General features: G+C 42.2%; 1 protein-coding gene across 3 annotated transcripts; it reads right to left on the bottom strand.

The window, feature by feature from the left end:
* Positions 1 to 27,412: 27,412 nt before the first annotated feature.
* On the bottom strand, positions 27,413 to 100,349 carry P4HA2 (prolyl 4-hydroxylase subunit alpha 2). Of its 3 annotated transcripts, none has more exons than XM_061617070.1 (16): positions 100,084 to 100,349; positions 99,626 to 99,692; positions 72,407 to 72,506; positions 63,069 to 63,165; positions 61,835 to 61,986; positions 56,183 to 56,320; positions 53,432 to 53,671; positions 49,968 to 50,167; positions 48,236 to 48,412; positions 38,930 to 39,000; positions 38,277 to 38,376; positions 36,366 to 36,419; positions 31,707 to 31,766; positions 30,721 to 30,789; positions 28,681 to 28,777; positions 27,413 to 27,853 (listed from the first exon to the last, which is right to left on the bottom strand). In XM_061617070.1, exons 3-16 carry the CDS (start codon positions 72,486 to 72,488, stop codon positions 27,783 to 27,785), a joined length of 1,608 nt encoding a protein of 535 aa, XP_061473054.1. In that variant the 5' UTR covers positions 72,489 to 72,506; positions 99,626 to 99,692; positions 100,084 to 100,349; the 3' UTR covers positions 27,413 to 27,782. The 3 variants fall into 3 exon arrangements, with proteins under 3 accessions (XP_061473054.1, XP_061473052.1, XP_061473053.1); XM_061617068.1 differs by lacking the exon at positions 31,707 to 31,766 and adding an exon at positions 31,575 to 31,640; XM_061617069.1 differs by lacking the exons at positions 31,707 to 31,766; positions 99,626 to 99,692; positions 100,084 to 100,349 and adding exons at positions 31,575 to 31,640; positions 89,555 to 89,631.
* Between the last annotated feature and the right edge of the window lie 16,089 nt (positions 100,350 to 116,438).

Genomic DNA, 116,438 nt, shown 5'->3' with positions numbered 1-116,438 from the left:
TGCTCTGAACACAACCACCTTCTCATATTTAATTTCATTTATAACCCTCTCTTCATTGTTCGCACTATGCCTGAGCAGGAGGAGAAAATGGTATATGTTGTTGTACATGTAATGTTCAGTTTTATTTGCTGCCATGGAAAATACCAATTAAATGTATTTATTGATTTCATATATTTATATGCTGCTTAATACTTAAAACAGTCTTCAAGCGGTTCTGTCAGTTTTGGTTCTCTTGGTTTCTCATGTTTCCAATCTTAAATTCAGTTTTCCACATTTCTGCAGCATTTTGCAATTTTTTTAAAAAAAAATCTCCAGCATTTTAGTGTGATTTTCTCCCAATAAACACATTTTTGTAGGCAGTTTTGACTAATGTACACATTTTTGAAAGCCATTTCTCATTATATAGTTCATTTTGCATGTTATGTTCACTCATATGTTCATTTTTATGCACACTTTCCCCTAATACATGCATTTTTGTAAACATTGGTTGGTGAACTGCATCACAAAATTCAAATAAGTGTAAATTTCAAAGGATGGCTGTTTTGGTCAGAGCTTGGGAAAGTTGCTTTTTTTAAACTACAACTTCCATCAGCCCCAGCCAGCATGGCCACTGGATTAGGCTGATAGGAGTTGTAGTTCAAAAAAGTAACTTTTCCAAGCTCTGGTTTTGGTTCTCATATTGTTTCAGAAAGTGCAAATCAGATAGATTTGGCTTGAAATGTGAACTGAATTGAAATTCTTGACCATCCCTAATATTCATTCACACACGCACACACACGCACGCACGCACGCACTGCAATTAAACAAAAATACAACGCAATGCAATAAAATCTCAAAAAACAAAAATATAGCAGCACATTTTGGAACTTCTTGGGAGTCTGGTATCCTTTCCCTCTACAGCCTTCCTCTTGTCAAGGCACATCCTCTGACTCACAAAATACTACACATCACACTCAAATCCTTCCTTAAGTACACACAAATCATACAATGCCTACTAGTCATGAAATAATACTCATTCCATTCTACTCCCACACCTCACATACACCCACCAATTAGGGTTGCCAGGCTCAGGGCCTGAGAATGATTCTGTATCTTTAAGAGAAGAGACAATTCAGTCAAGTACAGGTTTTCTTGCAACAGTGTAACGGGAAAAACCACAAGGTGAAATTCCCCTTCCCCCTGCACAACGTTTAAAGATACAGAAGACCTTTTGGAGGCTGGGCCTGGCAACCAAGAGATCTTCTGTATCTTTAAAAGTTGTGCAGGGGGAAGGGAGAATTTCACCTTGTGGTTTTTCCCATTACAGTGTTGCAAGAATACCAGCACTTGGCTGAATTGTCTCTTCTCTTAAAGATACAGGATCAGTCTCAGGCCCTGAGCCTGGCAACCCTACCACCAATACACACCATCCACCCAATCACTACAATATCTCTCAGTCAATCACCAACCATTGTCACCAGTCATTCCTTCCACTCAATAAGAAGGTACTGCAAAAACCAATGAAACCACTAACTGACAGAACTGTATAAATAACAAAACTAATCACACAGATGTACTGTTCCAGGAAGCAATCTCTCAGGTTGCTGTCCCCACCAAAACCTCTCTCCCAAGGATGGCTGGAACTGCACACCCTCTCCCCCAGTACTCCTTCCTCTCACCAAGGCATGCCCCCAGACAATTCAACTAACATAAGAGGCATTCCAAACCAACAAAAACCTCATCACAGTTCCAACAACCTTTCCCTCAGCTGTGCTGGTTTTCTAATTCTCTGGCTGGCAATCATCAGAAACAGCTGGCTCCATTCACTCCCTACACATTTAAAAGGAAAAAGAAAGCAGCAAGGTGACTGTTACCACAATTCAGAATTTATTTATTTTAAAAAAAACCAAATACAATAAAGTGATATTTCATTTAAACACAACCAAGTAAAAACTGACAATATGCTAACAACATAACTACATCACTCAGGTGAAGGACACCACCTTAGGGAAATACTTAGGTAAGTAGCCACATTTTTAACCTGGCATTAAAACTCCCTCAATATTAGCGAGAAGAGGGGAGGGCATTCCAGAGTCGAGGTGCCACAATTGAGGATGCTCGCTCACAAAGCACCACATACTGTATGTTATAGGACTGTGGTAACCTGAGAAGGGCACTTCCTGATGATCTCAGAGTCCGGGCAGATGTATGCAGGTGGTCATAAAGTATCTGGGTCCTGAGTCACCTAGGATTTTCAATGTCAAAACAAGTACTCTAAATCTGACCTGGTAGAATATAAGCAGCCGGAGCAGAGCTTTGAACACTGGTGTTATATGTTGGTGGCAAGTTGTCCCCACAATCAGTCTTGTCACAGCATTTTGCACTTGCCACCACTTCCAAACCAGACCCCAAAGACAGCGTCACATAGAGTGAATTGAAATAACCCAAATGTGAAATTACCAAATGTGAAATTACCAGCACATGAACTTTAGTATTTAAGCTATGTCTCTTCAGGAATAGTCAAAGCTGGTGAACCAGCTGAGCCTGGTGAAAAGCACTCTTAGATGTGGATGCTACTTGGGCCTCCATTGACGTAGGTGGTTCACAGAGTACCCCCAAGCTACAAACCTGCCCTTTAAGGGGGAGTGCAACCCCATTGAGAATGGACCATCTTCCCAATGTCCAGACAAGGAAATTTCCACCCACAAACCCACCATCTTGTCAGGATTAAACTGCAGTTTCATGGCACTCATCCAGCACACCACTGTATCCAGACACTGATCCAGAACCTGCTCAGCCTCTCCTGACTCAGATGTTACAGAGAAATAGAGTTGCAAATTATCATCATACTGATGACAGTTCATCCCAAATCTCCTAATGACAGCTTCCAGTGGCTTCATATAGATATTACAAGCACTGGGGACAAGAATAGGACCCCGTAGCACCCCACAGTAAGCTGCCAAGTCATCATCCAATGCTAATATCTGGAAATGACCAGTGAACCACTCTAAAACAGTGCTCTCAACTCACATTCCCCAAAGCTGCTTGAACTGTGGTCAACAGTATCGAAAGCTGCTGATAGATCAAGGAAAATCAACATGGTCACACTCTCACCCATCTCTCTCCCAATAAAAGTCATCCATCAGGGTGACCAAGGCTGATTCAGTCTCATGGCCAGGTCTGAACTCACATGAATGTGTCCAGATAATCTGTATTTTCCAAGAACATCTGGAGTTGAAAGGCTACCACCCTCTCAGTTGCCTTCCCAAATAATGAGATCTTTGCAAACTGATAAGAGTTATGAAGATTTGCCAAGGCCAGTAAGGACTTTTTGAGGAGTGGGTGCTTTACCACCTTCTTCAAGTCAGCATCATATAATGTTGCACTAACTGCTTCCTGGACCAACCCAGTCAGTTCGAAGTTAACTTTTATCAGTTAGCTGAAATTATCAGTTCAGGCATGGATATCTGCTCTACATCTTCTGCAGTGAAGACAGTAATTTTATTTATTTATTTATTATTATTTCAGTTTATATACCGCCCTTAGCAAAATAGCTCTCAGGGCGGTGAACAAACAAGATAAAATACAATATATCATAATAAAATACAAAAACATATACAAACAAACAACAAAAAGCACAGCAAAAACAAAATAAATACTACAAAAATTAAAAATACAGATTAAAAGATTAAAAAAGATTAAGAAGATTAAAATGCCTGGGAGCATAAAAAGGTCTTTACCTGGCGCCGAAAAGATGGAAGTGTAGGCGCCAGGCGTACCTCTTCGGGGAGGCTGTTCCACAACTCAGGGGCCACCACAGAAAAGGCCCTAGATCTCGTAACCACCCTCCGGGCTTCCCGATGGGTTGGTACCCGGAGGAGGGCCTTAGATTCTGAACGAAGTGAGCGGGTAGGTTCATAGCGAGAGAGGCGTTCCACAAGGTATTGAGGTCCCACGCCGTGTAAGGCTTTATAGGTCAAAACCAGCACCTTGAATCTCGCCCAGAAGCAAATAGGAAGCCAGTGCAGACGCGCCAGGACAGGTGTTATATGCGAAGACCGACTGGTCCTCGTCAATAATCTGGCAGCTGCGTTCTAAAGAATTCAGCTTCTCTCAAATCACCTTATCCTCCTTTAGCACAATTTTACCTCCCCTGTCATCCAATGATCTGATTGCCTCCTGTTACCATCCAACTGGTAGTGGGTAAGTCCACATCGTAAGGTTCCATGGAAGATAATCTGTAAACTGCCCAGAGAGCTTTGGCTACGGGGTGGTATATAAATGTAATTAATAATAACAATAACAACAACAACAACAACAACAACAATAATAAATCTACCAATAAAGCAAGTGGGGAAAGGAGGAATGAGGCATTTATTGAGATTCAACAACAGAAGGGCAGCAATTAATTCATCCAGCTTCCTGGACACATTCTGCTTCCTGCTCACTCCTTATTATTCACATTACAAAGTAACAATGCTATTACAAGCACTTTGACCGATTTCCCCAGCCCTCGCTATCAATGTCCAGGCATGCATGTAAGCCTCAACACCCCCCCCGAGGATCTCTATGATCTAAAAAGACCACACCTATGGGCTGACCCTGTCATCTGATGCTGCTGCTTTCTCTTGGGTTCTTGCTGCCACCACAGATACTTATATCTAATTCTTCCTCTACTTGGCACCTTCTTTATAGCATAGCCAATAACCAGGCATGTGTACAAATAAACAGCATTTATTTGAAGAACAGATGTTAATAAAATATGAAAACAAGTTCACTCAATGTGTTTTGTTCAAAAAGTTATAGTTTCAGTACAGTTCTTATAGTGCTCCATATATGTTTCTCAATAACCTCTCCTCAGCGAATTATACTCTAACAACTTGCCTAACCTACTCAAATCTACCACCCCTCCCATTCAAACTTAACTCCTCCCTCCTCAATCAATTCCCAGAACGACTCCTGACCCTCCTCTGTCTAAAACTGCCCAACTGTCAAAGCCACTTGCACTCACTACTAAACACACCATGCCCCGTTCACTCAGTCAGCGACCAGCACACTTCAATATGCTATTCACTCACTCACCCTGTTTGTCTTCCCTATAGGAGGGCATTTTTGGTAGATAATGGGAGTTTCAGTTGAAAACATCTAAGGGCACCAGACTGGCAAAGGCTGATATGTTCTGTTTTGTGAGCAGCACAATTTCCCTTCAGAAACTTGGCAATGGGGCTTAACTGAAAATTGGCTTAGCTAACAACAGGCCTAGAATGTGTGAACCGTTAATCAAGGGTACCTCTGATAAAATTTAGAGTAATTTAATTTCTTTCTTAATCAATAAAGCCCAACATTATACCTTTGAAATCAGACCTACAGCTCCCAGCTAAAACCACGCCAATGTATCCGGGACTTGGTCTGTGTTATTATGTTTGTGTTATCGCCAACAACTTTATAATAATGTAATTATCACTATTTGTACTTTCTGCATTTCATTTCCCTCTGACCTCATGGTTTACAATCCTTTTTACACTCACTGTTTACAATTCTCTCCCCCCTCCTTCTGCCTCAAACCGTGTGTATTTATACCTTCATGCATCTGATGAAGTAGATTGTAGTCCATAAGTTCATGCCATAATAAATTTGTTAGCCTTTGTGGTGTCACAAGATTCTTTGTTGCTGTTTTAAACAGACTAACATAGCCAGTCCCCTGGAAATCATAACTACATTTATTTATTTATTATTTGATTTATATCCCGCCCTTCCTCCCAGCAGGACTGCTGAAAAAGCAACTGATTCCTTAATTTCCAAAATACTTGCAATTTGTTTTAGTGCGCTAATACAGCCAAGGAGGCATGCAGTTCCCTGTGCTTGCCAGTAGGTGGCACAGTCTACAGGAATTCACAATCATTCTTCCACTACTGTATATATATATACTCTGTTCTTGCTACAAAAATCCTTTACAGAGCCAAGAATCATGCAGGAATCTGTGTCCCTGTTCTCTTCTCTGCATCTCCAGTTTTCAGGCGATGTGGTAACCTTTAATGTAAGAGGAAATGAAGGTAATATCACAAATTTGTATTATCATCATAACATCTCGAACGATCAACATAAAATATTATCAGAGTATAACCAGACTTTGAATGGAGTCAGTGTGCTCTGAGATGTGTGAATGCAGGAAGCACAGGTGAAGCTGGAAGCATAGATCAAAACTGTTTGCCAGGGCAAATTTGTTTTTTCCAACCCCTAAATGTTTCATCTGAAAAGACTTGGTGTGAAACTAACATGCTGCATGTAGGGTGAATGTGACTGTTGGAAAAAGCAGCAGAACCTGCCCAGTGCCCAGAACCCCTAACACTGAGCAGCCTGATTTCCATTAGCAGCAGGTAGCAGTAAGACTATTGTTGGCTGAAGATACAAACTTTAGTCTCCCCAGCCCTTTCCTGCTGCACCTGCTGAACAGCAGCCTGTTAGAGAAGCGCCATAGGGATCATATCACTCCTGTGACTTTCCAACTTCACTGGCTCCCAATTTGTTTCGGGGCCTAATTCAAAGTGCTGGTTTTGATCTTTAACGGCCTTGAACCAACGTACCTGAGGGACCGCTTACTCCCCATATGTACCTGCCTGTGATTTAAGAGCAGCTGCCTCAGGTCTCCTCTGTGTGCCTTGAGGGAAAGATGTTAGACTGGCAGGCACACGGGAGAGGGCCTTTTCAGCCATGGCCCCCAAGCTTTGGAATACCTTACCTTAAGAAACCCAATCTGCTCTTTTTCTGATGGTGTTTCTAAAAACCATCTTGTTCCAGAGAGTTTTGGGAAGCACTTACGGTAGAGACTGAAACTGATTTTATTCCCCCCTTTTTAGTCTTACCTCTTTAGCCCCCTTTAATATCACTCCCCTAGATTTCTTAATTGTGTTTTATGTATTTTTATGTATTTTCATTTTTTTGTGTTTTTTTCTTTACTGTGTATGATTTTATTGTGAGCCACCCTGAGTGCCCTATAGTAGGGTAGAAGGAAAGGATAGAAATATTTTAAATAAAATAAAATAAAAATACAAAGATTTGGCCAGCTTTCCCCATCCCTGAAGAGGAAGAATTTTGCCACCGTTGTAGCTGTTTTCCCTGGGTGGGGAACACATATATTTGGAGGCTGGCATGGGATGGGGAGAGCAGGTGAGGGTGTTGGCACTCTCCCTGTGTGATTGTTTGTGGATGGGCTTGCTCCTGTGTGAGAGATTGGAGTGTCCTGGGATAGAGCAGGAGGGAGGTGACTTAACCTGCCTTCTGAGTGGGAGGTGGAATGCTGGGAATATGTGTCTGAGGTGAGAGCATGAATGCAATTTATGAAATCATATCTAGCGTTATTGGTGGATGGTGATTTGGCTGTTTACATTTTTGATGGATTTATTGTATATATTGTATTTTTCTTGTATTAATATTTGGGCCTTTGGTGGGAAAAAACAGCATATAAATAAATCATATGTATATACATACACACACACTTTGTGGGGTGACTCATGAATCATGCATGCAGAAACACAGCATGCATCTTTCTGCAATTCAAACCTGCCATCACCTGTGCAGATATTTTGCTACTATGTAATTATTAATAACACCAACAGTATTATAGCACTAACAGTTGCTACGACCAAGCTATGCATTCACTTTCCCCCCTCCATTTGGTTCTCTTGTTTGCTGCCTCATCTAACTTTTAACTCTTGTTTTATTGCTGTTGTTGCAAGCTGCCTTAGGGGCAGTCTCAAAAGGTGGGATAGGAATTTGGACAATAAACAAAACATAAATTTTAATTGCAACCCTTCTGGACTATGTCTCTTTACCACAGTCCAGAGGTGTTGAACTTGTAACCCCTGGAGTGCCGTATTCCATCAGGGAAAATCTGTCGGAGGACCCATGACAGTGGTAGGTTGGGCTGGAAATAAATGAGGCTGTGGCCAGAGCCACCCCCCACTCTTTCTCAAACATATACACAGGCACATTGATTCACACACATACTCCAATCATATTTCCCCTGATCCAATCCATTCCTGTTTCTCCCTGTCTTCGTTTTCCTTCTATTCCCTCTTTTTTCTCATTCCACCCATTTTCTTCTCTTTCTTCCTTATTCCTTCTATCTATTCCTTTTTCTCTCTCCCCCCCAAGCATTCTCCCTCTCCAATCAATTAGGTTAGGAAAAAGGCCTCATTCATGCCAATGTAAGGTTGCCATATTCCAGTTCCAGAAATATAGGCAGGCTAATTTGCATATTATGCAAATTATTTGCTACTTATGCAAATTAATCATATTAATGGTTGCATTGTCCAGTTGTTTTGTTTTTGTGCGGAGTATTTACCACCACAAACTGGGGAAGGATATAAGAAATCTTTTTTTAACTTATATTTTCAGCCTTAAATGCCTAGACTCTCGTTTCCAACACTTTAGAATATTTATTTATTTATTTAGAGGATGTATATCCTGCCCTCAGGGCAGCTTACAAAACCAATAAAAATACACAATCAGTCGATTAAAAGCAATATTGTGACTGAAAGATTATCTTAATAACAATGAGGAAATGGGAAATGAATGCTACAATCTGTAACACAGATAGAAATCAAGATTTCAATATTATCAGTTCCGTCAATAATCTTAGCTAATTAGCTTCAAAGCAAGCAGTGCTGTTATAGAATCCTTTCCACCACCAGACTGTACTCCTGCACAAGTTTGAAGTACCTGAAGACACTTGAGCTGCTGCTTATGCTGAGCAGTAAATGGAAGATCAGCGAGTAAACAGGAATGATGTATTCTATCTTTAGAGTATTTAATATGCCACTAGAAAGAACAGAACCTTGGTGTGCAGCAAGGGTTGCCTGAACTTCAGAGTATTTTGAGCATACAAAGTATATGGAGTCCTGCCAAAAATAGTAGTAGTAGTAAAAATATTTATATACTGCCTATCAACAAAAAGTTCCCAAAGTGGTTCACACAGCAAAATTTGTAATGTTTGAAATTTGGCTGTGTAAAAGAAGATAGCTACAAACCAATCGTTTTCATTTCAAATTTTAAAGAAAGGAATGGAAATAAAGGAAATTCTCCCCAGTCCTTGCAAAAATAAGAATTGGGCTTTGAATATGTGAAATAGTAATAAAGAAAATGGATCCTCCAAATATGCGCTGAGTGCATTCTACAGCACTAAATTCTAACCTTGCCTCTGTTAATTTGGCATTAGGAATAAGGGATTGCAGCCACTGCCAGGGGGCAGACATGTAGCACTAAGAGCTAAATATACCACATAGTAAGCAAATAACTTTTCCCAAGCTGGTGAATGTGGGGTGGATTGTTCCATTCCTGTTGGTCTTAAGGGAGGGAAAGGTTGCACCTTCCACTGCACAGAATATATACAGAGTCTCTCTCTCTGTGTCTGTGTGTCTCATGTGCACACGTATGCACACACACACCCATCCATTCACCCCTGGGGAGAAAGTGAAGCAGAGTGATCTTTGGTGGGGAGATGCCTGCCAGTCATTTTGAAGAAGGATATTGTCCTGCCCAAACTCAAAGAACTCAGACACAGCTGTAGTTTTTTCTTTTATTGAAGTAAGAGAACATTTCAGTTCAGAGCGATTCAAGAATCTACCTACGGCTTATATAGGGCAGATCTCTGAACCTGAACTAACATTTGCAGGAAGGGATTCTGAGGAACTGAGACAAATAGTGGCAACGAGAGAGGAAGTTCTAGGCTTAATAGACAATATAAAAACTGACAAATCACTGGGCCCAGATGGCACCCACCTGAGAGTTCTCAAAGAACTCAAATGTAAAATTGCTGATCTGCTAACTAAAATATGTAACTTGTCCCTCAGGTCTGAGGACTGGAAAGTGGCAAATGTAACGCCAATATTCAAAAAGGGATCCAGGGGGGATCCCGGAAATTACAGGCCAGTTAGCTTAACTTCTGTCCCTGGAAAACTGGTAGAAAGTATTATTAAAGCTAGATTAACTAAGCACATAGAAGAACAAGCCTTGCTGAAGCAGAGCCAGCATGGCTTCTGCAAGGGAAAGTCCTGTCTCAGTAACCTATTAGAATTTTTTGAGAGTGTCAACAAGCATATAGATAGAGGTGATCCAGTGGACATAGTAGACTTTCAAAAAGCTTTTGACAGGGTACCTCACCAAAGACTTCTGAGGAAGCTTAGCAGTCATGGAATAAGAGGAGAGGTCCTCTTGTGGATAAGGAATTGGTTAAGAAGCAGAAAGCAAAGAGTAGGAATAAACGGACAGTTCTCCCAATGGAGGGCTGTAGAAAGTGGAATCCCTCAAGGGATTGGTATTGGGACCTGTACTTTTCAACTTGTTCATTAATGACCTAGAATTAGGAGTGAGCTGTGAAGTGGCCAAGTTTGTTGATGATACTAAATTGTTCAGGGTTGTTAAAGCAAAAAGAGATTGCGAAGAGCTCCAAAAAGACCTCTCCAAACTGAGTGAATGGGCGGAAAAATGGCAAATGCAATTCAATATAAACAAGTGTAAAATTGTGCATATTGGAGCAAAAAATCTTAATTTCACATATATGCTCATGGGGTCTGAACTGGCGGTGACCGACCAGGAGAGAGACCTCGGGGTTGTAGTGGACAGCACGATGAAAATGTGTGCGGCAGCTGTGAAAAAGGCAAATTCCATGCTAGCGATAATTAGGAAAGGTATTGAAAATAAAACAGCCGATATCATAATGCCGTTGTATAAATCTATGGTGCGGCTGCATTTGGAATACTGTGTACAGTTCTGGTCGCCTCATCTCAAAAAGGATATTATAGAGTTGGAAAAGGTTCAGAAGAGGGCAACCAGAATGATCAAGGGGATAGAGCAACTCCCTTATGAGGAAAGGTTGCAGCATTTGGGGCTTTTTAGTTTAGAGAAAAGGCGGGTCAGAGGAGACATGATAGAAGTGTATACAATTATGCATGGCATTGAGAAAGTGGATAGAGAAAAGTTTTTCTCCCTCTCTCATAATACTAGAACTTGTGGACATTCAAAGAAGCTGAATGCTGGAAGATTCAGGACAGACAAAAGGAAGTATTTCTTTACTCAGCGCATAGTTAAACTATGGAATTTGCTCCCGCAATGGCCACCAGCTTGGATAGCTTTAAAAGAAGATTAGACAAATTCATGGAGGACATGGCTATCAATGGCTACTAGCCACGATGGCTGTGCTCTGCCACCCTAGTCATGTTTTTTGAAGCATGCTTCTGAAAACCAGTTGCCGGAAGCCTCAGGAGGGGAGAGTGTTCTTGCACTCAGTTCCTGCTTGCGGGCTTCCCCCAGGCACCTGGTTGGCCACTGTGAGAACAGGATGCTGGACTAGATGGGCCACTGGCCTGATCCATTAGGCTCTTCTTATGTTCTTATGTTATGTTCTTACTCAGAATTCAGCATCCTTCTCTAGCTAACTAGGCATAACTTGATGGCACTAAGATGTTGACTAAGAAACTATCCCTCCTCACTCCCCCAGCTTAAGTAAGGCTGGGCGGGCCCCCTGCTTGCGTGTACACCAAGTCATTGTTGGGTGCGTGCATATAAGCGCAGACTCCTCCTCAGCTGGAATTGTTGAATCTTCTGCCACATTCACCTCCTGGCCAGAGGTGAAGGCGGGGCCTTGGTCACTGTCCCGTCCTCTGCCTCTGCGAGGGGAGGGCCGTCCGGCGGCAGTGCTGGCACTGGGAGAGGAGCCTCGTCAGGCTGAGGAGTGACCGGCGGGTCTCTCCAGGGGGTATCTGGAACTGCTGGAGGGGACCCGTCAACATCCAGAGTGGGGGCCGCTTCGGTGTCCCACCCCTTCCCATGGCTCACGACAGATACATATTTTTTAAAAAAACTTTTTAGTCTTTTCTGAATTGCTGAACAGAGGCTCTGCTGGGAAACAGGATGAATGAGGCTGCATTCCAACACAACTTTACTTGGGACAAAGCACCAATTAACAGGGTGGGCACAGGGCCAAAAAAATGCAAATTCTAATACCTCAGTCTTTTCTATGGAGAGGCTTGCTTTTATATCTTGTATTTGTTCAGGGAAGGGAGCGTATGGTGGATTCAAACCCCTTTATTCTATCCTCCATGATGGCAGGCAGACCCTCCCATTGCATTCACCACTTAAGACACATATCCTGAGAAATAGGCAACTGAGATGAAAGCTGCTTCTCCTTGCTGACACAACCAGAAAGTGTATGGGTAAGGGGTGGAGCTGCATGTGTTGATCAAGTGGGCATGTGCAGTTTTCTAAACTGCTAGATTCTGCATATGCAGCAGGCAGGCATACTAACATTCTTGATTTTCCCAGGACAGCTGTGGTGTCCCTCATTGGCTGAGAACAATGGAAGGCGGGAATAGGCTGATTTCTCACAAAAGGGACAAAAAAAAGTGCCTCCACCTTTTATCTTGTATCTCTGGATCCACAACGGCTAGAGACTTTTTTTTTTTTTTTAAATGAAACATGGGAATCCAGGTCAAGATGGATTGGGCCAAGTGGGCATCGGGTAGCATGGCTAGAAGCTGGGAAAACTTGGCTAACACAAAATATGGCAACCCTATGGTAAGGGGACCTTTTAAAAAATGCAAATTGCCCACGGGGGGAAATTTGGGGAGAGATTATTACACATGAGTAGCAGAGAGCTAACCTTCCTAGTTATCCCCCCAAAACATTACTCCAGTATAGCAATTAGGCTTAGCAAATGGGACCTTAATGTTCATGCAACTTATTTTGCTACCCTAATTGCTGCATGGCATGCTAGGTTGACGAGGGAGGGGTGCGGGCCAGATCCAAAGGTACCACAGGCCATGTCCAACCTGTGGATCACTAGTTCCACAATTCCTGTTCACAAAAGAGACCTATTAAAAAGTGCCAACAGCTGGTTCTATAGATTGCGGACAGAATTACACATGATAACAAACCTAGGGCTACCACCTGAAATGTGGCCTCCCCCTCCAAAACTTAGTGAAAATGTATATGTGTGCCGCTATCATCCTGACACCATTGGCAGAGAGAAAATCTGGGATTACCATTTTTTCAGGGGCAGAACTATGTCCACCAAATATATAGTTCCACCAAATACAGTTAAAAGCAGAAATCTGGCCAGGTTGCAGAGTTCAAACAGCTCATCATCTCCACCAGGCTGCTCTTCGTCAGCAGCTCCTTCCAGCTCTAGAATTTCTGAAATGCAGGCCTGTGAATTTTAGCTGTGAAGATTTAAGCCTTAATTTCAGTGGTGGCTGGTGCCCATTGGGACTGGTGGGGCAGAAAGTAAGGAGCCCAACAATTGGTGGAACCAGAGCCAATGAGAGGCAGAGCCAACTTGTTCTAGTTTTGTCTCCAACGCTTCATCCTCCTGCTGAGTTTTACAAGGGCAGCATGACATTAAGGAGGAGGAAGCACACAGTGTAGGCTGCTGAGGAGTCTATCTGTCTAGTTTTCCAGAAAGACAGAAATGGAAGACAAGTAAAGGGTTAAGATGTGCAGCAGCTCAAGGACAGCTCACAGCAGAGGCTGCAGCTGGCACAGAGCAAACCCAGTCTATATAGCCTTGAAAAAGAAACTACAAGGTGTGGGGGTGTTAGGTGAGTAAAGGACAGTATTCGTATCTGTATTGTAACCGTTCCTGTACAAAATCCTGTCAGTAAAAGACTCTTAACAATTAACGGCCCGTGTGTGGGTATCCTTTCAACTTGCTCTATCCTGCTGGACACACGCAGACGATACACCGCTGCCAACACACAGCAGAGCCAACCTCTGAACTGACTGTAAATAAGGAAGCAGGTGGGCTTGAAAAAATCAAGACTGTGGTTGTTGGGGCAGTGCTCCATTTGCACCATGCACAGTGATGGTGTTCTATATCCCCCCCATTTCTCTGAGCAGCGAGACTTTCCAGGGATAGCACTGCCTGGGTTGGTTTTCTTTGTAGACACATATGCCACTGTTATTAGTCTGCTTTATTTACAAATATACAAGCAAAAAGCAGGCACTCTTACAAGGTAGCAGATTTGCTATTCCAGAGAGAGGCCCTGTATGCCCCAGGATGCTTTCAGCTGACTCATAGCTCTCTCTCTTACTGCTTCTGCCTGACTCTTCCAAATGGCAAAACTGCGTTTTCTCTCGCTCTCTCACGCACATACATACATTTATATCCATCTCCCCATCGACAGCTGTGCTAAACTTTAATGCAGAGGTTCCCAAACAGTGATAAGCTTCATTCAGGTGGTCAATGATGTGTCCGCATTAAATTTTCTTATTGATCTTTAATTGTATTTTATTGCTCCTTTTCTTTCTGACATTGTATTTTGCTGTATTACAATTTCAATTCTATGGAAAGCAGATTGTAATACAATAAAATATAGGAAATAACAGAAGCAATAAAAATAAAATTCAAAATCATGCAGCACCTAGTACATAGCACATTGCAATTGCTACAACAGGCAGAAAAATCATTACGTGGTCTGCCAAAGCCATCAGCAATTTTCAAGTGAATGGGCTGGTGAGAGTTTGGAAACCCATGCTTTAATGGATATCTCATTAAAAATGCAGAGAGATGCTCAACTACCTCCTAACCACCAACTGCTACTGAGGAAACATTATCTAAAATAACTTTAATAACAACAATTTATCACATTGATACTGCAGGTTTGTAGACTCACTTTAGATAAAATGGGTGGAAAATTGGAGTCACATCAAAGACTGTTGGCCATTGTGTAGAAGGAATTTGTATAACTACTGCTATTGTTTGCACTTATTTTGTGCTGCTGCTGTCATTAAATTAACCTAAAAAATCCAACAACCTGAATTTGCAAACAAGGTTGTTGGTCAAAGAAATATTTCTGGGGTGATAACTTGTTTTAGCAGTCTCTTTCTGAATCAGTCCTCTGACATCATCCTAACCATTCACTAATTAAATGCAGCACATTGTTCTTTAATCAGGGGGAGAAAAAGAATGCAACGTCGTGGCCTGGCCCAAATCTTCATGTTGGATAAAGATAGCCACACACCAGAGAATTTTTTTCTTCCTTTCATTTAAATGCTTTGTTAACCAACCATAATGTAAATCAAGAAGGATTCATGTGTGCTGTAATAGGAACCAGACTTTGATTGATGTGGCTGTACAAAAAAAACCCAGACCCTTTATGTTATATGTACAGCTTGTCATCGTGCTATATTCATATGCAGGATCCTGTTGGAAGTTGCTTGAGATGAGACAAGAACAAGAACAAGCATGCCTTCTTTGTTTTAGCCCTTGAGATACAGCCACCACATGCTTGGTTTCTCAGAGCACATCCTGTAGAATTAGGGAAGAGGTGACAGGAGAATCAGGGTTCCAAGCAAATGAGGTACTTAGTGATGTCAGCTTCAGTCTCGTGTCTCAAGTCTGGACAAGAAGGGGAACTTGATCAGGAGACTGTGTGGAGAGCTGCCTTATACTAAATTGGACTGGTCCATCTGGCCTGATACTACTTACGCTTAGTAGGTGCCAGCATGCAGAGCCATGGAGCTGATCTTCTGAAACCAGCATCACTGCAGCTTACCTGGATGGAGCAGGGTGGAGCAGCGGTGAAATTGGAGCTGTGTGGCAATCTGGTGCTTTCGCTGGTGGATCTGCACAGCCTCAATCTCTTTGCCACTCTGACCTGCCTTAGCCCTACCCACGTAAGCTACAGCAATGCTGGTGTCAAGAGGGTATCTCTGCAGCGCTGCCCTACTGCTCGACCTCTGCTGCCTACTCTGAGAAGCAATGGCTTTTCAAGGTCAGGAAGAAGTCTGACTCAGACCTGATACCTGGGATCTTTAAAGGTGGAGATGCCAGAAATTGCACCCTGAGTCTTTTGCTTGCAAAGCATGTGCTCTACCCCTGAGTTGCAGTCTCCCTATGGTAGAGCGAGAGAGAAAAATCAGTCCATTAGGGGGGGAAATCCAAAATACACAGATGGGTAGGGTCAACCAAAAAGTCACAAAATAGTAAGCAAGCTTTTAAGTTCTCCAGAACTTTTCATCAGGCTAGATATTAAAGTGTGTGGGAGTGGGGAGAGAGAAACCTGGCTGATATTGAACCACAGAGTTCGCACTTAGTCAAAGGTGCTTCTAGATAGAGGGCTCCAATCATTGCTCTTCTACTGTAAGCTACAAGTGAAATTGCAACTGACCATCCACGCTTTGGGGTACCTTTGATTATGATAGTTGATTATGAAACAAACCTTGATAATTCCAAACCAGGGGTGAGGGGTGGGGTGGGGTGAGGTGGGGAGCATGGTATATGTAGACAGACTTCATGCCACTATAAAATGTGATAGTATAGTGCCACTTATCCAAAAGAACAGGAAGTGACACATATGTAAAAAAATACACTAAATAATAATTTAAAAACAAAAACAACATTAAAGCTAAATAAAACACCATGAGTATGCAGCAGGAAGTCACTACAATCCCATATTTATTAAAGGAGTGTAGTTTAACTTATTCAGCTTGATGATCTTTGACATCCTTCTAAAAGTCACCAATGTGGTGGCAAAACAAGTCTTTGGGGGCAGATAATTCCAAAGATACAGTGCAGTCCTGGTCATCATTCATTATACATCATCATCATCATTTCTTACCCACCCTTCACCCTAAGATCCTAATGTAGGTTACAGTTTAAAATATAACATTTTTGTTGTTGTTACATGCCTTCAAGTTGATTACGACTTATAGCGAACCTATGAATCAGAGACCTCCAATAGCATCTGTCATGAACCACTCTGTTCAGATTTAAAACAAATTTCAAATTGCATCCAACAGTGTTATCACTTTCAGTTCTTCAGATTATGTCAAGTCACAGGCAAGAATATCTGGGAGGTGTTTCAGAAAACCGGGACCCAGGCTTTTAGGGCTTTAGAGATCAAGCCCCATACTTTGAATTATGGCCATAAAGTAACTGTCAAGATGTTTAGTGCACATTCTTGAGGACCACCACTGTGATTATAATATGGCCCCTCTGACTGGTACCAGATATAAAAGAACTATGGCTGCATTCTGTTCTGCATCAGCTGAAATTTCTAGAAATGTATGGTGCAATCCTACACATATTTCTGTAAGCCTTTTTGAATTCAGAGGGCGTCAGGCCTGTAGTGGGAGGGGGGAGAAATGGGGGCATTGCCCCTCCAGCACTGTGCTTCACACACCCCCTGGATTTTGTTGGGGAAATTGTATACTTTTTGTTACATGACAGACAATGACAACCTCCATTTAAAGAATGATAAGCTTGTTTTAAGGAGCAATTTAAGAATAGGACCCTCTGAAAAATTCACTGAATAAGGCAAGGCAAGTGCACAACAAAAGCCTCATTGGAAGAGCCCTCAAAAGTCTGCTGAGGGTGGGTTTTTTCATGATCACAATCACCCTATAATTCCTTAAGCAATCCTAGGAAAAAAAGCAGCCTGTAGTAACATGACCCTTGAAGAGTTAAATTGGACTTTTCCTTTGCACTGCTTTTTATTTTCATTTTCAGTTGTGCTGTCTATCCAAAAGAAGCATGCTTGTTTGCCTGCAGTAGGAAGTAAGAGTTTGGTTATTCTGCAGTTATTATAATGAGTAGAGCAAGATTGGATGCTTCTTGCTAAAGGGTGAAATAAACAGATAATGTAAAATGATCTGAAAAAATTGCTACCCTTTAGTCTTTTAAAGCACTCACTATACAATCATAGTGGCTATTTTTTCTTCTTTTTCCTGATTACTTGATGGCAATGGGTGAAAACAGCCCTAGAGGAATAGAAATATTGCTGTGCACGCTACAGTTAGCTAGCTGGCTGGGTGGACACCTAGGCTCTAACGTACATGGAATTTCTGGTTTTCTCAATATGTGCAGCTCAGCATGAGAACTTTTCAGGGTTTCTGGACAGAAAAATAAAAAATCTTCCAATTCCTTTGCACAGTTAGTTTCCAATTGCTTAGTTTGTCATTTATATAGCATCCAGTTAAAAGATTTTCCCTTTATTGTCCAATAGGAGGGAAAATCTAAAGGCCAGGAACAAGACTAGAAGGAGAGACTGTCAAGGAAGAGTTAACAAACACACCCTATAGTATTTATTTTCTCTCTGCCCTTCCCTAAACTTGCAGTATGGAAAAGTTTGTTTTTCAGGTGGAGTCTAAAACTGAGATACCTAATGCGGCATCAAAGTCAAGCTCTGGAGCTCATTGTCTTTAGCAAAGTAGTTCAGTTCATGAAGAATCAACACAGGGACAGACTACAGGTGAAAGAGAAGATTAGACAAATTCATGGAGGACAGGGCAATCAATGGCTACTAGCCATGATGGCTGTGCTCTGCCACCCTAGTCAGAGACAGCATGCTTCTGAAAACCAGTTGCCGGAAGCCTCAGGAGGGGAGAGTGTTCTTGCACTCGGGTCCTGCTTGCAGGCTTCCCCCAGGCACCTGGTTGGCCACTGTGAGAACAGGATGCTGGACTAGATGGGCCACTGGCCTGATCCAGCAGGCTCTTCATATGTTCTTAAGAGGACTGTAAGCTGTAGGCAAAGTCAAGCTTTTGAGTCTGGTATTCCTGGGGATCTCTCAAAAAAAGGTGAGACAATTCAACAGATAAAGTTCATTCATGTAACTTAACACATTCTCTGGATAGAGGAGGAGTGAAGGGGAACGTCACTGCCTTTCTCTTCCCCTGGCCTCACATCCTCTCCACTAAAGTGTAGGGGGGATTGGCTGGCACTATACACCTCTCCCCCCAAATGCCCCATCTAGAAATGTGACTGCCCCACCTAACAAGGAATGCTGGCTACAGGGCTGGTGGGTATAGGATTTCAGCTTAAGCCTTCATATGCAGCCCTGCACTGAATGCAAAAAATAATCTAATCTGGAGATGACTAGAGTTTGTAAATAAAATAAAATAAATATGTATGACGGAAGAGGCAAGAATAGTGTTCAGACAACCTGGCACTGCATTCTGTGAACACATGTGGGGAGCCTGATCATGCTCGTTCGTCATGGCCCTCTGATGCCAACATGCATGCTGACCACACCACACAGTGTCTGCACATTCAGCATATGTGTAAAGGTAACCTGTTTGCATGGAACAAACAATGCGAACAGCAACCCCAAGTGCTGAATCAGGGTTTCCACTTGCATGGAGCAGTCCTATATACATAAGGTTTGTACACACAGAATCCTCCTTCACACTGATGCCAAGTGCATGGCTGCCAGCAGGCGAACATCTACAGCTGGGATTGTGCTGCTGTTTCATTGTGTTAAAAAAAGTTGATTTTCTGAGCTCTGTAAAACATGGGAAGGGAATGTTTTTCTTGCTACATCCCACAGATGCCCCTTACAAAGTGAGTGAGCATATTCTGGTGTTTCCATTATAAAATCCCCAGTGTGGAAGCAGCAGCATTATTTCCTAAGATAACCTCACTGGTATCATGTCATGTGCTTTAGGAACTGAATGCATGCTGACATCTGAAAGTTTAGTATTTGGTACAAGTATGAGAATCAACATGCACAAATGGATGCAATCTGAATGTAAAAATGTTCTTTCTTGGCAGTAGGAAAATGTATACGTCAATATTCTTTTTTACTTTGGCACTGAATGCTGCCAGACTCCATGGAACAGGCTTGCATATTTTCCAGTCCTCCCACCTATGCTGTAAATAGGTTTTAATATTTCCAGAAACATTGTGAGTTAAACCCAGATGTAAATGCCATTGCACAAAAACAGATTTCATCAGTGTACAACAAACTTAAATTACCTGTTCAGGAAATTACCTATCACTCAAATGTACTTTAAGCAAGACAAGTGTACTTTTTAAAAAAATCTATATACAAAATTATTGTTCTCTGTTAATTGACCCAGTTATAAGACAAGAGGATGTGAAAAACCACTTGCTTAACTATTTTCATGTGGAAATTAATAGATCTAGCCTCAAGTGCTGGAAAAGAATCATGACAGTAAAAAAGATGAGTTAACAGACAATCTGTAATACTAGCTACAAATTTGCTGCCTCCTGCAGTTTGTACACACAGCAGCCACATCCTACACAACACTAAACCATGGTTTAGTGCTAAGAGAATAAGCCCTGAATGTGCCCCCCCCCACGTGGCTGGGAGCAGGACTTCTGCCAAGTTTAGTTTCACCTTTAAAGTGTTTTGTTTGAACTGGGGATCATGGTTTAAAACAAAATCTGGCAGGTTTCATAACAAGCCAGCTTCAGATAATGCATGATAAAGCTGGCTTGATAAAATAAGCAGTTTGTTTAAAACAGAAACCCTGTTTGAACATATCAGAAATCCTCCTCCAGGCCACACACAAGGAGGAGAAGGGGGGCAGGGAGACTGTGCAAGTGTGTTGTTTGCTAATGCTATGTGCAAATGCAGCCAAAGAGTACAGTAGAAATAATGTCACATAGGATTGCTTACTAGCATCTTCTATGAGGTAGCAATTGGACACAAACCAGCATCTAGTTGTACATGCATCTACTTGCATATGAGTAGTGACTTTTAGGCCAGCCTGTGTTAAGCTGACACCTTCCAGATGTTTTGGACTAGGGTAGCCCCAGCCAGCATAACCATGAGGTGCCGGTAGTCGTGTCTTGCCAGCATAAATAGTTGTGATGGGCAGCAAAAAAATAAGTGCCGGTACTCTGTACTGGTGAGTACTGCCACATAAAAGCACTATATAAATAGCCTCCGTTCTCTCATCAACCATCTCTTCAGCTGCAGACTGAACTTTGCGCTAGTGTCTTTTGTTTAGGCACAGAACCCCAGCATTCATAACCTACAAAAAATGTATGATGTCACAGAATATGTGTTCAATATCACTTAACACAGACTGATCATCAAAGTGTCTTGTGGCATGTTTTAAGTTGCCACAAGAGTCTTTCTTGCTTTTGTTGCAATTCACTAACAAAGCTATCCTTCTGGAGATTACTAGCACAGATAGGTTATCTCCGATATGCCCTGGATGTGCTCATTTGTGAGAGATGTGTGTGTTTCTGGGTGGCATTTATTCTGCCGTGATAAAACTGAATATGCTCCATTTTGAAAGGGCTGTGTGTGAAAGAATAAAGGGATCCTGTGTTAATTGACTGAAAAGTTGATTGGAGAAAATAATAGATGAATTAACTGTAGGCTTCAAAATATATTTTGTGTGGTAAGGAGGGTGAGAAAGAAGAATGGCTAAATTTGTAGCTGATGAAAAGTTTTGCATGGGGAGAGGGACAAACGACAAACTGACCCTGATTGAGAAGGGTGATGACAGACTCGTAGAAGTGGAAGGTTCTCAATGTTTCCCCTCTTAACTTGGATTATGCCTGCATATTTTCCCTTCTACAATAGCCATTTGCACTGGGAAATTAGTACATGGGGTTAAACTACCCTTCCCACTGTAGCCCTGATCCAAGTCTCTTCCCCCCCCCCTTATTTGTAGGAAGACTATGACAGAAGGCATACCCCTCACAGATACCCTGCATCACTCACCCTTAAGGAGGCAGGATCTTGATGCAAAGTGGTGGGCCTGTCCTGGGCCTACCATGCCATCTGCCCTGCTGGTAGTATGCGAGTACTAGAGTACAGCAGCACTAACGTTTCATGTCCAGGATTAGATCTAGTAGATGAGCATCACCATCACATGGTACAATTCTAGCAAGCCAACCTCAGTTCAGTACAAACGAGGGTGAGCAGAACCCCAAGCTTATAGTAGATTCTCTTTGCAAACCAGTGGGGTTAAACTGATTTAAATGTAATGGACTCTGGGTTATTTTCATTTTGGATGACAGCTTTTGTAATATTTGTGGGATCTGAACATATTTTCTGTCTCTCCCTGACTAGATGTCCTAATATCATGCTGTTCATAAGTAAAACCACATTGTTTTCAGGGCACAGATTTTCTACAGCACTCTAGAAAGGAATGTATTCTTTACACTTCCTTTACACTTCCTGGAAGTTCAGGCTTGTTATTCATGATGCATTCTCAGTTCTTACTTTCATTAGCACCACATGAAATCAAAGCAGCTTACCTCTGCTTAACTGGCAGTTAACACTGGGGTGTAAGACGGCCTATACTGCATGGGCAGGATATCTGTTTTGACATAAGTGTATACATTTGGTTTACATTATCTATTTATTACATTTATACCCCGCCTTTCTTTTCATGATAGAAACCCAAGGCAGCTTACATATGGTTCCCAGGCGGTCTCCCATCCAGGCACTGACCAGGTCTGACCCTGCTTAGCTTCAGCAGGGTGCTGGCCTCATGTGCCTTTAGACCACAGCCTGGGACTCATACAGGGTCTCTCTCTACTCATACAGGGTTGCTTCTACATATGCTAAACCACTGAGAACTGTGAACACGGTATCAAAGCCCAGCACTCTGTGTGGAGCCACTGATTCCCATGTACAGCGTGCACAGGGAAGGCAGCACCATCTGGGTGAATGGGGCAATGCCCCACTAACCTTAGTCTGCCCTCACCTGTCTACCTTCCTACTTACAGCCAGTCCAGCGGGTGGCACTGCCTGACAGCTTCTTCACACTTACTCTCAGTGTTGCCTTGGTAGGACTCAGCAGGGATGATGGGAGACAAAACCAGAATTGCTTGACTCTCATTGGGTACAGTTTAATCCGTTTCCCTTATGGTTCCTTACCTCCTAATTTTCACAATTTTTTTTATCTTTCATAGAATCCAGCTCTGGAAATCTAATGGAATATAGTGAAAGTTCAGCATTTGTTTCTGTAATAAATGATTCCGGAAATATTCCATTTGCAAGCCCTAAAATCCAGTAAATTACAGGAGTTTTGCACAATCATTTCCCTACCTTCCCCCCCACCTCACAAAAACTGTGCCAATATTCCAGCATAGCCATGGGAAGCAATCCCCACCACCACCACAAAAATGACAGAAGCAAGGAAGAGGGGTCACATGGCGATGTGACAAGATAGACTTGCAGAGTGAATTATGGGGGAGCTACAGTGGGTGCATGTGTATAACAGGTGAGCGATGGAAACAAGTTGTTGCAGTGTTGCAAAAAACATTTAGCGAAACATGGTAGTATATCAGTCAAAAAGCCACAATTCCTGGTACTGCAGTGTGAAAGGAATTTTAGACCTTGGGACAAAAGCACTACCGTTATAATCCATAAAACTAATGCAATAAGCCCCCTGTGTGAGTGCAGTCATTGGCTCTGGCTCTGCCTACTGTTGGCCTCCCTACCTTCCACCCTCCCATTCCCAATGAACACCAGCCTCCACTGCATGTGCATCAGAGACAGACAGAAGGCAAACAAGCAATTCTAAGAAGGAAGTGAGGCAACTGTCATGATCCAGAAGTCGGAATCCCCTTCTTCAAGTGATGAGGCTGAGGATTCAGTTTGAGGGGAAATTGCCCTCAGGGCCAATCCCAGAAGCATGTAACCTACTGGATCCAGATCCACAAGAGCCTGTAGAGACAGTACCTCTCTGGCCCGAGGAGGTTGCAGTGCCCTTCTCTGAGTCGAGGACTCCATTTCAGAACCCCAGTGCAATTGGAGTCTCCCCTGCTCTATCAGAGGAAACAACTATTGGAGAAGGCCAAGATCCTTTAAATGAAGAGCCACTTCTCAGGGAAGGCAGAACTAACTTCCGAGACAGAGCTGCAACTCTTGTAGAAGGCTCAGTGTGAGAGAAACCGCTACTGAAGCAACAACTGAACCCTTCTCCCATGCAGTATTCAGCCTTCAGTGGGAGAAGGCAAAGCATTCTTTACATGCACTTTCCTCCCAGGACACTCCTATCCCACTTGTGAAATAATACAGGTGTACATATTTTTAAAAAATCAGCTCTCAAGGCTGTGCAAAACTCTAGCATCATACCAAAAACCTGAACCCAAGAATATGTGGGGAATGGGACATGCATGGTAGTGGTTTGTTCTGTTCTCAGTGGCTCTCATTAGATTCTGTGGAACAAAGTAAACAGGCTGCTTAATGAGAATATGCAAACTTCACTCCACAATGGTCCTGGAAATATGGATAGAGGCCAAAGAAATGTTACTGGTTCCAGGCTGAGTGAAATGAGAGATGACAGGCATATTATAATCTTGAAGATCAGAGAATGAAATAAACATGAATCCTTTGCTTTGATGCACGGGATTGGTCTAAATTACTTTCTGCCTTTAGCTGGACACTTGACTTGTTTTATTATTATTATTATTATTATTATTATTATTATTATTATTATTATTATTATTATTATTATTAACATTTGTATACCACCCCATAGCTGAAGCTCTCTGGGCAGTTTACAACAATTAAAAACATTAAAAACAAATATACAAATTTAAAAACACTTAAAAAAATTGTTAAATAAAAGCAGATTTGTTTGATTGTCCTGATGCACAACCTATACTCTGGACAAGAGTCTACTGTAAGGACAGAATATGGAGAATATGGTTCCCAATCAGAAAGGGTGTGAGACAGGGGTGTATTTTATCACCCTATTTGTTTAATCTATATGCAGAACATATCATACGGAAAGCGGGATTGGACCAAGATTAAGGAGGTGTGAAAATTGGAAGGAGAAATATCAATAATTTAAGATATGCAGACGATACCATACTACTAGCACAAACCAGTAATGATTTGAAACAAATGCTAGGAAAGCACAAAAGCAGGACTACAGGTGAACATCAAAAAGACTAAAGTAATGACAACAGAAGATTTATGTAACTTTACAGTTGAAGGATTATCAATACCTCGGCACAGTCATTAACCAAAATGGAGACAATAGTCAAGAAATCAGACTGGGGAGGGCAGCTATGAGAGAACTAGAAAAGGTCCTCGAATGCAAAGATGTATCACTGAACACTAAAGTCAGGATCATTCAGACCATGGTATTCCCAATCTCTATGTATGGATGTGAAAGTTGGACAGTGAAAAAAGCGGACAAGAGAAAAACCAGCGTATTTGAAATGTGGTGCTGGAGGAGAGCTTTGCGCATACCATGGACCATGAAAAAGGGGGTCCTTGAGATTTTTTGAGGCTAAAAAGGGATTCTTGCACTTGTAAAGGTTGGGCACCTCTGGCCAAATGTTAGGGCTGGCCCAGCAGACAACATGGATTGGCCAGGCCTGTTGCACAAGCCAGGAGCCTGGTTTTCTGACTTTGCACAGTCAACAGTGATAATTCCTGCCCTTCAAAAAAGCAAAGGAAGCCAGTCTGTTAGAGAAAAAATCCCAAACCTATGGTCAGACAATACCTGCTAGGTCCAGCCAGAATGTTCCAAACAAAATAGTATCATTTAGTGGCATTATGGTCCTAACAAAGGTATTGTCTGACTGTGACGATGGAAAGAAGGTACTTCCTCACTCAGTTAAAGTGAAGAACACTAGTCGGGATCATTCAGACCATGGTATTCCTGATCTCTATGTATGGATGTGAAAGTTGGACAGTGAAAAAAGCAGATAAGGGGAAAATCAACTCATTTGAAATGTGGTATTGGAGGAGAGTTTTGCGCGTACCATGGATCGCAAAAAAGACAAATAATTGGGTGTTTGAACAAATTAAACCAGAACTGTCACTAGAAGCTAAAATGATGAAACGGAGGTTATCATACTTTGGACACATCATGAGAAGACACGATTCACTAGAAAAGATAATAATGCTGGGAAAAACAGCAGGGAGTAGAAAAAGAGGAAGACCAAACAAGAAATGGATTGATTCCATAAAGGAGGCCACAGACCTGAACTTACAAGGTCTGAACAGGGTGGTTCATGACCATTGAAGATCACTGATTCATAGGGTCGCCATACGTTGTAAATTACCTGAAGGCACATAACAACAATACATTTGTTATATTAAATCAATATAATAATAAGGATGTAGGCAAAACCACAATTAGTTGAAAGAGACAGCCTTGCAGATGTTGCATTATTTCTATTTGCTACATGCTACAAGTACTTTCTAGGTGTCAAGCTGCACAGAATGGTGGAATTATCAATTGATCACAATTTATTACTCTTGAGCCTGATCATTAGCCCTTAATCTTGATCATTCACTGTAGATGTTGTGGGAATCTAAAAAGAGAATGGGTTTAAAAAGAGAATGGATTTTCTCACCAAGGCATTCTAAGAACTTTCAGTATGAAAGTGTGGTTTTGAAAATGTCTTAGCTTCATCTCAGTGTTTACGAGTCTGCCATATGTTGCACATATTACTGTAAAGCACCAACACATTGTTCCATGTGAAATTGAGAGCCTAGAGATTTTTTATGAATGTAGCTAGAGCACAACAAAACAGTTTTGTGGACGGCCAAACACCACAAAAATACATAGTACTTCATGGCAGCATCCTATACTTTGCAAAAGAATCTGAGTTCAGATGTGCTCCAATTGCTATTAAAATGCCCACACTATTAAAGAAAAGAGAAGTATGGCTGCATTGCTGATACGTGGTCCTATAAGCATCTCTGTGGCTTTTGAGCAAGAGTCCACTATTCTTCAAAGCCCCTCACTGCTCAAAGGTGGGACTAGGGGAAATGAATCTCCCATTGCTGGGGGACAGGAGGGGGTGGGGAGGAAGATTAACTCTTTGCATTGGTGTGAGTGCACCATGTGTCAGAACTGGCAACTAAGATTAACCAAAATGGGAAAAACAGACAGGCAGTGAGAATCTACACTTGTATATTAAATATTATTCCTGCCCCTCTCAACTGGCTTAATGGAAAACTGGCTTGATGTCGGCAAAAGGTTCCCATAGCATCTGATTTAAAAACTGCTGAGCACACTGTGTTGCAGATGTCACCAATCTTTTTAGGTCCATTAGCAAATTTGGATTTTTGAATGAGTGCTATGGGCACCATCCCTTCTGGTCACTTCCCTCCTCTGAATCAGCCACCCCTCTCCCTCCTAAGAGACAGAAAAAGAGAAAATACATGTACACAAGTTTCAGTTTTCCAAGGGGTCTGAGTAAAAGTCAGATCCAGTAGAATTAATCTGACTCTTGAAAACCACATAATGCTGAGAGAACAAGTGTGAGAGTGCACCACTCTTCCTCTTTTAGCTCTATGTACTTTTTGAAGAAGAAAAAGGTAACTATCCTCACCCTGTCATTACTAAGGGGGCAGTGAGTGGGTGCTCAGATGCTTCATGGGCACCAGCAGATGACCTCAAGGGCCTGTTCCCATGCGGACCGCAGTGTTGACCCTTGCTGTATCACACTTGAATCATCTGAAGCCTAGGACTTTGAGATGCTCCCCACAAGAGGCTCCTAGAAAGAGGAAAGCCCAATTTTTGTAGCCACTGTGATGCCTAGACCCAGACTTCTTCCTGCTCCTTCATATCCTCAATGTTACAGAAATAATAAATTGAAGATACAGACAACTTTGCAACTAAAGAAATGTACACTACCAATGACACATCTTTTAAAATAACATAATTTTATTTTTTTATAAAAGTTGTATACCCTAGAAATACAATAAAATTTATTTTTCAGTGACATATTTTTTCAGTGACATATTTTTAACATCTAGAAATGCTGGCAATGTTCAGAAGGCACATGGCCAAAGTATTCCAACACTTAATCATGAGAGGACAGTTTCTGTCGTTGGTACAGAAACTGATGAAGTCAGGGATATGAGAAATGGAGAAACAACCACATAGCACCAATTGTACAAAGAGCTCTCTTCTTTCATGGACAGCTACCGCCTTATCTTTAAATAAATAGTGCCATCATTATTTTTCATAGTAGAGTAGGAGTCATTTCTTAGAAATGAACTGGACGATGCACAAAGTTGTGGTGAGATGGAAAAAATAGCTCACTAATGCATAGGGTGGTTTCAGTCGACTTCTGTTGTCCCACATGGTCTTAAGAATTCATTTCCTCTTTCATGAAACCACTTGTTTGATACTGTGGAAATAAAAGTTTTCATTAGGATTATATTAGGCAACAGTCTCATGCTGGGCAGTGGGGAACAAAATTTTGCTGAGGCAACAAGAAAAAGGCTGTTTGGCTGCATTGCACACATTCCCCAATTTATTTCCCCCTTTGCCACATCTTATAGAGTAGCAACAAGAGGTGACCATAGTGGAGCCAATCCCAAATCCAGATTTTATATTTATGCTTCAATGTTTGTGAAGATCATCAGACTAGAAACTTGAAAATGCAAGGCTCAATCCATCCCAGCCATAGGTGCAGATGTGCATACAGGAGGGGACAGGGATAGGACTCAGTGGCACTCTCTTCCAGACACAAAGAGACCACGTGTATGAATGCACATGTCTGACCACATAAACATGTTCACTCAGGTATGAGGAGGCAGGAGAGATGCCTCATTCGCTAATTCCTTCTTGTGTGCACTGCTGTGCTCACAGGAGATTATTTTTTTCAGTTTTAGACGCTTCATAGCCAACTCCATGGGACGATGAAATTTCAAATGCATAATTTTGTTATTTAAAATTTTACTGAAATGCTGAGTTTCTCCTGGTCATTGACATCCTGTTGTCATGTCCAGGATCACAGCTGATCATATTTTGTACTTTTTTTAATATACTATCTGAAAATTAAACATCAAATCACACAAACTCAACGAAGAGAATATGTGATAGGACAACATCCAGGAATATCTCATAGCAATACCAAAAATCTAGACCACACAGCAATACCAAAAACCTTTAACTGCTTTGTAAGCCTGCAATTTTGGCTACTAAAATCAAAGATATCAGATTCTTACTTACCCCACTTACACCCTACTAACACTGGACATGCTGCATGTCGTGTTCGGTAATCACCTTCTCCACTTCTGAAGAGGTTATACCAAAATACTGCAGTCCCCTGAAAATGAAAGAAAAATCTTCACTGGAAAAAAATCACAAGGTGTGCATGTTTCTCTGTGTGTTTGTCATCAAACATTTCACTTCCAGACACATCCTTGCTAATATGTTTTCCCATTTCCTAATGAGCTTGCAATGGTAGGATGTTTTAAACAGCTGGATACTTCAAACACACTCCCTTTGAAAACACATTAAAAATGGAAATGGGGAAATATATAAGCAAGTGTATCAAGGATATAACTGGATGTGAATTGCCTATAGACCCCCTGGTCTTATACTAAGTAGAATCAAAGATGTAGTTTATTCTAAAAAAAATCCCCCAAAGAACCTGTAAAGTTATGGGAAACATGTTACTTACTGCACATACATTAACGGAAGGAAAATCTGTGACTGATGGGAGACGTCAAGAGGGCCTACTTATGCCTTTCCTTGCCCAATTGCTACACACCTCCCTGAAAGCAGGCCAGTTGATTCTAAACTGTCCAGTAATTGCTGCCACCACTTCTCTCTCAGCTCACAGCCCCCCAGACAGAAAGAGATACTGAGGTGCCCAAGGAAATACTACGAACCCCAAGATCCTAGGAATCCTGTATTTCTCACCTGGATCCCTATTACAATTTACCCAGAGAATAAAGACAGCCCATGTTCTCCCACCTCCCTCAGAGAGCAGAGTGATGTGCTGGTTCTTTAACAATTCTGAACCATACCTTACTGTAGACGATCTTGATATATGGGGAGTGTCTGAATACTCTGAGATTTTAGCAACCATGCACACAGACCTAACTGTCCAATTATACAGTGCTTATTAATAATGAAAGAGAAGAGGAGATGACAAATGCACAAAGCAGAATATTGAAAATAAAAGGAGCTCTTTAGCTCCAATTATCTACTCTTGCTACTTACAAAATAGGCTTCTGGTCTCCTCATGAATAACATGGCTTTGATGGTCAGCTGCCAGTTCTCTGATGGTGGGTTAGGGACAAAGGACTGTCTTTACAGTGCCTCTTAACTTTAAGGGCTTCTTGCCCACTTGAGTGCAGCTGTCACCTGACAGCCAATCAGGTCCCATCACCTTTGTCAGGTAAGCAGGAAAAATAGCCTTTCAGAAACCACAGGAAAGTAATAGATACCCCCTGGTGTAGAGGAAGATGGCTATGCTAGTGAAAATTGTCAGCGGATTTCTCAATCCCCCTGCCAGATCTTATGATCTTTAACTTGCACATTTAGAGATTTTGGACGGGAGTTACGGGTTGGTTTAGGCAAAATGGAGAGGCAGAAAACCAAGGCTTTTCTTCAACTTGTATTAATAGAGGAATGGAGAAAGGAAATGTGGCGGAGCATATTGATACATAAAAATGACACAATATAAACAACTATGCGATGAACTCAAGCTGGGCTGTAAAAGAAGATTTTACAGTTCCGCTTTTGGCAATAATTGGCTGCACTCAGGAGTTCCCAGTCAGGAAGTCCCCAGTGCAGCCAATCCTAGAGGGGGCTTGCTGTTGATACCAATCAACTGTCTTTGCCTTCTTTGGCTTATGGCATAGCAGGAGATGTGCCATGAGAGTGCACGCACCAGAATACTGCTTGTTCACATTAAGATAGTATAAAATGTGTGAACTGGGCCAGTGCCTACAAAGCTTGATTTTAAAATTCAGACAGATGCTCCCAGAATCAGATTCAGCAGGCCTGATTGTATTTTAATAAAGGGTTAATAAATAAATGGTGTTGGTGGGATGTGCTTACCTTTAATTGTTTTTCATTGTAAATATAAGCCCAGAGATATCTTAGTTTCACATCTGTTAATCAAGGCAGTTGCCACACCATGTGGTCAACTGGATAGAAAAAGTATAGAACAGAGAGAATACTAGGAAATATTTAGAGTGAAAATACCGATCATACACATTTTAGTGGGAATGAGTAACATACAAGCTCAGCTGTTACCTTTTTGGGCCAAATTGCTGCTCCACAGTCTGGGAATACTGTGGCACCTCCAGCTTCTACATCACTCATCTGGGGGAAAAATACATATAAAAGTTGATTTAGCATCACAGCTGACAACAACTATAAGATTGCACAGATTAATATATTGGAAATGTATTACTCTTTTACTCTATAGACATGTTAAGTCAGTTATTGCTGTCTGGCTTTTAAACTATATAAATATGAGATGGCTAAAATCACTAGCTAACAAGAGAGTCTTAGAAATACTTTTATTTATCAGGATAAATCCACAGCCCATAATCTATGACATTGAACAATAAAAAGGCTTTGAAATTAATAAAAATGAATTTTGACAAAGATTTCTAGGATTAATAATGAGGGAAATAATATTTTATTGTTTAGATTCTCTGTAGAAACATTAGTAACAGGAAAGAAGCAAAGTAAGAAGAACACCAACAAACATACAAAAATATAATTCTCCATCTTTGGAGATTGCAGGTGTTACCACCACTCACCATATGCTCAGAGGCACGTGTTACCAAATTCTTCCAAGCTACACAGCAAGTGGATTGGACTGTGAAAGTCCAACTCAAATTGTGTTTGCATTTTGACCAATTTGTAGGGCAGTACAATATCTCAGAGAGGAGGTCAGGTCTCCTGCTTCCCTGGTGCATTCACTATAGCTGCCCAATTTCCCTGCTTTATACAGTGTGATAGAAATATCTGTGGGCTATAGGTACATTCTTAAACCGCAAGGTTTTTTTGCCTATTAGTGAATTTATACATATTTATGCTGGTAGCATGACAAAGAGGTCTCACTCCACATGTACAATCATATACTTACACATACTTACATAGTTTAAAAAAGTCGCCACACGATTCCCAGTCCCTAAACGCTTGAAAGCATCACGTTCCTCTTTCTATAAAATTAAATAAAAATAAACTGCAAACTTCAAGCACACAGACAAGGACACAGAGGTACTTACATAGTTAAGAAACGTTGCTAGCCTATTTCCTTCCGTTTTGAGTGTGCTGTCAAAGGGTCGCTGAAACAAACAAGAACTTTAACCGAACTTCCAAACTGGTTGCATGTTTGTAGATTTCAAAAAGTGATATGCACTCTGATCCTACGTGCATCTAGTATTTGGAAGCAAGTTGTTCAGTGGTTGGAAACAAGATGTTTTAACATGACGTAGTACACAAAGCTAGCATAGCAGCTATCTAAAAGCAAAGCTTTGTGTTTCATCCTGTGACCAAACAAGGTTTATTCAGTGTAAGCACTATGCATGCTGGCAAGGAGTAAGAGAATTCTTTAGCTGTCCAATCAATAGGGCTGACATGAATAATACTGTATAGGTAAGTATAACCCTCCATTGCAATTGGCTGTGCTTTATTCCAAAATCACAGCTGGCTGGATCACAACACTCTCATTAACTGCATATTTGGATATGTTATAGGGTGAAACAAGCACAAGATGTTTCCACAGAGATATTATTTGAAGCATTATAAAAACAATAATTATCTCAGTTCAAGATACCGCTGACTTTCTGGAGAAAATGGGAAGTTGTCATCAGGAAAAACAGTGAGATTCCTTCATTATTGTTGCTGAACAAGAGCAAAACTGGTTGTAGTCAATTTTATTCATATTTTCCTATGAAAGCTATAGGTTGTTACATAGTGTCTGGGAGAGTTCAGCCAAAAGATCTTAAGAGTAAGAGGCATTGCTTATAGTTATCTCAAAGAGATCAACACAGTATTGAAAGTCAGACTGTACAAAGAGGCGAGAAAACCAGAGAACAAAATTGTAAAACAGAAGAACAAGAGGAGAATTCATACAAGGTACTGTTTTTAAAATAGTCTGGTCTATGAATGTCTAGTTCAGACAATACTTAAGAATTCCAATGCCTTTATTAAGAATGGTTTTGACAGGCAAAGTTGTACAGCTTTAGGTTGAATGCTGGCATCATTAAGTCTACATTGTTCCTCCTCTCTCTAGATTCAGAGGCAAATGGTGGATTGGATGCCAATTTTTTCAGCCTGTCGCAGCTAGCCAACCATGCTGCAAAGCCTGCCTGGGTCTGAAGCTTCTTCACTGGTGGGAACTGCTGGGAGAGAGAGAACCTTATGTTCTGCCAAACTCACTGAAGAGTAAATATAAGGTTGGGGTGGAGTGCCAGAAGAAGAAAGAAGAAGAAAGAACTGAAGATGGGGGTGTAGAGAGAGTGGTGACAGCAGGAAGTAAAAAAGAAGAAAGATGAGGTACAGCTAGATCTATGGTGGTGTAGAGAGCAGTAGGAGAGCACTAGGGAGTTACAGAGAGACCTATGGGGTGAAGAAACATGGAGTGGCTGAACTGCAAACAGGCCTGAAGGTTGGAGAGAGAATGAGTGGTAGCTGAGATCAGAATGGAGGCACTGAGGCCTGTGATGGTACCAGGACAGATGACAGCTATAGAGAGAGAGGAAAAGAAGAGATGTGGAAATAGAGCTGCAGAGCAGTTTGTGGTCAGGCAAGCAGCAAAGAGCGGGAATACAGAGATAGGAGTGCAGAAGAGAGGGAAGAGAGAGTGTGTGTGTGTGCATGTGTACTACGAGCTGGAAAGAGAAGGAATGATGCTTTACAGAGGATTTAGAGACCTGTAGCAGTGCAGAGAGAGAAGAGCATATGCACAACAAAATGCAGAGTGGAAAAAAGGGGGGAATTAAAGAATGGCTTTAAAACACTGAGTTAAAATTGTAACAAAATGTTTTTCTTATAATGTTAACATAGCAAGGCAGCCCTCGAGTTAGTAAAAACATAAACTGAAATGAGTTATGCTTCTCTCCTTTAGAAGAATGTGCAATAGGAGTGGATATCAGAACAACTCCATAAAGTGTCTAGGGAAGCCAAACAAACAGCTGCAGAGTGGCTCGAGAAACTTTACAATCACCGCAAAGCAAGAATAAACAACTTTAAGTTTTTATCTGTGCTGCACACAGAGCCTGGTGGACCAGTCCAAACTCATATTAAATCCAACTGTTGACTTTCCCTAATCTTGGCAATTCACTGTCAGCTAAATTCCAAGTGTGACTCTTCCCCAGCCCTACAGTCCAAGAGTGAAGACCTTGCTGGTTGTTTTGATGCCTGCTTTTCTTACATAAATCTGATGTACATCAATCTGTATCAAACCACACCACCTCAATTTGGACAGTCCTGTAACTTACTTTTTCCCTATGCATGAAAAGCACAATCTCACTTCCCTGATATGCATAGGAAGAAGCAAGAGGATCATCTGATCCATGCCAATACAGCTGAACAAAAGCAACCAACAAAAGTTTAACCCAGAAATACTGGATGATTCAGGGATTGCTTTGGGACTGATCTCTTGTTCCAGCAGCAACTAAGATTCCAGTCTTCTGTTTGGTTCCATTGAATCAGCTGGCATGATAATGAAATCAATCCCACAGCAATAAAAGCAAATTTGGATTCTAGCTCAGCAAAACAATTGTTAAACCAAGCTGTTACAAATGTTCTCAGAAAGCATCAAAACTAACACTTGCCGAGTTATGACATTCTAGCTACCTTAAAAGGGAGAATGTTGGTAGGCGTTAGCTTGGGAGATGGAAATGAGAGAGAGCTTAATTGCATGCCTTTCTGTTCTGCCACAAGATCTGGGGTTACTTTACATCTTATGCAGCAGGCACCAACTGGTGTTATATTGGTGCTTCCCACATCAAACCCATAAAGGGTGGACAACTTACTTGCATTTCTGACAGGCCCAAGTATATGTGTGTGCCTGGGAACTAGGGATGGGTGAATCTGTCAATTTCTATTTCTCACTGTTTCTCATTTTTTCCAATCTTAAGTTCAGTTCTCCGTTTCCACATCACTGTGTGATTTTTTAAAAAAGAATTCCTTGGGAAAATTCATCAGCATTTTAGTGTGAAGTTCTAATATTTTATATCACTTTTTGCTTAATACGCACATTTTTGCAAAACAATTTCCCCTAAAATAATGCATTTTGTATATTTTTCATGAGTATATTAATTATAATGCACACTTTAATTCTAGAATAAGCAATTATGTACACATTACACAGCCAGAGAACTGCACTGCAAACTCTGGGTAAGTACGAATTATGAAAGATGGCTGTGTTTTGGTTCACATATTGTTTCATAAACTGTGAATCAAGTAGGTTCATCTTTAATGAAATGAGTATCTCCCTCATGCCTACTGGAAACTCATACTGGGCTATGGGTCTGTGGATGTTTAAAGACATGCATATGTCATCCAAATTGTACTGTTTTCCAAATCCTGGTGTACCATTGGTATACTGGCATCAATTGTGTCTGCCATGTAAAAATCAAAGCCACCCTGAATGACTTAAATGAAGCTACTCTGCAGTTCTAAGATTAAGCAAACAATGCTTAAACAGTGGGGACTCCCATGGTTTTCCATCCAAAGAACATGTTACAGCGAATGCATGGCTGCCCCAACCAGCTTCTTCTGGTGACATTTAGTTGGCAAGGAAGCAGGATGTGATGTTATCATGGTCAGAGTGCCCCACTGCCTTTCCACTTCAGTGGTTGACACTTGCAGGGGGTGGAGGAAACTCTTGAGTAACATGGTATCACATTGCAAAGAAGAGCAGAACTCCATCTCCTGAAAATATTTTGTTAAAGATTACCGGGGAAACATGAGTGGAGATGTGAGAAAGTAATAGCCACACTTTATTCGTAAGATACAGTTTGGGCCTCATAACAATCTGGCACAATATGTCCTAATTGTTCGTCTGCCGTACACTTCTATATACCTACCAACATTTTTTAAAGATCACTATTCTCATCTGGTATAGGTTTGGGAAAACTGGAAAGATAGGATGTTCATAGAGACAATGTACTGTTGTCGGTGGTATTTTCTTTAAAGCACTACTTTGTCATTACTATTATCATAATGGCCACAGCATTGCAAATAACTGGAAGCATGAGGAGTAAAGAAAATACTGTAGATAAAAACTTGTTAGGAACCTTAGGAACATGCACAGTGTTCTCCTTGCTGTTCGTAAGGCTGGTCCTACAAAGATCTCAAAAAAATACAGTCACTGCCACCATCAGCAAAAGCCACTTATATTTTGGTGGTGACCTCCCAAAACTAAAATTTCCATCAGCACACCACAGGTATCTAAACTTAACCCAACATGTTGGTGGTCACTATTAACCTAGGGCTAACTGAAATATGTCATAGGACTCTGATTTGAGGTCTTTTTCTTTGCATAAAAAGCAACAGCAGAAAGTGGAGGGGGAGATTTAGATCAGGGCTGTGACATGGTGCTGGTGGTTAGCCCTTTCTCTGTGCTGTTTCCTTGATATTGTGCAACTCTTTTTTCTATTTTCTTATTTTTTGCTCTCTACAGCTAATAATAGTTACCTGGAGCGGGTGCTGGGGGAAGTTTAAATTAGGAAAAAGGTAAGGAGGAAGAAAGGAAAGCCCCCTCCTTTTCCCAGTTCTGCAGACCTGATCCAAAATCAGCTCTGCCCCACTGCTGTTTTTGAGCACAGAAAAAGATGCCAGATCTAATTAAGAATCTCCATCATCTCTAGTTTGGCCCTTACACAATTATGTATGCTTAGCAGTAACACAATCAATATATGAAATGGAAATCTTACCCTTGAGAAGTCAAAGTGTGGCTCATATTGTCCTCCCATGCCATAATTAGCAACCTAAGGTATGAAGAAAATGACAAAATAAAGTGCAAGGAAATAAAAAGAAAAGTTTTCTTCTGCAGGTCAAAATAAAATAAAATGAGGCAATGGGTTGTATCCAACACTGCTGTTCTGCCTGAGCAACAGACATTTGCTTGCACAATGGAACTTCCCCCTACTCTCCTCTTCCCTACAGCCCCCTGCACATCCTCAAAATCTGCTCCAGAGGCTTGGGGACCATCCAGAGTAGATGTTGGGGGCATGCAGGAAGAGGAGAGGAGGGAGAAGTCCTGTTCTGCAAGCAGAACTCTGTTTGCACAGTGTTAGATACAACCGAATAATAAAAAATAGGATTTATTAACATTATTGCGCCATCAATGTGCATGTAGTTTAACCCCTGCCTATATATAATTCAACACTGGAGAGACAACAGAGGAAAATGCAGAAATAATATGTGGTTATCGCAGTTGCACTTAATTAGCCTTAGATGCAGCAGGGCACTGGGATTATGTGCCAAAAACTTCGTGGAAAAGGGAAATTTTGATGAAGAATTTGAAAGAAGGGGGGAGGGAGAGAAGGGGGTGTGGCAACACACAGGTGCTTTGGGAGGTAGCTTGAGACATCAGTGGCAGCAAAAGAGAAAGGCTGAATTTCAGCAGACCATCAGACAGCTAAGGCTAGTGGAGCTGAAAGAGTGAAGGTTACAGGCCAGATGCGTTATAGAAATGCAGAGAAATAAGGAAGGCAAGTCTACAGAGGGCGTGTGGGGAATCCAGGACTCAAGACAGGAAACCAATCAATGCATGGGTTTAATTGTCACAATCAGAGAGACAAAAGAGGTGGATTATTTGGACAGCAGGTGCTAGATAGAGCTAAGGGACAGAGGCCAGATGAAAAGACTGGAGAGGATGTTGGAGTAGTCAAGGAAAGAGATTGTCAGGATGTGAGAGCCATAGTTTTTGCCAAGGGGCCAGAGAAGAAGGACCACATTTTTGTAAAGTGGTAAAGGAGAAGTGACATAAATTGGCAGAATACTGGAAACAAAGGGGGGGGGAAGTGGGATCAAAGGTAAAGCTAAGGTATCACACTGTTTAACAGGGTGGCTGGTAACACTGTCCATGGATCAAGAAAGTTATCGGGGGAGAAAGCTTTGGGAAGAAAGATGAGTAGTTCAGTGATAGCCAATTAAGTCATTCAGAGTATATCCATTGAAATCAACGGACATAAATCATTTAAGCTCATTGATTTCAGCGTATGACTCAGCTGAATATCATCCAGAGTCTAAAATGATAACACCTACATAATTGAAATATCAGAGAGACAGTAGAAGATGTAGGATAGAGGAGGAAAAAATACTATGAAATGAAATTGTCTTCTTCTTGACAGCAAGCTGCAGCACAAGTTTGCTCTGCATGGATTTCAAAAATAGCAGTTGGATGAGACATATCCTCCATCCATCAATGTAGTAAAAGTTCCCATTGGTGCACTCTGTCCCATGTGCCCATAACTTTAGTTCTTTCACCTGTTCTATCTGCCAGAAGCTACAGCATTCCTTAGTATCTGGTACTCCCACTGACTGAACTGAGGTGAACCAAAGCAATATGGACATTCCTCAGTGCTGAAAATCACTAGAGTCAGATAATGCACACAATAAAAAGTAATAATGTATGTGTCAGGCTACTGCAAGGTCGCTAAAGCAGCACCCATAGGTGCTCTCAGGTTTCCCCTCCCTCCCTCTGAAAGTAGGCTTTAAAGATGTATCCGGTTGTAGCCAGCAGAAATGGTTTGTGTGTGTGCTTGGCTGCAGGGTGTGTGTTGCGCATACAAAAGTTTCTCCAGTTTGCAAATGTACTGGCACTGTACTTTTGTAGTTACCTGCAATAATTCAGCTGTTTTCACTGTTAATCCTGTGATCTGCTCCATTCGATGGTTCACTTTGGCAACAACCAAATCATCATCTTCCTCCAGCCATGAACTTCCAGAAAAGAATTTTATTATTATTATTATTATTATTATTATATCTCGCCCTTCCTCCCAAAGGAGGAAATATAAACAGAACAATTTAACCAGGACAAACATACTAAACACAGTTAAAAACATTCCAAAACATGATTACAATTAAAAACATTGTACAACAGTTAAAATATTGTACACAGCTTAAAAACCTTTTTTTTATCAGTGATCTAACTCTCTCCAATCATTGTGAAGCCATGTATATATAATATTCCTAATATACACCTCTCATTACCCCTGGCCATTGGCCATGCTGGCTGGGGGTGATGGAATTTGGAATCCAACAACATCTGGAGGGCCACAGGTTCCCCATCCCTACCTTTATCATTTTGCTAATCATTAAAGGGGGGATCAATAAATTGCTTCTTGGAATATTGAGTATTGTTCAGTATGGGTCAACATCAAAATATAAAAACCCAGACATTAGAAACTAAGTTTTAATGTTTATTAAAAATACTTGAAAATTCCTCATAAGGAAAGAGAATAAAGCAAATCTGTAACCTCAGACAGCTTACCTTTTAGACACCCGGTAGCTTGCTACAGTTAGTACACCTGTCTTGGGATCACGTACAGTAGCTCTTGCCAACTGTATCAAAAGAAGTGAAACATAGAAGCAAACAGAAAGTGATTGTATGTAAGAGGCAAGAAAGCTTTATTTTATTTTTTTACAGACAGGATTGGTTAAGGTAAGGGTTTATTTATTGTAGATCAGCATTCCCCAACCAGATGCTCTCTAGATGCTTAGGCCTGCACCTTCCATAAGCTCCACAGCCTAGTAAAACAGACTAGTAAAATCAGCAGGGCTGGCACAGTGACATCATCTAACTAGGTATTGTAGCACTAAACATACATGATAGGAATTGCATCTTCTTTGAGGTACTTGTATTTAATGATCCTTCTGGAGTGTTGCTGGTGTTGCTACTCTCTGGAAGCATCTTTAGATTTAGTCCAGGGGTGGGGACCTTTTTTTCAGCCCAAGGGCCATATTCTATTCTGGGCAACCTTCCTGGCCACATATCCATGGTTGGCAATGACAGAGGCAAAAGTGGGTTGCACAATGAATGTAAAATTTATCTTTGTAAATGTAGCCTAGTTTCTACACACACCCCTCTATTTTCTGCATCCAGGCAAACAAGGGGCATTATCTGAGTTCAAGGACACAATGCAGACAGGCAAAAACACTCAAGGAGGGTGTGACGCAGGGTCAATGAGAGGAGGGGCCTGGGCAGAAGGGGTGTGACAGAGTCCCAAGGGTCAGAAGGCCACACTGGGCATGAGGTTTCCCATCCCTAATTCAGTCTGACTTATGATGAGAAGCATTCAGAATAAGATTATTCTCAGAATTTTATACTGGAAACTGGTACATTCGCTATAGCTGCCCAATTTCCCTGCTTTTAAAAAAAATGGAAATGGACTGCCTTCAAGTTGATCCCGACTTATGGCAACCCTATGAATAGGGTTTTCATGGTAAGCGGTATTCACAGGGGGTTTACCATTGCCTCCCTCTGAGGCTAGTCCTCTGAGGCTAGGGCTAGCCCCTTCCTTGTCCACAACTGCCAGCTGGGGGGCAATTTAGAAGCTTGACAGAAATATCTGTTGGCTATAGGTATGTTCTTAAACCGCAAGGGCTTTTTTTGCCTATTAGTGAATTATAATAAGGATCAGCAGCTTTAAAACCTTGAGCCAGATCTGGTCCTTGAAGGATAGCACCAGTTGCTATCCTAGCAATTAGAGAGGTGAGTGGAAGGAATGGCAATTATAAAGATGGAACTTGCCAGTAAACCATTTTCGGTAATACTGAGGGACCTTGGGCCACTGGTCTCCACCATTCTTTAAAGTGACCCTCCAGTAAAATTTGTTGCTGATCAACAATTACAGTGCTGTCATTTATTTATACCAACAAACTTTGGCTAAGATTTACTGCGTCCATTAGAATCTATACAGCCATAACAGTTTTCTACCTTATAATTTTTTCCTCTCATGTTTGATAATATTTTTCTCCACATTCTCTCATTTGCTTTTCAATCCACTTATTAATTTTATTGTCTTGGCATGTAGTTTTTGGCACAATTAAGTGGCAAAAGTTTGACTTATCTATTATTCTGTTGCAGGCTCTTTCTCCACAAATTATAGCCAGATACTCAGTCTTTTGAACAGTAATTGTACAATAAAGTATTGGTTCCAATGCTATAATTCTGAACTTCACATTCATGTCTGCAATTGTCTTAACCTTGCCGTATGGTTCTATCTGAAGGCTTCCATTGACATAAACAAGAAAGAAAATACACTACCTACATCCTTATATTAATTAGTGATGAATGATAGTCCCTCAGCTTAATTTGGAATCAGGTCAGCAATTACAAGCATCATTGGACCATTGTTGAAAAAAATTCATTTCCCTCCAAGAGTTCTTAATTGACTTATAATGTTGATTGCACCTTCTTATATTAAAATTTCATTCGTTTTAACCAAATTCTGGGCACTAAGTTTAGCACAGAGCTAAGCAGACACCACCAAATGTGATTTTTTAAGGCCCCAGGAACCACTGGGGAAGACAACTGTGGCTCCTAAGGGTTGGGGAAACCAAGTCTATAGCGTTATGAGCTAAGCAAATTCATATTTTGAACTTCAGCAATATCACAATATGAACTGCATTCCTCCTGGTTGATGGTGAACTATTACCTCTGCAGCAATTCTAGTTTACACTCTACTATAAATTACAGCTAGTGATTAACCAATGAGTGCAAGTGGTAGACGGAAAATAAAATTTCCCAACCCAATCACATCTGCATTTGATAAACTACATGTGTAGAGATGATGCAATTAACATTAATGCAAAAAGATTTGTTCCACTATAAACCTTAGTTTGATCTCATTTATAATACAGTAAAACAGCTTTATTTTAAGCAAAAGTAGCCCATTAGTTTAGTACTTTTTTCCATGGGCTAAACCACCACGGTTTTGAAGTACAACACTTTGCACAGTCTAGAAGGATTGTAATCAGCATCAGAGTGCAACTCTGCTGCTTGCTTACATGCATCTAATCAAAGTCTGAAGAAGCTGTATATCTGCTATTTTTAAATTTGCACACCACTCAACATAAAGCACTATGTTGACTCTAAAAAAAGAATCTTTCTCGAAATTTGATATGCCTTCATTTAAAAACTAAAGGCGGCTTCACACATGCATATATCATGCCAAGGATGGCCATTTTGGAAAACGGATGTACTCCCAACTGCGCAAATGACTGCACATGGAAAGTATTTACTTTGAACAACACACATGGAAAACACACCCGCTGCTACTTTTCAATATTTTGGGTTCATTCAGTGTTTTTTGATACCTAAGAAAAGTTGCTGTTTTTCAAGCATGAGGTAATGGTGAAGTATTGGGAAAATATCTCTTACATTTATAGAGGTGAAAGCCATGAAGCAGCCAGAAAAATTTCAGCCAAGGCAAACTGGCTGATGAATATAGAGTTATTATGTCTCCAAAAGGTATCAGTTTCTTATTCCATCTCCAGAGGTTTACATCATTCATTCAGTAATAAATGCAGAAGAGTTATACTGACCCTGCACTACTGCATTTCGTTGTGTTACAGCTGTTGTTGTTATGTGCCTCCAAGTCGACGACGACTTATGCTGACCCTATGAATCAGGGACCTCCAACAGCATCTGTCATGAACCACCCTGTTCAGATCTTGCAAGTTCAGGTCTGTGGCTTCCTTTATGGAATCAATCCATCTCTTCTTTGGCCTTCCTCTTTTTCTACTCCCTTCTGTTTTTCCCAGCATTATTATCTTTTTAATGAATCATGTCTTCTCATTGTGTGTCCAAAGTATAACAACCTCAGTTTCATCATTTTAGCTTCTAGCGATAGTTCTGGTTTAATTTGTTCTAACACCCAATTATTTGTCTTTTTCACAATCCATGGTATGCGCAAAGCTCTCCTCCAACACCACATTTCAAATGAGTTGATTTTTCTCTTATCCCCATTTTTCACTGTTCAACTTTCACATCCATACACAGAGATCGGGAATATCATGGTCTGAATGACCCTGACTTTAGTGTTCAGTGATACATCTTTGCATTTGAGGACCTTTTCTAGTTCTCTCACAGCTGCCCTCCCCTGTCCTAGCCTTCTTCTGATTTCTTGACCATTGTCTCCGTTTTGGTTAATGACTGTGCCAAGGTATTGATAATCCTTGACAAGTTCAATGTCTGCATTGTCAATAAATGCCATTATAGTTTCTGTACCCAGTGCTTTGTAGATAACAAGCTAAAGAAAATCTCACTCAGCTAAATTGCATTTGACAAGCTTCCTCCATCAAGTCATTTTATGAAAGGTTGTTTTTTTTTAATGTGAATGGCCACAGCTCAGTAGAAAAGAACACATTTCAGTGAAAGAGAATTTAGGGTGATAGGTTCATTTCCTGCCTTCTTCAGTTAAATGGATTTCAGGTGATGTGAAAGACATTTGACAGAGATCCTGGAGTGCTGCTCCCAATCAGAGTAGTCAATACTGATTGTAGAGACACATCTGCAGTTTTGCAGGCTTCAGTGCATCTTCATCTCTGTTTTCTGAATGCGGAATACACAATGCTAGACAAGCTCTGCCCCCTTTTACTCCAAAACCTTGTAAGTTGCAGCTCTAGCACATTTTACCTTGAAGTCAGCTTCACAGGGACTTCTGAACTGATTGACCCATCAACCCTGTTCCCACTCCAGGTATGTCCAATGAACACATTTTTCTGTAGGCTCAGACAGTACAGTGATTGTCCAACACTTTGCTGTGGACAGTACTAAGCAACAGTGGGGAAAGGAGATGTGTTCAGCCTGGGCAGAGTTGTTTCAAAACGTAGCCAGAGAAAATGGCCTGGCTTCTATTGAAGCAACTAGAGGGTCTGCAACCTCAGGTAGATACGCCAATTGTCTCACTCAATGTTTTTTTTATAATATAATGTTAAACTATGGTTTAATGTGAAGTGAATGAGCCTCAGGTTCATCCGTTTCCCCATTCCCTCTCTTTATATCCAGCATGGCTGCATGGAGGAAATTGGAAGCGTTCACTTCCATTTTTAACTAACTACAATTTATCATTATGTTGGTATGTCAAAAACCAATGTGAAGTATGAATAAACAATGAATTGTATCCAACTTAGTTCTAGGCAGAAGTATGGCAAAACTCATCAAGAGGGCTTTAAACTAAAGCCTCTGGGGGGTGGAGATGATAGCTTAAAGACCGATCCAAAGACAGCGGGTTGTAAACGCAAGGATTTGAAGGGTACAGGAGACACTGGGAGAAAGGGATGCACGGCAAAGCTCACAGTTTATTAACGGAGGAATCCAATCAGGACAAAAGAGACTTCTGGTGTCTATATACCAACGCGTGGAGCCTGGGAAACAAGCAAGACGAGCTTGAAGTCTTAGTGCATCAAGGCAAATATGACTTCATAGGGATAACAGAGACTTGGTGGGATGACTCCCATGATTGGAATATAGCCATTCAAGGATATAAACTCTACAGAAATAACAGAAGCAACAGAAAAGGAGGGGGAGTAGCGTTATATGTCAAAGACAAATACACCTCTATGGAAATCCAAGAGAGCGAACAAAGTGGTCCGGTAGAGATCATCTGGGTAAAAATAAATGGAGAAACAAATAAAACCGACATGGTAGTAGGTGTCTACTACAGACCCCCTGGCCAAGAAGAGGTGGTAGATGAGGCCTTTCTCAAACAAATCTCTGAAATCTCAAGGAGGCAAGAAGTAGTAGTGATGGGGGACTTCAACTACCTGGATATCTGCTGGGAGACAAACTCTGCGAAGCACAAAGCCTCCAACAAATTCCTGATGGGCCTTGCTGATAATTTCCTCTTTCAAAAAGTAGAAGAAGGAACAAGGGGATCAGCAATCCTGGACCTGATCTTAACTAACAGGGATGAATTGGTCACGGGAATTAAAGCGGTCGGTACCTTGGGGGAAAGTGACCACGTAATGCTGGAATTTGTGATTCTGGGGAAAGCCAAAGAAGAATATAGTCAAATATGGACCTTGGATTTCAGGAAAGCCGATTTTAGCAAGCTCAGGGAAATGATGGGTAGGATCCCGTGGCTAGATAAAATAAAAAAATAAAATAAAATTTTATTTATTAGTCGCCCATCTGTCCGAGTAAACGGATACTCTGGGCGATGTACAACAATACAATACAACAATTCAGTACAGTATAAAATAATACATAATCAACAAAACACAACATCAGCATCAATTCAACTAAAACCATCTTCAATAAATACTATTAAAACTAATCCCCCTCAGAAATCCCATAGGCCTGCCTGAATAGCCAGGTCTTTAAGGCTCGGCGAAAACTCATCAGGGAGGGGGCATGACGGAGGTCAAAAGGAAGCGAGTTCCAGAGGGTGGGGGCCACAATCGAAAATGCCCTCTCTCTGGTCCGCACCAGCCTAGCTGTTTTCACCGGTGGGACCGAGAGAAGGTCTTGCGAGGCTGAACTCGTTAGGCGGCATGATTGGTGATACTGGAGGCGGTCCTTCAGATAAACTGGGCCGAAACTGTATAGGGTTTTAAAGGTCAATACCAACACCTTGAATTGGGCCCGGTAAACAACTGGTAACCAGATAGATTAAAGAAAAAAGGAGCCCAAGAAGCGTGGGAGTTCATGAAGAACGTATTACAAAAAGCGCAATCGCAAACAATTCCAAAGAGGAAGAAAAACGGAAGACATCGGAAAAAGCCAATGTGGCTACATGGAAGACTGGTGGAGGAGGTAAAAGTAAAAAAGAGCATGTATAAAGAATGGAAGGAAGGACGCATCACCAAGGAAGAGTACCGACGAGCGGCTCGGGCTTGCAGGAATAGCGTAAGGAAAGCTAAAACCCAGAATGAGCTGAGGCTGGCGAGGGAAGCGAGGAACAACAAAAAGGGGTTTTTCAGATATGTTCAAAGCAAGAGAAAGACCAAGGAAACGGTGGGACTGCTGCTCAATGAGGAGGGCAAAATGATGACAGATAACAAGGAAAAGGCAGAACTGCTCAATGCCTATTTTGCCTCCGTTTTCTCCCAAAAAGGGAACAGTGTGCAACCTTCCATCAGTAGCAATCTCAGTAAGGGGTCGGGATTGCAGTTCAACATTGATAAGGAGATAGTCAGGAAATACCTAGTTAACCTAAATGAGTTCAAATCTCCAGGGCCTGATGAACTGCATCCCAGAGTATTGAAGGAACGTGCTGATGTACTCTCGGAACCTCTTGCCATCATCTTTGAGAAATCCTGGAGAACGGGAGAGGTGCCGGAGGATTGGAGAAGGGCAAATGTCGTCCCGCTCTTTAAAAAGGGTAAAAAAGAAGATCTGGGGAATTACAGGCCGGTCAGTCTGACTTCAATACCGGGAAAGATATTAGAACAGATAATAAAAGAGTCCATTGGCAACTATCTAGATGACAATGCTGTGATTAGTAGGAGCCAGCATGGGTTTGTCAAGAAAAAATCCTGTCAAACTAATGTCATCTCTTTTTTTGATCGGGTCACTAGCTTAGTAGATGCTGGAAATGCTGTAGATGTCATCTATCTAGATTTCAGCAAAGCGTTTGACAAAGTCCCCCACAACCTTTTGATTAGCAAACTCGTCAAATGCGGACTAGATGGAAATACTGTCAGATGGATTCACAACTGGTTGGAAAACCGTACTCAAAGAGTGGTCGTCGGTGGCTCTGCTTCGGACTGGAAGGAGGTTTCGAGTGGAGTGCCACAGGGCTCTGTCCTGGGGCCAATACTCTTCAACATTTTTATCAATGACTTAGATGACGGGGTGGAGGGAAGCCTTATGAAGTTTGCGGATGATACAAAACTGGGAGGGATAGCTAACACAATGGAAGACAGGAATAAAATCCAAAAGGACCAGGATAGACTAGGAAATTGGGCTGAAATTAATAAAATGAAATTCAATAAAGACAAATGCAAGATTCTGGATTTAGGCCACAAAAACAAAATGCACAGGTACAGGATGGGAAATACCCGGCTTAGCAGTAGCGTGTGTGAGAAGGACCTTGGAATTGTAGTGGATCGCAAGTTGAACATGACCCAGCAGTGTGATGCTGCGGCAAAAAAGGCAAACGTGGTTTTGGGATGCATAAACAGAGCTATAGTTTCCAGGTCGAGGGAAGTAATAGTCCCATTATATTCTGCATTAGTCAGGCCTCATCTGGAATACTGCGTTCAGTTCTGGTCGCCTCATTTTAAGAAAGATATAGACAAGTTAGAGCGGGTTCAGAAGAGGGCGACGAGGATGATAGCCAGTATGGAGAACAAGTCTTATGAGGAAAGGTTGAAGGAACTTGGCATGTTCAGTCTGGTGAAGAGAAGGCTGAGGGGTGACATGATTGCACTCTTTAAGTACCTGAAGGGCTGTCACATAGAGGAGGGTACAGATTTGTTCTCTGCTGCCCCAGAGGGTAGGACTAGGTCTAATGGTTTTAAGTTGCAGGAGCGTAGATTCAGATTGGACATTAGAAGGAACTTCTTGACAGTAAGGGCAGTTCGGCAATGGAACCGACTGCCTAGGGAGGTGGTGGGATCCCCTTCGCTGGATGTCTTCAAGTAGAGGCTGGACAGCTATCTGCGGGAGATGCTCTAGCTGTGGATTTCCTGCTGTGAGCAGGGGGTTGGACTCGATGGCCTACAAGGCCCCTTCCAACTCTATGATTCTACTCAGAGTAGACCCACTGAAATGAGGGAACCTAAGTCAGCCATGTCTACTAATTTCAAAGGGTTTACTCTGAGTAGGACTAAAATTGACTACCATTTTATGGTTTACTGAAACAAGTCAACTTCAAACCATAGTGTATGAAGTTGGCATGTTTCCCTAAAGTTTAAGGTTATGGCCTAAACTATCATTAAGATTAGCCACAGTTTAGGGTTTGGATACAACACTAAATCACAGTTAACCGAAAATGAAAGTGGTCATCTTCCTTGTGTCCACACTGGATGAGAGGGGAAAGGATAGGGCATGAGCCTGAATTTAGTTTTATGTCCAAACCAGGCTAATACAAGGCAGATATATTCTATGAAATCAGTTTTCACTTCTAATTACAATGGCTTTAAAACTATATTCAAGGGAGTTCAGTAGACAAAGTAAAAAAAAACATTGTGACTGTAACAAATAAAAAATAGTTGGGAGAGGAAGAAAAAAGGTTGGAAATGGCAAAAATTCATTATAAAATAGTCCATTAGAAGTATTTTTCATTTTAGTTTCATGCCTGTCTGCACAAATTATAATGAATGAAACATTCAAGCAAACATCATTGGTCTACAGCTGTCATTAAATTGATACTGGGTGGTGTAGCAACTGAAGAAAAGGAATATTAGCATAACAAATATGCCACCAAGACCTACTAATTATAACCTAGGATCATGATATATGCTGTCTGTGTCATTCAGGTACAATTACAGCTAAAAGAGGAAGAAGGTGTTTGTGCCCAATATGAAAAATTCACTTAAAAATGATTTTGCTGATGGGTCAGGGAGAGATGCTTCCTGGTCGAGCATGGAGCTCCAGTGAAGTGGTTTAATTTAAGCATGGGTTCACTAGCACATAGGCCCATTTTAACTAATGTGTTCCAATATAACTCCTCACATAACTGGGATGAACATGCTTCACTGCCGTAAATCACACTCTTGGAACTAGGATGGTGGGTTCTAACACCACCAAGTCATCCAAGTTTACTATTTCAATAAATGAGAAGGTCATATTAAGCCACTGAAACACTGACAAAGCATCTACCAATTGAAGAATTGGGACACTTACTTTTGGTTTAGCCAGTTCCTTAATCTTCTCTATTTCTTCATCAGATAACACATCATAGTACCTGACAATGTGTGGGCTGTCCCATTCATCTTCTTCTTTAAACGGTGCTATAAGGAGATGGGGATTTTGGTTCCCATTGTGATACCTACAAAATAGCCTCTTCTGTCGTCGAGGTGCCTATAAAACAAATTCAGAAAAAGGTACTATTTCAAATGTTGAATTTAGGTTCAATAAAGGTTAATTAATATATATCATATAAATACATTTCAGTCTTGGAAGTCTAATGCTCATTGAGCAGTTATGGATTCACAACTGTTTGGAAAACTATCAAGAGAGCTCATCAACGATTTCACATCAAACTGGAGAGAGGTTTCAGAGCCACAGGGTTCTGTCCTGGGCTCAATACTCTTCATTATTTCTATCAGTGACTTAGACAAAGTGATGGAGGGAATCCTTACAAAACATTGGGATGGATAATGAACATATCAGAACAAGAATAAATGGGTTCTAGGCACTGCACTTTAAAAAGAATATAAGCAAGCTGGGATGGGTTCAGAGGAAGGCAATGATGATCAATGGTATGGAAAACGAATCCTATGAGGAAAAGTTAAAGGAAATGGTTATGCTTAGCCTGGAGAGGAGAACACTGAAGGGGTCATAATAGCACTCTTCAAACACCTGGGCTGTCTCATAGAAGAGGGCAAATATTTGTTTTCTGCCGTCCCAAAACTTGGGTCTAGATCTAATAGGCTTAAGTTACAGGAGGACAGATTTTGGTTGAACATTAGGAGAATGTTGATGGTAAGAGCAGTTTGACAATGAAACAAATTACCTAGGGATATTCAAGCAGAGGTTAACACTAATCTTCTGGTGTTACTCTAGCTCTGGATTTCCTGTACTGAGCAGGAAATTGAGCAGATGGCCAACAAAAAGCACCCACCAACTCTATGATTCTATACACCTCACTTGGTGGTTATGTCAAAAAAGTTCAAATATAGTGACACCAAGTGACACAAATGATGAACAAATAATAGGGATAAAGAGGCTGAAAGATGATACCTTAACAGTTTTTCTTAGATAATTGGAAGATAATTTCTCACAAGTTAAAAGTCTTGCTTATGAATCCTTTGGATACTGAAAAATATGGTCCTGGCTTGCAACTGGAAGTCTCCACTGATACCAACAGCAACAGAAAAGCTGGTTTTCAAAGTATCTGAGATTCTGACTATGGATACACTGTCAGATATGATTTATAGCAGGGGTTCCGAAACTGTTATCAAGTGATCTGTTGCATGTCCATATGAATACAATTAAAAATAATACTGCGTCTGGCACAGTGCACTATAGTTGCTACAACAGGCAGAAAAGTAATTAAGTGGTCCAACAAGACCCTCAGCAATTTTCAAGTGGGGGGGGAAGTTTGGGAACCACTGATTGAAAGGATCATATTGGATGGTGGGAAGCAGTGGGGGGAAGATGACTCTTGTTCAGAAATGGCAACCTTTTTCTAAGATACTAGAATCAGAATTTTGACTTAGTAAGATTATTTTGCTTTTATTTGTGTAAAAAAAGGGTGAATATTAAAACTATGATGTTCTGTACACCTGAAACTACCTTTGAACTTTTTCAAAAGCCAAAAGGTAGCATGAGCTTGTTTGGGGAAGGCATTCTCACAGGAAATGTTGCAGCACAAGTGATTAAATTTGGTGTCTTTGGGTTCTCTTTCTCTCACCATTTTCACACCTTCTCCTCTGCAGAGACCTTCATAGATTTCACGCTCTTGCAGGTAGTCCTGGGGTCTTTCATAAATTCCACCATATGTTGTTGGTTCTATCGTATTTGAGGTCTCATTAAATGGCTTGGCTTCTTTTTCTTTCTCCAGCAGCTTCTCGAAGTATCGCATGTTGCTGCCTGCCCTCTCATGACTGGGATCTTGGTTGGGAAAGAAAAGTAAGAGAGATGGAAGATGGATAGAGTTATACCATCCCAAGAATCTGGTCAGAAGAAGCCTTTAAGCCTACAATGCTACACTAGTTATTTTGGGCAGTCAAGTCCCCTCTCCTCCCAACACTACTTACAAATAAAGCCACAGAAACCAAGCTCTCTGGAGTTCAATTAAAGTTATAATCTTGATTCTGGTTAAAAAGAACAAATGAAAGGAAGAAACAGTTCAATGGATTGTTTCAGTGTGACTCTGAATATCATTCTTGCTACACCACATATAGCAGGAGTAGCCAACCTGGTGCTCTTCAGAGCATAGAATTGTAGAGTTAGAAGGGGCCTAAAAGGCCACTGAATCCAAACCCCTGCTCCATGCAGGACTCCAACTTAAAGCATGCCTGACACATGGCTGTCCAGCTGCCTCTTGAAGGCCTCCAGTGCTGGAGAACCCACCACCTCCCTAGGTAATTGGTTCCATTGTTGTACTGCTCTAACAGTTAGGAAGCTTTTCCTGATGTTCAGCTGAAATCTGGCTTCCTGTAACTTGAGCTTATTATTCCATCTCCTGCACTCTGGGATGATCAAGAAGAGATCCTGGCCCTCTTCTGTTGGACTCCATCATTCCTGATCATTGGCCGCAATGTCTGGGGCTGATAGGAATTGTAGTTCAAAAGCATCTGAAGGGCAAAAGGTTAGCTACCTCTGACATATAGCATCTCTTTGCTTTTAAAAGGAGCACAAGTTATAGAACAAAAGAAGCAGCAGCCCATTTTTATCATGAACTACCTAAAAGAACATACCAGCCAAATAAAGGAATGAGTGATTGTTTGCACCATCTCCAAAAGAAAGTAAACCTTTCTTTCTAGTATGTGCATGGTGGAGGGTAATAGAAAGATAACTTCTAAGGTTCAGGATATCTTAGAGATCACTTGTAGGAAAAAGTTAGAATAGAGCTGGTCTAAAATGGCAAGAAGCAATACATTTTTGTTTTGCCCATCTCAAAATCTGTTTTCTAGATTCAAGTTTTTTTTCTCTTGGAGGTGGAAAAATAACTCCATGGGATGGTAGAATTGGTGCTCAAAATAAAAAGGGTGCCACGATGAAAAATGTCTTTGCTGCTCCTGGGGGTGGCTGGCCAGATTTTATCCAGATTCTACACCCACTGCTTGTTTTGCATAATTACCTGACAAGAATTCCTTTTGTCTTTCTTTTTTTCTTTAAAAAAACCCCTCATAGAATCCCTTACAGAATCAGAGATACAAGGCAGGCACAATTCCTCACTGCAGCCACTTGAGTGTTAGCATGCCTGCACTGGAGGACACTGCAAAATATCTTGCCTCTTTAAATCTCTTGTGCAGACAGAAACAGTGAGAACATGAGTGAACTTTCCTGCTGTTGTTCAGCAATTTTTTCCATTGTTGATTGCTAATACCTAAGCAACTAGCCAAGGCGACTTAGCTTTTGCCTCACTCAGAGTTCTTTCCCAAGCTGTCAGCCATGGCCTCAAGCACTTCTTGTTTGATGGGATAGAAACAGAGAAACAAAAATGAAAGAGACAATGAAATAAAGGTAGCTCTGATGATGTTACTGCAATGTTTCACCCTGAATTTTTATGCAATTTTTTTTGTAGATTAATAGATTTCACCAGCCCTACAGCATTCTAGACTGATTAAAAGAAATATGCCTACATCAGCCTTTTAATACAGTTTTCCCCTACTTTAATGCAGAATGTAACATTAGCATGTCATCATTCCTCTTCAGGTCTTCACTGTTGACTGAAGTCACAGAATAGCGGACATGCTGCCCTCCAGATGTTGTTCCCATCAGCTCCACAACATGGCCAATGGTCAGAGGTGAAAAGTACTGTAGTCCAATAACATCTGAAGGGAACCATGTTGGCTACCCCTGACTGAAGGGATCCCTGACAGAAATAGAATCAACTATTGTTCCAGGCTGGATAAACTGAATCTTTATCCAAGTGACTAATTGCACTGACTGATGTCAGATGTCATGAGGAAAAAGAGTGACTAAGAAACCTATGCCTGCTAATCTGCAAACACCACCATGTTTCTGTTGTATCTGTCTAAATGTGTGGCAATGTTGATGAATTGTGCTTTCTAGAAAATACAAAAATCCTGGCATAATCGTGTTTCTTTTCAGTTTTAGATTCAGTGTGAAACATTGATATTTGATAGAGCATGACACCTCAAAGAGTTTTAACTAGGCAAGGATCACTTAAACACACGTTTAGAGTGCAGCCATAACAGTTAGTAACTAGTAAACAGCATACAAGAGATACCAGGAAAGGCCAAGGATGGGAGGAGCATATATGGAAAGAAGCTTAAGGAAAAGTGAGCATTCTCAGGTCTAGCAATGCAGCTGCGTGCAACTTAATTTTAAATGTCTGGCCTCACCAAGCATCAGGAAACAGACATTCAACTAACATGAGCTAAGTCCAAGTACTAATCCAAGTGTTTATGAACCTGAGGAGACAAGCACTACTACATGGAAACAAAATATTTTTCAGATGGCAGAAAATACCCAACAAACAATCTAGGCAACCCTGTAGTAAATCATACCAAATTCAAGGAGACATAATCCCAAGTATGGGTGTATAGCAGGAATGGGGAACTTCTGGCCCTCCACATTTTTGTTGGACTCCAACTCCCATCAGTCTCAGTCAGCCTTGCCATTCGTCAGGGATGATGGGAGTTGCAGTCCAGCAACAGGTTTCCTCTCCCTTGTACATAGGAGTGGGGTCTCAGAAAAGAAATGAAATATTTGGCAGGATTTCAGCAGAAAAAGCAGAACTCTGAATTACTCTATACAATGAAAAAAGTTGTTTGTCTCCCACTCCCATTTGGGAAAACTTTGACTGGTCTGAGACCTGCTCCATGCCTTCCTTGAGTGCTTTTGTCTGGCCAGAATGTGTCCTTGAACTGTAGTAATGCCCCTTGCTGTATGGATGATGGAGAGAAATATGAGTTTGTGCACATGCCAATGTGGAGAAACCTCTATGTGTGGTTGGAATGTAACATTGCCCCATCCACTTTTGTCTTAGGACCCGCTCACCACTGGCACATGGTCCCTGGCCCTTGGGTTTAAAAAGGTTCCCTGCCCATACCCGAAATGTTTACCATATCCCCAAAGGCAGAACATTATGCTAGTTTGGCTTCTCCATCAGCATAACTGCATAACTTGAGGTGCAGCTATCTTTCCACGATATAAGAAGTATGTACAATTTCTCCTACTTACCGAGGGACACCAAACGCCTTGTGAGCTCCATAGCTCTGTGTATGTCGCCAAGCTGAAAGACAGCATAGCTGAGGTAATCCAGGATCTCCACCTTTGTGATGGTGGCTTCTTCGCCTTCATCATGCTGTTTCAATGCCTGCTGCATCCAAAGCACAGTGTGGTAATAATCCCCTTCGTTATATGCCGTTTTCCCCATGCCAAAGCAGTCATCCACTGTCAGGACTGATCTGTACTTTGTCCCTGAATTGAGAGACACAAATGTAATTACAACCTAGCCATTTCTGCTTTGAGAACAGTATGAGAGTTTCCTGAATGCTAAAGGTATCTGAAATCACCCTATTCTATTTATCCTCCCCATGTTGTCAAATGGGATGTGCTGCGTGTGGATGTGCTAAGCACACGTGCGGAAGTCCCTTGCTTCTCTGTCTGGCTCATTTCCATCTGCCTGGGAGGGTGGGGCCCTGACTGTGTCCAGCTACATAGGCTGTTTCTGTTGCTGAGACCATCTAATTGTGAGTCCGGCAAAATCTGGTTCTGGCTTCTCTGTCTGGCTCATTTCTACCTGGCCAAAGTGGCCAGAGCCCTGACTGACTTAGGGGTTGTAGCTGAGGGCAATGTCTTGTATGAATATGAGATGATTTGCCTATTAATATTTGTATGACTATCTAAATTTTGTTATGTTTTGTTCTTGAAATGTTGCTATATTTAATTGTGTGGACTCTTCTGATGTTGCTGCAAGCTGCTTTGAGCATGGTTTAGCATTAAAGGGCGGCACACTAATAAAATGATTATTATAATGAAAATCATGGTTTTTTTAAATGACTTCGCCTGTCTACCCACAAAACCTGCACAACCAACCGGAAATAAGATCTGTGTACATTCACTGCTTTCAAGCTGCCTTGGTATGCAGCAGCAGATTGCAAGTAACTTAACTTTAAAACCCAGCAAACCCACAACTACCTGAGTTGAGGTTTTCAGACTCTTTGCTGGCATGCATATGTGCACAAACACATAAAGCAAATACAACTTGAAAATGACAAGTGGTATTCCTTTATGATACAGTGCTTTTTGCTACCAGTATGAATGGCACAGGATAAGAGGGAATGTGAAGAAAATTCAGAGTCAAAATTCGGCCTTCTCAAAGTATGATGAAAGGCCTTCTGCATTTAAAAGATGCAGGAAGAGCAGATGAACTCAAAGAATGCGTGTCCTTAAGCATGTTTTCTTCAGGCCCAGTGCCTCCCTCCACCCACTCACACTGCCCTTTTTAACTGCAGGGGGGATGCTGCCACTTTGCAGTTTAAAGTCTTGCCTTATCCTGTCATTTGAACCCTCTACAAACAAACCACAGGTGGTAGTCAAGATCTGTTCTAGGCTTACTGCTCATGATTTCTTTTGGGGAAACAAAGTCCGAGCATGCAGAAGTGGCTTGCCTGGTGGGGTGAAACTTTAATGCTATCTTCCCAGCAGCAATGTCACTGCTGCTTACCAGAAGGTGAATTCGGTGCAGCATGGAAGCAAACCGCTTCTGTGAGCATGGGATCAGATGACACAACAAGCCAAGGCCTGTAGTTTGTTGCTACCAATGTGGCCAGGAACAAGGGAGGAGCAGAGACTTTTGAGCAGGGTACACTAGCACACTGCTCATTTGCATTAAACCACAGTTAAACATTAACAATGGTTTAATGTGATGTGCAAATACAGCCAGTATATATGTAGAAGTTCTGAGTGCTTAAGTATCACCTGAACAGCTTAAAGAACCTCACAGAATTGTTGTGAATCTAGAATTTTTTCTGAGTTCCTTGTAGGGAAGGGAGGACACAAATGAAATAAAATAGCCCTACTCAAAACTTCAGTGCTCTCATTTGGAGAATTAACAGGTCATAGGCATAATTCTTTGATACCAAAATTATATTTATATACCTTTGTCTCCAGACATTATTTATTTATTTATTTATTTAATTACATTTTTAGACCGCCCTATAGCAAGAAGCTCTCAGGGCGGTGTACAACAAATAAAACCACATTAAAATATGAGCAAGTGTGAAAAATATGGTACAATTATAAAAACATTAAACAAGATAGAAATATGAAATAGAGTTACCATTGAGTAGTCACTTCTTGCCAAATATACTAATTCAAATTGAGAAATTGAAACAAATCCCAAGTTAACATGATTTGAAGCCAAACATGTTTATACTGAACATGAAGCCTGAGTAAGTTACTTTTCCTGCTTCAAAAACATTTAAACCCACACGAATCTCAATTATCACTGGAGTGCTAATACACAGCTTGCCAAGTTCTTGTTCTGCCTGAAAATGCTGAGGTGACCTTAAAATGCCCTCCAGTCCAGCAATACTGAGTTTGCATACCTGTGTGAAGTAGAATAGAGTTATACATCTTAACAATTTAGATTCTCCATCCTTTTTTTAAACTTAGCAACTACGACAACAGCATTATACATTTCCAGGCCTTTTCCTGCGGTTTCACGATGATGCTATAGATATGGCTTAGCAGGCTTTCCTGAAATCTGGTGAAGATTATAAGATTTTCATGGCTGACCACAGGTCTGGAAATGCTGAAACACTGGCACACTAACACCACCAGCAATTATGTTTGAGAGGAAACAGCGTAGAATACACCTTTAAGGCTTCATTGCTTACTCAATTGTGATTGACAATAAATATCGAGAAACCAAAACACAAGCATCACTGTGTTTAATAAAGTCATCAAGTAGCTCCCAACCCTCACCTGGAAATTCTCCTTTTGAGATTATTTCAGAGTCAAGCTTGTAGGTGTCCTGCAAGCGCATTAATGCCTTGGCAGCTCCTGTCTCATCTTCTTCATTTGGAAAGAACTGACGATGAATTGTGAGATTTGCAATAAAACCTTTGTTTGAACAAGACAGAAACAGTTAGTACTATGGATCTCAGATGCATATAATTGATACCAGACTGGTCTACAATTGGGAACATCGGCTTTATTCCACAACATAACCTCTGTGGGATTCAAAAAGCTGAAAGTTTAAACATAAACCAAAATGATCTCATCAAGCTCTCTAAAACTGTACAGCATATATAGTTCTTTGCTATCTGGCATGAAGATAAAAATTCATGAACTAAATACACAAGAGGTATTAAGCGGAGAAATCTCTACAGTAAGCACGTAAAAGTGAATTTAGGCAACAGGGAAGGAACGTTTGCAGCTATCCCATGTACACTCCATGTACAACAAGGATGGAGAACCTGTGTCCATCCAGATTTTGTTGAACTCCAACTTCCATAACCCCAGCCATCATGGCCAATGCTCAGGGATGATGGGAGTTGGAGTCCAATAAAGTTTGGAGGGATACAGGTTCTCCATTCCTAATTTGTAATAATTGGGTCCAATATATGATGGACTCGATTGCTACCATGTTTTCCTAACACACAGTGATCTGCTTTGGATATAACCACAAAACCATGGACTGGCTGTTGGGGATAAGCCTTATACTAGCACATTTCTTCCTCCCTACTCTACTCACTTGTTCAAAATCCCAACCCCACTTTCTAGTTTGGACAAATCATTCCTTGCCGTTGCCTCCAAACCAGAATTGGAACTCACTTCAAGCCATGGTTTCAATTCTGGTTTGAAGGCAAACTATGATTTGCACAAACCACTGTTTGGCCAATTTGGATATAACAGCAAATCATGGCTTGGTCAAATCAGGAAATGAGGCAGGGAATGGAGTGCAGAAAAAAAGGAGGAAGCGGAAAGAAGAAAATGTATGAGTCCTAGGCTCAGCTCTGATGGGCAACCCATGGTTTTACTATTATACCTGAACTGGAGAGGTGACTAGCTAAGACCATGGTTGCCATGAGATCCACCACCCAGAGCTTATATTATGTATTTCTACTCCAAATTGATTCCACTTTGTAGTAATTACTTAGCAGGAAAAATGTGTGTCATCTGAATCCATCTTACATATGCATTCCAATTAAGTCTTTTCTTAACATAGATTGTTTGATCCTCTAATAATACCTCAAATAAAAGCAAGTGCAACATTTCAACAGTCAACTAAGGGCTGCCAACCTAATACAGAAATGATGTATTTATGAATATGTATGTATACACACAGCGCACCCTCTCATACAGGACTGTCAGAAGAAATAGTCTTCAGAAACTAGCAGACATTATTTAAAGAAAATTCCAGAAATGGAAATAGGTGATAAAAATCAAGACCAGTAAACAAACAAGCAAATCTGGGGTGCTCCCAACAGTGTGTGGCCCCTGAAAAGAATGGCTGTACAGCAGTAATTCTAGCCAGCATGACCAATGGCCAGGAATGATGGGAGCTGCAGTCCACCGAAACATCTGGAGGGCATCAGGTTGTGGAAGGCTGGTCTAGAACACTAGAAATGCATACAGTGATGGCTCAGATCTATCTATGAGACGATGTGACAACAAGAGGAGTTACAGACAGGATCTAGTGGAGTACATACCTACATCAGGGGTTACGTTACGAGGGCTCAAACTGCATAGATTTTTCAACTGTTCCAGCATCAGAAATAAACAGGAAGGACAGAAGCTTATGACAGGCTTTTTCTTAAGCTGCAAAAGAATACAGTTCCAACCTACCCAGCCTGTTCTAATTGCTGCGATCAGGCAAACAATGTTCATAGCCAGATCTCACTGTCAGCTATAGAAGGCGAAGAAACTCAAGTAGAAGCCATTCCGTAACAGGCAGTGAGATAGGCCTGGCTGCACTCCCAGTATTCACTCACATATCACCAATATCTTAGAAACAAAGGAAACATGAAGCAGTAGTTGTAAAGCAACCACCATCCATTATCACTTTTGCACATATCCTTTGTCAGTAAAGATAGTCATCGTCCGCTGTAGAAAGCTTCAAAAGTTCAGTTTCTTGTGGAAAACTGCTGCAGCATACACTACAACTCCTGGCTAAAAAAAGTACTTTTCAAAGCATTTCCCCTTTAATATAAGTGCACACATGCACACAAAACACATGTGGTTGATTTCTGAGAAACAGCATTTCCTTTGCTATACTCAAACATTAGCAAGTCTTTCTTGTCAAAAAACCTGCTTTGCAAAAAAGATAAGCTTAGTGTACAGAACAGTTCTAGAAGAAAAAACAGGGAAATGGTTTTACATAAAGATGCCCTTAACATGGCATTTTAGAAAACAGAAACTGCAAGCTAAACTCCAGAACTTCTGCAAATCACATCTGGATAGCAGAATTTAATTGCCATGTGCTACTGTGACCCAGCAAGTCATAGACTAAAAGCATCAAAGGCACTGTCTGGATACAAAAGGAAAAGTGATTTGTATAGACTCAGACATTACGTTCCAATGGCAGTTTATATTCTGCAAGACCAGATTTGAAATTGTGAAGTGGGAAAAGGTAAAGGTGTCCCCGCACTTATAGTGCGAGTCGTTTCCAACTCTTAGGGTGACGTCTTGTGATGTTTACTAGGCAGACCGTATATATGGGGTGGGATTGCCAGTTCCTTCCCCAGCCTTTCTTTACCCCCCAGCGTATGCCAGGTACTCATTTTACCGACCAGGGATGGATGGAAGGCTGAGTGGACCTCGACCCCTTTTACCGGAGATTCAACTTCCTCCTTCCGTTGGAATCGAACTCCGGCCGTGAGCAGAGCTTCGGCTGCGTTACCGCCACTTACCACTCTGTGCCACGGAGGGTCGTGAAGAAGTGAGGGGCATGCAAAAACCTGCTCTTGCTTAAATCTCATGCTAGTATCATAACACACACACACACACACACACACACAAGGGGAGGAACACTGATTCATTTGCCATAAATAGGCCTTCTGGTTTAGCATAGAGAAGGGGTGGGGAACCTTTGGCCCTCCAGATGTTGCTCAACTGCCACTCCCATCATCCCTGGCCATGCTTGCTAAGGCTGATGGGACTGGTAGTTTAGCAACATCTGAAGGGCCAAAGGTTCCCCACACCTGGCACAGAGAGTTATTCAAGGTGCACTTTGTGTTATCCTCTCTCTAATTCTCTTGCTTACTGGTATAGATCTTACCCCTTAATATTTCTGACTTATTTACTTCATGGATTTTTGAATTCTTTTGAGAAGGAAGACTTGGAAGACAAATGACTCCTGTTTTTTATGGTCAGTGCTCACCAGTTGTGGGTGGTTTGCCAGGTGGCAAATGATGAGTTTTAGGGACAATTCAACACAGCTATCACTTGCTGGACAGGCAGCAGAAGCAACAGATGTTAGACAAAACATCTGATTAATGATACCCTTAAGGAAACATTTGGGACTTCTTTGCTGTAGAAATATCTGGGGCTGTTTCAGCACTTTTTAATAAAACACTGCTGCTCTAGTGCCAATTGCTCTTACCCAAAATTTCAGCAAGCCAAAAGACAATTTAACTTTGGAGAAAGATTCCTTACTCTTCCCACGTAATGTGAGCCAGAGTAGAAAGTAAACGTCTGCACACTATATTTCCCGTCTTGAGACCCAGTGTGGTGAAGCAGCCAAATCTGGACACAGAAAACCTAGGTTCCAATCCCTAGTTAGGGCCAATTCACACTTTAGAATTGCAGGCAAGTCTACACCAATATTCCCTGCATGCCTCCAAACACACAATAGAGATGAGTGCTGGTACATGCCCATTGGGTTTTTGTTGAGTGGAGATGTGTATCTTTTGTTCATGCTTTGCTTGGTCGTCAGAAAAAAAACACTAGTGTTACTAGGTGGCCTTTAACAGATCCGTGTTTGTCACCCTAATATACCTGACAAAGTTGATATGAGACTAAAATCCCCCTCTGAAAGGTTGACGATACGATCCATGCAAATGTACTTATTAGATCATGCAGATCCATTGCATGCATTATCAATGCAAATACTTCTCCCTCCCTTTAGAAAAACAGCTTCAGGAAAGGGCAATTTAACCTTTTTATTGCTCCAAACGTCACACCTTGAAACAGAAGTGTTTCAAATGTGTATTTAAACATCTGAAACCCCACAAGAGGAAAACCTGATTGGGGGGGAGGGTCAGGTCAATCTGGAGTGTGGCAACCAAGGAACAGCACAAGCCCCCACCCACTTCTCTGCACTGACTTTCGTTTTGTTGCTTTTCTACAGAAAAAGGCATCTGGAGTCTAAAATATACCCTTGTGCATAAGGTGAAGTTAGCGCCTGAGCTCCTTCAAGAAAGTGTGGAATAAGCATATCAAATAACCTTAGTTGCATTTCAGCACTTGCTGAAACTTTACTCAATCGTTTGCTTATAGTTGATAAGTTACTTTAAGTGATATGCCTGTATTGATGCTTACTTAAGTTTCTGGTTTGCTGTATTTATGATTGTAATTTTTGTTGTTGTCTTAATGTATCCTGTACACTGCCCTGGAATTTATAATGAAGGGTGGTATACAAATATTTCAAATAAATAAATACAGCTGAATATGTGGGGCTTCTCAGCACCACCTCATCTTAATGAATATGATAGGATCATACAAATTGGAAGGGTGTAGGTGTGGGTGTCTTTGGGTCATGTATTCCAACTCCCTGCTCAATGCAGGAAATCCAGAGTGAGAGTATCCCCAACAAATGGCTGCCCAGCAGCTTTGCTGGAAGACCTTCCATAAGGGAGAACCTGTTGACCATTGAACCGCACTGTCACTGAGTTTGTTTTCCATCAAGTCTGAAAAACTGTAACTAGGGGGAGTTATGTCTTTGCCCAGTCTGGGAACGGACTGCCAAGGCCGTTGCTATGGTAACCATCTGATAGACTGGGAAAAGTTCTAGCAGCTATTTGTGTTAAGCTGTGTCTTCTGTGTATTGCCTCTGAACTGAGAGGTTCTCTTCTGTGTTTTTTACCTTTGGAGAGAGATGTACCAGAAGGGGGGTGACTGAAGAAACTCAACATGTATTTACTCTTAAGCCTTTGGCCATAATGTCTTAATAAAGACTCTTAACATGCTCTAATGCTCTGAAGAAGTTTCTTGCTCAACTTAACTCCAACGTAATGTATGCTGTTTCACGCAACAACGCACACACGTCAACAGAACCACATACACTTCCATGGGCACACTTGTGACTACAGTGAAATACTGACTAAGAAAAATCGTTTAATGGTAATTCCTTGTACTTTGGACAGCTCCTTGAAAGTTCGAACTAAAACCTGGAGCAGATTCTACTGCCCCACTGATATGGAGCCACAGCCACCACTGCTTGTTAATGAGTATTACCACCACTGAACGAAATTAAAAACAAATCCAACATTCTTGTGAGGAGACAAGAAACTGAACTCATTGACAAAGGCAAGAATGTTAGCTAACATTTTTTGAAAACTAACATTGGTAAGATAAGGAGGTTTGCTTTCCACACTGATTACTTTAAAGTGTTGGTTTTCTTAAAATCCTCACCTTTGGTTGCATCCTCAAGAACCAGATTCTCTAGTTCCAGCCATTCTGTGTTCAGACGCTTCACCAGTTTATATGCATTGACTGGGTGTGCAAGATAACCTTCTGGATCTGAAGTGGATTTGATAGTTAGCAATTCCATCTTCTCAGCCCAACTGCAAAACACAAGTACATGCCTCAATGGGAGACAATTATGGTTTTGATTTTATTTTTAGACCAGGCATACCACATGCTCTGGGAGGGTAATGATGTAAATACAAAAGCCCCAATTGCCTTCCCCTGCATCCTTTTTCTTTCTTGAGCTGTGTTGCTTAGCGATTACTATGTTTTTTGCACTCTACTAGTTATATAGTAAAATTTAAAGTGAATCATCTTGGTGTTCATTATTTTTTAAATATTTTTATTATTGCTTTCTTACAGCCCAATTTGGTGCAGGGAGTTGAAATAACTGGTGTGGATGCAAGAAAGAGGTGAACATTCAGAACATATTTCCTCCATCTTAGATAAGATTAACCTTTAAATAAAAAGCCAGCCTATGGTTCATTGGGGAAAATCTCCAGTAGCCCTTATAGGCCAAGGCTTCAAAAAACCAATGTGCAGGAAGGTGACCACAGCTGGTAACTCAAAACAATAAACTGGGACAAAGTGATGGCAGACTGTGAAGAGAAATAGTAAGATCATAATTAGACCAGTGATGAGGCGCCTATGGCCTCCACATACTGCTAGACCCCAACTCCCATTGCTCCTAGTCAAAATGGCCAATGGTCAGGAATGATGGGAACTGAAGTTCAACAAAGCCAGGGGGCGGGGGCAAGATGACACATGTTCTCCATCTTTATATTACACAGAGTACCAAGTACCGAGCACCAGGATGGGACAGGCTAGACTAGAAAATATTAAGGCAGAGCAGCACTGACTCATTTTTGCTAGAGTTGGGTACTAGTGCAATGACAGAAGTGAGTGAATGGGAAAAGGAATTTTGGACCCAATCCAAACATGGGATTGAGATATAAGGCTACAAGGGCATATAGAAAGTTGACTTGAGCACCATTTCAGCCATTAGTTTCCTCTATCCCAAACCATGAGAATAATTTCTGTCGAAACATTGATCATTTAATCTAATTTCGCTCCTTGCTCCAATCCCAAAGACAATATAAGTGTGACCATATCCAGTGACAGAAAAGAGCAAAGGTACTACATTAAAATGGAAAGATACAACTGTGTCTCATCCTTTTACCTTTTAATTTTCACCAGCTTAGATTCTTCTTCTTCAATATATGCTTTTAACGACTGTACAAGATCTTTTTCTGCATAAATGAGGTCTGTCATCTGGCCTTAAATAGGGAAAAATAAAATATAATACTTTAGAAACAGAAGACGCCATCTCCATCCACAAAGATAGACAGAGAGCAAAGAAATATTTCAGGTTAAGGAAAAAGACACAGAAAGACTTCTGTTTGTGCAATGGGACTTTCCACCCTCTCTTCCCCCATGTGCGCCCCACATCATCCCCAAATCTGCTCCAGAGGCTTGGGGAACCCCAGAACAGATTTAGAGCAAAAAATTTAGAGCAAGCAGGAGGAAAGGGGGAGAACATTCCATTGTGCAAAGAGAAATCTTTGTCCTGAGGTTCCGTTCACTTTAGCGTTAGGTAGAACACAACCCCTATTCTGCCAATGTTACTGGAGCTCTAGTGACGGGCCCTAGTGACGTCATTAAACATGATACATTGTATCAACCACAGTTGCTTGGAGCATACCATTAAAAAAAATTTCTCTGATTGGAGATTAAAATAGAAATCTTACCTAAAATAGGGTGTTCCTAGGTCCATCTGAAGTGACAAGGTCATTCTTTCTCACAAGCTTATGGTGATGCAAAATGGAAATGGACTGCCTTCAAGTTGATCCCAGATAGGGTCTTCATGGTAAGCAGCATTCAGACAGAGGTGGTTTACTATTGCCTTCCTCTGAGGCTGAGAGGCAGTGACTGGCCCAAGGTCACCCAGTGAGCTTCATGGCTGTGTGGGGATTCGAACCCTGGTCTGCCAGGTCACAGTTCAACGCCTTTAGGGAACATTTAATCTAGCTTACTTGCTTCTGGCAAGAAGGGTTTACGTGCCCTCAGGCCAGGCCATTATTGGAAGAAAGGAGCCTAGTGTTGCAGAGATGTTAGATGGGAGCACAGATGGATGCCCCTGAAGGCATCAACTGTAAACATGCTTATTAAGGAACTAAGCCCCATAGAACTCAATATGAGTTACTTCTGAGTAGATATGGTTGCAGCCATGTTAAGGACAAGGGAGGGCATTCTAGGCAAAACAGACAAATAATTGGGTGTCAGAACAAATTAAACCAGAACTATCACTAGAAGCTAAAATGATGAAACTGAGGTTATCATACTTTGGACACATCATGAGAAGACAGGATTCACTAGAAAAGACAATAATGCTGGGAAAAACTAAGAGATGGATTGATTACATAAAGGAAGCCACAGACCTGAACTTACAAGATCTGAATAGGGTGGTTCACGACAGATGCTGTTGGTCACTAATTCATAGGGTCGCCATAAGTCATAATTGACTTGAAGGCACATAACAATTTCTTTTAATATAAAATTACCTATGCCTGTGACTGGACCCTGTTGGTCATTTTAATGACAGCAGCATACTCTCATGGGTGGTGGTGGTTGGTGTTTATGTGGAATCAATCAGTCAGCTTTGTAACTGTTATTCCGATGCTACTGAACAGTGTGCAACTCATTCCTGATGAAGTAAAACCTACTGTAGCAAATTGGGCCTGAGGAATAAGGAAGTAAGGACTACTTCCAAAGTAAGACAGAGAAGGGGTAAAGAGGGGGATGAACAAGGTAGCATAGTGACTAAGTGTGAGGAGTAAAGTTCCTGGCTAAAATATCACCTCAGTGTTTCTGCATTCACTCTTTCCAGTATGAGAACAAATCTATCTTAACAGTCTGTTGTAAGGACATCCTAGAATTTGCCAGCTTAATACTGGTGTGGGCATACAAGTTTGATGCACACCAGTTGAAGCTGATAAGACTATCTGCCCTTCCCCCTCTCCAAATCCAACCTAGAACATGTAAGATGCTCTTGGATACATCTGCCCATCCACCTCCGTCTTCACATATCCCTCTGCTGCTTGTAGTGCAGCAGGTAGCAAATGAAGAAAGCTTTTTGTGTAGTGGTGGTTCCCTGCCTTTGGAAAGTCCACTTTAGGAAGGCCTGCCTTCTGCCACCTTTTAGGTGAAACATTCCCCCAAATTTTAAAAACTAATTTTGATCCTTTAGTTTTATTTGGATTTCTTTTTCTACTGTGTACATTTAAAACATTTGAATAGTGCATCCAAACAGCTTAGAGAACTGGGGGCTCATTGTCCAATGGAAACTAAGCCACATCCAAGAGTACATTGGCGTTTCAGCACCAGGAAAAACCACACCTCTTTGCTCAGGCTTTTATGAGTATGTGACGTTTACTGCTGTTTTGTCCGTTCTCATTGCTGGATATGTTTTAATTGCTCTTAATGGATTTTAAGATTTGGTTGCTGCTTAGAGGTCTATGATGAGTGGGATACAATACACATAAATAAAATAAATTGTATTTTCAAGTTTAATGCAGCAAAAATACTTCAGCCTGCAACTCTACACCCACTTACTGGGAATAAGCACCACTGTACAAAGTTGGCCTTGTTCTCTTTACATGACTATGCAGTTTGACTTCTTAAAAAAGGTGACCCAACTAGATGAGCAGATTAAGAGATTTAATGCAAGTACCTAAAAACTGAAGATGACAAGTGCAGTCTTTAGAGACATTCCCCTTTTCTTACCATGAACTATTATTTACTTAATTTATACCCTGCCCTTCCTCCCGCAGGAGCCCAGGGAGACAATTAAGGGACTGGCTGCCTACTCCAACACATATGCTTCCCCTAAAAAGGAGTCTTCTTGCTTCAGAAAGTTTTTTACCCATATGCAAAATCTGATGGGGTGGTGAGTAGGGCTGTAAGCTCAGCAAGAGCACGTTTTAAATGCAGAAGGGCCCAGGTTCAGTTTCCAGTATCTCTCAGTACAGCTAAGAACCTATTTGAAACACTGGAAAACTACCATCAACTACTTGTTGGGTCTGAAGCCTTGAGTCTGCAGATGTTGTTGGACTACAAGTCCCATCATCCATACCCATTAGCAAGTTGGCTGGGGATGATGAGAGTTGTAGTCCTACAACATCTGGCGGGCTCCTGCTAGGAGGAAGGGCGGGATATAAATCAAATAATAAATAAACAAACATCTGGGGACCCAAGGTTGAAGAACACTGCTGTAGACAAGAGTTAGATGGACAAATGGCAGCTTCCTAGGAACTATGATTAAATTAAGATTTCCAATATGTTTGCAGCCCTACCTATAAAGAAACTTGTACACTTTCAAAAGGCACTGGTAAAAAAAAAATAAACCACCTTATTGGAGATCAGTGTTAAAATATTTTTGCACATTTAAAACTATACCCCTTCACACAAACCCTTCCCAAGCCTCATTCAGGATACATACTATAGATTAATGACTCCACTGTTAGGTATGAGAGGTCAACTAAAATGTTTTGAGGGGTAATTAAACACAACATGAGATTTCTGGTGTCTTTTCAATGTATGATTATGGCTGGGAGTGAAAATTCTAGTTTGTGTCAGACCATTTGGTTTTGGTAGGCCATTTGGTTCTCTCCAGCCTGCCACCCACAGCAGCAGCGGACTCCGGACGGGGCCAGCTCCTTCTTAGCCCCAAGGACGCCCGGCCGCTTCACCCCTCCTGCTGTGGGTGCCGCTGGGCGGCCGCAGCCGCGATGGACCCCCCAGCCAGAGACGCTGCGGCCGCTGCCACCACTGCCGAGCTCCATCGTGGCCACTCCCGCCCAGCGGCGCCCACAGCATAAGGGGTGAAGCGGGTGTCCTTTCCAGAGGAGGGGAACCGGCTCCGGGGCTAAGAAGGAGCCAGCCCAGACTGGCCTCCACTGCCACCGCCTCTTCACGCCTCCTGCTCAGGCTACCAGGCCGCGTGGGCCCCGTCTCGGCAGCGGTTGCTAGGAGACGGCGTCCGAGCGGCCTGCCAGCCTCAGCAGGAGTGGAGGCTGGCCAGGGCCTGCTCCTTCTTAGGCCCGGAGCCGGTTCCCCTGCTCCGGAAAGGACGGCTGGCTGCTTCACCCCTCATGCTCACTCTCTCTCTCTCTCTCTCAGCCCCCCCACCAGCCTGCCTCTAAGCGACTGTTCCACCTCCGACCGAGAGGCCTTCTTGCCCCAGAACCACACTGTGCTCTAGTCGCCCATGGACGGAAGCGGCTCCAATGGGACTGAGCAGTTTCTACCACGGCCTACCTCTAACTCTACGCCCAGCGCTGCTGTTGCTGGGGGGGCCCTGCAGGGGAGGCGGCTGCTCAAGTCCTCCTGTCTCTCTGTCTGCAGTCCCTGCTGCCTGACTGAGAAAGGGCGGGAAGGTGGCCAGCCACAGCCCAACGTATGCGTGTGTCAATCACGCATGCGTGGCTGAGGGGGCCAATGAAAAGCCGGAGATCCTCCAGTTTAAACAAAGTATTGCCGGAGGCTGGAGACGGCCCCCTTTTGCCGGAGACTCCGGCAGAAAACCGGAGATCTGGCAACCCTACCCCAAAGTGAAATAAAGGCCTGGTGTTGATGTGACCAGGGACACCTTTGTTTTACATTTGGGTGGGACGCTACATGTTCCTGCGGTAGAATAAAAAGGTGAGGGAAACACTGAAAAGCAATGATACTGTTCACAATGTTTTCCTTTTGCAAAGGAAAGGGTGTTCCCCTCTGCCCAGTGCCCACCCATCCAATTTCCCCCTCCCCCTCCCTCCCCCAAGGCAGTGTTGGACTAGAACCTGGGAGACCAGGGTTCGAATCTCCACACAGCCATGAAACTGACTGGGTGACCTTTGGCTAGTCTCTGCCTCTCAGCCTCAGAGGAAGGCAATGGTAAAACCACCTCTGCATTTACCATGAAAACCCTATTCAAAGGGTCACCATACGTTCGGTTGACTTGAAGGCAGTCCATTTCCATTTTCAAACATGATTGCACAGAAATAAATCCCGCTGAACTCAAAAAGTATGCAAATGATTAAAGTAGGGTTGCCAGGCCCAGCCTCCAAGAGGTCTGCTGTATCTTTAAAAGTTGTGCAGGGGGAAGGGAGAATTTCACCTTGTGGTATTTCCCATTACAGTGTTGCAAGAAAACCTGTACTTGGATGAATTTTCTCTTCTCTTACAGATACAGAATCATTCTCAGGCCCTGAGCCTGGCAACCCTAGATCAAACCCACCCTCCCTTCTGCCTCCTATCCCCTCCCTCTTGCCCCTTCCCTCCCTCTTCCTTTGCCCCTCCCTCCCCATCCCCTTCCAATCCCTTCCTTCCCCTTCCTCCTCCCCATGGTCAGTTTTACCTATCTTAAGCATGATTGCACAGAAGTAGATACCATTGACCTCTATAAGCATGCAAATGGTCAAACCTGCCCTCCCCTTCCCCTTCCTTTGCCCCCCTCCAATATGCTCCTTCCCCTTCCCCCTCCCCCACGGTTAGTTTTTCCTATCCTAACCATGATTGCATAGGAGTAAATCCCATTGAACTCAATAAGCATGCAAATGATCAGACCTGCTTTTCCCCTCCTTCCCTCTCCCCCTCTTCCTTCTTCCTCCTCCCCTGCCCACTCCAGCCCTCCCTCCCTCCCTCCCTCCCAATCAGTTCTACCTATCCTAAGCATGATTGCATGGAAGTAAATCGCACTGAACTCAATAAACATGCAAATGATCAAACCTGTCCTTCTCCTCCCCTCCCCCTCCTGCCTGCTCCCATCCCAGACGTCCCCTCTGCCTTCCCTCCCTCCTCCTCCTCCTCCTCCCCTCCCCATCCCCTGTGGTCAGTTTCACCTATCCTAAGCATGACTGCAGGGGAGTTAATCCCACTGAACTCAATAAGCATGCAAATGATCAAGCTTGCATAGGATCCCATTTCTTACCTCCCTGATTAAAAAGCAGGGAAATTCACTAATAGGCAAAAAACCTTACAGTTTAAGAACGTACCTATAGCCCACAGCTATTTCTATCCAACTTTAAAAAGCAGGGAAATTGGGCAGCTCTAGTGAATGTTCCAGGGGAGCAGGAGACCTGACCTCCTCTCTGAGATATTGTACTGCTCTACAAATTGGTCAAAATGCAAACACCATTTGGGTTGGTCTTTCACAGTCCAGTCCACTTGCTGTGTAGCGTGGAAGAATTTGGTAACATGTGCCTCTGAGCATATGGGGAGTGGTGGCAACACCTGCAATCAGCCCAAATAATAGAAAGAAGACATGTGCTGTGCTGATCTTGTTTTAGCAGGGAGGAAGCAACATTATTAAGACTGTTGATATAGTTCAGATAGTCACTTTAAATATGTTAGATTTGCTTTGCAATTTTAGTGAAGTTTCCTATAGGAAATCATTTTATTTTGTTTCTATTTCAGTGAATATGTGAAGTACAGCAACATTAAATTTACACTAAAAAAACCTCCAAAAATAATTGTTGAATAATTCTGCAGAATAGTTTCCAACTGACATGAGGAGTGTCTCAGTTTGCACAAGATAAAACAGTGGGAGGTGAAATATATTCTAGCAAAATTCTAGGTGTGCTCTATGTTTTTAATTGACCGTGCCCACCTTGTCTTAAATGGTGGTTTAAAAATAGCAGGCTGAAAACATGCATCCTCTTTTTTCCAACAGCTAGAGTCGTTGCTGAAGTAGCAACATATTGTAATCAGTCTGTTTTTACATCAAACTGCAGTTTCAGATTCCACTGTTAATGCACTCAAAATAGAAATAGAACATAACCAACCATTTGAAATACAAAAGGCTGTCTTCACCATCATGTGACACTGACCAATAAAAATGTGTTCAAATTAATAAAAATAAATTCTGACACAGATTTCTAGGATGAATAATGAGGGAAATAAAATTTTCTAGGTTAGATTCTCTGTAGAAACATTAGTAACACAGGAAAGAAGCAAAGTAAGAAGAACACCAACAAACATACAAAAATATAATTCTTCATCTTTGGAGATGGCAGGTTTTGCCACCACTCACCATATGCTCAGAGGCACATGTTACCAAATTCTTCCAAGCTACACAGCAAGTGGATTGGACCGTGAAAGACCAACCCAAATTGTGTTTGCATTTTGACCAATTTGTAAGGCAGTACAATATCTCAGAGAGGAGGTCAGGTCTCCTGCTCCCCTGGTGCATTCACTAGAGCTGCCCAATTTCCCTGCTTTTTAAAGTTTGATAGAAGTATCTGTGGGCTATAGGTACATTCTTAAACCGCAAGGCTTTTTGCCTATTAGTGAATATCTATACTATACAAACAATTATAAGAAGAAGAAATACATAATAAAATACCAAATCTCATCTTCAAAGTGTAACCCTGAGCTTTGACAACTGAAATGTGTGTGTGTGTGTGTGTGAGGGGGAGATATTTTGGAAGAAATGCAGCTTTAAAAATTGAGAGACACTATTTCTGTACTTCAAATCCCCCCCTGTAGGGATTCATATGAACGTTTGTGATCTGAAGCAATGAAATGGCGAAAGGCTTACACTAGCCCTCCTCCATTAAATCTCCACTCTCTATTGCCCTCTCCCAGTTTTTCCCAGTTTACGTTAAGACTTCTAACTGCCCTGTGACCAACATAGATATTGTGATATAAGTTTGTTCAGACCCTCCATGTAATTTGGCATACATAATCCAGCTTGTTTAGGTGGATTGACTAATCTGAACTTGGGCCAGGGAGGCACAGAGCAGTAGAGCCACTGGACATCAGAAACCCTGCCAACTCCTGCCAGCCGATTCCTGGGTTTTCTCTGATTTTTTGCTCTAGAATTGACACAGCAAAGAAATTCAAGGATCAGGCCCCTCAGGGAACATGCAGGGCTTTGGATCCCATAGAACCAAAGCTTCTGGTGTCCTGCCACCACCTCAAAATGCCCAGTTATACTCCCTGCCACCAGTATACTCCTTTATACTCCCTGCCACCAGTAGAGCCCCCCCCAGTAGTGCTCATGAACATTGTTCTACACCCTGTCCAGCCAACACCACTGGTGGTTAGGACTATAGCCTAAGACATAATGACAAGATTAGAATTATTGTTGAAATTAGAAAAGATTCTTGTGGGGAGGGACTGGAAACCTGTTTCTCAAATGTTGTTGACTGCTTCTCCCATGTGAGGGCCGCTTTTCAAAAAGGCAAAATGTTTATTTAAAAAAAGAAAAATGAAACTAGTTCACACATAAGGAATATGAAAGAGAAAACTAATTGGTCAAGATTTAGAATATCTACTGTAATCATATACACAGAAAAACACATATTAGCATCCCATCTGCTTTCAGCATAGAATAAAGTATGCCATTTTATCAGCATCACTTATGCATTCTACCTTTATTTACTAATTTAAACAGTTTATAAATAGTATTCAGTTTATACCAGTGTATCCTGAAGAAAAGGGATATGCCAGAGAAAATTGGCACTTTTTAATTTGATATGGTCACATGAACAGTTACAGAGTTTCAGGTTAACTGTACTGACATTTACAAGTTCACAAACAGAAAATGCCAATAAATTTTACAATCAATCCTTAGCATAGCCTGTTACGGGTTTTTTTTATTATTATTTACAAGAGTAGTTTCATTCTTCATGGTCCTTATAAATACGTTTGGCCATATTTGACACAAAAACTGAAAAATGATCTTTTAATTTGAAGTCCTTTTATATATTTTTTTACAAAATAGTGTGATTCAGTACTAAAACCTGAGAATGCCGGAAGCATAACAGGTGCAGAGCACAGAAAGATTAGTAAAAACCGGATGTACATCTCACATCAATTCTCTGGAATGGCATAATATCATCAGCATACCTTCACTGATACAAATTCTACAAATGTGACTGGAGCCCAACTATCATAGGGCATTGTAAAAACTGGAGCACTTAAAAACAGACTTTCCAAGACATTCTAAAAATCATCAGGGGTGCCACCTCACCTGGATTACTTTGGGGTGGATAAAAATGATTAATGAGTCAATTTCACCAGTCTTCCAAGGAGGAACATGGAGTGGCAATTCTAATATTCAGTGGTGATTTACAACAACGCTATGGATTTTTTAAAAGACAAACTCACATGACTGTTTAGCTTAGCACATAATAGACCAACGCCTGGCAGCGGCCCAGATATATACAAGTTCCTTGCACCCACATGCAGTCCCCATTGTGAAAGTAGTCAAACAAACTAGGACGTTGCATATAGCTTCCTGTTATGTACCAACTGTGAACTATGGTTAATGGCTTCCAAACAAGCCAGGATTCGGAAACAAACTTTAACCCATAGTGATTTCATTCCAAAGAATGCAACTAATCCTAGTGATTGCAAGGGTAAAAAAACCCCCAAAGAGTGGTGTCTATTCTAGATGACTGCAGTAATAATAACAATAACAACATTAATCAATTTATTTCACCATTCTACTATCTTGCCTGTGCTTTTCCATACCTATAGAAGTGAAAAATTCCGCTTGTGTCAGGCCCATGCAGATAATGCAGGATAAGAGTAATGGTTTCGTCCATGGTGTCATTCTGAATCAATGAAATGTCTGCAAGATATTAAAAAAATTAAACTCATGATAAGTGAAGAAAAAAGGAAAATATAAACCCAAATCTTCAGAATCTGTAATGTAGTTTTTGAACTTTATCAGATTTAAACATTCAGTTACACTGAAGAAAACTCACACTGCAATCCAGATGAAACTGAAAGCATCTGTTATCAAACTGAAAGCATCTGTTTGCTATGAGTATTCATTCCTGCAATTTGAAATATCTGTATTTCTTACCAAGAGTAACTACTTATTAATTAATTAATTAAATTTGTATCTTGACCTTCCTCCCAGAAGGAGCCCAGGGTGGCAAACATAAACACTAAAAGCACTTGCAAACATCTTAAAAACAAAATACTTTAAAACATATTAAAACAAAACATCTTAAAAACATATTGAAAAAACAACTTTAAAAACATCTTAAAAAGCAATTCTGACACAGACGCAGACTGAGATAAGGTCTCTACTTAAAAGGCTTGTTGAAAGAGAAAGGTCTTCAGTAGGCACCAAAAAGATAAATGAGATGGTGCCTGTCTGATACTTAAGGAGAGGGAATTCCAAAGTGTCAGTGCCACAACACTAAAGTCCACTTTCTAGGTTGTGTGGAATGGACCTCTTGATAAGATGGTATCTGCAGGAGACCTTCATCTGCAGAGTGCAGTGATCGACTGGGTATATAGGGGTAAGACAATCTTTCAGGTATCCTGGTTCCAAGCTATATAGGGCTCTGTACACCAAAACTAGAACCTTGAACTTGGCCCGGTAGCAAATGGGCAGCCAGTGCAATTCTTTCAGCAGCTAGGTAACATGTTGGCGATACTCTGCCACAGTGAGCAGTCCCACCGACACATATTGCACCAGCTGCAGCTTCTGGACCAACCTCAAGGGCAGCTCCACATAGAGCACATTACAGTAATCCAGCCTGGAGTTTATCAGTGCATGGACAACAGTGGTCAGGCTATCCCGGTCCACAAACGGTCACAGCTGTCTTACCAGCCAAAGTTGGTAAAAGGCACTCCTAGCCACTGAAGTCACCTGGGCCTCTAGCATCAAAGATGGATCCAGGAGGACCCTCAGACTACGAACCTGCTCTTTCAGAGGGAGTACAACCCCATCCAAAGCAGACAATTGACCAATTATCTGAACTTGGGAACCACAAACCCAAAGGTTAACATCCAAGCTTTGAGATACTTTGCTCTAGATCAGTGTTTCTCAGTTGACCAGGATTCATCCATATGCCTTAGGCCACTTTCAGGCGGGTCTCTGTGCCTCCTCACTTACCTGCCCCACCCCCTATGTGATACAGCCTTTTTGTTGGACCAGTGCCAGCACTAGCAATTCCTTGCATGCTGAATAAAGGTGACCAGCAGATAGAGAAGTTCTGGGGGGCAGGGAAAGGGCCATATGTCAAACAAACAAACAAACAAACAAATGGGGAATAGAAAGGAAAGGAATAATAGAAGAAAATTATTATAGGAGGAAGAAGTGAATGTCAAAGGACTAGGGAAGAGAAATTAAAGAAATTGGCAGGGTTTTTTTAAATCATGTATTTGATTTATTAGTCACTTGGTACCCAAAGATTTCCAGGCAACTTACAACATAATCAAAAGCCAAAATGATATATTATACATAAAACAAAACAAAAATAAAATAACCATTCCCATACAGCCACAGAAAGCTTTGGAATCACACTAATACAACAACACCAGCCACATCCACATTTATTCCACTTTAAACAGTCCTGGATTCCCCCGAAGAATTCTGAGAAATGTAGTTTGTGAAGGGTGCTGAGAGTTGTTAGACGACCATTATTTCCCTCACAGAGCTCCAACTCCCAGAATTCTTTGAGAAGAGGGGCTGAATGTTAAACCACTCGGGCCACTGTAGCTCTGTCAGAGGACTAGGAGTCTCCTAATAACACTCAACACCCTTCGTAAACCACACTTCCCAGGATTCTGTGGGAGATGCCCTGACTGTTTAAAGTGGAACAAATGTCTGGTGTGGATGTGGCCATTATCTCAGTCTATATTATAATGTATTTGATCGGTTGAATGTGAAAGGAGAATAGGAGATGAAATTATAGGATAGAAGAAAAACACTTTGCAAGGCATGGGGGGTGGAAGGAAAGGAAGGGGAAAATATAAAAGAAAAAGGTTCCTCCATTTACAGCCTCTGGATCATAAAATTCTATGTAAAATGAATGGGAAAGCTGTCACAGTACATTCAGAGCAAATGTCTGTATGTAGCTTGAGGAAAGCAGAGCTATGGAACTCCCTGACACAAGCAAAATGCTGTGGCAAAATTTTCTCCAAAGACAGATTAGATATCATTAATTAGAACATTGCGTCAGTAACTGCCAGCTGATTATGCCAAATTCTTTCTCCATCTGCTACCATTTTGTGACTGGTGGGCTTTAGTAATTTCCAGCCATCTCCAGTGAACCCTGGGAGTAGAAAGTTTGAGAATCCCTGCTCAAGATCCTTTAATAAATCACTTCTTTCCCCTTAGGGAAACCTACTCAGATGCACCCAGCTTGGGAGGTACTCTGGAATGGGATGGCAACGGTCCTGTGAAGTGCAGAGGGATGCATTGCTCTCCCCACTGCAGCCCAGGCTGTTGAGTAAACAAAGAGTGCTGTCAGTCCCAGCTCTTGAACTGAGGCTCTGCTCTCTCTCTCTTTTATGCTGTGCTGACATTAGTTTGGCAATCCACAGGCCTTTTCCTACACTCCTGCCGATCGATCGTAATCATGGACTCTTTGCTAGTGCATAAAAAGCTAAATGATGTCATGTTGAAATATTTGCTCAGTGACACATAACTTGAGCTCCTCTAGTACTGAGAGAAAGAGAGAGAGAGAGGTTCAGCTCCTAAAGCAATTCACAGGTAATCTGAGAATTTTGTAAAGCTGAGTGACAAGTACCATGAAGGGAGTCTGCCAAGAGCAATACCACAATAAACGACATAACAGAACAGAAGAACAAGCCAAAACAATTCCAGAGGTGCATATATTTGGATATATTAAGCCACAACACAGTCCATCTGAAGTGCTTGTTCTTGTTTCCTGGAGACATTAGACACAACTTGGCTAAGTGACGATGAAGGAATTTTCCAGTTAAACTAGCAAAGCTGGCTATAACTCTCCTCCCCACCTCTGGCCTCACATGCTAGTATCAGAGTATCTGCCAAGTCAAAGAACATTATTTACTTCATCCAATGGTTTGAATCTTTTGCTACTTGGCCATGGCACACCGAGTTATGAGCGTCAATAAGCAGAAAGTAAATACAAAAGATGGATTTTCCTGGGAAGAGGGAAGACACCTGGTGATGGAATTTCATATACTTTCCATGTTGCACAGCTGTACAACTTCAAACAAAAGCAACAACTCTTTATCACACTGGTGTGACTATGGCTTGGTAAGGAACAGCAAGAGAATACATACATATAGAGACGATACAACTCCTGCTAACGTGTCCTCAGATCTCCCTAAAGTCTATATATTTAAAAAGTAGAAGTGAGATTTGGGAGGAGATTTATAATTATAGGAAAGGCTACAAAAATTAACCTGTTCAGTCAGGCAGAGAAATGCAAAACTTCCTGAAGCCAAGAAATGCTTTGAATTAGCAGATGGAGATGGAGAGAGAGAATATTCAGAGCAATTATTTAGTCTTTGCATGATACATTTCATTTGTATTGGCCAGATGACAGAGGAAAAAGTTATGTTCTAGCATGTTAATTTAGAAGATCATTTTACATGCTGAAAAATTCTATGTGTGATACACATCTATGTGTCATAATTTGAGAGCCCATGGACACCTGGTTAAATTTACTTCCTCAAACTTGCGAGAGAGTTCTTTAGGAGGAATATTTGGGCATTCCTCAGGGACTGCTGGCAGCAGGAAGGCAGAAGTATGCAGCATAACACAGAGGAAACAGTTCAACATAGCAAAATTGGACTGATATCCCCCCACTCCCACCTGCAGTATACAGTGGCTTGGCTTTGAGAGGTATGTGCCCCAAAGTGGAAAATGCCACAGATTGCAATAGATTAAGAGCTGCCTTATTTGTTAATTTTTTTTCAAGCCAGAAATTAACCACTACGTAGGAAAAAGCATTTTTAACAACATATAAAGGGTGGTAGAAAATCAACGCATATTTGCACACATGTTCTGAAATTCACTCCCCCTCCCCAACATAGGTATTAATCCACAATTCTTACTCAGGGTTCAAATGTTTTTTCCTACACAAAGACTAATCTCCATATAATATCATCTAGCTATAATCCAGAACATCTATGGAGCCATAACGATCGTGAAACCCTATCCGGCAGATTATTTCTGAATATCCATAGTAGAGATTGCTGAACCAAGAGATCCTGTGTTTCTTTGAATGCAGATCTCCTTACTCTATAATAAACAATCTTTTAAAAGGTAAAGGTGTCCCTGCACTTATAGTGTGAGTCGTTTCCGACTCTTAGGGTGACTTTTGCGACGTTTACTAGGCAGACCGTATATATGGGGTGGGATTGCCAGTTCCTTCCCCGGTCTTTCTTTACCCCCCAGCACATGCCGGGTACTCATTTTACCGACCACGAATGGATGGAAGACTGAGTGGACCTCGACCCCTTTTACCGGAGATTCGACTTCCTCCTTTCGTTGGAATCGAACTCCGGCCGTGAGCAGAGCTTCGGCTGCGTTACCGCCGCTTACCACTCTGCGCCATGGAGGATCTTAAACAATCCTTACTCAATGATAAATAATCTATGAAAAATAAATTTCCACCTGCAAGATGGCAAGAGAAGGAGGCCCAGGTCACAATTCCACAGCCTATTCCTCATCTCATTCTGAATGCAATCTTGGGCGCAAAATAATGTCAGAACAAGCCCACTGATACACTGGTAATTTGTCACAAATCAGTGCAACAATACTGACAAATTGTCAATACTGAATTACAAAACAACGGAGGAGTGTGAGATACTAAATGACCACTTACACATTCTGAAATATAAAACAGTGAACTCCAGGTACAGAAATTCTCCTCCCCAGTACTAAAATAGTTTTATATAAATTATTTTTTTTAAAAGAACTCTGCTCTGTAAGAGGAAAGGGGGCCTCCTAACTCTTAAGACATTTAGCAAACTACAGTTTTCAGGATTCTTTGGGTGAAGCCATGACCGTCAAAGTGATATGACAGTGCTTTAAATGTATGGTGTGGAAGTGGCCAGAGTCTTTATGGCACAAGTCAAGGGTAGCCAACATAGTGCCCTCCAGAAGTCATTCAATGACAACTCCCCATCATCCCTGACCATTGTCCATGCTTGCTAAGACTGACAAGAGTTGGAGTCCAACATCATCTAGGGAGTATCACATTGGCTACCCAGGCATAAGTTTTCCATATAAATACACATGGTTGAGGGTTGTGATCAGAGAGGCTAGGGTCAAATGAAATACTGAATGAAGAGATAGTGAAAGTTACATTATATTAAAATATGTATATTCTTTTTTCATTAACAGCACCATTTAATTTAGTTGTTACATTTTATCAATTCCCTTTGTGCCATCTTGCTCTTTACAGTAGCACATATTAGTTTAAATAAACAAGTCCAAGCTAATGCAGATATATTTCCTCTTTCTCAAGCTAGTAGCATTACTCTACTTAGCTTTAAAAAAATCCCAGGGAGAAACACACACACACACACACACAGAGAGACAGAGACTGATGAGTTACATTTCTAAATAAAACTCAAACTGGCCTAAAACAAGAGTCAAAATCATAATAATCTTTCTTCCTGCCACAGGAAAGGAAGTGGTCTCTTACATTTTTGCACACTCCCTCTAACTGTGTATTGCTGAGAAGTTACTTGTCACACATCTATAAAATATACCAGTACAGATTTCTTCATGACATGTTTCAAAAATGCAGGATTTTAAAGATGCCAAACAGTTCCTCATATCTCAGCTCTGGAAACATAACTCCATGAACATCCATATGTTCTCCATATGTCTCTTCTGAATTTATTTCTTCAAGTTCACCTGTGGCTTGATATTCCAGAAGCCTTTGCGCACAAAATATAGAAACTCTACAGCCCTTAGTATCTCCAAAATACGTGAGTTTAATCCCTCAAGAGGACTGGCAGAGCAAACCTATGCACATCTACACAGAAGAAAAACTAGGTTAAGGGGAGCTTATTCCCAGGTATGGGAATGCTGTCTATCTATCTGGCATCCTAAAGCCTAATCTAGCCTGGGTAGCAACTTTTTTTAAAAAGAAGGAATCAAACTAAATTTTAACCAGCAACTGGATCTAACTTGTCTTTCCTCCCAAAATTGAAACTGAACAAACCCTGGGTTTTTAAGCTATTATTTATTAATTTAAAACATTTATATACTGCTTAACTATTCTCATTTCTAAGCAGTGTATACAAGATCCTCCGTGGCGCAGAGTGGTAAGTGGCGGTAACGCAGCCGAAGCTCAGCTCACAGCCGGAGTTCGATTCCAACAAAAGGAGGAAGTCGAATCTCCGGTAAAAGGGGTCGAGGTCCACTCAGCCTTCCATCCATCCGTGGTCGGTAAAATGAGTACCCGGCATATGCTGGGGGGTAAAGAAAGGCCAGGGACGGAACTGGCAATCCCACCCCATATATATATGGTCCGCCTAGTAAACATCGCAAGACGTCACCCTACGAGTCGGAAACGACTCGCACTACAAGTGCAGGGACACCTTTACCTTTAGCTTAACTATTCTCATTTCTAAGCAGTGTATATAGACAAACCATACTTAAAATGAAAAGCTAAATTCAGGATATCCACTTCAGGGGAAGAGTTTGGCTTTTTAAAAAGTCTACACATTGTTCTGAATGTGAAACACTGGCTGTGTTTGCATGCCACAGAAGGCCATAAACAATGGCTTACCGGGAATCAGCAAAATGCTGCCCAATTGTTTCCACTTTGTTCCTCCCTCGCAGAACCAACAATCCACAAACTTTGGCTTACTGTGTTGTCAGACTGTGGTTATCCCTAAACAAACGACATCAGCAAGCCAAGAACATGCCTGCTCATTCATGATAAGCTCACCATGGTTTATGGTTCACTGTGACATATGAATATGGCTGCTCTCTGGAGGATTTCTATACATTTTGGATTTAAACCAAGTTCTGTTCTTTGACTTCTTCAATGGAAGCAGCAGATGGGACAGACGGCTGGGGCCTTAAGGCTACGATCCACATCAGACTGTGAAGATTAACAGATTTTGGCGGGGAAAGGACATTCTGAAGAAACATGTTTGGGGTTTGTGTTTGGAGGGGAAGAGAGAAGAAAGGCATCATCATTTGGAGTGTGGAAAGTTATGCTAAATAGGAGAGAGCTGAAGGGAGCATGGCATGACGGTTGGGGGAGGGGGGAATTTTGTCAGCTAATAGTTGAGGGAGGGAGAAGGAATTTAGCTAGGTGGGAATGCATTTAGTACGAATGACATTCATCCCAGACTTCAGTTTACTGTAAATCTGTTTTCACAATGCTCCTCAAATAGACACTCTGTCTGTTGTTAACTCTGAACTATGAAGCCCATATTCAAAATGTTTGGACACCTGTCCCAATTTCAACACCTACATGGTGCTTTTAGTGTAGAAATACAATCACAACAACATTACTGTGCAACACAAGACATATTTAAAGTAATAGTTGTGTGTCCAAATGGACACCCAGTCTAAGCTTTTGGACACCCAGTAGACACAAATGGACACACAAAATTTAATCAGTGAACCAAGAACACAAATTCAGATTGGGAGCCACTGATAGAGGTATGAAATCTTAGTGAAATGGAATAGAAACAGTACAGCATAAGGGCACATTACACAATAATTCTTGGGATTATTACAAAACGCGTCTTTCTGAAACACATCTTAACAAAATCTCCCCGTACACTGTGATGTCTGCTACAGAAGGGTGTGGATCATAAGCAGCAGTTTTTAATTTTAATTTGCTTTTTAATTCATGTATTTACTGGTGGGTGGGCAGGCTAGTAAGAATTTTGCTAGGCTAATAACTTGTGTAAATGCATTTGCAATACCATATATACTACCTTTTCTTCAATTTTAACCACTTTTACCTCAATCCAAATGTCAGGGCTTATACATGGTAGAGAAGCTTCCATGTGTAAGTCATTTGAATGAAAACATGGACACCCAGTTACAATTCCTTTAAAAAATACCCTGGTGCATCATGAGAATGCCTCCCTGCTGCTGCTGTGCTTAGACAGTTTCTTTAACTATTACTGTTGCTGAAATCTATTATTTCTGTATCAAGACTCACCAAACTTTTGGGGTCAGTAGGCACGTTTGGAATTTTGAGAACATGCTGAGAGTGCCAATCACAAAATGACTGCCATGGGGTGTAGCATTACACAAAATGGCTGCCATGTCTGAAAGAACAGAAAAAGAGACTGACAACAAAAAGGTGTGGGAATGCCCCCTGCCCCATCAATGGGGGAAAAGGCAACTACATCAGCCACTGCCATAGCCACTGATAGAGACAAGGTCTTTTCACCAGTCCTGTGTTCAGAACGGGTGTGAGAGTAACCAGTGAAGGGTGTCCAGTCTTGGCATCCAATGAAATGTGGGCTTGTTTAAGAGGGCATATTCAAGTGACCCAAGGGCCAACTTATACATAGGCATTTGTGCTATCATTTTAAACACCAAGTTCCTTGACAGGCTGTATGTATATGGTTAGGCCTTTAGGGTTCCAGGCAGTGAAGTGAAATAGGAAGCTCTAAGAGAATACTGCGAAATTAGCAGCACTGGATCGGTATGCATGCATGGACATGCACGCAGATGCACACAAATGAATGAGACAGAATTAATGTATATTTTATTTCCCCCCCAAATATCTTACAACGTAATTAAAAGAAGTGGGCTAGCCACTAACTTGCCGCCTTTGAGGACTAGTCCGCTTGGAAGAAATTATGGCTGTGCAGTGGAAGGAAAGTTAGCCCAAATAAAGCCTCTTCCAGTCCATCTTCTCCATCAGGAACTTGTGGCTCACCACCAAACATAACAGGAATGATAGGAAAACCCCACAGATATGTAGCTCCCCAAGGAAATGGGGGCAAAGATGATGCCCATCATTGCCAAAAACCTGACACAGTACCCTCCATAAAATAACTAAGACAATCTTTAAGAAAAAGTTGAAGTGCAACAACCACTGCAACTGTTGCCTGTTCCTTAATTACATATGGAACCTACTGAATGGAGATTTGAAATGCTCTTCCAACACACACATGCACACTGTTTTTTAAAAAAAATCACTAGAAGGGTGCAAGGGCTCAAGAGCAAACATAATCAGCATGTTTCACAATGGACAAAATGGATGTTGTGCTTCACAGGTACAGAAATACCTGCAAGTATTTCTGGAATGGAAAAAGATAGTGAAGGGTTAGGGAGGTATGACTGAGGGAGAGACAAAACAAAAACCAAGCTTGGATTCATTCCATTGAGCTCCACCACTGGTATGAAAGACAAATGGCAGAAGAGCAACAAATTCCATTAGTGTTCAGAAGCTAATGTGCTAGTTGGGCTCACAGAACCACTGATTTGATGACTCATTTGCTGTATAAAGCCCTCACCTGGAACACCCAGAGTCTCAATTCAAACAGAACAGGCCGCTCCAACAAACCAAGAGAGACACTTTTAAGTTTCCAAACACAGATCTTATCCTGTCACGAAACAATGATATGAGATGGTGAGGCTCATCTGATGTCAACATGAAATCAAGCCTTCAGTGTTATTGGCCCAATCTTGTGAAATGGTCTTCTAATAGAGATTCAGCAGGCATCTTCAGTATTAATTTGTAAACATTTGCTGAAAAGTTTTCTTTGCCACCAGGTTTATGTGGACGATTTTTAAAAATACATGTTAGTTAGCCAGTGATCTATGAGTTTTGTGTATGTAAATAAATAAATAAATCTGCCCAATGGGGAGCAGCAGTACATACATTTGTACATTTAGAGAAAAAAATTAGATTTGAACATTTAAAGATATAAGCTTGTACATTTTGGTCATTTGGAATTGTAGTCAACAAGGTCTACTCAAAACATATCCATTCAAATTAATCACGTCTATTAACTTCAGTATGTCTACTCTGAGAAGAACTAGCACTGAATACCACCCAATCCATAATAGATCCATCTGTCTCAAACCTGATATGAAGTGGTTTATTTGAACGTTGTATATACATACCACGCAGAAGCAAGCAGGACAACTTTGTTCTCCATGTGGGAACAAATGTTACTGCCAAGCAGAGCTACAAAGAAATTACGCCAGACTTTGAAGCTCTGGGAAGGAAACTCAAGGACTTTGGGGCCCAGATACGTTTTCTCATCCATCCTTCCAGTACTTAGAAGAGGAGAAAGGGAAAGAAAAATACTCAAGGTGAATGACTGGCTACGAAGGTGGTGCCGACAAAAGATTTGGATTCTGGGATCATGGGCTACACTTCCTGGAAGATGGACTGCTGGAAAGTGCTGGGTTGCACCTCACAAGGAGTGAGAAGAATGTGTTTGGCCACAGCATGGAGAACTTCATCAGGACTTCAAACTAAATCCTAAGGGGAAGGGAGATGTAAACTTGGAGGTAACAAATGACAAAAGGTTATGCACAGAAACAGAAACTGAGATAAAAGCTCTAATGGGGGGCAATAATAGTCTTCACAAAAATGCAGTAAGGAAGTCAGACCATAAATCACATGATCTTTGATGTGTATATACCGTATATTCCGGCGTATAAGACGACTGGGCGTATAAGACGACCCCCAACTTTTGAGAAGACTTTCCTGGGTTCAGCCCTTACTTGGCATAAACCAACTGAAGGGCCTCAGTTAGACAGGCCCCATTGGTTTCAGTAGGTCTACTCTGGGTAGAACTAACACTGGATAAAATCCTATGTGCGCACTGACTCAAGAGTAAACCCAATGGTACCGGGCGGTGCTTAGGGCTGCATCTGACGCTACTCAGAAGAGACCCACTGAAATTGGTGCAACTAAGCCAGCTACCTCTACTAGTTTCCATGGGGCTACTCTCGAGTCAGGACGAAGCAGGGCCGAACGGCACCCCCGCAGGCACACTGACTCGGGCAGCAAGCCCGGTAGAACTTGGCCCGAGAAGGCCGGCGCGACACCGGATCGGGGCCACCGGTCATCGGCGGGAAAGAAACAAGGAGAAAGCCTCACCTTCGTCAGAATCCCGCGCGCGGCCGCTACGCTCTCCATCCTCTTCATCGGCGGGGCTGTCCAGCTCCTCCTCCTCGAAGCTCTCGGCGGCGGCGGCGGGGCCCGTGCTGGCGGGCAGCGCAGCGGCGGAGGCGGCGGCGGCAGCGGCGGGGGGGCGGAGGCGGCGGCGGCAGCGCGGGAGAAACCAGCGCTGCGACACTCATGGCCGAAGCGGAGAGGAGGAGGAGGAGAAGGCTCCGCCACCGCCGCCCAAGGCACCCGGTGCTTTTTTCCTCACAGCGGCGAGCCGGTTTGTGGTTGGTTTTTTTTTTTTTAACTCCCTACCACAGGCAGCCGCAAGCTGCCCCCCCGCCTCCTACGCGCAGGCGCGCGAACCACTTCCGCTCCTTCCTTTCCTTCCTTCCTTGGCTGGCTTCTTCCTCCCTTAGTTGTGTTTGGACCACTGCACCACCCGTAGGGTGTAAGGCGCGGCGATACTCCGGCGGCGTTTGCAGCCGTAGACTTAATGTTTTAGACTCACGTGCCCGCCAAGCGTCTCCGGGGTCAGTTTGGGAGCCCTTCCTCGGCCCGCCCACTTTTGTTTCTTGTAGAAGACAGCAATGCCTCAGTTGGCGAAGTACCCGTATATTCCGGCGTATAAGACGACACCCGGCGTATAAGACGACACCCGACTTTGGAGAAGATTTTCTGGGGTTAAAAAGTCGTCTTATATGCCGGAATATACGGTACTAGGCTTGCCAGGTCCATGGCCTGAGACTGATTCTGAATCTTTATGAGAAGAGAAAGTCAGCCAAGTGCAGGTGTTCTTGCAACTCTGTAATGGGAAAAACCACAGGGTGGAATTCTCTCTTCCCCCTGCACAACTGTTAAAGATACAGAAGACCTCTTGGTTGCCAGGCCCAGCCTCCAAGAGGTCTTCTGAATCTTTAAAAGTTGTGCAGGGGGAAGGGAGAATTCCACCTTGTGGTTTTTCCCATTACAGGGTTGCAAGAACACCTGCACTTGGCTGACCTTCTCTTCTCCTAAAGATACAGGATCAGTCTCAGGCCATGGACCTGGCAACCCTAGTATATACTAATGCCCAGAGTATGGGAAACAAACACAACAAACTTGAAGTCTTAATACAGGAGGGTTAATATGACTTGATAGGTATAACTGAAACTTGTTAGGATGACTTCCATGACTGGAAGCAATTGAAGGATATAACTTGTTCAAAAAGAACAGAAGGAATAGAAAGGGAGCCAGAGTCGCACTATATCTTAAAAATATGTATCTCTGCACAGAAACACAGGAGGATGAACTTAGTTGCCCCATTGAGAGTATCTGGATTAAAATTAATGGGGCAAGGAATAAAAGGAACATGGAGGTTGGAGTCTAGGGAGGTGGTAGGCTCTCCAACACTGGAGGCATTCAAGAGGCAGCTGGAGAGCCATCTGCTGGGTATGATTTAACTTGGATTCCTGCATTGAGCAGGGGGTTGGACTCGATGGCCTTATAGGCCCCTGCCAACTCTACTATTCTATGATTCTATTAGTTATGCCTTAATGTTTTAGATCATCACCCTAGTCCCCATACTTTATTGTAACTTAAGGCCCCATCTGCACTATACATTTAAAGCATCATCATACTACTTTAAATAGTCACGGCATCCCCCAAATTAACCTAGGAACTATAGTTTGTTAAGGATGCTGAGAGTTGTTAGGAGACCCCTGTCCCCCTCACATAGCTATAATTCCTTTGGAAGAGACTGGTTGTTAAAGCACTCTGGAATTTATAGGTCTATGAGGGGAATAGGGGTCTTCTCACAGCTCTTGGCACCCTTAACAAACTACAGTTCCCAGGATTATTTGGGGGAAGTCATGACTGCTTAAACTCGTATGATACTGCTTTAAATGTATAGTGCAGATCGGGGCCTAACTAATCCAAAGTATGCATCACTGAAATAATCACATGTCCTTCCCTGCCTGCCCATGCCTCCACTTCTCACCTTCCTCTGTTGTTTCCCTGTGACTGTTTTAAACTATAAGGCCCTTGGATAGGAGCCTGTCAATCCTGTTCTTTGTAAAGTGCCATGTACATACATACAGAACTACAGTAATAATGTTAATGGTGTTGTTGATGATGCTATACGTGGTCAGATTGATACAAGCCTGCAAAATCTGAGCCTTAGGTATCTAAAAGTTATTATCCAGTTTCATCTTCTGCCCCACATCTATATGCAAACAACTGAGTTACTAAGAATCCCTCCATACTGCTTTAGGTGTTTCCTACTGGTGAAATGATACACTCTTCTTTAGTAGGCAATGCATGCTTTTTGCTATTATAATACAGTACCTGAGTTTCAAGGCACTCCCTTAGCTATTCATTTTAGAAGGCTAGGGACGCAAGTTGGCTAAAATTGGGTGTGAGGCAAGGACATGTGGATTTTATCAAAAGACTCTTATTCGCCCCTTCCCCAACAATCTGAGCACTTGTGATTGACTTTCTTCTGTTTTAGGAAGCCACGCTCTTGCAGTTAAAGAGTGAAAGATTTATCCACTGCTTTGATAAACCTGATAGTTCTGCCTGAAAACAAAATCTATATAGAATATTGCTTCTCAGTATATCTAAATTTAAACAGTATGACACACAGTTTAACCAATCCTAATTTAGATGAATGCCTGTCCTTAAGTCCTGCATGACACCTAGTATTTGCTTCAAGGGTGTAGTCCTGTACTGAATCCATGAAGACATGTCTCTTATATAAACAGCAATTTGAGGTTAGATTCAGCATAGGCCTTGCTCTCAGACAAAGAACTTTTCCCTCACATGGACACTTTCGATTTCATGTATGGAAGCAGTGAGGGGAAACCCAAAGCACGGTTCATTATCCCCCCACCCTCATTTAAACAAAAGCAACAAAAGCCAATTAAATACAAAATATGTGCCTCAGTGCTGTTAGACTGCATGGCTACATTTATGCAGCTAGCAGCCTGAGCTTATGTATGTTTACCCAACAGTAAGTCTCATTTACTGCATTCAATTAGATTTACTCTTATGTAAGTGAGCACAGGACTAAAAACTAAGACTATTTAAATGAGGAGGGCAAGACGCAAGAGAACAAAATTTAAATGCCAAACACATTGCGAACTGTGAGGGACACTGAACAAAATTAGCATTGCGTGAGAATGTTACATTTTATAAGCTGGAGAAAAGAACAATATTACTGTCTATATTGGCAAGAATCTAAAGAATTATGAAAGTAGTTCCATAAGTCCAAGGGGCTTGTGTTTGTTTTTAAACCACAGGCCCTTTCACATTGGTACATGTTACCTGCTCAGAGAAAACTTTGCCCATTGAAACTAAGGCTCTACACCCCCAATAAAAGATGGAGTCTCAAGGCACTTTCAGAGGTCATAGTTAGCACTGCAGCAGGAGTCAAGACAGGGGCAATCTTTTGTTAGAACTTTTACACTGTGGTGACAGCCAGTGTGATGTAGTGGTTAAGGTGTTGGACTATGACCTGGGAGACCAGGGTTCGAATCCCCACATAGCTATGAAGCTCACTGGGTGACCTTGGGCCAGTCACTGCCTCTCAGCCTCATGAAAACCCTAGTCATAGGGTCGCCATAAGTCGGAATTGACTTGAAGGCAGTACATTTACATTTTTTTACACTGTGGTGTCTAGAAAGCAGTGAAGGTTGGTGGCTCCGATGTCAGTGGGGCAGTGAATCTGCTTCTTGGACAGCTCCTTGAAAGTTCAGATGTGAAAGTTCACTGCCCCACTGACATCAGAGCCATCAGCCTCCACTGCTAGAAATGAAAGTTATCCACCAGTCTTTCACATTATTCAGTCTACCCTGTAACTATTGTATCCTGTACATAGATCTAAATTTTTTAAACCATGTTTCTCATTTGGAGTCTTCCAATTAGGCAGAAGTTACAGGACAGAACTGCCAGAATCTGGAGTCGCTCCCAATCTGTTCTATGCTTCTCCAGAACAATATAGACTCATTTGAGAGTTCTGTAACATGAAAGCCCAAAGTCAATGTAGGCCTTGGCCTTTTTTGGTCCAACACTGTACACTGATTAAAGCATACTAGTTTCCTTAGCATATTATAGTGTTACAGAAACAGCTACCATAACTCAATTATCCACAAGTTAATTTTGCATTGTTTTATATTACATTAACAGTACAATCCTATGTATGTTTACTTGGGGGGGGTCCATTATGTTCCATGCAGCAGACAGCAAAATCATAACAATAAGCAGCAGATCCACCACTACATCTGAATTATTGCTTGCTCATACCAGCCAGGGTAAGAGGTAGGGAGCAATATCAGCTCCAAAGATCAGGCTCCTCATAGGATTGGGAGGGCTTCCACACCATATATCTACCATACGTTGGGGCTTTCTCCACCCTATCAATGGTGGGAGAACCACCAGCAACAGCTTACCATCAACCTGGGCTCAGCTCAGGACTAACATCACGCCCCCACACCAGCCAAATCTCTGCACCATCCTAACACACAGTATTGACATGGGGGGGGGGAACAGGACTGTGGCTTTCTCACAGGAAACTGTAGATTGTATATTACAAAAAAAACCCATTAGTGGAAATTGAGAAGAAATTTCTCACATAGTAGGACGACACATAGGTCTTGTTTAAGTGGTATCCCTGCCCACCACCAGTTCCAGCAAGACATACCCAGGGAGAGACTGGGTGCAAGACAACCTGCATTTATTTAAATGCTAACCCTTAGAGATTTCATAGGGGCAGGGAAATATCCCACATTCCAATAATGGGATTCACTCATCCTCCTAGCAAGAAAACGGGGGGGAAGAAGTGTGTGACCCTAACCTAAGGCTACAACATGAAAAGAGTATCATATGTATCTTCTTCAGTCATCAAAATGTATGCTACTGTTAGGTCCAAACCCAACACGCAAGTCGCCCTGTCAACCCCAACTCGCTTATTACACCCGGGAAGAGTGCGGAGTTGAGTGCAAATGAACCCAATATCAGAGATCAAGTCACATGAGACAAAAACCTTTGCAAAGGGGACCCAATACTTACAAGCCGAAGCAGGCCAGCATGGGAACCTCGTTTATTGGTGTTCAAGGGTTTATATAGGCTTACCCCGAAGTTTACAATATCGGGTTCACGTCATAAAATACAAAAGAAGCAATCGCTAACTGTCATAGCTTTGGGGCATGTGTAAGGAGGTAAAGGGGTACAGGGGGAAGGACAAAGTGGAAACATCAAGACTATCTTTCAGACTCCATGTCTGCATATTTTGCATGTCCTTGAGATAAGAGCTATGCAGGAGCAGACAAAAGCAACTATTGAGGGGAGGCCCAGCTGCAACTGGGCACCCCCTAAACTGGAGACAGACATGATATTACTTTGCTTACATATCAAAGGGAGTATTACAAGTCAAGGATATGAGGGGCATAGGAACAGCATTTGACATGTCTATGCAAGGTGCATTAGCAACAATAAGCAAGGCCATCAGCATAAATGTGAAACAGAAATGTATAGTAGGGAAGTTTCCAGCTTAAACCGGCTTTTATTATGCGAGCCACTGGAATGTAGGTAAGGGTCAGGTCACCAGGAAATAAACCAACATTTTATACCAAAAGTCAAATAAAGGCCACTTTGGTTCTATTTCCCATAAAGCCCAAGCTGGTTTGGATAGGACAAGTGAACTATAGTTTTACCATCATGTGAGATTTTAATTTATCCTTAACACTACTTTCATAAACATACAAATACAGACGTCTTTAGGACTTATAAGCCCTTAGCAGCATACTAGCAATTCTTGCTAAAAGTAAAGGATTGTGTCGCTCACCCATTAAAGCCAAGATCCTTCATTCTAAGGTTCCCGTCTTCCCAAAGATAACTGCCTTCCAGTTGGCTCTTCACTTCAGAGTTTAGCATGACATCCCACAAAAGCACTGCACATATTCCCTCCACATGCCTGCATCACCACCTCCCTTGCCAAGGGCCTAATGTGCATCTGCAAATAATTAACATCTAAATGCTAAACCATCACTAATCCTTTGTATGTGGGTTTTTCTCTCTCCATAATAGTATATGAAGATGTGATGCTTCAAATGCTGCTTCTTAGCACAGAAATCAGCAGGTTCCTTATTTCAATAATGTTAGTGAGCTTGTGATTTGTGTTATGTAACCTTAAGAAATACCAGCATCTGGATTAGCTCCCCAAGTCTCCTTTTTGTTACAACGCATTTCCTCAACAGTTAAATCATGTTTTTAAAAAAGCCCTCACTTACTCTGGTACTTTTAAATTCAGCTGTTTGAACCTTCTTTTACCCTATACAGATGAATCAGATTGCTCAAATGAAGCTCAGAGAAGAATCTATGTTGTCTGAATTCTTTGCTTTCTCTTCTGCATCTGGAGCTAGCCAAGACTTTGGAGTACCAGACACATAACTGCTTTTTGCTGCTCACAGCCCAGAATGTTAATAAGTAACATCCTTTCAGATAAATATGAAGAGTCTTCAAATATCTTTAATCACACACACACACAAAAACCCAAATTGAAAATTGTTCTAAAACGCCAGTTCTAAAGTACTCAGAGGCAAGTCCCACTGGAAACAAGCATGCAGTTTAGACCATAGCTCAAGCATTCAGAAACAATTAACTTTAAAACTTTATCTTTAATTATGAAGTGTTTTCTCTCCCTTTAGGTCAGGGGTGGGCAGCACTTCCTCATAGACATCCTTCCATGGACTGAATGCTAGTGGAAGGCAGGGCCAAAGCCAAACCTGGATGGCTCTAAATCCAAAAGGAGGCATGGTCAAAGCCACTCATCCAATCAATTCATACACATCCATATATTCTATCCATTTACACACTTCAATACATCCTCACAGTGCCTGCATATCCACATACATTTCTCAGTCTTTCTGCCACCCTACTCTTCATGTCACCCCACTGTTCTTCTGACTCCCCATTCTGCCCTACCCATGTAATCACATTCTCCCTCTCCCTCTTTGTCTCCCCATTCTCATGAACTCCATTCTCGGGTACAGTGAGAAAATTCAGTGAGCTAGTGATGCAGGAAGAGAGAATCATTAGGAAAGGAACAGAAAAAAACCTGCCAATATCATAATTCCATTATACAAATCTACAGTGTGGCCACATTTGGAATACTGTGTACACTTCTGGTCGCCTCGCCTCAAAAAGGATATTGAGAGTTGGAAAAGGTTCAAAACAGGGCAACCAATATGATCAAGGAAGAACTCACCTATGAGGAAAGGCTGCAGCATTTGGGACTTTTTAGTTTAGAGAAAAGGCAAGTAAGGGGGGACATGATACAAGTGTATATGATTATGCACGGCATGGAGAATGCAGACAGAGAAAAGTTTTTCTCCCTCACTAGAACTAATGGACATCCAATGAAGCTGAACGTTGAAAGACTCAGGACAGACCCAAAAAAAGTACTTTTTCATGCAATGCATAGTTACACTGTGGAATTCACACCCATAGAAGACAGTGATGGCCACCAACTTGGATGGCTTTAAAACAGGATTAGACAAATACATGGAGAATAAGGCTATCAATGGCTACTAGCCATGAGGCAGCATGGCTTCTGAATACCAGTTGCTGAAAACCAAGGAGGTGCTGCTGCACTTAGGTCCTGCTTGTGGGCTTCCCAAGGGATTTGGTTGGCCAGTGTGAGAAGACGATGCTGGACTAAGTGGACCACTGGCCTGATCCAGCAGGCTCTTATGTTCTTATGTGATTTCTTTCTTCATGGCCCATTCCCCACCCCCTCCCTACAGCCCACTTTCTCAGCTGGTTTCTGCAAATCAGTTAAAGAGTAAGTGAGTGAGTGTGTGTGTGTAAGAAAAAAAGAGAAGTTTAAACTTTCCATGATCACTGGAGACCCAGTGCCTGCAGGAAGAAGAACATCGCCACCCATGGAAGGAGAGCCTGCTGTTGCTGCTGCTGTTGGAACACCACCTCCACCACCCTTCCCAGTGGGACTGCTGCCTGGCAGACGTGCCTCCTGCAGGACCAGGTCCCAGGTCCCCAGCCAGCTGTGACTAATTTCCATCACCTGTCCCTCTTTGGAGGGATACATAAGCCGGCTGGCTGAGGTGGCCTGGGTTTTTGTCTTTTGTTTTGTTTTTGTTTGTTTTTTCTTTTGGGTTCCATTGGTTTTAGCTATGGGTGGGTTCGGTTTCGTTTTATATTGTAGTTCTTGGGTTTTTATGTAGTTTGTATGTTGTATTTTACTTTATCTTGTACGCCGCCTAGAGTGGCCGCTTGTGCGGCCAGATAGGCGGCCTAGAAATAAAATTTATTATTATTATTATTATTATATATACACACACCTTGCTCAACTGATCTGTAGGACCAAAACAGTTGGCAAGGCTTGAATAGAGGCCGGTAGACTAGAGAGAGAGACCTGGCCCACTTGGCCCACAGGTTGAAGGTTTCTTCAACTCTGTTTTAGGTTATCAGGAGCAGACAAGCCCAGATGAAGGAAATCAATAGAACTATCATAATAGAGAAGGCACTTTTGCATTTTAATTTGCACAAATAAGCATTCACAACTGAGACTCATTATCATCATGTGGTTTATGCAAATATAAAAGTAGCAATCACTTTGTTAAAGTAAGAAAGCCTTGAGGAAGTATGTTTTTTTCAGGCATAGCCTAGTTGCTACTGAGGAATGGCAAAAGAAGAGATTCATCTTACTTGGACCCCTTAGCACAAGATAATTTTTTTTCATGTAAAGGTAAACATTATCCTTAGACCAAGTTCTTATAAACACAAATGAAGTTACAGTAGGGCCCCGTTTTACAGCGCTTCGCTAATGCGGCAGCTTTCAATTAGGGAAAGTCCCCGCATTAAGGTGCTTGTTCCGTTTTTACGGCGTTTTTTTTCCGTCGCGTGCCATTTTGACGTCATTTTTGCGTGACGCGTCCCATTATCGTCAATGGGTTTCGCTTTACAGCGGGGGTCCAGAACGGAATCTGCCGTATGAGCGGAGCCCTACTGTATTAAACCTGTTTCTAGACTAGGCAACTTCAAACGGAACATTTGGCCCCTGAGGCCATTTTCCCCAAGTCATGTCCACCTGCCCACCAGCTGACAGGACAGGGATGGGAGGACAGGATTTAATCCTTCCATGGTTGTGCGATCCCGTTCCCAGCAGAAAACAAGATTAAGCAGCAAAAGCAGCAAGATTTAATCCCCACTCACCAGCTAAGCAGAAATGAAAGCCCTGTACAAAAGCGACTTTAGGAGCAGCTTATGGGTGCACACACAATCTACTTCAAAGATGTGACAGGTCCTTTATTCCCATTTTCTCAAACAGGAGTGCAGGAGCTGTCTTAAAGCCTTGTCCAAGTCTCCTGCCCTTCCCCCATTAACTTCCTGATATTGGGGGGAGAAGGGGGAAACTTGGAAAGTCTTTGCAGGACTGTTCCCCTCCTCCTTCAAATCTGCAATATCATAAACTTAAGTAGGAAGTGTAGGGGGACTCACAAAGCCTTTTCAAAGTCCCCCTCCCCCTTCAACTCCCCAATGTTGGGAAATTAATGGGGGAGGGGGGGGAAACTTGGAAAATCCTCTCCTTCTCTCCCTTTGGGTGGTGGAGGAAAGGGAAAAAAGGAAGCCAGCAGGGTTCCCAGGTGCTGGCTTCCTTCTTTCCCTTCCATCGGTGCAATCGCAGGGGGTCCCCCACTCACCACCACCGGTGGTGGAAGGGAGAGTAGTAGAAAGCCAGTGTTTGCCTCTGGCACTTTGGAGCCCTTCCCTGCAAGGTATTTTGACAGGTGGGCAGGGTCACCCCATCTGTCAATCATATCATGTCATAATGGCATCACATGATTGACAGGTGGTGGTCATTCCCACCAGTCAAATTTGACTCCTGAGACCGATCTCACTAAGGACCTAGCCCATGGAGTCAAAAAGGTTCTCCGCCCCTGTGCTAAAGGAACTGCTACCATCATAGTACTGTCCAGAGGCAGTACTGCAGCTACCAGCTCACTAAGGATCAGGTGAGACAAGGGACCAAGGGTATTCTGCTTGGTCCTATAAAGCTTCTGAGTGTTGGCTGGCTGTTTAGTCTTAGCTGTTCTTCCAGTGCCCACTCCTGCTTGACTCTCCACCAGCCCTGATGGTATCAAGAGAGACAACAGTTAACAACATTTGATGTTATTAAACATGTATTTTGTAGAGTTTGTATTTCTACATTATTTGGTTACATATGCTCAAGTTAGACTAGATCCCTAGACATATGTGGATCTGTGTCCTGAGCCACTGCACAGGGACAACCACATACAACTTCAAACAAGTCCATACTCCATCTACTCTAGTCCTTAAGGTGACAGGAATCTGCCTAAAGATGGAAGCTTAAGGCTCAGGAAACCAAAACTCTTTTCAGTGGTCAGAAAACATAATGTCTACATCTCTCCAGGTCCTTCCACTGAAGAAACAACTGTTCTATCCCAGCCCTATCTTTACCTAATTATATACGGCGGGGGGGAAGGGGAGAGTGTCAGTCTGATATAGTAGTCAGAGTGTCAGACACTAGGACTTGGACAAAGAAGATTCAGATTCAAATCCCCACTCAACCATGAAGCTCACTTAGTGACCTTGGGCCAGTCACTGTCTCTCAGCCTAACCAACCTCACAGGGTTGTTGTGGAAATGGGGGCATCATGGATGCCTTTTTGAGCTCCTTGGAGGAAATGTGGGATATAAACACAATAAATAAAATAAACCACATATATAACATTTATATGTTCAGTCATTGCGCTGGCATTACTTCCTAGCAGCAAGGAAAGCAACATACTTGATTGAATCATTGAATCATTAAGCTTAAATGAAAGTATAAAACTACTGATTCACACAAACCCTCTTCCCACTTGTGCAAGCTGCGCAAATCAAAGAGCTTTAACAGGCAAACAAACAAAAATCATGTTGCTCCATCAATTGTGATTAAGTCTTTACCCATTAGAGAGAACACTAGTGCAGCACAGTGGTTATATGTATAAGCCAGTAGTCTCCAATTCAAATCTCTGCTTAGCTATGAGCTCAGTGGGTGGTCTGAGGCAAGCTGCTGTCTTTTATCTTCAATTTCCCATCTGTAATATGGCTAGGCTATAACAATGCTGGCCTATCTTACAAAGTTGTTTTTAGATAACTAAGAATGCAATCCTCTGCATAGTTGGGCTAAATTCTGAAGTGAACACCCGCAAGATCAGACTGCGAGATACTGTGAAACACCAAAGGGGGAACTCTATAAGCAAACTATGTATTAGTATTATTTTTGTCAACTTGATATATGGGTCTCTCCTGGTCAAATAACAGCTGTCATTGATTTGGCAGAATCTGCTTGAAGGAATTATGTCATTGATAATCTTGCCTCCTGAAGATCATGGACAATTCTTTTATATAATTGATTAGTTTCTTTCTAATGTATCAGTAAAACAGATGAAACAATCCATTGATATAGGAGACTGTATGTCAATGCCTTGAAAAGAATTTTTTTTCTTCCAAAGCAGTAAAAGCAGGGGGTAGGAGAGATGTTAGAAGTTTCCACTACCATCCAAACATGTGAAAAATTACTGCTCACTTTTCTGCTGATAAGCAAACTGCTTGTACTTAGAGATCCACGGTGGACAATGCTGTTATAAGAAAGGAGTGCGAGATGTGTGTAATTTTCTATCCCAGAAACTCCATACCAAACTCTAAATGCAGGAGTGCACATATGCAAATTTAATGTAACTGGTATAAGCAGTGGGCAGGTCATCTGTAATGTGCCAAACAAGTTGGATGTGATTTTGATGAATGAGGCAATTGAATATAAAAAGGCGTTATCTGCCCTACAAATTCCACAGTATTTCTACATCATTGCAGACAGACTATTGTGGGGATCTTCTTTCACCTACTGTCTAATATTAAGCAGCTATAGGAGGCAAAATAATGTTCTTAACTATAGACCTGTTTGTGTCCCTAAAAACAGGAACAGGGAAAAATAAATGTCTTACATCCAACACATTAGACTCAGTTTTGACCAAAAGAAACAAGGCAGTAGGAAAGATTTCTACTGGTCTTCTTTTCTTTCTTTTTTTAAATACTGAATGCACAATAACAGACATAGGAAATAAGGAATTAGGATTTAAAAGGAGAATAGATATAGGGGCAGAATGGAAGAATTATGATGAAGAACTATTCATTGAATCTGAGTATTTATTAGTTTAAAAAAGCTCACATTCATATTTACAGTCAAGGCAGAACTTCAATATTACAGTCTGAAATGATAAATAACTCAAAGTCATATGGTGGTATCCAACAAAGTAATTCCATTAGCTCAAGGGTTTCCGTTTGCACAATAAAACGTCTCCTCCTTGTCATCTCCGTGCCACGCCCTCCCAAAATCTGCTCCAGAGAGATAGGGAAACCCCAAGAACAAATGTATTTTTTATTATTATTTTAATGTGCTTATGTCACACTTCTGTCACAAGTGACTCAGGGGGGCATGCGGGGGTGGGGGCGCAGGGAGAGGACGTGGAGGGAAGTTCTGTTGTGCAGTCAGAAGTCCTTGCACTAATGGAGCTACTTCACTGGATACTTCCCACAGTATACAAATATGAACTGCCAACATAGTCACTGATCCAGTCAACATCCCAGTGGAGGCTGGCTCATTAGGGCAAGTGCAGTGCTGTCCCACCAACCTCCATCTGTCCTCAGCCAGCCCTCACCTGCCTGCCTTCTTAATTACAGCCAGTCTGAAGACGTTTCAAAGCTGGTTCATAGATAAGGCATATCTAAGTTGCAAAAGTTAGCAATCATTTTAATTGTGGAGGCTGGTCCATTAGGGCAAATAGGGCACTGCCCCACCAATCTCAACCAGCCTCCACCTGCCTGCTATCCTACTGACATCCAGTCCAGGCAATGCTTCTGGCTTTCACCTTCCTCCTTGACCTCAGTATTGCCTCATATAGAACTCAGCAGGGAGCAGCAGGATGGGGACAAAGCTAGAGCTAGTTGGCTCTGTCTCTCATTGGTTCTGGCACCACTACTGTTTGGGCTCCCTGCCTTCTGCCCCGCCAGTCCAAAATGGGAACTAGCCACCACTGCAACACTGCTGTGACAAAGGTTTCATTTTTATTTATTTATTTATTTATTTATTAAAAAGGCAAAATACATTATGGTAGGTTTGATAAAAGAAACCTGGATTTCAGGGCATCTTTCCACCCATGGAAGGTGGGTATAAAGCACTGATAACAAGATTTGATTACTGTAAGAGAGTTTTAATACTGTTCACTTAACTCTTCCCACAGAGATCAATGGAACTGAAAGTGTCCCCAATCTAATTTGGCTTCTTGGATAACACAAACCACAGCATTCATGAAACTGTGGGTAAATGAGATCACATCATGTAGAAATACATTCCTTCTGATTCAAAGACTCCAGCAACCACTTCCTTTGGGAACTACTAGTGCCAATGGTGAATTACTATTACAACTCTTGCATTACATTTCAACTTTATTGTGTGGGCTTCTTTCTTGCAAATTTAAGGATTCTTCTAGTCCTCATAAACTATGTGCAAGATTACATACACCACAATCAAGTGACACTGACTTCCAACACCCTGAAGACACTACGGATAATCATCTTTCAGAGCCTTGAAGGGAGTAAACTAGATCTATTGTCACCCATACTACGCACATTCATTCTCCCTATCCAATCATGGTTTCCAGTCAAAGAGGCTTTGTAGGTTTTTGAAGCACATGAAATCAATTTGACCAGAAACTACAATGGTGAAACTACAAAGTGAATATCTGTATCGCAACAGATTTGTCTTTTTTCAAATCTCTCTAATGCTATTGTCTGTACACAGTTTGTATCCGCATAGCCTGGACAGAAAGGTACAGGTTAATTTTACATTGGCTGGGTATTAATACATGTACCCATGTGATCAATACCATGTAAAGCAGGGATAGTCAACATGGTGCCTCCTCAGATGTTGTCAGACTACAACTCCCACTATCCTTGACTAGTAGGCCATGCTAACTAGGACTGATGGGAGTTGAAGAACATCTGGAGGGCTTCACATTGGCTACTCCTGATGTAAAGTGATGTGCAACCAAGCCATGGGATGACCCACACTGTTCCATTTTCACAGACTGGGAAGTTTGTACACAGAGAAGCTTGCTGTGTGTTCTATTAGTAATGATGACCTTACATTGCCTTATATGGGAGCAATCCAGAATACAGTTATCCACCACTGTCAAAGGAAATGTGTAAAATCCAAATGCAACAGGCTTGTTCTCTGAAGCACTTGAGAATTAATAGGGAAAAGGACATAACTCTCATTGTCACTTAACAGTGTAAGGAAAAAATGCTGATTGAATCTCTGAATAACTTATTTTATTTTTTAGAAACTTTATAAATTGCTTAACCAAAAAAGTGTCTAGGCAGCATATACAATAAAATATAATTAAAATAAAACCAAGTACACCCAATCTACACAAACTTTACATGGCACTCTTAAAAGTGCAAGTTCTGCAGACAGAAGCAGTGGAGTCAAAGTGACTGGAAAACGGAATAATGAGCACCAGACTATCTGTAGCACTTTACAGACTAGAGAAAATGGCAGATGGAAAGCACTATCACCAAGGAAGTCACCTAACCTTCAATTTCCTCCTTCTTTTCTTAGCAGCATATTAACTTGCTATAGTCCCCATAAAATAACGCCCATCTTTTCTTCTGTCAGAGAACAGTTACAAGCACAAGAGTAACTAAGTGTCTTCCCGCTGCGAGGTGCTTCTGAAGCTCCTTTGAGAAGTGGTAACCCTCATGCCTTTCCCAATGATCGAAGTACTACGAGGCACCACTTGGGCTGGGGCTTCCCTCCCTCCCACACACACACATTTCTTTCCATGCTCAACTGAATGTAGTCTTCTTGCATCAATCTATCTGCCCTTGACACTGTCAGAAGATGGTTTACATTATTTTTCAGAGCCACTCAATACCCACTTGCACCATTCTGAAAACAAAACTGCATTTCATTTCCTCACTGTTTACAATCCCCTTCCCCAAACCAGGTATGTACAATAGGCCTACAACACCAGCTAACTCTTCATGTATCTGATGAAGTGGACTCTCTGGTCCACGACAGCTTATAGTATAAATGTGTTTGTTTTTAAGGTACTACAAGGCTCTTTGTTCTTTTTGCTGCAAAACAGAGTAACAGGACTACCCCTCTGGAAAATGACCACAGGAGACATTCCAAGGTTTTGTATTTTGGAAAAGTCCACCCTACCAGCTTATCTGCACAACCATTCTGGCAGCACAGATAGCAATTATACATTCCCTGCCCAATGACAAAATACAAGGTAAACTCCTTCGGGTTGCCTCTTGTTTTTAAATCATGGTGCATACACACCAGCCTTTCCCAACCTTATGGTCCCCAGATGTTGCTGAACTACAACTCCCATCAGCCACAGCCAGCATGGCCAATATTCAGGAATGATGGGAATTGTAGTCCAGCAACATCTGGTGATCCAAATCACACCCTTCCAAGAATCCTGGGAACTGTAGTTTGTTGAGGGTGTTGAGAATTGCAGCTCTGTGAAGGGCAAACTATAGTTCTCAGGACGGGGGGTGCTTTACAGCAGAAAAGCTAAGGAGGCTACCAAGACCTACATCTTAATGGAAGTTTCATCGTGATTATAAGTAGCCCCGGGATTTAGCCTGCCGCTTTTTACTTGGGATCAAGGTTTTCCCCACATTCTGACCTAACCCACAAATACCATAAACGTTCCTCAGATGGGGCATCGCCTAGGGAGAAAAAAGTTGTATTTCTTAGAATAACTCTCACTCCCCCACCCTCCAGTGTACAGAGACTCGTGAGTGCTAGACGGATTTACCTGCTGAAATCCCTGTGGCGAAGGCACAATCGTCTTGTCTGGTCTCTTGTCTGTAACTCAGACGCCCCTGAAAACAAGTTAGGCAGGAGTTTATTATGGCGTGGCAACATTCCCTGCGGCAGCTCGTCACAGTGATGAAGTCATCCCCGGCCGCTTTGCCATTTGCATCTCGACTCGACTAGCGTGTCGGCTGCGGCTTCGGGTTTCGCCGGTGTTGGTCCCAACAACAAGCCATGCTGGGTTAAGGAAGCCATGCAGGTGTGCCTAAAGGCTGCAACCCTACGGCCGGGGGCGGCGGGGGGCAAGCCCCGCTGAACTCCAACGGAGCTTATTGGGGAGTAGAGAAGTATAGGATTTTATTGTTAAGGCGCCTGTAGAGCAAAGGGCGAGGGAAGGAAGGAGGGGGACAGTGAGCAGCACAGGGAGGAGAGAAGCGGGCAGCAAGCGGACTGGCAGACCTGGGCTCTTGCAGGAGGGCAAACGACCCCCAAATGTGGCAGAGGCAACCGAGAGACAGCAGCCGATTTAGACCCCGCGATCGGCGTCAAAGCAACGGCTATGGAATGCCGAAGGCGTGCCCTGATCCTGCCCTGCCCGCGAGAAGCACCTTCTGCCACCCGCCTAAGAACACGCAGCCTCCCGCTCCGCGCTTTCTAGAACAGCCTTGGCATTTCCAGACGGAGCTGCGGTTCCTCCTCCCCCTTTGCTGATGCTCTTGGCTTTCTCCGCTCCCATTGAGCGGCTACCACGTCGGAAACTCCTCCCTCGCGGGCACAGTCCTCCAATGCGTCCAAACAGTACCGTAATGCTTCCAATAGCCGTCTTCCCGACTCGTTTTAACGGTGATAGACATCGACATACTTTTCAGTGCAAAGTGAATACGAGGTTTATCGCTTTCTTAGCCTCCATAAACGCGGACAGGTCTTAGGAACTCCTTATGTTCCAGATGGACACTGGAACGTAACTGGACACTGTTCCTTAGGAGGTCTTGGAATAGAGGACTTTTCTTACAGTCTAGGAAGAGGACAAGAGAAGAGACCGGCAAAAAAGGACTGGCAGACCTTACCTTGTAGAGGTTGGTGGGGAGGCTGTACTTGAAATGCTGTTCTAAATGTACGCACCAGTTTTATTCTGATAGCTGCGATGGAGAAATCCATTGTGATGTGTTTTCATCTCTCTTCCTATTTTTCCGTCCCTACCAGCAGGTTGCGAAAACTAATCAAATCTATATCCTGTTTCTGCTCTGGACCTCAATGTAGCATATATAGAGTTCCTAGGAGTGCCCCCATTCAGGCCCAAGGTGCTGTTTGTTTGTTTTTGCCTCATGCACCCAAATGCCTTGGCGCACTCCTTTTCTAAGTTTCACAAGGTTCTTCATAAGGGAGGATCTATCTTAACTCATGGGCCCATCCACACTGGGCTGCTTCTCCCCCCCTTCTTCCCCTCTTTTGCCAGGTGTATTCTGCAACATGCCAGTGACGTGATAATAGTGCATTAGTGGTGAATTTATACTGGACCATCTGCACATCATTCTGCTTTATTAATTGTTCTGAGATGCTTCCCCAGTGTAATTGCATTACTGCTATAATAGTGCAACAAAAGCAGGAGGAAAGAACCAAAGGGACATTTGTGGTATAAGAAGTTAAAGAATGTCAGCAGGAAGTTACAGGACATACATGCAATAGTTAGAAACAAAACATCATGTCCGCCCCAAAAAATTTGCAAGCACAAACAATATAGAAAGCAGGGCTGCTCACAGTAGCGTAGGGGCAAATTCAGAAGTGCAGGGTCCCTTCATGGTAGTCAGAGCTGTGCTCCATCACCCTTTGTTTGCTGCTGGATTGAGAATGAGATCCTTGTTTATGCCTTCTCCCACAACAGACATCCCTAGGAGCCATTCATAAAGAAAGGGGAGAGTGTTAGCTACTGATAATAGTCTTCTTGGTGGTTGACCCATCTCCTTTCACTCTGGCTCCAATCAGCAGGAAAGGACAAGGAAGCATGTTAGAAGATTCTTCTCAGTGGCTAACATGCTCCCCTTTCATGCTGATTGGCTTGTAGGATGCTGGAGATATAAGGACCCTGCTCGCAAAAAAGTAAGGGTCTAAGATCCCCATGAGACCCCGGATGACTACACCCCTACATGTAACTGACCTGATACCATCATGAGCACAAATAATCATGAATACACAATTAAAAGGATGTCTGGACAGGCCCAAAGTCTTACATATTCAATAGGCTAACAAAAACTGATAATCAAACATATCACCCTTACTTTACTTACAGCACAATCTTATATAGTATATGTAATCAGAAGCAAGTCTCATTATTAGTGGGATTCACTCCTAAGTGCGTGCACATTGGATTGCAGCCTAAGGCTTCTGTACTTAATTATAAGATGTGGGTCTAGCTCTTTATTTTCCAAAACCCCTTTTGTTCTTCTTTTTGTTTTAGTTGTTTAGTTACTTATTAGAGTACATGTAGGCATTGCTTTGGTTTATTAGGGAGTGCATTACTGTATTCTCATAGAAATGAACACTTTCTTAAAATGAACAGGTTAAGAATAAAAAGAGAGAGAAGAACTGCTGCCTGTGAAGTAGGATGACAAAGGGGAGCACACATCAAGATACTTCCTTTTTGTTCTAAGGAAGTGGGTAGACATGCAGGAAAGGGCACATAAACATCCTATCTCTGGATGGTTACGAACTTTTAAGCTTTCCCAGAGATACAATGGATTTAAGAAAGGACTAATATCAAAATGACTTACAGCCTCTTAACCATGTAATTATAATTATATGACCTGTCTGGATCCCACTGTGCCATTAAAACATATTTTCTGTTACGGAGTGGGCAGTTTTCAATAGCAAATTTAATTACTTTAATACATTTCTATCCTTCTAGGAATTTAGTGCGGCTTATGGAGGATTATCCTATTTTCTCCTCAGTGAAGTCTCAGTTAGGCTGCAGGATGGTGATGTGATGAAGGACAGTTGGGAGCTTCTTCGCTTAGGGGCAAGTTACATGCTTCACTGCACTGTGGCCACATCATACAAAAACTCAGCCACCCATCTTCATCATAAAACACCCTTAGGAGGGGTCTATATGCACTGGGGAAGACATGAGAAGGAATGGAATGTTACCCTGCCAAGCATTTCTTCTCTCTAACTGCCTCCTTCCTCCACCATCACTAAAGCTATAACCCCTGTGGAGTTCCAGAACCATGTTTGCAAGGTGAAGCAATTGTTTTAAGAGGAGAAAATCTTACATCACTGGAAGGTTTTGAACCAGATGGTCCTAGAGATTACATGCAGGCTTTCTGATTTCACACAATAGATATAATCATGAAAAATCGCAAAACAAAAGCAGATCATAAAAGTGCTCAAAAACAACCTGCTTTCTGGTGATAGAGCAATTTGTGGGTATGCTCCCATACAGTTCTACATTCTATCAAGTTGCAGTATTCTGTGTCTGCTGTACCACCATCCATCACCTTTGGGCACTGCAGAACATAAGAGCTATGGACATCTTTGTGACTTCTAAGAAAGGATGAGGAAATTGTAACAATTCCAAAGTAATTGCAACATGAGGATGGATTTCCACATTGTCCTTTATGGCAGATGCAACACTTTTTTGGAACGTTTGATTTGGGAAGTGATAAACTTACAGGATTAATTAACAGTGAAGAAATTACACAGATCTCTTTGCAGTATGACGAATTTAGCTCAGTGTTTTTCTCCTTGGCTATAATCAACATGCTTTGATTTCTGGCTTCTGATGAGTTTCACAGATGACTGTGTGTGGTTCATTCATGGGAAACAAGGGAAGAAACACAGAAATTAACTCTAATAGAAACAACGTTCCACTGAATACATCTTCTCAAAACAACTTTTAGTGAAGCTTCTCCATTTGTCAAACCACATTGTTGGTGTACTTACAACAACAAAATTGTACTACCACCTACAGATGTACTGCACTGGATGCATTTAAATGGAATGATTCATATTACTTTTATCTTGCTTTCAGGTGACTAAGTGATACAACAGACAAAAATAAAACACTTCTCTATATACTATTATGGTATCAATCAGTAACATGTGTTTATCGACAGCCAGAAGAAAAAAGGTGGTTGTTGTTAAATTTATTACCTGTCCTTCACCAGCAGGTCCCAAGACAAGTTACAACGGTTCAAAATTCAATATTAAAAATAATTGAAACAATTTACAGTCACAGGAATAGAGTGGGTACTGAAAACATACATCTCTGGTGTCAAAGGCAGGGTAAAGAACAATATCAGTAAAAACTATTCTTCTTACTAAAGGATCTTATTAAGGATTGTATTCATGTTAAATTACAAAACAAGAAGAGCATCTGGTTTGGAAATCACTTTTCAGGCTAGTCTGGTTTATTTTAGATTTTGAATTACTAATCAATGGTAGGCACTGTTCCTAGAACAATCACTCTTAAAACACACTGGATATACAGAACAATGTATAAATGATGCTCTGCATCAACTTCAAGGTCCTAGTCCTTTTTTTAAAAAAAGTTCTTCACTTTTCTGTGATTGCAATTCATCTTCTCTTTTGTTTCTCATAATACCCTTTCCCCTCCTATTAAGTACAACCTCCTGTATGGATGGTTCCATTTGCTGCCCTGGGCTCCTACTGGGAGGAAGGGTGGGATATAAATTTAATAAATAAATAAATAAATTTAATTAATCAGTCTCCTGGCAATCTTGTTGCCATTTCTTCTGCCATATTGCTCGTTATGACGGAGCAACCATCCCTTTTCCAGAGACCCATTGAGACCTTACCTTTTGCTCATTCAAGTCCTCCTTCAAGACTCACATCATTAACAAAGATGTCCCTGAACCCCCTCATCTTCACCTTCCCTAGTCCATCTGTTCCATCTGATTCAGCAGAACATTTCCATTGTACACACTGTCCATCCATGATCTCTTTGTCTCCATGATGTCCATATCTTCTGTCATGTGAAATCATGTGAAGGGGCATCACTCATAGAAAGGGGCTGTTGGGCTACATTTCTGGCCTTGGCAGCAAGGTCATGTGGCTCCTGAGTCCCAGCCCCACTGTCCACTCCTTAGGCATGGATGTCTTCAGGGAAAAGCCGACTTGTGCAGGTTTACCAGAACACATGGAAAGAAACAACAGGTCTGTGTGCAATGCTCAGGGTTTTTCTTGCAGACATTGAGTGCAGGGCCCAGGAGCCTCACAACCTTGAGGGCAGGTCTACAAGCAAGGCCCTGCAGCCCCTTTTTATGCACAATGCCCCTTCTTGTGTGAATTGTGTGAAGCTCATATAATTTACTATGCCATTGAACGAAAATATAAAAAGTTCTCTACAATGTACTGTTGCTTTATAAATGCTAAAAAGCAGATCGGCTAATCTTTTGTAGTGTGCAGTATTCTTCAATATTAAGTAGCAGTGGGTGGCCACAGGGGGAACAAACCTGCTTGCTGGTGCTCCTCCTGCCCTGTGGGTTGCTCTCTCTTGCAAGACGTACCTGTTGCCTACCTTGATTTCATTTCAGCACCAGGCAGGCCCTTTCCTTTTCTCAGGCATCCTAAATCGGTGTATATTATGTTTCTGCTGCTTGGTGCTTGTATTTAAATTCCATCAACTTCTTTTATATTGCTGTGTTTTAATGTCTTTGTTTTAATGCATTTTATTGCAATTTTTAATTCTTGTAAGCCACCCTGGAAACGTGGTGAAGAGCAGTAAATAAATAAAAACAAAACAAAAAGGCCTGCAAAATAAGCGTGAAATGCTGAAATTCATATCAAGCAATGTAACCGGCTACATACCCAAGCCATAGTCTTCTAAATTTGCTAGCAAACATCTAGTGGGTATTCAGTGGAAGAAAACTGCAGAAATAATTACAAAAAAGCAAAATTCCAAACTGGTTTATCCAAACATGTTATATGCACCAATTGCATACATCCATTCTGTAAGACCCTACCCCATTAAACATGTTTAATATTTTGGGGGCTTACAAAAACATAACAGGGTTCTGGACTTGCCAATGTACAATTCATCAGCTATCTTTCTGGATTCCAGTTAAGAATGTGTTGACAGTTCATGGCTTATCGCTTAAATCGAGTAAGCAGATAAGAGGTCATGATGGTAGTTTTGTTGGACTTTCTATTAGGAATACCACTGTTCAGAAGTTAAATGTGCAGTCAAGGGTGATCTGCCAGGAACATTGGAGAGGATCTCATGGATGCCTAGGAGACTTTACATGTAGCTGAAGAAAAATCAATTACACAGAATTTAACTCTGTTATAGGATAAATTATTGTTGAGCACCACTCCAATCTCTGAGCGGTGAGAGATTTCCAGGGGTCCCTGCATTTGCCCAGGATTTGATTTCCTTGGGGAAAAAGTTGACAGAGATTATGGTGTCTTTATGATATGTGGTTTATTTACACACACTCACAGCCTGAGCATAAGATGGAGGGGATCAAAACATTAGCAGTCCAATAGATCTTGCTTTCTCATTAGGCTTACAGGAGGCATCCTAAAGCTGTGGTGCAGGGAGCCAGCCTCTCTGTGTTTCCAGTTCCCAGCTTTTCCTCAGACTAGCTAAAAACACAAGCCTCTCTTGTGCCCTGGGAGGGGGTTCTCCTGAAGAGTTTCAATAACAATAGGATCTCCCTGGCCCATTTGCCAGTTAATGGGCACTTGATAGACCTCTTAGCTCACCTGGCCACTCTATTAGATTTACAAAGGAGACTTATCTGACCAGTGGAGCAGGTTTCTCAGCTCCAGAGCCCACCTCTAGGTGCAGGGTTCCAAAGCAGAGGCTGAAAGGGGACTCATAGAAATAATCTATCTCAATCTACAAACCCATAACATTATTTCATATAGTAAATTATTTTACATAGGAGAAGACAACAGGCACAAGTTCCAAATTCAGGTAACCTTCATAAAACTGTCCCTATATGTCTTTCCTATGACCCCCACCCCCCAAATGTTGCTGGGTTCCCTCTCCCATTCCCATCAGCCCCAGCCAGCATGGGCCAATTATCAAGACTGATGGGGGTTGTAGTCCAGCAGTATTTAGAGGGCACCAGGTTCCCTGCCCCTGCTTCATATGACAGGTCTCCATTAATGATCTCTCCTGGTCTTCAAAATTAGCATGCATCATCCTATACAAAGTAAGGAATATTATTTTACAAAACAAATTCCAGATGATGATGGCGATGGAAGAATTAAATGTGTATCCTTCCCTTCCTCCCAAAGGAGCCCCAGGTGGCATATAGATGAAACTATCAAACATATTAGTAGTGCCTGATAATGAAACGGAAACAGAAAGAAAGATGAAGTTATCATTACAATTAGAATGCAGCACATTAGAAATGGAACTTGCTGTGTATATGGTGGAAATAGATTCAGCAGTAGATAAACAAGGTACAACTAGATTTTTAAAGTTATATTTACAATTAACAAATATATAATTAGTAAATATAGAAGCCCATTGTTGGAACCAGCCATCTAAAAGTGAATCACTGGAACATATTGGCTCAGCAAAGAAATCCAAAAATCCACCACAGCTGTATCTTGTATCACATGTAAATAGTGTATATCCTGCCCCCTGCCCCATTAATACAAAAGGTACATTCCCATTATATTTAAAGGAAGCATGAATTCATACGTCAAATTCAAGATTAACTTGTTCCCTCATCACCAATTCACTGATCAAAGCGTTTGTGTCAACATGATGTAGTTGTTAGAATACAGGTGAGGATCAGGGAGACCCAGGTTCAAATCCTCACTTGGCCATGAAGCTCACCGAGTGATTTGAGGCCAGTTTCTTTCCCTCAGCCTGACATGCCTCACAGGGTTGCTGTGATGATAAGATGAGTACATACGTGTGAGATACCTGTATATTTTACCCATGGTAATAAAAGCTTTTAGGGGGCAATTTCAATTGGGGAAAAATGGTGGTGGGGAATGAAAGCCTTAAATCTCCTTTCCCTTAGCACCATGATCCCATTCTGAATCAGGTGCCCCCATAACAGCTCGTAATGTTGCTGTCTTTAAATAAACCAACTAGAAATCCTGTCACAGGATTCACAGCCCTCCCTTGTCATGTCCAATTTGGCCGTCACTGATCTAAGATCCACTGAGGTGTTTGGCTTCATGCATGAGAAGTAACCACGAAATCAAATAAAAAGCGGTAGGATTATATTCTCCCCTACTACAACTTGAAATAAGAACTTAACTTATCAAAACAAACTCATATATAATAGGAAAGACCCTCTTCATCATTAACATCCTTTTACTTTTGCTAAATTTAAGAAACCAAATATTAGCTTGCTACGAAATTACTGGAAACATTTAAAAGCTAGCCAAGGGATGATTCTGGTGGCTCTTATTTCTGTTTAAGGTAATTATGGTAAAAGCAAATGATCATCTGGCAGCTTTACAAAGTGTGCCCTCCTGCACGTTCACAAAGGCACCAAACCAGCTTGAAATACAGAAAGCTCCAGCAACTGCTGATGGCTTGTTTTATTTTTAAAATGTCTAAATGTTACCATGTGGCCAGACGTGCCTCTGAGAGGTCAGACCATTGAATGCATATAAGGAAAAGATGGAGTGATTTGTGTTTTTATGTACTCTAAATATAGTCTAAACTGTCATCACAAATGTTAGCATTTGTTATTCCACAGCGGCAAAACTTTAGCAACATTTTTCATGTCCAGTCTTGTACAAAGGCATCAAGTCTACCTTTTAAAATTGATACATGATCTGATTCTTCCTTCTACATGAGAATTCCAAACACAATTTCTGAAGGTACATATCAAAGGGAAATTTTCCCATTGTCTTCAAAGAGATGTAAATTACAGCTGCTGCTTAAAAATAGGCCTGACAACATTTCTCAGTTTATAGTTATGTGCTACTCTGTGCAGAAAAGAAATCTGGGGATACCCAAAGGTCATAATCTATTCTTTGCTGCCAGCTACATAATATTTTTAGAGTATCTCAAAAACTCACCAGTCCCTCTTGTGTATGGATGATGCCACTTTGGCCACATAAGGATGGCCCTTGAAGAGTAAGTTCACTATTAGCTATATAATAGTTTCTTTATATTTATTTATTTCATTTCATTTGTAGCCCATCTTTCTTCCCAGCTCAAGGTGCCGTACATGGTTCTCGCCTCCCATTTCATTCTCATAACAATCCTGTGAGGTAGGGTAGGCTGAGAGATAGTGACTGGCCCAAGATCACCCAGTAAGTTGAGTCTTGGATTTGAACTCTGGTTTCCCAGGTCCTAGTCCAACATTTTAAACCCCCCAACAATTTGGCTCTATAATACAGAATACTTTGGCAATATTTATTTCAGATAAAATCTCTGTTCTGAAATATTTGGATTCAGAAAATGACTTTATTTTATATTCTGTTACTGTCCTGGGCCTACCCATTGGAATCAGATTCAGACCTGCTAGTATATCTTTCTCCAGTATGTTTAATGAAAAATTCCAGTTTAGTGCACTTCATGCATTATCTTACAGGTCACACAAGGTACTGCATCTCTATACCACATTACTAAGTGTCACTACTCAAAGCTAAGACGTTGTTGTAGCAATCAGACACACACCCTTACAACCCTTACGTAGGTTTGAGTGGGCTCTTTCTACTTGCATGAGGAAGGTATCACAGAATGGGAGTATGAGCGCATGCAAGCACTCCTTCAAGGTGAGAAAGTGGGGGCCAGTTGAGTCTCCTGTGTCATTTGTCTGCGTGTCTGGGACGATGGAGTCAGGGACAAATCATCAAGATCCTCCTCCTCTGGAGCAGGTGTGCATAGCAGCAGCACCCAGGGAGGAGAGGGGGTTGAGGGGAGAAGAACGGGCTCCTGATCAGCCGGTGTTCAGTCTGTTGTAACTGGAGCCAAGGGGAAAGAACTGTAACTGTCAAAACTACTGAAGCCTACTGCCTCAGCACTTCCTGGTTGTAAGTTGCTAGGGGGCCTCCCATGGGCCCCAATCTGTATCTTCATCCTCTTCTTTATCACTCCAGGACTGTTCCGCAGGGCTCATGACAGTTACTAAATTAAGCAATAGATGATTTATAGCACCCCTTAATAAAATTCAAATCATACACACACATGGAAATGGACTGCCTTCAAGTTGATTCCGACTTATGGCGACCCTATGAATAGGGTTTTCATGGTAAGCGATATTCAGAGGTGGTTTACCATTGCCTTCCTCTGAGGCTGAGAGGCAGTGACTGGCCCAAGGTCACCCAGTGAGCTTCATGGCTGTGTGGGGATTCAAACTCTGGTCTCCCACATCATAGTCCAACACCTTAACCACTACACCATACTTACCTCCATTTAGCAGCTGGACCTCCAATGAAGTGTGCAGGACGACTTCTCCACTCTTTTAAACAAAGAGACACAACTCACATGACCATCATTCACATGTCTCTTTCCATTGAAATGACTGAAGATATTCCACATATAAGAGGAACTTACCTGAGTGCACTCAGATTTCAATGTGCTGATTTAAGTCTCCATTTGGAAAGAAAGCTGAGGTATCCAGTTATTATATAAAACCTCTGCATTCAGTCTGTTTCAGTGAACAGGACTTTTAAGTCGGATGAATTGTATGTGATTGGATAATGTTCCTTATATTTTCTGCTTTTATATTTTTCTTATGTTTAATGCAATTTTATATTTGCTCTATGCCACTTAGACGTTTTCTATATGAATTAGCAGTATATAATTATATAGAGAGAGAAAATAAAAGAATGTATAACTAAGACCAGGATTCAGATGATAATTCACTAATAGACAAAAAATCTTGCAGTTTAAGAATGTACCTATAGCCCACAGATATTTCTATCAAACTTTAAAAAGCAGGGAAATTGGGCAGCTATAGTGAATGTTCCAGGACAGGAGGACCTGACCTCCTCTCTGAGACATTGGACTGCCCTACAGATTTGTCAAAATGCAAACACAATTTGGGTTGATCTTTCACAGTCTAATCCACTTCCCGTGTAGCTTCAAAGAATTTGGTAACATGTGCCTCTGAGCATATGGTGAGTTGTGGCAACACCTGCCATCTCCAGAGAAGAATGACATTTTTGCATGTTTGTTGGTGTTCTCCTTACTTTGCTTCTTTTCTGTGTCACTACTGTTTCTACAGGCAATCTAACCTAGAAAATTATATTTCCTTCATTATTCATCCTAGGAATGTATGTCAAATTTATTTTTATTAATTTCAAAGCCTTTTTATTGGTCAATGTCATATGATGGTGAAGACAGCCTTTTGTGCTTCATACTGGATCATGCTCTATTTCTATTTTGGGCACATTAACAGTTGAATCTGAAACTGCAGTTTGATGCAAAATCAGACTGATTACAATATGTTGCTACTTAAGTAATGACTCTGGCTGTTGGAAAAAACAAACTTGGCCTGCCCAAGATACATGTTTTCAGCCTGCTATGCTTAAACCACTCCACTTAAGGAAAAGTGGGCATGGTCAATTAAAAACATAGAGCACACTTAATTTTGCTAGAATATATTTCACCTCCCACTGTTTTATCTTGTGCAAATTGAGACACTCCTCATGTCAGTTGGAAACTATTCTGCAGAACAGTCAGTGCCATTATTGCACAATTGTTTTTGGAACTTTTTGTGTGTGTTGCAAAGTGTTGCTGTAGTTCACATATTCACAGGAACAGGAGCAAAAGAGAATGATTTACTTAGGAAACTTCACTAAAATTGCAAAGTAAATCGAACATATTTAAAGTGACCATCTGAACTATATCAACTGTTTTAATATTGTTGCTTCCTCCCCGCTAAAACAAGATCAGCACAGCACACGTCTTGTTATTTGAGCTGATTGCAGGTGTTGCCACCACTCACCATATGCTCAGAGGTACATGTTACCCAATTCTTCCAAGCTACACAGCAAGTGGATTGGACAGTGAAAGACCAACCCAAATTGTGTTTGCATTTTGACCAATTTGTAGGGCAGTACAATATCTCAGAGAGGAGGTCAGGTCTCCTGCTCTCCTGGAACATTCACTAGAGCTGCCCAATTTCCCTGCTTTTTAAAGTTGGATAGAAATAGCTGTGGGCTATAGGTACGTTCTTAAACTGTAAGGTTTTTTGCCTATTAGTGAATTTCCCTGCTTTTTAATCTGGGAGGTAAGAAATGGGATCCTGTGCAAGCTTGGTGAGAATGGACTGATCATTTGCATGCTTATTGAGTTCAGTGGGATTTACTCCCCTGCAATCATGCTTAGGATAGGTGAAACTGACCACAGGGGATGGGGAGGGGAGAAGGAGGGAGGGGAGGAGGAGGAAGAGGAGGAAGGAGGGGAGGAAAGGCAGAGGGGAGGACTGGGATGGGAGCAGCCAGGGGGGGAGGAGAGGAGGACAGGTTTGATCATTTGCATGTTTATTCAGTTCAGTGCGATTTACTCCCATGCAATCATGCTTAGGATAGGTAAAACTGACCGGGGGGAGGGAGGGAGGGCTGGAGTGGGCAGGGGAGGAGGAAGAAGGAAGAGGGGGGAGGAGGAAGGGAGAGGAGAGGGAAAGGAGGAGAAAAGCAGGTCTGATTATTTGCATGCTTATTGAGTTCAATTGTCCCGTCCAAAGCCAAAAGAATGAGGCTGGAGTGTGTGTGCAAGTAAATCCCGTTTTATTAGAGTAATGGATACATCAAAGGCATTGCGCTTCATAGGAAACCTTATGCTAACTCACTAAAACCCCTGACTATACTCTAGACATGCTCTGCAGCGTGTGAAGGAAGTTGATTCAACGACCCCCCACTGGGAGCGGCAGGCTTATATAGGAGATGTTTTTGAACGTAATCTCTGGCTCCTTCATAATTCCTGTCTTTGCCCTGTCCGTTTCTCGCGCCGGCGGGAACGAGGAGACAGGAGGCACGCATCCAACTGCTCATCAGAAGACACCTGCTCGCGAGCAACAGGCTCGAGGTCAGAAGGCGGTGCCGCACTGGAATCCTCCTGGGAACTGCTTGGAAAAGGAGGAGCTGGCACTGACTCTGCAACTTCCCCCCACCCGTTCTCTGCATCAACTGGGGGCGGTGCGCTCGGCTCCTCGGGAAGGGTGTTACTCGTGGGAACTGGCTGAAGAGCAGGCTGCCCTCCTCCCGTTCGCTCCTGCTCAGACACAACAATCCCCAACTCTGCTTCTTCTGGCTGCGGAGGTGCCTGAAACTCATGCCTCCCCCCTTCCTGTCCCTTCTGAGTTGGCTGCAGTGTAACATCATTCCCCCCTCCATGCTTTAACCCTTCCCACCCCCGAGGTCTAGGTTTCTCTGGATAAGCCTCATGGAATTCTCTCACCAGAGTCAGAGCGTGCACATTCTCCTCTGTTTCCCAGGAACGTTCAGTTGGATCGTACCCCTTCCAATGAATCAGGTACTGAAGACGCCCTCGGCGTTTTCACGAGTCCAAAATCTGTTCTACTTCGTATTCCTCCTCCCCCTCTACCAACAATGGTGGCGCGGGCTCCACTCGCGGACGGTGAGGGTCGGGGGCAGCGTCCTTGGTCAACAATGCCCTGTGAAAGACTGGGTGCATCTTGAAGGTGGGTGGCAATTTTAGTCTGTAAGCCACGGGGTTAATCTGAGGCTCCACCTCAAAGGGCCCTATCCGACGATCTTGCAGTTTCCGACACCAGCCAAGCATAGCTAGGAAACGTGTAGAGATCCAGACCTGGTCTCCCACTCGTATGAGGTCCCCCTCTCTCCGATGCTGGTCAGCTGCACGTTTGTAATCCGCTTTGGCCTGTTCAAGTTGCTCTTGGAGTAGCTGTTGCATAGCGTGAAGTTCTTGCAAGTAATCCTCAGCGGCTGGGACTGAGAGACTGTCTTTTGGGGCAGGGAAGGCTCGGGGGTGGTAGCCAAAATTGACAAAGAAAGGAGTCTGTTGCGTGTGCGAATGCACAGCATTATTATAGGCAAATTCTGCTAAACGCAGGTAGGACATCCAGTTGTCCTGCTGATACCCCACAAAACAACGTAAATATTGTTGCAACACTGCGTTGACCCTCTCGGACTGCCCATCCGTTTGGGGATGATGGGCAGACGACAATCTTAACTCACTTTGCAGCAACTTCCACAACGCTTGCCAAAAACGCGAGGTGAATTGTGTGCCCCGATTGGACACCAGGCTGTCTGGCAGACCGTGCAGCCAATACACATTTTGCACGTACAACTTGGCGGTGTCTTGAGCGTTTGGGAGCCCTGCGCACGGAATGAAGTGAGCCATTTTCGAGCAGGCATCAACGACCACCAAAACTGTGGTTTTCCCCTGCGAAGGTGGAAGGTCTGTTATAAAATCCATAGTAATCATTCGCCAAGGTCCTCCTGGAGTAGGGAGGGGTTCCAGTAGCCCCGGTGGCTTCCCAGTGGCATGTTTAGCCCTCATGCAAGTGGGGCAAGAGCGAACGTAATGCTCTACGTCCTTCTTCACCTTGGGCCACCAGAACTCCCAAGTGACAGCTTGAATGGTCTTAAAACCCCCAAAGTGGCCTGCCGTGGGGGCATCATGGCACTGACGTAGCACCCTTGCTCGCAGTTCTCCAGGGGGCACATAAACAGCTTCCTGATGGTGCAGTATGCCATCCTTCCATATAAGGTCCTTCTGTTCTGCCTGGGGTGACGCGCCCTCTTCGACCCGCTGCTCCTGCACGAAAGGGTCCTGTTGTTGTGCTTCATGCACTTCAGCTTCCCAAGAATCTTGGCAGGCCCCTACTACTCCCCGCTCGGGAGGGATTATGTACTGCAACGGTCTTGGGGTGGGATCCCTCCTAAATTCTGGCTTCCTTGAGAGGGCATCAGCCCGCTTATTCTGTGCTTGGGAGATATAGTGAATTTTGAAATGGAACCGTGAGAAGAACTGAGCCCAGCGCACTTGCCTCTGATTGAGTTTACGGGCGGTATGAAGACTCTCTAGATTACGATGGTCCGTGCACACCTCAATTTCATGCTGCGCCCCTTCCAGATGGTGTCTCCAGGCTTCAAAGGCATCTCTAATGGCTAATAGCTCCTTTTCCCACACAGTGTAGTTTTGTTCAGAGTCGGTTAGCTTCCGGGAAAAGTAAGCACAAGGCATCAGTTCTCCCCCTTTTTGGGCCGGTTGCAAAAGAACCCCCTGATCGCGAAATCCGACGCATCCGACTCTACCACAAAAGGGAGCGCCGGGTGGCATGCTGTAGTATGGGTTCGGTAGCAAACCTTTGCTTCAGGCTCTCGAAAGCCTCTTGTGCAGCTTCTGTCCATTGGAAAGGTCCTGAGCCCTTCAGGCAATCCGTGAGCGGTGCGGTCTGATGGGAGTAGTTGGCTATGAAACGATGGTAGTAATTCGCAAAGCCCAAGAAGCGTTGTAAATCCTTCTTGGTCTTGGGGGGTTGCCACGTGAGTACACAACAAACTTTTTCTGGGTCCATTTCTACTCCTGCTGGAGAGATCCGATACCCCAGAAAGTCCAGTGTGGTTAGGTCAAACCCACACTTTTCCAGCTTCGTGTAAAGATGGTGCTCCTGTAACTTCTGCAGCACTGCATGCACATGTGAGTCATGTTCTTCGGGAGTATTTGAGTAAATCAAAATATCATCCAGATAAACTATCATGAAGCAGTCCACAAAATCCCGGAAGATGTCATTCATGAAACTTTGGAAGACTCCAGGTGCTCCCGACAGCCCATAAGGCATTACTAAATACTCAAACTGACCATAACGGGTCTGAAACGCAGTCTTCCATTCATGGCCTGCCTTAACCCTCACCAAATTGTAAGCTCCTCTCAAGTCCAGTTTCGTGAAAATTTTGGCAGAACGCAACCTCTCCAACAATTCCCTAATGAGCGGCAGCGGTTAACTGTTGGGGATAGTGAGCTGGTTTAGAGCCCGATAATCATTACAGGGACGGAGCTCCCCTCCTTTTTTCTTCACAAACAGCAGGGGTGCACCAGCAGGGGACTGTGAAGGGCGAATGAAGCCTTTCTTCAAATTGGCGTCCAGAAACTCCCTTAACGCTGCCAACTCTGGTTCAGATAGAGAGTAGATCCGCCCGGCGGGGATGCATGCTCCCGGCACCAAATCAATGGCACAATCATAGGGTCGGTGAGGAGGGAGTTGCTCCGCTTCATTTTTATCAAAGACGTCCCGAAAACTCCCATACTTGGCGGGCAAAGTTATCTCCCTTGGGGGAGACGCCCCTGCCAAGACCTGTGGCTCCTCTTTAGGCTGGCAATATTGATGGCAGTACTTGGAGGTAAAAACCACTACAGCTTCATCCCAAAAGATTGTGGGGTTGTGCCTAACCAGCCAAGGCATACCCAACACCACCAGGAAACGCGGCAAGGACGCCACATAGAACGACAGGTCTTCCCGATGCCCAGGGACCTTCACTTCCACGGACTCAGTTACCCGAGTCACCCCCCCAGACTTCAGAGGCCGGCCATCTATAGTTTCCACTGCCAACGGCTGGCTCAGTTCTCTTGTGGGAATAACGTGGTGTAGCGCCAACTCTCGGTCTATGAAACAAGAGGATGCTCCGCTGTCGATCATAGCCTTGGCTGAGAAGCCCTCGCCTGAGGATAGGGTGATGCGAATGGGCAACAGAAGGGCTCCTTGGGAGGGAAGGGGTCGTAACGGAGGCTCAGTGTCTGTAGCACCCCCCAACTCTCTAGCCTCTATGAGAGCTGGGATGTGAAGTTTTCCGGCGGCTGGGATCTTCCTGATTTGACTGCACAATTTCTGGCGAGGTGTCCCGACTTTCCGCAATAGAGACACAGTCCTTCCCTCCGG

Source organism: Rhineura floridana, chromosome 3 (assembly GCF_030035675.1).
Source record: "Rhineura floridana isolate rRhiFlo1 chromosome 3, rRhiFlo1.hap2, whole genome shotgun sequence".
Lineage (NCBI taxonomy): Eukaryota > Metazoa > Chordata > Lepidosauria > Squamata > Rhineuridae > Rhineura > Rhineura floridana.
Note: the sequence above shows the minus strand (reverse complement) of the source record. Positions and strands in the feature narration are given on the sequence as shown.

Excerpts from the sequence above, each read along its gene's own strand:
- P4HA2 (XM_061617068.1), bottom strand. The coding sequence starts at position 72,488 with ATGACACCATGGACGAAACCATTACTCTTATCCTGCATTATCTGCATG. Across the intron at positions 56,321-61,834 it reads TCTTGAGGATGCAACCAAAG|GTTTTATTGCAAATCTCACA; the intron begins GTGAGGATTTTA and ends GTTCAAACAAAG. Across the intron at positions 48,413-49,967 it reads GAGGAGAAGGTGTGAAAATG|GCACCTCGACGACAGAAGAG; the intron begins GTGAGAGAAAGA and ends TTTGTTTTATAG.